This window comes from Erpetoichthys calabaricus, chromosome 11 (genome assembly GCF_900747795.2).
Source record: "Erpetoichthys calabaricus chromosome 11, fErpCal1.3, whole genome shotgun sequence".
Classification (NCBI taxonomy): Eukaryota; Metazoa; Chordata; class Cladistia; order Polypteriformes; family Polypteridae; genus Erpetoichthys; species Erpetoichthys calabaricus.
In genome coordinates this window covers 123,315,985-123,460,163 of record NC_041404.2, presented here as the reverse complement: position 1 = coordinate 123,460,163, position 144,179 = coordinate 123,315,985, and the positions used below count along the sequence as shown (strand labels likewise).

The 144,179-nt window shown below is 39.8% G+C and overlaps 4 protein-coding genes across 5 annotated transcripts in view; 3 read left to right on the top strand and 1 right to left on the bottom strand.

The window, feature by feature from the left end:
- Nucleotides 1-1,906, top strand: part of LOC127529735 (E3 ubiquitin-protein ligase RBBP6-like) — a 6,654-nt gene extending 4,748 nt beyond the window's left edge. The window contains exon 3 of the mRNA XM_051934344.1: nt 919-1,906. Within this exon, the coding sequence (XP_051790304.1) occupies nt 919-991 (73 nt within the window). The 3' untranslated portion in view covers nt 992-1,906. The remainder of the gene's footprint in view (nt 1-918) is intronic.
- A 1,466-nt stretch (nt 1,907-3,372) lies between these two features.
- Nucleotides 3,373-34,576, top strand: LOC127529734 (E3 ubiquitin-protein ligase RBBP6-like). 2 transcript variants are annotated; one of them, XM_051934343.1, is made up of 14 exons: nt 3,374-4,727; nt 6,403-6,491; nt 6,616-6,712; nt 6,823-6,962; nt 7,299-7,471; nt 7,557-7,660; nt 8,019-8,386; nt 20,598-20,682; nt 20,802-20,865; nt 20,961-21,018; nt 29,967-30,332; nt 30,469-30,567; nt 30,963-32,720; nt 32,848-34,576. In XM_051934343.1, the coding sequence occupies exons 1-14, from the start codon at nt 4,659-4,661 to the stop codon at nt 34,223-34,225; spliced, it is 4,848 nt and encodes a 1,615-aa protein (XP_051790303.1). In that variant the 5' UTR covers nt 3,374-4,658; the 3' UTR covers nt 34,226-34,576. The 2 variants fall into 2 exon arrangements, with proteins under 2 accessions (XP_051790302.1, XP_051790303.1); XM_051934342.1 differs by having other exon boundaries at nt 3,373-6,491.
- Nucleotides 34,577-78,950: 44,374 nt separating this feature from the next.
- LOC127529531 (trinucleotide repeat-containing gene 6A protein-like) lies at nt 78,951-125,904 on the top strand. The gene is made up of 25 exons (XM_051933328.1): nt 78,951-79,157; nt 79,840-79,887; nt 93,382-93,472; nt 93,588-93,609; nt 106,697-107,008; nt 107,656-107,703; nt 109,191-112,211; nt 112,308-112,517; nt 120,001-120,176; nt 120,259-120,339; nt 120,455-120,503; nt 120,586-120,704; nt 120,795-120,962; nt 121,402-121,536; nt 121,621-121,749; nt 121,847-121,924; nt 122,114-122,309; nt 122,591-122,725; nt 122,829-122,990; nt 123,094-123,234; nt 123,308-123,415; nt 123,511-123,726; nt 123,960-124,030; nt 124,103-124,242; nt 124,315-125,904. Exons 1-25 carry the CDS (start codon nt 79,093-79,095, stop codon nt 124,670-124,672), a joined length of 6,279 nt encoding a protein of 2,092 aa, XP_051789288.1. The 5' UTR covers nt 78,951-79,092; the 3' UTR covers nt 124,673-125,904.
- si:ch211-14k19.8 (mucin-6) lies at nt 125,888-138,099 on the bottom strand. Its single transcript, XM_051933329.1, has 9 exons — nt 137,960-138,099; nt 135,387-137,672; nt 135,187-135,302; nt 133,580-133,638; nt 133,325-133,494; nt 133,011-133,173; nt 129,436-129,627; nt 128,633-128,822; nt 125,888-126,028 (listed from the first exon to the last, which is right to left on the bottom strand). The coding sequence occupies exons 1-9, from the start codon at nt 137,994-137,996 to the stop codon at nt 125,960-125,962; spliced, it is 3,282 nt and encodes a 1,093-aa protein (XP_051789289.1). The 5' UTR covers nt 137,997-138,099; the 3' UTR covers nt 125,888-125,959.
- Nucleotides 138,100-144,179: the final 6,080 nt, after the last annotated feature.

The window sequence follows — 144,179 nt, the reverse complement described above, 5'->3', positions numbered from 1 at the left end:
TTACATGTCTTCTAGTTGGACAGGGTGTCTATTTTGATGACCACAGTTGCTGACAGGGATTGAGAAATTAGGAAACTCTGTGATGACTTTCCAGCACATTTTAAACTTTCCAAAATATCATGTACTTGTTCCTTTTTCTGATAATCACATACATGCTCCCTGTTGATGTATGAATGCTTTCCGGATACTAAGAGTTCAGCTGCGCGCTCTGGCCTTTTTTTCCTTTTTTTGCATCCTGGTATGTAAAACACAAGAAATAAGTCAAACCTCTCTTCAGCCTGCAAGTTCCAAACCACCTGTTTTAGTTGTCCTTGTTGTTGCATTATATGTAGCAGTCAGTTCCTACATACACACAAGCCTGTCCTTGAGACTTAAGACAAAGTCACGCCTGTTTTGTCAGGGGAAGTCACAGATTGATTGGACATAGTCCTTGGGTATGTTGGACTGTAAGACTCCTATCACATCGTGACTGCTCCCAAGTGCCAAAACTGTGTAATGTGACAGGACCTTTAATCAGTTGACTTATAAAACATTAAAAGACTTATAAAACATTAAAAGGTATCTAATCGTTTAAATCTACCTTGCATTAAAACTTTTATTCACAGATGTAGGTTTCAAAACAATGCCGATGTGTATCTATTTTGTAGAACTGCCTACCAAAATTTCAGCTTATGGCATAGTTTGTTTTTTTTAAGTAAGTTGTGTTTTGCATGTATTGAGTACTTATGTGTTTTTAATAGCTATATTTAATTACATTTTCAGCCTCATAAGTCTTTGGCGTAACAAAACAATTCAAATCAAAAGGCTCATAATTTTCATTGTGAGCTTGAAGGCTGTTGAAACCATATATTAAGAGATGGAATAAATGCATTGTTTTGCTTATATTTAACTTTTGTTTATTTTGATTTTGCTTTCTAGTGACCGTTCTGAACCTTCAAGTGGACCATCAAAAGCAGTATGTAAAATAAATAAAAAAAACAAACAAAAATAAAAACAAATGAAATCACTACTCTCACAATATGTTTCATATCTAAGAGTAAAATTAATGCTTTTTATCAGTATCTAATTTTGAAACATGTTTTTACAAATTAAAATATTTTTAATTTTTCTGTGAAAATATAATTTCTGATGCTAGTATTCATAATGTGTTGTAACACAATGTAATTTATGAATTTCTGGAATTTTTGAGTTTGTGCAAAACCTGCACTGTATTTCATATTGAAATCACGTGAATATTACCTGTATGACCAAGTTGTACAGATTAATGTATGATCTTACTGATCATGTGATAATGCCATTGGTGAACATGATTTCATGTTCAAAGCTTGTCTGTGTCCAAGTACTGCATTTGTAAATCCTGCTGTGTGGATTGTTTTTTGATAATAAAAGTGTTTTGCGTGTCATCTTTCATTTTACATTGTACTGCGGAGTTGCCAATTTTTTAAAAGATTGTTTGCAAAGATTGAACTATGATAAGGCACACCCCTTGCATTTTATGAAGTATGATTTACATATTCATGAAAATTTAGATTTTTAACAAAGCTCAATCAGATTACAGTATTATTTCAAACTTCTACAGATTTTTCTTCCAATGAAGTTTTTAATTTAAATATGAGCTTTTTCGTTGTGTGGGCATGATGATGCAGACGTTTTCAATGATTTTTTTCGGAATTAATATTCAGTGTTCTGCACCATTTTCTTCACCTAGTACATTGTATATTAGAAAGTGGGTGGTGTGTACTTATTGATCTAAAGATGACTTCATCTGTTATACACATACATCATTTAATATTGCAGTTGTTCAAGTTGGTCTCTGCTTACACTTCTCAATTTTTTGTGCTCTGAATATTCCTAACTGGCCAAATCAGTATGCAATCTGCTGCAGTCAATTCAAAGTAGAACATTTTGTTTAATTTTTTTTTTCTGGCTCAATTGACTTTGTCATCAGTTTCATTTGTTAATTATAAATGTTTTTGATAGTATACTCTTTCTGCCCTTGTGATTCCACTAGTGACCTTCCCAGTAATACCCTTGTCTATTGATTGCCACTGAATAATGTCTTTCAGCTCTACTCTGCTGTGATAGATATGGACAAAATAGACTTGATTGCACCTGCTTGTAATTAATTTTAAGGATCACTAATTAGACTGTTAATAAATGAAGCATCTGCAAAATTTCAGTTTCTTGCTTCAGTTGTGTGATGTATAGTACAGCCTTAAAGTACACACTATATAGTATATCTTTCATGTTCCTTCAGTTCTGTAACATAGTGAATGCTCTTGATTAGCAACAGTGTTTAGTTTAGTGGTTCAAAAGAATAAAAATAAGTTTTTATGTAAAAGGGAAGTCCAGCAAAAAAATCCACAGCAACCATGTGTGAGTAGTCATCCTGCTACACAGACAAATACATTTAGAATTGTCACTGCACCCTTTAGAATGCAGGAATACTGTATACAATGCCTTGTGGTGGTTTTTTAATTAATATTATCCACATTTTTACTGAAGTAAAAATGTAATAGTTCAGATAAAATAGAGGTTAGGGTCTACAGTACAGTGAAATGTGACAGAAGAATGTGGAACATTAGCAGCATTAAATGACTCTGAAAATTATTAGGTGGACTTGCAAAGCTTTGGTGGAGGAGAGACAGAATTAATGCTTGCCATGGAAAAGTTTGTAAAGAAGAGAAACCAGCTGAAATGGTTTCTCCACGTGGAGCGAAGGATGACCCATGATTGGATGAAGATGGGCACTTTGATGGACTTGGAGAGATTGAGGTCAGACAAGACATAGATAAAAGTAATGGTGGGTGACATCACTAGAATGGGTGTTGTCTGTAAATCTGACAGTGGAAAGTATAGGAAGGAAATTTGGAGAGCAACTGATAAACCCAAATAATAGCTATTAGTCATTGTAACAAAACACTCCTACCTTTCATACTTCCTGATTCTTATTCACAGAATAATTGCCCTTACTGTGATTTTAACTGACTTTGAATCATATTTGAGTAATAGATAGTTATCATCAGTTTACATTAAATCTAAGCGGTTTAACTGTTCAGTAGTTTTCTGAGATTTATATTTCCTCACTCCATAAATAGAGGAAAGGAACTGAAGCCATTGGCTAGTTCACATACAGATGCATTTTTTGATGTGTCACAATGCAGTCTGCAGTTAAGAGTTAGAAATCTTGTTTATCTACCACCCCCCGCCACTTAAAACCTCAATGATGAGCTGATTTTTTTTTTTAATATGCAAAATTGGTTGTAGTCAATGGTTATTTTTCTGCAAATTTACAGTAATTTGTTCTAAGTATTTTATCAGTTTTAGTTATAAAGAAGGAATGTTCAGTTTATAGCTGTAATTGTATCATATAGCCAGCAGTATGTTATTTCATGTTTAGAACTTTATAAACTTGTATAAACCTTAATGCAGTGTAAAGATGTATATATAAATGTTCAAAAGTAGTTTTTCATAGTTTGTTTAGACCACTTGAACATAATGCACAATCTGATGGATGCCTTTTAAGAACATATGACATTGCCTGAAATAGGCAAAATCTCATTTTAAAATACATTTAAATGCATGATGGTGCATTATTGCCCTTTCAAAGTAACTGCTAGTTTCTTGTGGTATGAAGTTCCTCTCACATGCCATCCTGGTTTTACAATAAAAACTACTTGTAACACGACTTAATGTTGATATTCACTTAAGGATGATTGCTTTTGACTGTGAAATTTTAAGCAGTATATGTTATTGGTCATCCTCAATCAATTTTCAGTTTTGTGGTTAGTTTTGATTGCTTCATAACTTTACCAAGTTTGTTTGTATGCAGGCTTCATTTACTGTACACTAACAAAGATTATGTGGCATAGGTGGAGACCAAGTGAAAATATCACATTAGAGTCCAGCATGCCTTTTGGAAAGTAGAGAATACTGTAAAAATCAGAATAAAAGACTTGAATTCATCTCCTCACTGTAAAACAGTAGTGCAAGTTCCCAAAGGAGCGAGATGGGTTTTTTTTGTTTTTTTTTTGCTAAATTTGCAGGCTGCTCGTTTACTGAATAATTTCACTTTATAAAAAGTGATATGACATTATTCAATGTGTAGGAAAAAAAAAGTATTCAAAAGTAAGACTGGCTCATTCATACCGTCTCTATTTTCTTGTTAGCTTTACAGATTCCAGACTTTGGAAATTTACTATAATCATTTTTAATTCAGAGAAAACCTAGCTTGCTGAAACACTTTATTGTGGCAATCTTTAAACTTGGGTGATCTTTTACAAGCATATATGTTTAGAGATGTTTTTAGTTCTGCATTTATTCTACAGAGGAATTAGCTACTGAAGGTAGACCTGCTAGCATTATGAATTATGTAATCAATCTTTAAGTTTTAGTTTCAGGAACACTTCTGTTTTGGTTGTTCTCACATGTGATACTACTTCTTTGAGAGGCAGCAGTAGCTTCAGTGTGCAGCCTCTGGCAGGTTTTTGATTCCTTAAATTTTAGTATGCTGTAAACATTTCACAAAATCTAGTTTTCTGTTCTTGGAAATTTGCCTTTTTGAGAACATTCCAAATTTATTCTGCTTGTATGAAGTATAGATTTGCCCACCTGGCCAGATTCTTTTGAAGTGTGCCTTATCATAGTATTAAATTCCAATGTTTTTAATTTTCCATGAACAGATTGATGATTCTGCTGCTTCTATTTCTCTGGCCCAGCTAACAAAGGTATACCTCTCTTGTTTTTTCTGCACATTTTGTTTCACTCTTAAAGTACATTAATGTATTTTAAACCTGTTATACTTGAATCAAGCTTGTGTTTCTGCTCATGTTTTTTCTTTTTCTGTAATGTCCCAAAACCTGAATTTTTTCTGCTCAGAACGTGCTGATGTTATTTGTGAAATGCTTGGCGATGAGAACAGTACGCATGGAAAATCCTGTAAAGAGTTTGTGCCATTGTAATGACAGAAGGGGAGTACCTTAAGAGCCTCACTGTGGTAATGCAATGCGTTTGTGCCATCAAGACTCCATGAAGAAGCCCACTTACACCTCCGGGACGTAACGGTGCCCTCGTTCCGCAGCCCGTTGCTTTTTGTGTTGCCCTGGTTTTTTGTTTCGCTATTTTTTTATATATATATTTTTTATATGAAGAACCAGCAGTGCATTTGTTCCCTTGCCCTGGCTTTTTTCGTATGGACTTACTACCTTTTAAAGCTGACAAGTTTTGCCTTTTGTATGCAATTTGCAAAATCAATGGACTGAACCCTGTATCTGAGTTCTCTGTTAAGCCATGTAATTGTGTATCTCATGTGGCACTAAAGAAGTAATCTTAAATGTATGCTGATGGTTTGTTTGCACACCAGCTTTGTAGCTGAATGAGAAGTCCTCAAAGTAACCCTGCAGTCTCAATTACAATTTTAGCCAATGGTTTCATGACTTGTTCTTAACTTCTAAACAAAAAAGGAATTTTGTTTCCCAGGTATGCATTTAACTGGAATTGTGTGCATTATTTAATCTCCATCTATTCTGTAAAACTGTACTGATTTGCACCTTTTTGCCAGTTTAAGTGAAACTTTTGGCTATTGTATGGTTTCTTGTGTGTGCAAACAGATCAAATGCATTATGCTTGTAGTCCATTATTCTGACTGTTAACTGCTTGAAGAATGTTTTAAGTGGAGCTTAATAAGGTTTTCATTTTATCTGGATACCCATTTGTAAGTGGTACAGCTTTTTCCTTCTGTGATCATGATATATATTAGGTCCACTAATAAACAGTTGAAACAGGCTGTGTGTTCAATGAGTGAGTGTGACGCTGAGTTTGTGTGGCGTCCGGAGCCAGTCCTTCTGGCTTTTTTTACTCTTAGACCCTGGACATAGCTGTTCATCTTTCAAAACCTTGTGTGACTCCTTGAATGGACTGTGCTGCAGTTTTCCTGGCCCTTGAAGACCTCTGGTTTTTAGGCCTGTAAAATTTAAAGTATTTGGTAAGATTTCTTTCTGAATTTTTATATCTCAGTGCTTTTGGCCAGTCTTTGCATGCTTTATGCCCAAAAGTCTGATTATTTCAAGATTAACTTTACTTTATAGTTTCAACCATTGGGAGGTCCTTTGCTGCTTCACACACACCACTCAGATCAAAGCAGGTATGGTCAGGGCCTAACTGATGTTATTGATTTGTATGAACATGCAGCACTCTGCAGCAATCCCATTGCATCTCACACAAGGTGGAAGGCTAAAGGAACTCCCCGGTCTCCTCTGCTCGGGCAGCACACCCCGCTGCACAACATCCAGGCCGTGGGAAGAGGCGCTTTGCGACTCTTTACAGGATGTGTTGTGTGCACTCTTCTGTTGCTTGTATGGTACCTTTGTAGCAATTATTCCTAATGTGTTGCCTGTTGAACAGACTGCCAATCTGGCTGAAGCAAATGCATCTGAGGAAGATAAAATCAGAGCTGTGATGTCACAATCAGTTTTTGATTACGACCCCATACAGTAAGTCAGATTCTTCATTTGTTTCGTTTTGTGCAATTTGAAGTATAAGAAAACACAACACTTCATTGAGTTCTATATTTAATTTTATTTTATTTTTTTTGTTGTTTTTAATTAACTCATGCAGTTACTTGAAGAAACCTCTGGGACCACCACCTCCAACTTACACCTGTTTTCGCTGTCGTAAATCAGGACACTACATTAAAAATTGTCCAACTAATGGGGTAGGTGGGATTATATTGTTATCTTTAGGTTACTACTGATATAGATCACCAATAAGAAAAAGCAGGGTTTTTTTGATGTGTAATCCCTAATAAAATGTACCTCTTTTAAGGACAAAAATTTTGAAGCTGTACCAAGGATTAAAAAGAGTACTGGTATCCCCAGAAGTTTTATGGTGGAAGTTGATGATCCCAACATGAAAGGGGCAATGCTTACCAACACAGGAACATTTGCAATTCCTACTATTGATGCGTGAGTAATTTGCTATTAAGAAGGGCAGCATGTACTGTATGTTTGACGTTGATAGTAATTATAGATTAGGTTAGGTAGACTTTATTATCCAAAAGGAAAATTCGTATACAGCAGGAAAGTTCAAAACACAAGGTATTATTAAACAGATCCAAGAAAATAAGCAAAGATCCAACAACTGAGAACTAGTGTACACATACTGAAGATTTGGTACAAAGAAGAAAAATTACCTTTAAAAGTACACAATAGTTCAGAATTCAACAGCCTCTCTCCAAGTAATAATTAAAAATGCTCGTTAACCATTGGCATCTCTGGTAACTCTGCTTTTCTTTACTTAAGGGAGGCCTATAAAATTGGAAAGAAGGAGAAACCACCATTTTTGCCACAGGAGCAGTCTTCGTCATCAGAGGAAGAGGATCCCATACCAGATGAGTTACTCTGTCTAATCTGCAAGGACATCATGACAGATGCAGTTGTCATCCCCTGTTGTGGGAATAGCTACTGTGATGAATGTAGGTTTGGTTGAGGTTGTTTTTGTTTTCTGCGTGTTTTGAGTGACTAGTCAATTCTTACTACACACACTTTTTTTTTTTTAAGGTATTCGATCATTCCTACTAGAATCAGATGAACATATTTGTCCTACCTGTCACCAGTCTGATGTTTCTCCAGATGCCTTGATTGCAAACAAATTCTTACGTCAGGTAATATGTCACTTTTGTGGGGTTTTTTTTTTATATATATATAATATATATATATATATATATATATATATATAATATAATTGTTGTAATTCTAAGTAAGGCATCATTGTTTTGTTGTAGTTTTCAAAAATTTTTGTTGTGCCAAAACCATAGATTTATGACACTTGACTTTACAATAGAGGAATGTTAGCTTGCCTGAATTATGTTAGATTTAAGCAGGATAGTCAGTAATTTATACCCAAAGAGAATGTAGTCTGCAGTGGAACTTTTTGAAGAAAGTCCATTTCACACCCACAGTGGTGAAATTTGTGCTTTCCATTTATAGTTTTCTTTGTTAAACCAAATATTTGTCATACAGGCTGTTAACAATTTTAAAAACGAAACTGGATACACCAAAAGAATTCGTAAGGGGCAAAGCTGTCAAACTGGACAAGTTCAGAACCAGGTTAGACAACAGCCACAGCGTCCAATGCAGAGCCGTGGAAACTCCAGGCAGCAGGATCCACTAATTTCTAATGCTCCAGCTACTGATGTTGCTTCATCTACTGCTCAGCCTCAAGTTGTTCAACAAACGCCTGTTTTACCTTCTACGCTTCCATCAGCTTCACCTTCTCTACAGGTGAATGTAGAATCCAGTAGCCCTCCTCCTGATGTGTCATCTTCTGTCCCCTCACCTCAACCTACAGTTAAGCAAGAAGATCCACCCCCCACCTCAGCTCCAGTAAAGTAAGTAACTTCACATACAAACCTTCAAAAGTTTCTAATGGCTCTTACCCCATCCTAACTTCAGTGGAACAGAATTTAGCCTGTCTCTGTGAGTTCTACTTCTAGTGGTTATAGCCTTTTACCTAGACATTGCTGCTGGTTTTCTCAGAGCTTAATACTTTTTGTTCTGTTTCATATTACTCTATATTTTTTAAAAATGGCCAGTGCCTGGCACTTTTATAGATCATTTTCAAATAACAATTACAAATTAAGAATGATGAACATGACCCACTGAGCAGCACTAAAATGCATTTATTTTACATCTTAAAATTTAAAGATAAGCACTGTATTTGTTTCATTAGTAGGCTGTTTCAACATTATTGAACTCTATAAAGTTGTCCTACAGTCAGGCTTTTTGTGGCGGTTTGGAAGCCTTTGTAGACCAAACAACCCTGTGGTTCCATGACACACAACATAAATTGAGCTAAAATCACATGAAGTAGTATTACAATGGGTATGTCACACACATTTTATTGACACTCTTACCTTTTTTTCCAAAGTTTAAGAAGCATTTACTGAATGTTCAGTTTTTTGAATGCCATGTTTGGACATTAATATATGAAAATGTTTACTTGAGAATGGATCGTTGAATTCAACATAGTGCATCAACCTCCATATATTAGAAAAAACACATCTCTGTTGTCTAAATCTCCACCCCATGAGTCATAGCATTTGTTGTCCATGACAGCTCTATTTTAAAATTGCTTTGACCATGTTGTATATGGTACACATTAAGATTACTTGTCAGTAATTTCCTGGATCACTGTCTTTCGGCTTATATTTACTCCGAAAAAGAGGTCTCGCTTTGCACATTCTTTCAATCCCTATTCTGTACTCGGGAGCCCTACCCTGTAATAGCTCATTCACTAAGGGAATTTCTCATGGGAGATTTTCCTTTAAGCGAGTCCATTAGTATCGTGCTTGTTGACACAGTTGTGCCAGCTTAGGAGTTTCAGGGGCACGCCAAAGTGGAGTAAAATTGTACATGACCTAGAGATAATCTCAGTTTTAGAGAATTCAAATTGAAATCAAACTCCGGGTTGTTTGAATATAAGTGTGATCATAGTGTGAACTCATTCAGCTGTGTTAATTTGTTTTCACTTGTTTATCTTTTCTTTCATTTTAAAATTTTCTAGGTATTTCATTTTGCATGAAGCTTTTATATAGTTACATTTTATGCAATAAACACATTGCTTAATCTTGAAAAATACCTATTCAGTGTCTTCGCTGTTTGTTACTATAGTATGCTTTCTCTGATTCTTATTTATTAAACTGAATGTCCACCGTTGATGTAGTGTTGTTACTAAAATAATGTATTAATGCCAATATCTTTTCTTTATTAGCATTTTGCCAATATATATATTTTAACACTTAATCCTTTTATTCATAAATCTTTGTGAATTCATGTCACTGTGATTCATCCATTGCAAAGGTTTTTACTGTTTGTATTTCTGATGTTTCATTGTTGAGGGTGTCATTAGGGAAGTTCATTTTTGCTTGGACTTTAATGAGGTCTAAGGCTACACAATAGCAAAAGTCAGAATGTCAATGTGGAAAAAAAAAAAGGATTACTCGTGTTCTGTATCCCAAATGTCTGGTATCCAGTCATGCTCACAACATCACAGACTCCTGTGTTTTGGCTAAAATATTGTTTAAAACAGTTATGGAAAAACCTCTTGTGAACAAAAGTGGAGCATTCATAAATGTGAACGTGATTTGAATTGAAGACCTGCTTCTCTCTCTTCATTGGTCAGGAGACCTACCCAGTAATTGCCCATTAGCTACTAGGGCTGGGTTTTTGCATTGATGTCCCGATTCAATTTCGAATCACAGTGTCCTGATTCAATTCAATATCTATGTTATCTTGATTGAATTAGCGTGCACCGATACATTTGAACTGCTGGCTTTTTCAGAGATTACTTACCCATGCATAGAGAACATTAATATATTGTGACAAATTTCAATAACACTTTCATTGAAGAGTGACTACATAGTATCTTCATAGCATATGCATAAGCATGGAATTACATTTAAGAATCAAAACTTAATTACTAATTAACAGTTAACATCAGTGTTTGTAATATGTGTAACAAAATATTGCTCTTTATATATATATATATATATATATATATATATATATATAAAAAAGTTCACAGCTGCAGTGTCATTCAAAATTCACATCAAAGTCCAAATATTATGGACTGGCTCCTTTTTTGATACAATGCAGTGACATCTACTTTTTAAAATACCTATATCATCTAGCAAATATTAATAGATATTGCTTCTTAAATAATGTTATTCTGTAATTTGTTAACCAAATTTATTCACCTATTGGACATCCATCCATTTTCCAACCCGCTGAATCCGAACACAGGGTCACAGGGGTCTGCTGGAGCCAATCCCAGCCAACACAGGGCACAAGGCAGGACACACACAAACACACCAAGCACAAACTAGGGCCAATTTAGAATCGCCAATCCACCTAACCTGCATGTCTTTGGACTGTGGGAGGAAACCGGAACGCCCGGAGGAAACCCACACAGACACGGGGAGAACATGCAAACTTCACGCAGGGAGGAGCCGGGAATCGAACCCAGGTCTCCCAACTGCGAGGCAGCAGCGCTACCCACTGCGCCACCGTGCTGCCCCTATTGGACATTGTAAACTAATACTGAATAAGTCCAAATTAAACATACAGCGGGAAGATTCGTGTCTTTCTATAATTCTACAAGTTGCACATACAGTTGCTCACATGTAATTATGGTTAATCGGTCACATGTGTCCTCATACTTCCTCCTCAGACTAACTAGTGCTAAAGTTTGTTGACTTCGACCCTGGATGAATGGGACATAAAAGATAAACCGGCACTGTGACTGACTATTCCATGAAATGATCTGTGTGGTACAAGCTCACTTTATCACAGGCTGCTCTGAAAGTTACAACAAGTGCCTGCTTGCTTGGCAGGGTGAGGCATGTTGCAAACATTTTCCACCGTAGCAGTACAGCTATTATAGCCATGTTCTGAAAGAGAAGCAATGTTTATTGCACTTGCCAACACACCAGCTTGTGACTGATGTGGTCACGCAAAGAAACATCGCATTGGAGATGCTAGAAAGGTTTTTGGAATAGTGGCCAGCAGCTCTGCATACTAGTGTAGGCAGCAAGGTTGCTACTGGTGTGAGTGTGCTAGTCTGCAACACATCTGTTTCAGGTGCACAGTCATTTTTAAAGTAGTGATATGTGATTGCCATGTAGGAATCTGCTGCCCTGGATGTCCAGCTGTCACAAGTTAGGGCTATTCTCTCTGCTGACCTGAGAGATGTGCTGATGCTTTGCTTAAGATCTTCATAAAGTATAGGTACACTCATTTGCTTTCATGTTGGTGTAGTATGCAGTGGTTCCAAAACATGTATCATTTGTTGAAAGCCCATGTTGTCAACAACAGTGTAGGGTCTCATATATTTACAGATAAAAACTGTTTTAGATTATTTTTTGGGCAGAAGACAAGTTAAGCTTTGTAGATTTTTTTAGGCTCTACTCATTTGGATGTCAACTGAGACAATGTTTCTGGGTAACGTCAGAATAAGTGATTTTTCAAACCTGTTGTGTTATCACAGTACTTCTGAGTTGCACAGCTTACATGCTTTAATCCGACTGTCCTTTACTGACACACTGTTTGAATCTGCTATAAGTCCATACATCTGACTTGAGTGTCAGATGCTGATTTCAGTTAAGGAGGACATATTTTGTGCGGAGTACAATTAGTATTTCAGTCGAAAGCCTTAACAGGCACACTAGAGACATCTACTGGTTTGGATGCCAAAAACAAAGATAAGGAAAAATCTACATATAGTAATAAAGCAGGATAGAGATCCACTAGATCGATCTTCACATTAAGAATCCTATTCAATCATTTAAAGCAAAAATAATGATTAATCCACAATCAATATTTTTACTCTGGCCTATTAGCTACCATGCCACGTCACTTCATTTGAACATTAATGTGCATAGTCTGAGAGAATTGTACAGTTAGAGAAAAATAAAAATTGAGTGAAACATTATCAGCTGTAAAGTATGTGTCATATCTGTGCATATCAAAGGTGCTGAGCATGTAAAAGGTCAATTCACTAGTGCAGTTTCACAAACTGTCGATGACAAACCCAGAAATACTGCTTAGCAACTAACGAGTGCAGGGAGAGGCGGGTTTTAAATTTAAGAGTTCAATTCCATTTAGCCACATCTCATTCATGCATTAGAACATTGTGGCTTATTTAATATTATTTTACCAGAAATATGTATCTGGAACATTAAGAACATATGATTAAAGAAGAAACTGGAGATTGTTTTCATGGACATTTTAAAACATGTTTACTGATGTTCAGCTTTGGCTCCTGTTGAAGTCCATTGTATCAAAAACTTTTATCTCCATTCACTATTAAACCCTGATATTAAAATTTTTATTGTCCATCACTACAAGCAAAATGGGTTAAGTGACAAATAAAGAAATTCTCCTCAAAAAATGTTTTCATTAAATATGGAAAAATATATACATAATCAGAAGATGCCCTATGGGTAGCATACATTGTATCATATGGAGGAAAAATAAAAGTCTAAAACAGAGGAGAGTTGCTTACCCTTCATAGCCTGCAAAAAAATTGCTCTACCAGCCTGTGAAATGTGGACATCAAATTTAAAAATTGGTGTTCTTTGTAAAACAGAAGGGAATATCCGGCTAATTTTGCTTTAGAATATCTTTATGCTAATCAAAGCATTTTGGAGGACTTTTTAATTTGCTGATGTTTACTTGCAGCTCTTTCCTGTTCAATGATGAGCGACTGATGCACATATTTTCATTAGAAACTTGCATGAAATTAACTTTATTTTGTGCAAGTACCATGTTTCACCATTTAGCTGCTGCCAAACTGCAATTTGGACAGAGCACCTTCTGACAGTATTGCTATCTTGCAAGCTTGGGAATTTTATGGATTTTTCTTTCAGCTGCTTGAATGCCTGCATTATTTATTTCAGAATTCCTCATTTAATGATGTCTTCTTCACTTGTCAGTCACGACCAACAGGCTGTTCCTATTCCTATTTGTTAGTCATTTTTTCTTGATTGTTTGGACTGGGAAGTGCCTAGCTGTTCCTGCTCCTTAAGTTATTACTGCTGGTGATTCTAATTGCCTCCTCATGCTGTCATGCTCTCTCTGATCCACCAAGAATAACTCGTATCTCCTGCATGTGGCTGCTATTTATCCTGTCTGTGCAAGTCCCCGCCTGCTCTCCTGAATATTCTTGAACCTCATAGAATGCAGGGACTCCCTGTTCCTGTCTTAACAGTCACTGTGACGTAGCCCCTACAATCTGATAAGCAGTCTGTCGAGCACAGTATAATCCGGAATTGACAGTGTCTTGGGAATGTGTGGACTGACAGTTGTTTATAAAGACATTCAGATTGATAAAGATGTTCACTGTAGTTTAAGATCGATTGAGCAATGTGTCCACAGAGAATGTAATTAAGAAGTATGCCTGGAACTGGAATTTCCGGGCAGACATGCATCATTTAATGTGTGTGCCTATAAGATTACATCGTGGGTATGCTGTGTTAGGACTGATTGAGCATCATTCCTTGAGCTACTAACTACCGCCTTTATCAACGTAACATTTTGAAGAGTATTTATATGTCTGAGCTTTTCCAATAAATTGTCAATTCATAGAATCATGCATGTTTAATGATCTTTCAGTTTCTTCTTTAAAATAAAAAAAAAAAAACTGTTCCCTGCCTCCATATGTTGCCAGTTAGCAGTGCTACATTCAAAAGATCTTTGTTGGCCTGCTGTCTACAATCAGAAAAGGATTAACCAGTAAGAATCGGTTTAGCCTGTTGGTTTTTGCCTTGATTGACAAGGATGAGGCCTCCATTAAAAGAGACATTTTGAAATAAACGACTGTGATAATTAAGAGTCATTCAGCAATACATCATTTAGAAAAGTCCCATTGTTAAATAAAATGTCTTATAAATAAAGCCATTTTGAAATAAAGCCTACAACAATGTAAATTGAACCAAAATAAAATGTCATTTTTATTTCCTAATGACTTTTGATTGTGCTTTTTATCCATAGTTTGACATATTTTGTATGTGTATGTTAATTTTTTTTCTTCCCAAAATGTATTCCATACACATTTTGAATTTGGTTTTTGATACCAGCTTTCAGATCTCAGTACCAGTACTGAAGCGAATAACTGATAACTTTCTATAAAAAACTTTCTATATCGGATTGGCTGGCCAAGCAATGTTTCAGCTGTGGAATGGCCAAATGGGGGAGGCAGCTTGATGGTTGAGGTCTCCAGGACTCTAAACAAATCCAAATCATATTATGTGGTATCATCTACTGTTAAATTCTGGTCCGTACTTGTAAAATTTTTATTTTTATACTGTATTGAGGATTTGTTCTGTTCTGTGTATTGTATTTTATTGACCCCCTTCTTTTTGACACCCAATGCACACCCAACCTACCTGGAAAGGGGTCTCTTTTTGAACTGCCTTTCCCAAGGTTTCTTCCATTTTTTCCCTACAAGGGTTTTTTTGGGAGTTTTTCCTTGTCTTCTTAGAGAGTCAAGGCTGGGGAGCTGTCAAGAGGCAGGGCCTGTTAAAGCCCGTTGTAGCACTTCTTGTGTGATTTTGGGCTATACAAAAATTAATTGTATTGTATTGTATAACTACACAGACCCACCCCAACCCCTCAATTGGTCTGCGAATCGCAAGTCTATATGTTGCATCTGTTGCAACATAACTGCACATCTCGCTACTTTGCTACAATTTATAGTTTCCCTTTGAATTCTCCAGTGCCTTGAAATTTGCTGGCCCTCGCAGACTCCGCAGTGCGTCGATGAGAAGAAGGGAGCAGGGTGTGGTAGTTTGTCCATCACAAAGTCCTAAACACATTAAAGGGGAGGTCATAGTTTTAGGGGGATTGTCCCTGACTGAGTCTACTCGCTGCCTAGCTACAAGCCGCAGTGAATTTTGAATTTTCATATGCAGAGTTTTAATTAAATTTTTTAATCGGAGGACCCAAATAAGAAAATCAATACCATACTGGGACCCAAGAAGAGGATTATTATCATAATGACTGCATAGTCATAAAGAGATAAATAACAATTGCCATAGAATAAAAAAAAAAAGAAACATTCCTCTCAGGCAGTATTCTGACAGGAATGTTGCTAAAAGAAGAAAGTGGGGAAACGAACGTATTGTTAAAACAATACTCCATCCAAACCTGGTTACCCTGAGTAGGGTCAGTAGGCAGCTGATGTATGTCCCAGCAAGCACAGGGCGCAAGGCAGGAACAACTCCTGAACAAGGTTATTGAAATAAAAAAAAAATAGAAATAAAAATGCAAAAGCAGTAGAAAAAAAAAATAAAAGGGGGTCCTCACATAATACATGGCTTCTTAAAAAAGACCTTAACTAACTGTCTTTGGCTCACACGTGTATGATAGGCAATTAACTGGACATTACCAATTAATTGAAGGCAGAGTTACAGTGCAAATAGGCTGCATCATTTTTTTTTTCCATGAATAGTTACAGTAGTTTAAATAAATGCCTTTGAACTAGACCTTTAGTCATTGTCTACATTTTGTTCAGAGAAAAGATTCCCTTCACATATTACAACAAATGAAGGCAACACACATTTTAGGGAGAGATGAACATGGGCTTTAGAAAAAAAAAAAAAAATGTATATTCAGTTATCAAGTTTTATTTATCTTAACATTTACTTTCTATATTTGTAATTTTTTCACTAACTTAAAAATAAGTAATACATAGTCCGTATAATATCAGTGTCTCGTTAAGTAGTAAATTTTGACAGCTTTATTCAGGGTTATTTTACACAACAACTTAAAAAGATGCTGTGGTAATGACTTTTTTTAAATCAAGTTCCTCAACAAGTCATTTTGTTAGATATCTGACATGCTGTAGTAAGATTTAAATTTTCATGTGTACATTTGGGAAATATTATCTGATAAACACTTAATTTAAAATCTTCATGGCCTGCCCACCCATTATTTGATAATTCCTTGTTTTCCAAGTATCTTTTAGCAAGTGATTACCTATGTCTGTGGAGTTATCCAGAATTAGCTCTATGATAGTAATTGTATGAGGTAATTTGCATGTTGGTTAGTACATGCAAGTAAGAATTTTACTGTACTGTGTAATCATGACAATGATAACCCTATATATCATCTCTCAATGTACTTGAAATTGCAGATTGCATCTTGATCTTTTCTCATGCTATTTAAACATGCAGTGTATGCTTTCATAGCATTTTTGTTGTTGTGCATTTTTAATTGTACTCCATTTTCTTCTGAAAACCAAATAAGCACAAGAAGTATAATTTTCTCTAATTTTGCATTTGGCAAAAAAAGTTGCCCCTTTTCGACTGCCCTACTATTATTTTTTTTAGTCTACTCCTAACTCAGTAGAAAGGGTATTGTAAGACTAGCCTGCCTGTGCTATTGGTTTAAAATGTTTCGTTTTTGTCTGGGCGTTTTTGCTAAGATTTTAAGAAGTGTTTTTTGAATGTTGATTTATGAAAAGCGCCCACGCTTTTATTTTATGAGTGATGTATGAGAGACTTATTTTTTATATTTTAGTACACTTTTAATATAAGCATGTTTTTTAAAAAGTATTTTTTATGTATATCTTATTTTCAACTTTTTAGTTTTGGGTTAGTTCTATCCGTTACTAGCGCCATCTATTGGTGAAATCTTGAACTATTCTTCATATGAAAATTTCATTTCTTAGTTAACAATTAATTGATCAATTCGTGAAACTGATTATTGATTCATGTATTGTCATCAGAAGCGAGTAAGTGTGCAAAATTTCAAGTCATTTGGACAATACGAAGTGGCTTAAATATCGATTACAAGATTTGTACCAGACACAAACAGGTGAAGTTAATATAAAGTGTGGTAATAAACAGCTGCATGACAGTTACTAAAGGAAGATAAATATGTTACATATTGTCTAATCTGTCTATTACACCTTATCAGGTCAAGAAGGCCTTCTAGTCTAGTGGACACTTTTTTACTTTGTTTTAATTTATTGTATTTAACACACTACCATTGTATTCCATTTATTGCATTATCTAATTATTACCTTTGTGTTATTTATTTTTTATAACTATCACATTAGTATCAAAATAGACCTGATGTTAATAGGTTTATGGCACATTACCAGTGTCATGCTTCCATCCCCAACAAAATACAGTTCATTTTATATTAAAATTCTTTTTATGGCACAATGATGAACACTTCTGCTTCTCAACTCCAGGAAATTTCCTGGGCCAGAGTCAGTGTGCAGTTTTCACATTTCCCTCCAATTAATGCTCCCCATCTCATGTCTATGTGGATCATTCACTTTTCCTCCTACTTTACAAAATTGTGCGGATTGACCATTAATTGGTCTCCTGAGTGTGAGGTAGTAGGTCAAGTTCTCCTTTTTTCTGTTGCTTTTTTAATGGTTTTTTGTCTTGCATCAGGTGCTGCTGGGATAGGATGCAGCTCTTCATGCCCTAGAATTGGAATAAGTGGGGGGGTTGAGATGGATTGATGTACAGTCTTTCTTTTGTGCAAAGGCAATTAAGACGATAGCCTGTTTTTAAATACTTAGCACTGTGCATATATATTAGAATCAGAATCACTTTTATTCACTGGTACTTAACGTGCAGGAATTTGACTTGGAAGATTTGGAGCTGTTTATAACAGAACACAACATCACATATAAATAACATAAATAGCGCAAGTTAAAACAAGATTGCAGAATAGTACAATTATAAAAGAGATGTGCAAATGATAATGTGCAAGTGAAATTGTGAGTATATAGTGCGTCTGCACTTGCACACACATACATGTACATATACTGTACATGCACACACAAACACGTATATTCATATAGTATATGACAGAATGCATGAATATACAAAGAAGTCATGCTAGATTACTGGTTTGAGAGGGCAATGGCTCTGGAAAAGTTTTAATTTTTAATGACATAAAGCGCTTACCAGAGGAGAGTTTATGGAATAAGCGATGAGAAATGTGAGATGAGTCCGTGGTGATCCTTTTGACATGGTTAGTGACATAGGATGTATACAGGTGTGCAACAGATGGAAGGGTACAGCCAATTATTTTCTCGGCAGAAATAATTAATTTCTTTAATTTGCGTAAGAAGTAAAATCGCTGTTGTGCCGTTTTAGTGATGTAGGTGTGTTAAGGTCCCAGCTGAGAGTGTTTGTGATCGTTGTGCCCCAAAATTTGAAGGATTCCACTGTATTGACTGCAGAATCTTTAATTTCTAGTGGGAGAGGTTGTCCTATATCTCTTAATGTCAATCGTTTGGTTTATAGCAGCTTTAAAGCAGTTGTAATGTGTGATCTTTTATTGTTTGATGTGTATTAGATTTTTCTTAGTTGTCTATTTTGTATTGCACATTATTATAATTTTCCAGTCCATTCTATTCTTTATATTTCATCTGAATTGTCCTAAGCCCCCTTTTGCTGAAAGCAGTTCCCATTTACATTTCATCCGTATTGTTTATGTTCACATGAACCATGGCTGACACTATTGGTTACATTTTTATCCAAGTGCATCAAAAAATATCCCATAAGCCCATCCTGCTGCAAGTTGTTAGACACATACAATTCTTTAGTATATCATCAAGTATACTACCCTGATACACCACTTTTCCGGCTTCAATCTTGTCTACTTATTTCAGGAGTTTTCTGCTCACTGTTTAGAAAACTTAGCATAGGATATTTGTACTCGCCAGTTCAATCTGAAAAGAAAAAGAATAAGTCCTTCCAGGAGATTTTTATTTCCTCCTCCTCTTCATAATAGTCACGTGCCACTACATTTCAGAAAAAAGTTAGGCTACCCAAGCTTCACTTTTACAGCTGCCATTGTACAGTGTCACAGTTTTACTTAGAGTTACCTTTTAGCTTTTTCATAATGGCCTGTATTCAACAAACATTGTGTATTGTGCGAACTGTTCGTACTTTTAATCACCTGTGAAATTCTGTGGCTGCTTAAAAAAAAATGAGTAAACAATTTTTTCCCTCCCTGTAACCGAGCCTGAAACAGAGTCATCCTGTTGAAAAGAAGTTCAAGATCACAGTTGTATAATGGAATGTGAATTACAGCGTGAGCCTTTTTGATTTGGAGATTACATCTACAGGTTCAGGAAATTTGAAAACTGTTGGCATTGCTTAGCAATTTCAAACAATTGTGACTTATATTCTAAATTATACCACATTAAATAATATTATAACAAACAGTTAAAAAAATATTAAAATACTGATGTGTCCAGAAATAAATGTGATACTCAAAAATAGTAGATTTGTCTCATGAAACTACTGTTCAAAGCTGTGCTTTGCTGCAGAAGTAAAGTTTACTTCAAAGATGCTGATCTTAGAAGTGCTGCTTCACTAATTACAGAAACATCAAGAAGGCAAACTTAATAAAAAAAAAAAAATACCCCTAATATTTTTATTTTTAAACACCATTGTCAATTTATATGGCCAGATGTTTATTGTGAATGCAGACTGGAGTAAAAGAGAATCCTCATTTTAAAAAGTCTGCTTATGTCTCTTTATTGGGAGATACACATAGGTAGACTTCATCTAGACATTTTTCATAATATTCTCCTTTTGAATTTATAGATAATGATCATTCATGGACCAGATTAGTCACTTCTGATTTTGAGTGTGCCTTACATTTCTTAAAGAACAGAACAGCTTATTACTTTTTTCCCCTGAGCAAAAGTTGTGTTACTGGTGCAGCTAAATGTTTGGGGTTTTTTTTTGTTTTTTTTTTTTTTGTTTTTTTTGTTTTTTTTTGCTTAAGGAAAAAAATCCATAGTTCAGTTTGCTTCAGGTATGTGCCATCTTAAATTGAAAACTAGGTTCACAACAATTCTAAATATCTCCAAATGTTTTCCAATAACAAACAGGCTCACTAAGCTGTTATTTGCTATGTGTATTTTCCTGGTTATAGTAACTAAATGCCTTCTGAAAATCTAATGTTCTCCCAAAAGCTTTTTAATAGACTATAGAGTATTTTAAATGCCTTCAGTGTCAGTTGAGCAGATCAGATTGAATTGCATATTTTCATTTGTTGCAGAGATCAAGATAAATCTGCACTGAGCAATGCTCCACCTGTAACTGCTTCTGTAGACACATCTGTCACCACTGTCTCATTGCCAAAGGTGAGAATACCCAATCTTATAGTTTTTTTTTCCCCCTGTGGTCTAAACTAATGTCTTGTACTGTGTTTATTTCTCCAGTATATCCCATAAATATATATTTATTTATTTATTTATCACAGCAGGGATATCAAGTACCAGTGCTTGGTCAGCCACTTCCTCATGGCCACTGCATCCCTACCACAGGTATGTACATTGGAGGGGGAATTAGCTGGTAATGCTCGGTGCAGCAAAAGCATGTGAAAGTTCCTAACTTTGTAATGGTTTTATTTTTTATTTAGGGCAGCCAATTAGGTCTAGCTCTGCTCGTCCTGGAACAAGTCGCCAGGCCTGGGAAACGTAAGTAGCTTCCTAATGGCTCTAGTTGTATCAAGTCATTTTAGTTTTGATTTCCAATTAATGTATTGTTTTGTTATTAAAATAGATTTTTAAATGTTAGTTTGTTATTTTCAATATGCTATTTATGATTAGTATGATGTAAATATGGTTTGAGCAATGACACCAAAATTGCATACAATGTTTATTCTTATTAAGGCTTACTTACTCTGCAAAGACTCCAGCCTAGTGCTGGGCGATATGACCAAAATTCTATATCACGGTATTTTTCAAAATTATCCCGGTTTCACGGTATTCGACTGTATTTTTTTTTCCCCATGCATGAGTGGATATTAACCACATTTTCCACTGCAATTACTGCAGTAGACTAGCTAAGAATAACCTATTCCACTGTCATGAGAATTGTACATTGTACAAAAAAAAAAACATTTTAATGTGCACACAAGTATTAATACAGGTTTGCATGGCCCCATAAAGTGATAGTTTTCAATGGGGTGGCACTAATGAGGAGAAGGAATCACATTGCATGATAGTTGCAGTCAAAAAAATAGAACCTTTTTATTGAACGAATTTTGCAAACAACATCAACTAATATTTTGACAACATATTTTCAACCATCCAAAGAGGCATTTAGACTTGGTAAAATATCAAGAGGTGCTTGTCAAAAGTTTTACTGAACATGTCTTAGAAAAGGAATAAATAGTAAATATTTTTGTAAAACAACTACACTTTCTGTTAATGTTAACAATCTCTGTCCACTGACACGTTAAAGTGACTTTTTAAACAATTTTGCCATCATTAAACTGCATAATATTTAAACTAATAAATAATAACAATAAAATAAATAATCGTGCAACTTCCAGTAATAATACTATTACTTCAAAACTTCAAGCCCAGGTGCATTACACTGTATTCACCAAATAAAAATAAAATACAACAAGTGCAACTTGGTGATGACATCTTTACCAACTGAACCATCATTAAGGCAGATTCCATTAATATGGACCTTGCTTCAAGCTAAGCTATATACATAAATAATAAAACTGCAACTTGCATTTATAATGCTATTTGTGGTATAGCCCTACGGAATCGTATTAGGGCCACAGTGAAGAAAAAAAAATACGGACACAGTGAAGAAAAAAAAAACTAAATGTTGAGATTAAAGTCGACATTTCCACTTTATTCTCAGTTTATTTTGTAATTAAAGTAGAATGTCGTAAACTAAACTTCATCCTAAAATCAATGTTTAATTTACTCCATTTTCTCAAACCCCATCATAAGTTAATGTAGCTCATTAAATGCTTTGCGTTGTGTTCCCCGACCCAGTTGTTAATCACTACGTGCTTCTTAAACTGACTTCCTCTTCACTAAGAGGAGGCGCCGGCAGCTATCGCCGCACAGAATACATTCACTTCATGATATTCCTGCTCTCTGAAAATTTAGAATGCTAAGATAAATACTTGATATCATTTTCAGGATGAAATGCATTAAAGCAGGTATTAAACATGCACGGTAGTGCTGCTCCCTCACAGTAAGGTGTCCCCAGGTGTACGTTCAGTGTAGAGAACTTTATGGCAGGTGTGACAAGGCTCAAAAAAACTGGATGTATGAATGGGTATCGAACAGGTTTAACTTAAATATTGTGTAAATGTTGGGTTCGTGATCTGGTGGTCAGAGACACGAACACATAATTCAATGGATGTTCTTCTGAGCGGGCTTTCTTTATTGCATGCGTGCTGCCTCTGTCTGACGAACAAAACCCCCAGTTTCTATCTTTCCTTTTTCTTTCTCCACATAACCAATCACCACACGATAAATGTCTTTGTGAAATTAAAACTAGTTATAAACTTAGACCATGGATTATTCATAAGTTTAAAAAAATAAAATCTTCGTTATACATGTTTAATTATGCCATCCATTCAGGGTTGCCCCCCCCCCCCCCCAGCAAGCATTGTGTGCGAGGCAGGAGGAAATCCTGAACAGGGCGCCAGCACATCGCAGGGTGAATGCACGTAATACATGCACTGGCAGGGTCAATATAGCATAATAAAACCCCACATCCTACATGACTTTGAAAGGAAACTGAAGCACGCCGAGTAAACCCACCAGAAAAACATGCAAATTCAAGGCAGGAAACACCCGGGACCCCATTGCTGCGAGGCAGCAGTGCAACCTCCATTCCACCATACCCCTACATGACTAATACATGCTTTAATGCATTTCATCATGAAAATTATATCAAGTATTTATCTTAGCATTCTAAATGTTCAAGGAGCAGAAATATCATGAAATTATTATATTCTGTGTGCTGCGTGCACCTCCTCATAGTGCAAGAGGAAGTCAGTTTAAGAAGCACATAGCGATTAACATGGGTCCGGGAACACTTAACACAAAGCATTTAATGTGCTACATAACTTATGACAGGGTTTGAGAAAATCTAGTAAATGAAATATTCATTTTAAGATGAAGTTCAGTTTACAATGTTCTACTTTAGTAAAAAATTATGAGAATAAAGTCAACATGTCGACTTCAATCTCGACATAAGTGTTGAGATTAATGTGGAAATGTCGAGAATAAAGTCAACATGTTGTCACACTATTACACAGTACCCAGGTACATTACACAGTATTGAAAAAAATAAAACAAGTACAACTTGGCTTGCAGAATTATCCAGTAGTATAGAAACAGTATTCACACATTTGAACATAATGGTCCACATCCGACCTTTTAAATACAAAGTATCTCCAGACAACAGACGTGATTCCTTTTTCCAGCAAAAGTTCTTCTGTGTCATCATGTTCAAATTTATCGTCTGCTACGGCTTCAGTTTCGGAATGTTGTCTGTCCATTTTTACTGCGCAACACCTCCACTAACGCATGTACTCCGTAGCATGTGTTTAGCAGTGTAGCAGTGAAAAAGGTCCCCCTTAAACAGTTTCCTGCTGCGCCACGTTCCGAACGTTGTTTAGGTGATTTAAACCGGTGTTGTGGTATAAGAAAAATCCATATCATAACAAAAATAAAAAAACTGTGTTCGGTATGAACTGGTATACCGCCCAGCACTACTCTAGCCTTAAGGAATTTTTTTCCTGGTGATTTATTAAAAAGTAAATAAGCTTTGATTAGCAGCTTATATTCAGATGGACAATGTGATATATATTTTTTTAATAAATGTCAATTTCATAACTACTTATGGACAGTTTGTTACCCATAATTCTCACATCACATAAAACTAACAGAATTTGGCGTGTTGGTGTGGTACTGGGCACTGGGTCCTGGGAAATCTGAAAGTCATGGAAAAAATAATAAACAAAATTCCAGTACTGAAAAAATCCTTGAAATTGTTTACAAAAAAGGTACTTAAAAGGCTTGGAAAATGTTAAAGTGAATTTAAGTAGTCATAGATCATGAGATAAAAAGTCCAATATTTCACCAACAAAACACCCATATCTCATATTAATATCATGGATGCCAGCCGCTATACTGTGGATATGTAGTAGCCATTAACCTGCGCATGGAATTTCTGTTGTTGAGTTGGTGTTAAGTGGTAAATAGTTAGCAAGGTAAATTACACTGGGTTTATTAGATGTGCCTCCGTGATTTGAGCAGTCAAAATTCTGAGAAAGTGCAAGTTTAACTTGAAATATTTAGAAAATGCTGACTACAAAGATTGGCTTCAATGAGAAAAAAATCAAGGTGGCATATGGCTGGGTGATGTTACTGTATGAGGAAGTTTGACTTTGGGAACATGGATGAGTCTGTTTTGAAAAGCCACATGAAAGGAAGTAAACGCTGTAAATTGAATAAGTGCAACAAAACCAGTAGTTATGTTAAGAATTTGCTTAGACCTTTTTTGGGGGCTATTGTTACAACTGACCTCTGCACCATTGAACTGTGCAAGTGGGTTAGCCGGTAGTACCACTAGTGAGAGTTGTAGTTGTGCTAGTGATCCTTCAACCTTATCATCATCCTTGTCTTCATTAATGAGGAATTTGAATATCTGAGTGTTAAATGTGATGGACAAGCATTATTCATACCAGTCATGGTGAAGACATGGGCAAAGTTTCTTGGGAAATGTTTCCTGATAATGGATCATAGAGAGTCATTAAGTGTGTGTGGACACCATTCCCAAGTTACAGCTCATACTTTTCGCCTTCAACATCTATAATCTACCAAAATTATTTTTTTAATCATTTATTTGCTTAAATAGGTATTGGGTCCCTCACACCCCAACATAGTGAAGTTTCTGTATTTTTTGCGTTTGCTTTAAAGTGTTACTTTTATAAAGAGCACTCAAACAAAACAGCCTTTTTTCATGATTTCTTTGTATCTTTCTCTTGTACACACTAGAATATTGACATGAGCCCTTCTGTGCACATTGTTTGTGTAATAGCACATTTGTTGTCCAGAAAATGTATCTTTTTATTTTAAATGTAGAAGCCCTGCCAAAAATTGTGTAAGTAGTGAGTAACCATGCTGTTATTCTGGTTAAATAGTGTGAGCTTCAATGTCATTATTTGCAAGCGATCATTAATTTAAAATAGCCCGCATGTTTGAGTTGCTATTTGTCCTGACTAGGTTCATGTAATTTTGCTGTGTTTTTTCAGAAACAAGAATATAAAGTAGTCTTGGTAACTGGACATGTCATAAAAAGTCCTGGAATTTAAAATGTACTGAATTGTACTTTTTTATATTTGATACCTACACCAGTGAAAATTTAAAATAATCGATACTTTTTGATACCATTGCAAAACCAGAAATCCCATTCTGCAGCTCTTTATTATAGTACCTCCATTTACTGATGTGAACTATATTGTGCATTTTTCTGTAATCTATATATATAACTCACTAAGCCGCCAATAAGTAGCCACCCATGGAAAGCACGCCGGAAGGGGCATAGATTCACTAAACCGCCGACAAGTAAGATGCCAATGGCGCACGCAGGAAGGAGCCACGCCCACCATCTCTAAGACCATTGGATACGACGACAACTTGCAGAGCCACGGCCACCAACACGGACGCGACGACTCGGAAAAAACGCCGTCATTTATGTTCGTCTGTGCTACAGTACACATGCACCTCTGAGCCACGTTGACTTTTCGGTTATGATGCACGACCGCGTGCACCATAGCAAACTGTTTTACACGCTACATACAGCAATTCGCATCCGCGACAAACATGCATCTTCTTAAATGGTCCTGCAGGAACACGGAAAGCGTTTCCCCGCCCACCAACACTCCTTTTTCCCCGGCCCGTGTCAACCCTCGCTCTCTAGGCATTCACACTGCCTGCTCATGTGCCTGGACACAAAAACTCACCGACCACCCAGTTAGTCCCTTTCGTCTGTGCTAGGAGTCCGCATGCACCTCTGAGCCACGTTGACTTTTCATTATTCTTTTCGGTTATGACACCCGACTGCGTCCACCATTGAAAACCATGGGAAAGGAACAACGAAGCCTCGCCCAGAAACTCTACCCCACCTCCCACGTGATCAGGAACGCACCTCAGAGCACTGCCCACCAACTCGAACAGCTCATCAAACGCATGCTCACTCGCTTTGGTCTGTGCTGCTGTCCAAATACAGCTGTGAGCCACTTTGACTGTTCTTTTGCCCTCCATGGCTACCGCTTCAAATGTATTTCATGGAAACAACACTTCTTTCAATGTTGTAGAAATTTCCTGCATCAGGTAACTGTTTGTTTCTATCAGTTGGGTTTTTTTGGAAAAATGTCATTGACGAAACTGTTGCTCTCAAACTTCGCAACATGACTGTTGGCTTTGTTTGCCAACTTTGGGATAACTTCGGCGACATGGTGTCCGTTGTTGTTAGTCACAGAGGCATTGTTATACAGTCTGCTCAACAATACGCTGACTACATGAATACATCCGGAGTCTATAATGGCGAGGCAGAAATTGTGGCAATGTCCCAAATCCTTCCAGCTACTATCAGCATTTACTTCCAAGAACATCCTCATGCCTCTCCTCGAGTTCACAATCCGGCCCAGCGTCTCTCCATATCCCTGCTCTTTAGTGGTTCTTTGGATCATGGGTATTACGAGGTTCTCATGCCTCTCAAATACACACGTGATAACCTTCTGGTAACATCTTTTGACACTGTCAGTATGTGCACACAGGGTGCACACCCACTTGCTCGCCACACTAATGTGACGTCACCTGCCCACTCTCCTCTTCCTGAAAAACATTTCAAGACACACTCCCCTGAACACACGCATTCCACACAGGACTTTCAATACACCTTTTGTTCCAAAAGCTTCCGAGTGCAGAGATATCTGAACGCACATTTAAAAAAACATAACACTAAACGAATTATGCAATGTGAACATTGCCAACAATGCTTCAAAACAACTCGCGCTCTCAAGAAACACTTACGAACTCATTCCACTCTCACCTTCAATTGCACATTTTGTAACAAGGATTTCACAGGTGAGATGGATCTCCACAACCATATGCAGATCCATTCAACACAAAGATTTGTGTGCAAAATTTGCGACAAACACTTTCACGCACGCAGATACCTTACTAACCATCTCAAAACACATTCCCTGATGAATTCTTTTCAGTGTCAACACTGCTCCAAAACCTTCACGTGCCAGAAATCTCTCAAAGCACATTTAAACACCCACTCCACTGAACAAACACATTCCAAACATCTTTCAATGCACGATTTGTTCAAAAGTGTTCCGAGTGCAGAGATATCTCAACATGCATTTAAAAACACACTCCACTGAACGAATTATGCAATGTGAACATTGCCAGCAATGCTTCGACACAACTCATTCCAATTCCCTTCAGCGTCAACACAGCACTAAATCGTTCATGCACAAACATCGCATTCAGTTTTCTGCAGCTTTTCAAGGTCTGTGATGCCCTTGGATGTCCCGTACTGCACGCACGCTACACTGAATGGATCAACCGGGGCTTGCATTTGTTCCCCACGAACGAGGAATTCCCAGGAAGTGCGGGTCATACGCTCGCACTGATTACTACTACCATGGTCGGGTGACACAAAACACGGCGTCAATCCAGCTGTAAGACACGTTGACTGTTCATTTGCCTTCCATGGCCACCGCTTCAAATGTATTTCATGGAAAAAACACTTCTTTCAATGTTATACAGATTCCTGCATCAAGTAACTGCACGCGCGCCACACTGAATGGATCAACGTGTGTCTACCCGGTGCAGAGAGGCGGGGGTAAGCCGTTGAATCCCATTCGTGCTGCAAACCGGGGAATTCCCAGTAAGTGCGAGTCATACGCTCGCACTGATTACGTCCCTACCCTTTGTACACATCCCCCCCCCCCCCCCCCCCCCCCAATGAAATGTCTACGACGTAGTACGTGACTCACAGGTACATGTGGACTGTGCAAAGAGGAAAACGACTCAGGTGACGAGTTGGGGGTGGGCACATGAGCAGGCCGTGCATACTGCACGAGAAATCAGCAGACTAGCATGACGGAGGGGTCGGAATGGGCGTCCTTCCCCTCTTCTCCCGTTCCACCCCCATCCCTCGCTCTGGGAGGAGAAGGCGCGATGGCGGTCCGCCAGTTTTCAGTCACGGACAATTGTATGTTGGTTCGTTCCGTGCATTGTTACAATGTTACTTTTCTTGGTGATTTATTAGATTACCGATTTTTCAAATGTTAATTTTCTCCCTGTACTTAAAAATCATTAAAAATGCAGCCTGATTATGCGGCGTATTGTACACCGCGGGTTGGCTAGTACAATATAAAATATATAAATACTAACAGTAACAACAGCTTTTAAATACCAGTATATCGATCAAGTAGTTACCCAATTTTCCTTTAGGTAACTAGTATTTGCATTCATAAATTTGAAAGTACAATGCAAGACTTGAACTTTAATGAGTGGCAAAGATATGGATCCCCTCAGTGTAACAACAAATGGAGGGTTTACAATCTTGGGGGGGATTTCAGTATAGGAGTTATAACGAATGAAATATTATAAACTATCTAATTTATCTTAGCATGTATACATTCTAAACTTTTTTTTTTCTTTTAGACATTTGTCAATGCAGTATTGTATCAACAACGCTGTGTGCCATTTTTATATGTAGTTTCACCCAGGATTTTATCTTGTAGCATTGTGATTTCCAAAGTAATTTGTCTGCTTCCAGTCATGCATGAGTGCAGCACTGACTTTCTCGGTACTAACCATACAAAAAACAAAAGCTGGTACCATTACACTTTTGCAACTTCAGTACCGAATTATAGTACCAAAATGCTGGTTCTAGTGACATCACTAGCATGAACCTCAGCTGTGTAAAATCTGAATACTTAAATTTATAAAGATGACATTCATCCCATACCACTGTTCCCTGCAGTACCCTTATCCATGTTAAGTTATCCCATCTTCTTAAACATCCATACACACTGAGCACTTAGCAGCAACATATACAGTATAAAAGGCCAGAGTTCTAATACATGTGTTCAGCATTGAATGGGGAATTATTTTATTTCTCAAGTCGTGTTTTTCAGGTGTGAATAAGCTGTAAACATTTAGAAGAGATATACCAGCTAAAACATTTTATTTAAAGAATTATTCACCCTTCTGTTCATTTACAGTTGCTTAATGGTATTTCAGCTGCTTTGTGCTTATAAATATAAATGATTTTGTACTGTCTCACTTAGCCTTTATTGTTGAAAATATTTAAACTGCCCCCACATTTTTAAAAATAGTAATATTTTAAGCTAATTTTCAGTTTATACCAAAAGTAAAATGTTTTCAAAAAAGTGGAAACTCTGAGTTGAGACCTGGCACTGGAAACAGCTTTTGTCTGTTCTGCTCTTGTCATTAGCTTTTTCTCTTGAAGAACCTTTTATTGAATTAAGCAAGGTGAATTATGTGACTATGCATAATGAACATTCCTAATGACTAAAACCCCTTACCCTTGTCTTGTTTTGTCTTTGCAGATCGGCTAGCAGAGGAAGACCACCTAGTGAAAGACCCTCAAGAGCACAGGCTGTTACCTTACCCAGCAATGCCCCAGTGTATGCACCTCCCCCATCACTCTTTCCTCCTCCTCCACCACATTCGCTGCCTTTGGCCACAGGGGTGCCCCCTCCTCAGTTTTCACCACAGTTTCCTCCAGGGCAACCACCAAATAGTGGGTACAGTGTTCCCCCCCCTGGCTTCCCTCCAGCACCAGCAACAGTCAACACCCCTTGGGTACCTCCTGGAACAAATGCACCATTGGGTAACACCATTCCCTCAATCACACAGGCACCCCCTCTCTCCAGGGAAGAATTTTACAGACAGCAGCGGCGGTTAAAGGAGGAGTAAGTTGGGTCTCATATCTCTAAGTCTCTTTGCCTGCTACCAATCTGAAAGGCTCATTTAGGTCTGTCACGCAGCACTTGTGGTAACATTTACTGCTTTTTCATGTTTTTTTTCCTTCATCTCTTTAACAAAAAGGGAGAAGAAATCCAAACTTGATGAGTTCACCAATGACTTTGCCAAAGAGTTGCTAGAGTACCGAAAGATCCAAAAAGAGAGACGGCGCTCATATTCCAGGTAATAAACTGTGGCTGCTACTTTGGCTAGTGTTGCTACATCTCATAGCACCAGATGGGGGCTTGCATGTTTTTCCTGTGTCTGTGTGGGCTTTCTCAGTGGACTTCCATTCACTATTCATAAATGTTTATCATATTAACTGGTGATTTTGAATTTGCTCAGTATAGTTGTGTATATCAGTGTACCCCAAGACAAAATGGCATCCTATTATACCTTAATTTGTATGATGCCAGCATATGTTCTGGCTGCCCACAGACATCAAATGCACTGTGCAGGCTAGAAAATACATGGGTCTGTAAACAAATGTAGTATCTCCAGGTGTGTGATGGACAGAGTATTTTTTAGTAGAATGTCTTCTGACACATGTATTTTTTTTTTTTATTATTGCTTCCAAGGTCTAAGTCATCTTATAGTGGCTCTTCCTTCAGTGGAAGCTCCTACACCTATTCGAAGTCCAGGTCTCGCTCCTCTCGCTCCTATTCCAGATCTGTGAGTCGCTCGCATTCACGGTCTTACTCCAGATCTCCAGTCTATCCCAGAAGAGGAGGGGGAGGAAGGAGTCGAAGTTACCGTTCTCGATCACGTTCCCATGGGTACCACCGCTCCCGCTCCAGGTCTCCAGCCTACAGGGGAGGAGGAGGAGGAGGAGGAGGTGGCGGCGGAGGAGGAGGGGGAGGGGGTGGAGGTGGTGGGGGATATCGTTCACGATCGCGATCCCCTACTTACCGGACTCATTCTCCCAATAAACGGCCTGTGCCTCCACCCCAGCCTGAAGGAGAAAGAGAGTATTACAACAGGTACCGAGAGGCTCCACCCTATGATTTGAAAGCCTACTATGGCCGTTCTGTGGACCAGAGGGACCCCTATGAGAGAGAGAGGTATAGGGAATGGGAGCGGAAGTACAGAGAATGGTATGAAAAGTACTACAAGTCCTACAGTGCCCACAGTGCAGGCAATCCACCTCGGCAAAGACCCCCTCCTTCCAACAGAGAGCACTTTACCCCTGAGCGCTTTGCACCACTTGGGCCAAGACGTGATAATTCTCCATATGGTAGAGGACGTAAAGATGACTATCCACCTATTGGGTTGGGCCAGAGGGTCCATAATATTCCTGCTGCTTACCCTGAACGGTTTATGTTAAAGGAAAGCCATGGCTGTGGCAAGGAGCTGAGCAAAACCTCAAAGGAGAAAGAGGCAGAAAATCTTCCTGTGGATGCAAAGAGTTCAAAACACAAGAAACACAGGAAGAGGAGAAAAGGTGATGAAAGCGAGTTATTTGGAACAGCACCCCAAGAACTGCCACGCAAGCCTGTAGCTGGAGACGACGTCAAGGGAGAATCTCTTCTCCTTTCCCTGAGTCGAGATGATGCCACCCCTGTTCGAGATGAGCCAATGGACAGCACCTCCATTTCATATAAAGCAGTAGCCGAGAGAGACAAAAAAGAAAAGGTCAAAGCCAAAGTGGAAAAAGTAAAACGCAAACCAGATATCCCAGCCACTAAAAAGGACTCTCAGGTGAAGCCACTGAAGCCCCCAGAGAGAGACAAATCCCCTAGAACTGAGCCACCACCCAAGAAGCCCAAAGAGGAACCATCCCAGAAAGTAGAATCAACAAAGACACATGGGTCCCAGAGGGAAGCCCCAGCATCACGCAAAGCACCCACTAAACCAGTGAAACATCACAATGAGCTTAAGGCCACAAAAGAAGAGAAAACCAAAGAGAAGCGTGAGCAGACAAGAGAGGCAGCAAAAGTTGAAAAGCCTCCCAACAAAGAAGAGAAGCCCAAGAAGGACAGTGATGAGAAAGCCAGTAAGACCACAGAAGCAAAACCAGAGAAAAAGAAGAGGAAAGATGACAAAGATCCTGAAGTGCCTTCTATCAAGTCGCCACGAGTTGAGGCAGCAGAAGTACCTAAGCCATCACCCAAGCCTAAAGTAGAATCTGAGGCAGAGAAGCACTTAGAAAAGCCTGCTGTCAAGGAAGAGAAAAGCGCTCCTCTGAGGAAAATCAAAATCAACCGTGAAATTGGGAAGAAGATTGTGGCTGGAGAGAGCTCTGTTCCTGTGGTGGAGAAGAATCGACCTGAGAAAACAAAACCAAAGTTGCGGAGAAAAATACAAACTCCTGATTCCTTGCTTGTAGACTATACCAGGTCAGTGTGCATGCTTGAGCAGCCAGGGACTGGGAAAAGTGGCCAATGCAGGCAGGGTAGAGCTTGAAGGTGGGGTGGTGCTGAGGTTTATTGGTCATGTTTTTCTTTTATTGCTTTATTCTTATAGCACGAGTTCAACGGGAGGAAGTCCAGTGAGGAAGCAGGAAGATATCAAGAAAACAGTAGTGAAGACTTTGGAGGAATACAACAATGACAGTTCTGCACCAGCTGAAAATGAAATAGTGATGATTAAGGTGCCTCGGTCAAAATGGGAGAAAGAGGACTACGAATCAGAAGAAGACGAAGGGAAGGAAACACAGGCGCCAGCGACCATTAAGCCCACAGCTCCTCCAAAGCCATCTGGGGACTTCAAAATTCCTGCCAAGGATTCTCCTAAACCGTTTAAAGAGCCTGCAGGAGAAGAATTGGCACCAGAAGCCAAGACTACAAAAGCTGCAGTGGCAGTGAGTGAGAAAGACAAGGCCAAAGACAAGGAATCAACTGATAAGAGAAAAGAGAGGGAGAAGAAGCCGGAGCGAACTGCTGATCAGAGCTCTGGGAAAAATGGCTCCACTGCCTCTGGCTCTTCTAAAGAAAGAGCTGTGGAAAAGACCGAAACTGCATCTCGGGTGCCCCAAAATAAAGAGGGAGCTCCCTCCACCACCTCTGACAAGAAAGCTGAGTCTGCAATGGCAAGCAAAGAGCATTCAGGTTCCAAGCGTAAGGAAGACAAGTTGAAGGAGTCCATAAAGAAAAAAGACTCTCCCTCTGCAGGGTGGGAATCCCTTCCAAATTTAAAAAGCAGAGACCGGGACACTCATTTAGATCCGCCCAGGAAGACAACAACCACGGAACCTAAGAGGCCAGAACACAGCCCTGTTAGGGACCGGAAGCCACGAACCGAACCCAAAGTTGCACCCAGCTCCAAAAAGCCTGTTTCAGAAGAGCCACGAGCTGACCGGGCTCATGGAAAGGATGCACGCACCAGTAGGGATCACAGTCTCCACAAACCCCACCGGACTGATTCTCCTGAAGGCAGGTCTGAGCGGGAGCATGCAAAGAACAAGCAGCCGCTTGTGCGATCCAGTCGCCTCTCCTCCGATTTGACCAGGGAGACTGATGAGGCAGCCTTCGTGCCCGACTACAGTGAAAGTGACAGTGAGAGTGACCTCTCGCCGCACAGTAGCAAGCATGCAAAAGAGAAGGGGCCGACAGCTGCCCCTGGTGAAAGCCAGGGCCACAGCAGTGCCAGCCCGTCTGACAGCCCAGCACGCAGCCGCAGTAGCAGTGCCAGTTCCGCAGGCAGCCAGGACAGCAAGAAGAAAAAGAAGAAGAAGGACAAGAAGAAACACAAAAAGCACAAGAAACACAAAAAGCACAAGAAGCACACTGGGCTGGAGCCAGAAACAGAATTGAAAGGTCAAAAACATAAACACAAGAAGAAGAAGTCGAAAAAAAGCAAAGACAAGGAGAAGGAAGAGCCCAAGGCAAAGGTGCCAGCCTAAAGGGGCGCTGTAAATAGGGACTGCCCATTGGCTTGGCTTTTTGTTTTTTTTTGGTTTTTTTATTGCATATCTGTACAGAAGTGTGTGCGCAGATTGGCGTTGCACTTTTTTTGTTTTTTGTTTTTTAATTTGAGAGTGCGAATTTATTTGAACCCTAAACAGACTTTAATACAGCTGTGTGAACGCGTGTATCCAGCTGTGAGCATTGTGCTGCTGGCCTCTCAGTATGGAGAGATGGGACTTAATTTACTGTGAATTAATTTTTCTTTTGTATCTAATTTATCAGCTGAATGATGACCCATCACAAAAACTTTCTATGTTGTTTTGATTGTAATAAATTTTTTTCAGCAATTTTTTTTTTTTTCTTTTTGTTAACCTGCTAATGAAGGGTTCACATTACAGGAGTGGAAAAATGGTGGTGTACTCTGCTTAAAGTAAATGATAAAAAAAAATGGATGGTTTTGAGCTTTAACCTGTCTGAAATACAGTGAGGAACATAAGTATTTGAACACCCTGTGATTTTGCAAGTTCTCCCACTTAGAAATCATGGAGGGGTCTGAAATTCGCATTGTAGGTGCATTCCCACTGTGAGAGACAGAATGTAAAAAAAAATTCAGGAAATCCCATTGCATGATTTGTACAGAATTTATTTGTATTGTACTGCTGCACATAACTATTTGAACACCTGGCAATCCGCAAGAATTCTGGCTCTCAAAGACCTGTTACTCTGCCTTTAAGAAGTCCACCTCTACTCCACTTAGTAATCTTAATTAGTAGCACCTGTCTGAGCTCTTTAAAGATACGTTGTCCACCCCACAGTCAGTCAGACTCCCAACTACTACCATGGGCAAGACCACAGAGCTGTCAAAAGACACCAGAGACAAAATTGTGGACCTCCACAAGGCTGGAAAGGGCTATGGGGCAATTGCCAAGCAGCTTGGTGAAAATAGATCAACTGTTGGAGCAATTGTCAGAAAATGGAAGAGGCTAAAGATGACAGTCAGTCTCCCTCAGACTGGGGCTCCATGCAAGATCTCACCTCGTGGCGTATCACAGATCATAAGAAAGGTGAGGAATCAGCCCAGAACTACACGGGAGGAGCTGGTCAATGACATGAAGAGAGCTGGGACCACAGTTTCAAAGGTCACTGTCGGTAGAACACTATGCCGTCGTGGTTTCAAATCACGCATTGCACGGAAGGTTCCCCTGCTCAAGTCATCACATGTCCAGGCCCGTCTGAAGTTTGCCAATGACCATCTGGGTGATCCAGAGGAGGCATGGGAGAAAGTCATGTGGTCAGATGAGACCAAAATAGAACTTTTTGGACTAAACTTCACTCGCCGTGTTTGGAGGAAAAAGGAGGAGGAGTTGCATCCCAAGAACACCATCCCTACTGTGAAGCATGGAGGTGGAAACATCATGCTTTGGGGGTGCTTTTCTGCGAAGGGGACAGGACGACTGCACTGTATTAAGGAGAGGATGAATGGGGCCATGTATTGTGAGATTTTGAGCAACAACCTCTGTCAGTCAGAGCACTGAAGATGGGTCGTGGCTGGGTCTTCCAACATGACAATGACCCGAAGCACACAGCCAGGATAACCAAGGAGTGGCTCTGTAAGAAGCATATCAAGGTTCTGGAGTGGCCTAGGCAGTCTCCAGACCTAAATCCAATCGAAAATCTTTGGAGGGAGCTGAAACTCCGTGTTGCTCAGCGCCAGCCCCGGAACCTGACACATCTAGAGGAGATCTGTGTGGAGGAGTGGGCCAAAATCCCTGTTGCAGTGTGTTCAAACCTGGTCAAGAACGTTTGACCTCTGTAATTGCAAACAAAGGCTTCTGTACCAAATATTAACACTGATTTTCTCAGGTGTTCAAATAGTTATGTGCAGCAGTGCAATACAAATACATTCTGTACAAATCATACAATGTGATTTCCTGAAATTTTTTTTTTTTACATTCTGTCTCACACAGTGGGAATGCACCTACAATGTGAATTTCAGACCCTTCCATGATTTCTAAGTGGGAGAACTTGCAAAATTGCAGGGTGTTCAAATACTTATGTTCCTCACTGTATACTTAAGAAGCGCCTTCAGACTCCGGGGTAGACTTTGGGGGGCTTAAAAATTGAGCTTAGTACCTGCATTTATGTTTAATTGCTTTATTCTTGTTTCTGATTGGTAGGTATTGGGAAACGGGTTGTCATCTTTTTATGCTAGAATGTTCCCCAGATCTGCTCTATCTAATTCAGGGTCTTTGTGGGATGAAAGAATGGAAAACTGGTTTAGACAGGTGCCATTCCATCACAGGACCAACCTGAAATCTAATCGGCATGTCTAAAAACTGCAGGAAGTGAGATTTTAGCTGGGCTCGGCAACTGAAACGCAAGCTAAACGAAAGAGTCGGCCATGAATGGTTGGTGACATGTGGTTCATTCTTTGGGTTGGCACTGCTTACGCACTGGATCATGAGTTACCAATGGGTCACCAGCTCAAGAAAGAAATGAAAAAACAAGCCGATTCAGTCGCTGACTAGCTCATGCAGTCCACTCCCCACTGTTTGTGGTTAATCCTGCTCGTTACACCAAGGAGGTCCACTCCCAAACCCCCATGTTGTTATATTCCAGTTTTTAATGTGCCCAATTCACCAAGGGTGGACCACTCCCAACCCTCACCCTTCAACAATGAAATATTCTGGTTATTAACACACTCGTGACACCAGGGAAGATTATATTCCGTTTAACATTGCACTCGTTCAAAAAAGGGAGAAACTTCGGTAATTTTAAAGTTTCTGGTTGGCACTAAAAACTCTCCTTTCAATCGCGTACCGCATCAGTGTATTTAAAATGTTACAGGGGAAGGTCTTGCTGGGGGTTGTCATTGACTAAAGCCAGATACAGTGGGGTCCCAAGGCCAAAAAAGTTGATGACCACTTCCATTGATGCATTATGGGGGTACATATCCCAGTAGACTGCATTCTGCCCCCTCCCTGTGTGTCCCAAGCCAACAGGACAAGTTTAGAGGAGGCTTCTCAAATCCTAATCGGACAGCAGTTGGCATCAGTCGCATGAGCAAAGCTGGCACAGTGCTGAAGGATGCTAGCTGTTAAAGACCAGTACAGACCCCTGCAGTGAAACTGCGCATGCTGGCACTGACCCGTTTTTGCTTTGCTGCATGCATCATTCTTATTTCGTGGCTGGTGCCAGGTTGGAGAGGTTAAGTGGGGTGAGCACCAGCTAGCAAACCTTTTCAATCTGCAGTTGCCGTAATCAATCCCTTCCAAGTAAATCTGCACTGCAGGTAAGGGTGGCACAGTTGCCTCCCTGAAGAGCTGTGGCACTGGTAAGCAGACAGCCTGCCAGTGGCTGTCTTATGGTGCGCGTGTGCATTCCAAGGTGCTCCGGTGGGTCGAGCCTGGCACCGTGCAAAGTGCTGGCTGGTGTCGAGTGACGTCAGCCCTGCCGTCTGAAGCTTGATGAAGTCGCTGAGCAGGGTGCCGTTGCACAGTGTAAGCTCTGGAGCCGCTTTCCTGCTCATGCAGTATCCTCCCATAAATCCCCACTGGCGCGCCAGTGCCAGGCTGCAGCCGTCAGCATATCCGTGCCGTTCCTGCTTCTGTGGCCTGAATGGAAATTCCTCTGAGAAGCCGATCAATGCCTACTCGCCAAAAAGGTAATAGGGAGGCGATTCGTTAGACCATGTGTCTGCCCGGCTCTGCTGGGGCAGGTGGGTGGTGGCATGAGCTGTGTGAGGGGGTATCCTTTGCCTTGGCATCCTGCACTTGTCAGACGGTGCTCTCGCTTTGTCTTGAGCATCACTCTTTGTCTCGCCCCCACGGCGAAGGCTTCGTCCTGCTCAGCCTGCCAAGTCCGCCTAATTAACATTTTGCATATGCAGATTGGCTTGTTTTCCGCTAATGACAGCTGCAAACAATCTCTTGTCATGCCTGCTGGTCGCTGATTGGCAAGCTGGAGCCATGCAAGAACTGCTGCCCCCCAGTTACCTACCCACCTGTACAAAGGCAGCGTAAAGCTTGGGGGCTAAGGCCATTCTTTCTGGTACCTCGCTGGTGCAGAGCGGCATTCGGGAGGTACAAGCCAACCACTGGGCTAGGTGCCAGGGCTACAAATGCAGCGGGAAGCGTGCCAGAGTGTGCCTATGGAAATGTGGACTCTTCAGCTAGGGCACAGCAGGGAAGGACTCAAGGAGGGGTATGGTGCACCAAGTCAAGGGACTAACGGTTGTCCTCATGGACAAGTGGGTGTTAAGTAACTGGGAGAGTGGTAGTGGAGTAAAACACGGGGCTGGAGGAAAAAGGGCACAGGGCAGCTTGTCTTGGGTCACAAAATGGTGCATGCATAAGACAATAGCAAGAGGCCATGAGAGTCAGGAGGGTAAAGAGCTCTTAGAAGGGGACGATGGCACTTGGGCGCTTACTTAAAGAGAAGGAGGGGCACAATAGGCACATAATAGGCAAGGGATGGAGGGGTCTGCAGCACAAAGTAAGCAGCTGGAGCTGGGAAGAAGGACTGGGGTTCATGGTGACGGTTTTCTTACCGTTTTTTAAATTTTGTTTTTAAATGAGCCACTACAGCGGGAAGGTGATCTCCCGTAACAAGAAAGAAAAAAAAAAAAGAAGTTGGCACATTTACCCAACAGGCAGCTCCCTCCTTTGTTCTGGCATTGCGTCATGCTTGAAAAACTGAAGCTGAAACTCGATCTGAACCCCAGGAACAGCGCTGAGCGTCTCACCAGCTTTGTAGTCATTGGGAGGCCAGTTGCCATTTTTTTTTTTTTTTTTTTTTTGTGCTTTTTGGACATATTTGGACTCGAATTATTTTGTGGGTGCTGTCGTAAAGAAGCCTTGAGTGTCTTCAGCTACCAGACAGGTGAAGCTTCTCATTTAATGGCCCGTTTGCACCACTCCTTATATTGGGAGGCCTGTCCCCTGATGGCAAAGTGGCAGTTTTGTTAGCTGAGTGAGTAATTGTTTTGGAAAGCGTTCATTCCTGGATTGAGCAGAATAATGAGAGTCGGTCAGAAAGGTGAATAGCACCGGAGACTCGGCTCAGATCCTGGGCCTTTCAGTCTCGATGTGGACGCTGCACATTTCCCAGCGCCTCTACGTTTGTTTTCTTTAAGTACTCCAGTTTTTTAGTCTTGCACCCCAACGCTAGACCTGCCAACACTGAGTGTCTCTCTGTGGATGGACTGGTGCCTGATCCAAGCCCTGATTGTGGCCTTGTGCCCAGCATTCTTAGCATGGGCACAGGGCTTCATGACCATTACCTTCGATTAAGTGGGTTAGAAAAAGGGTGGGCACTGAAAATCGAAAGTTTGGCCATGAAGTCTTCCCAGTTTCTGAGAAGACACTTCTGTTTAGGAGTATTGAGGTCCAGTTTTCCTGTACATTTTTGTATTCATTTGTCTTACATTATATGGCATTTGTTTTAATTTACAACCAGCTGGCAGAGACCCTTTGTGACTTACTGGTCATTTTGCAATGTGAATGCAGGAGGTTGGGAGCAACCACTCCAATTTTTGATCATTTTGAATGTGTGTGTGTGTGCGCTCCACTGGCAGAGTGGAATACGTGTGTAAAATCTCTAAGTTTGAAATGACTGTCATGTGTAAAGAAGGTGAGTAAATACTATCCTGTTGTATAAAAAATGGTGATCAAAGTAGCTATTTGCAGGTAAATTAATGGAGGCGATTAATAAGGAAAAGTTCAAGAAGCACATGTTTAGAACAGGAGTTTCGGAGAGCTATGTAGGATATTATTTATTTTGATTTTTCAGAAGGCATTTGATGAGGTACCACATGAATGTTAGTAATCAGAATCAAAGAAGTGGGTATTCAGGGTGCAGTCGGCAACTGGGTACAAAACTGGCTCAAACACAGAAAGCAGAGGGTTATGGTGAGGAGAACGTTTTCAGAATTGGGTGTCCCTCGGGGTCAGTGCAGGGGCCGCTGCTCTTTTTAATACAGTATATAAATGATCTTGATAAGAATGTAACAAACAGATGATGCAGAATCGGCTAAATTGTTGCAGAGGCACCTGGACAGCATACAGACTTGGATCAATGTGTGGCAGATGAAAGTTAATGTACTGTAAGTAAAAGTGAAGTGTTACATATAGGAAGTAGAAATGTTAGATTTGAATGCACAACGGAAGGTCTGAAATGATAGACCTTATGATAGATCTGGGAGTCATAGCAGACTCCTCACTATCCCATCCAGAAGGGTATAGAAGCGATCAAGAAGGTTACACATGACAATGTGTGGACTACAAGATAAGGAAGATATGCTAAGGCTTTAAAACACACTAGCGAATGTTGAGGTCCAAATTATTATGCCTACACCACAATGTCCATAGTTCTCATCTGTATATGGACTCCTCACTGTTTGAACTGAGGCCTATTGGAGTGATTTAAGAAGTGTAACGGACGAATCAGCATACATACAGCCATTGTATAAAGTGATAAGGGTAGTAGGGAAAGGGCACAACTGTAGGGCGCACCAGCACCAAGGGTTAAAGGGTCAGACATACAGCACATTTGCCCAACTACACGTTCTGTTTCCTGTCTGTATGAGGAAACACATTGCCTGACCCACCACACGATGAACCACCCAGATTAGGACCCAAGTGCCAGCTGTACAACAGGTGACACCTCAGCACCACACTGGAACAGTATGAGGTTTTTACAGTGGCTGTAGTGCCAATCCTGCCACCAACCCCCAATGCTTCCCTGCACGTTGGAGGACCTGTTTGCAGGGCTGAACACAGGTTAACGTCGCACTCGGGACGAAGCAATTGCAGGTTAGTAAGAAAGTCAGTAATGGACTAGTGAGGTCTCACCTGGAGTACTGAGTGGAGTTCTGGTCTTCATATTACAAAAAAAGGCCAAACAACGCTAGAGAAAGTGCAGGGCAGAGCAACTAGGCCGATTCCTGGACAGACTGCTATGAGCAGACATCGAAGCAGTTGAACCTTTTTAGTTTAAGCAAATGGACATTAAGACCATGTTTAAAATTCTGAAAGGAATTCTTACAGCAGATCTTGGTTATTATTTTAAATGAGTTCAACAACAACAGGAGGGCACCATTGGAATGGAATAAATTACCAAGGAGTGGGATGAGAGTAGAACTTTAAGGACCGTCAGATCTTGACTTGATGTTATTTTGTAAAATGGAGGTTCTATAAAAACATGGAGCATCTTCTCAGCCCCAGAGATGAGCTACGTTTGGATTTACAGTATGTATGTCTCAGACACTGGGGCAATAAGGCTATGGAAAGTAAGAGCGAGGTCAAACTTAACATCTAAGAGGATGGTGGAACCATCAGGCCATTTACAGTAATTGAGTCCAACCAGTTTTTTTATTATTTTTTTTTTAATCTGCTATTCAGTACCCACTACCATGGCTTCTGTTTCTCTTCTGTTTAGTTCCTTTATCCAGACCTGCATTTGGTGGTCTGTGATGAAATTGGATGCCATTTTGGAGAGGTCTGCAAAGAGAATTAGAATTAGAAAGCTGTTAGTGTGATTGTACGATTGTAAAAGCCACATCTGTAAACGGTGCAAGTACAACAAACAACAACAAACAAATAATACAACATGCATAACTAAATAAGGGGCGGAAATTATTATCCACTAAAATAATCAATGTACATACTAGAATAAAAATAACAGTTCTATTAGTTGTGAAAATTGAAAAGGATAAAAATAATCTGCAAATATTTTTAGTTTACTTAATTCTCTTGTACCGCCTGTCGGAGTGCAGTAGTTGGAACAGAGAGTGGCCTGGATGGGAAGGGTCTTTAATGATTTTCCTGGCTCTGTGGAGGCACTGGAGAGATCTTCTAGGAAGGGCAAAGGGCAGCCAATGATTTTCTCTGCCATGGATATTACCCTCTTTCCTGTCTGCTGCTGTACAAGCAGCATGCCATGTTGAAATGCAGTATGCTAAAACACTCTCAATGGTGGAGTGGTAGAAGGTCATTTCCACTTTCTGGAGAAGTCTCAAGAAATACAATCACTGCTAGGACTTTTTTGACCAGCAGGACAGGACAGGTCCTCAGTGATGTATGTTTACAGAAACTGGAGGTGACATGAGGTCTGTGGAGGTCTGTGGCTCCTAAAGTCAAAGCAATGAACAGATGTTGTGTGCTGGCATACCATTTTTCCCATGTGAATCTAGAAAAGAACTGGTCCAACCCCAGAGGAGACAAATGTGGAATGGATGGATGGTTGCACAAGGCAACATGTTCTTTCCTTTTAGTAGGATAAGAGACGAACCATTCCAACATGATACCAGTGATTACAGCACCACTGAGGTGACATAGTTGATAGTATTGAAGGCAGTGGTCAGGTGGAGTAGAATAAGCAGACTACATAAGCGTGTGTCTGCAGCCATAAGAAGGACATTTACAGTGCAACCCTAACACCATCTCAGTGCTGTGGGCATCATGAATAACAAGACAGAAAGACCTGAAATTAATCAATGAGATTGCATTTGCAAGGCAACCGTCCTTTCAAGTACCTTAGACTTGGATGCAATATGAAGGCTGGAAACAGGGCAGTACAGCAGAATGGAGGTGAGACATTTTAGCATTGGTTTTACAACAGCCTGCTTAAAAGCTCTATCAGATGACAAAGACATTATTGATAGTAGAAGTGGAAACGGACAGACGGATACAAAACAAGCTTGTCAGTAGGGCAGTAGGATTAGGATCCAAGGAACAAGTAGCAGAATTTAGCTGGGGGAACAACACAAATGAGTCCCTCAGAACTGGCCAGTGTCCTATGGGTTTTGACCTTGCTGTCATGTGGACATGTTTTCACAAGGTGTGATAAAGTAGATGTTACATGGACCGTGGTTCAATCGATGTGATTCCACAATCTACTGCAGTAAACGGGGTGTAGTGAGAACTGGACTGGAGAAGTTTTGCAGCAGCTTCTCATATAATGGCTTGTTTCATTATATTTACTGGCTGTGCTACACACCTAAAACACATTGTGTTAACGTTTGCAGTGCACCATGAAATGCATGTCTCTGTTTTATGTCATTTGGCATGGGAGTCATAAAAGTGGTGTTAATGTTTGTGATGCGTCATCTGTTGGAAGGAAATATGCAGTGCATTTTATTGCTAAAAATGTGTATGAGGCGCTGTTTGTTGGAATGACAGAGATTTAGCAATTGGGCAGACACACAGCTAGACACACAAACACTTATAGATATACAAACACTTATGCTTTTATTAACAACTCCAAATTCCAAAAAAAAGTTGGGACAATATGGAAAAGAACAAAAAAGAGTGATGTGTAAATTTAACTTAATTCGTATTCAAGCAAAAAGAAAGTAAAGACAAGGTATTTCATGATTTTTCCTAATTAATTACTTTGTTTTTGGAAGATGTATGTTTATTCTGAAATTGAGGCATATATAGCTAGTGGCTAGTGACATATAACTAATAATGATGTGACAAGTTGAAATAACAAGGTGCTGTGAAGCAGGTGTGGAAATCATGTTCCAGTATATACGGAGCCTCAAAAAAAGGCCAAGTCCTTCAAGAACAAGGATGGATCAACTCAAGGCTCGCCAGTTTTTCAACATATGCATCAGCAGATAGTCAATCAATCTGAGAACAACGTTCCTCAAAGACATATTGCTAGGATTTTGGCCATTCACTCTCTATTTCAGGGACAAACCAGACACATAAGTTCAGAATGGACTCGGTGATGATGGCTTTATTGAACTTGCTTGGGGGAGATTGAATTTCCTCACCTTGCACGAAAAGAACATTCTCTGATTGGCTTTCTTGATGGTAGATGTGATGTTTTCATCCTACTTAAGGTTTTTGTGATAGCACAGTGCAAGAAACTTAAATGACTGCACCCTCCCAATGTCTGAGCCATTTAGGAAAAGTGACAGGTGAGAAAGTGGCTGTTTTTTTTTTTTTTTGTTCACCTTATACAATTTCTTGTATTAGGAATTTATTAGTTTTCGCATACCCCTTGGGGTCAGAGCGCAGGGGCAGCCATTGTACAGTGCCCCTGGAGCACTTATAGTTTAAGGGTTTTGCTCAAGGGCCCAGCAGAGTAGGATCTCTTTTGGCAGTGACGGGGATTCGAACCGGCAACCTTCTGGATACCAACACAGATCCTTAGCCTCAGAGCCACCACTCCGCCCTTATGCTATGATCTATGATCTTCTCCAGAGGTTTTTGGATGTTGAGGTCCAAATTATTATGGCTACACCACACTGTCAGTTGTTCTCATCTGTATATGAACTCATCATTGTTTGAAATGAGGCTTATTGGCGTGATTTAAGAAGAGTAACAGACGAATCAGCAGACGTACAGCAATTATATAAAGAGATAAGGGTAGTAGGAAAAGGACACAGCTGTAGGGCGCACCAGTACTAAGGGTTAATGGGTCAGACATACAGTACGTTTGCTCAATCACACGCTCCGTTTCCTATCTATAAGAAAGCCAGTAATCCAATGGCAGATTGGACATGTTGAGTTTGTTATCTAGGAGCTCCTGGATGATAAACTCCACAAACAAGGTCCTCACATTTTCCCCTGGCTTATCAAGGTGTTTGGTGTTTTAATGAAATATTCAACTATTTATTCTCTGTCATGTGCTATCTACTTTGATTAAAGCAGAAAGCGTGGCCTGCTGGCTATGGTAGCACAAGACAGATGGCACAGTCCCTGCCTCAGGCTCAAGAGTCTGGGAAATAAGTAACAAATATAAATATTTGTACTGTAGTAGCACGCTTGTTCAGTGCATTAGAATGGCATTCACATTAAAAAGGCACTCTCTTAAGATGCAAATAGGTCTTTGTTAACAGTTGAATACTGAACAGTGAAGTGTAAAAATCTAAAACATGAATTTTTTTGTGTGTAACAAACTGGAAGCTGTTTTCTCTTTCTTGTTCTATTCTGGTTGTACACGATGTAACAATCTATGTCGATATTCTGATGTTAGATTCACCTCAGTGTCAGTGAGAGCACAAAATTTGGTAATTTCATGTGACTATACCCCTAATATATGAAAGATTTGTGGCCAAAATTAAATGTAGTGCAATATGTTTAACTACAATGCAATGCATAGGCACATGGGGCATTAAATTATGGCATGGTTTTATCGTTTCATAACTAAAAACAAATGAATTAAATGATTGAGTGCTTTTTACTACAGCATACAATTTTCATGTCAATTCAGCATGTAATACAAAAGAATATTGCATTTTAATTCATGTTCATAGATTTCATGTCATAACTAAAAGCAACCAGCGTATTGCATATTGCTTAGTGGCCGCTTTGAGTATATTGCATTTGGATTCAAGACCAGGTGTTAATCATGCCAAAAACTGAATGGAATCAAAGGACCGAGCAGTGTCAAAAGGTGGGACAAGGGCGTCAACAGTTGAGGGATCCAATCACAACTGTGTTCCCCCTGCACTAAATATGGCTAACAGGAGTTGAAAAGGCATCTCTTTGAACACGTGGAAGCCAGAAAATTAAATGATGATTTCATTCTCGCTCCGTGTTGACTGGATATTGGATATCGGGCCAATGTAATAGAAGCAGCAACAGGAGTATTTCCAACTTCTACAGTAAAATCCTTAAAATGCATTCTATCTGCAGCATACGATTATGTAGATCAGCAACCGGTGCTACTGTACACCAATATTAATCTAAATATGGTTTGTAAAAGAGCTGAATATAGGGATGAGAGTACCAACTATTGCTAAATATCTTGAAGTATTGATCAGGAAAAAGGGAATAATATGATATCAGACAAACATAGCACATTATCTAGACAACATTATATAAGAGTAAACTTTTTCAGCGTATAAAATCCTTCTCATCATTTCAGTTAATCACTCAATGTTGATGAAACTTGTACTTGCCACCATTACACAGAAATGTTTTGAAGTGGAACGCCTCTTACCCAAACTGTTGACACCCCTTGGCCTACTTTTTGATGCTGATTGGTCATTTGATTACATTCACAGTAGTTTGGGTACGATTAAAGCGTAGACTTGAATTGAAATGCAATACACTCAGGGCTGCTGCTAAGCAAAATGCAATATGTTTCAGTTCACACAAACTGTGAACATGAATTAAAATGTAATACTCTTTTCTATCGTATTTTAAACTGACATGAAAATTATGTGCAGTAGTGAAAAGCAATCAATTATTTGGTTGATAGGTTTTTAATTGTGACACAATAAAATGTGCTAAAATTAAATGCACCGTGTGCAGATGTAATATAGTTAACATGTTGGATTGAATTTAATTTTGGCATGAGTAATATTCCAAAGTACTAATACCACAAGCAGGTTCAGTACCATGTGAAGCATAAAAAAATTCCTTTCATCAGTCCTACCATTTCCTAAACCCACCTATTCCAGTTTTTAGGGCCACTGAACGTGTTTCGTTTACTGGAGATGCAAGAAATTAAAACACTCAGCTTTCTTTTTCTCAAGACTCGAGGAGGAACTGACCATTTATAACAGTGGCCAGTTATGATTTGAGTGCCTTTTAATAGGGAAGAGGGTGAGAGACCTCCAAAAGCTCAACAAGCCAAGCCAGGCCTTCTTAGCCTACCTAGAGTTGGCCTCAACCCAGGCAGTATGACCTGCTGACTCTACAGGGAGGCTTCAGCCTACTCAGGCCCAATATAAGAAACTGATTTTAACAATTCAAAATATCTCTTTATATTAAAAAAATATATCGTAAATACACATAAGTGCCCTTCTAGGGAGAGGATCTATAAAACATTTGAATAGTAAGGACAAAGCCAGTGAGTGTCTATATAAATACAAGAATCTATATATACATATATAAAACACTATTGTTTGTCTGTCTGCCACCAATTACTCACAACGTAATGGGGCTAGAACCTTGATCTTGGACTTAATCAAAAGCGCTTGACTTGATATGTTCTAGAAATTCTAAAAATTTTAAGTAGTGGCAACCTGGTGGGCACATTTAATGTAATTAAAGCACAGTCCCTGCAAGCGCATCTATTGATAAACCTCCGTGACATGTCACACACATGTTCAGAATTCATAATCAATTTTTTTTTTACATTTGTAAAAAACAGGCAAAGAGTTTAATGTTTATATTCGAGCTTTTCTAGTATTTTATTTTGGGATTGGAGGTCCACATATTTCACTAGTATATTCATAAAATGTCAAAAAAGGCAGAAATAAAGCAAAGGAGCTTACCTAAAAAGGCAGCCTGGAGCAAGCAAGTCCCAATATGCACTCCAATAGTCAAAAAGCAAGGGTAGCATAACAAAAGAAGTTTCTCAGTCCAATAAAGTTTGTTTTAAAATGTTTAGTGAAAATTCAAAACAAAACAGTTCACACAAAAATAGAGGAAAACATTATTACACACAAAGGATAAAAGACAAAAAAGGAAAAATTTTCCTTCTATAGACTTAGCTTTTTCTTGTTGAACTTCAGTTACTTTCTATGGGTGCGTTATTTCTCTGTGGCAAACTTACATGTGCTTTACTTATTACATTCAGTATGTTGTATATGGATCAGAGCCTTACCGTTCATCATGAAAAGTAAAAAACTAATAATGATAACATAAAATAAATATGTCCACTGGTCTGTGCTATAAATTTGTTTTCTGTAAGATTCCAATAATTTTGATTATTTTTATAGTCAAAATCATTGAATTGGTGCATTTCCTGTTCAAATACCGGGGAGAAACACGAAGTGTGGCAGTGACGAGCCTCACCTCACCTCGGACTGAGCTCTCCCTCACACATTGGGTTGATGCATGCAATTGGCACGTGACTGTTGCTGTCTCTCTGTATGTCACCAATATAAGGTTTGCACACACATTTATTATACACCCTGACTTTCCACAGTCTGGCTAATATCTTTAATGAATGTGTGTGACATATTTAGTCTTGCTGATCGGACAAAAAAACGCAGTGAAAATGCACAAGTTCAGGCAGACAGTACCGTGACGCACTGAAGGGGGCGCATGTGAGCCCAACAGGTGCTTGTTGCTGCTGTTCTACACAGAGACTCTCAGCTCCAATAAGTTAAGGATATCAGAAAGTCAAATGCACTGCAGTGGTCAGTTTAATTTTTTATTTTTTGTTCCGACTGACTGCCAAAATGGAAGATTAAGATTTTTAAAACTAAAGGAAAATAAGGAGGACTTTTACAAGAAAGTCACAGAGATTTTCATGGAGAAGGATAGGTACATGGGCTTCATTTACAAAAACATTTAAGACCATAAATGGTTTTCAATTTTATAAAAAAATGGGATCAGACTAAGAAAAAAACAATCCAATATTTGAAAACTAAAACATTCTTTTGTTTTTCTTGTTATCCTTTTGTTGGACAGTCTGTATTAAAATTGATTAAAGCATAAGAATTAAAAGCTTTTAAAAACAACTAAATATTTAAAGTAAGGTCAAAATTAAAATCCTTTTGTTTTTGTACACTACTCAATACTTTCATTTGTATTGAATGAGTAGGAATTGTGGAATTGCAACAGCAAATTTAGAACACATGGAGGGTGCAGAGCAAATGCGCTCTCTCCGTTCTCTCTTGCCACTATAAATGTAACGTTCTTTCTTATCCAAATATGGACCTTATCTATGTGTGTGTAAAGAATGCTGATGAGATATGAAGCATAACCAGTAGTCAATGTGCATGCTGCCAATTGAATAGTGAATAAGATACTCTTTTCGGTTCATATATTTTTAAATCTGACTCTGAAAGTGCCAGTGCCTCACCAGCCATGAACCTCACTGCATGTCACTGATACAGATTTCACTTTCAGTATGGTTGATACGTTACATTACGGGATACAGTTTGAAACTGTTTGCCGTCCATGCTTTATCAACTGCAAGGTAGACTAAAAACTGGGACTAATCTGTGGTCAGAGGGACAAGAAATAATTAGAATATTCCATTTCGATAGATTCATAATAGAATCTCCCATAGATTATGCATTAATATATAGTCAAACATTTTAACATAATTTAAATAACTAACAAATGGCTCTTACAGAAAAAACTGAAGAAAATCAATTCAATAAACCATAATAATACTGTCACTGCCATTCTCAGCCTTTAGATGAAAAGTCGATAGTGGTCATTCAGCAGGGCCATCAGGGTGGCCCTGCCTCCTTGGGTTTCACCCATAAAGTAGAAGGTACATAAGAGAACACCTCATTATACATAGATAATGAATAATGATCGGTTTTAAAGGGACAGTACAACAGCAATCAGTAATAAACAAAACCAGCACAAATAACAAAGAAACATAAAAAATAATGATTCAAGATTACCAAAAACAACAGAAGTACAGAAAATACATAACAGAAAATAAATAAATAACAATGTGATGGAATCATGAAGGGCCTGAACATGCAGCACTTGTATAGGATATACTGTAAGTGTCTGGCTAAACCTACATTTTCATTGCTTTTTTAAAAAGTTTCTTCCAAACAATTTTACAAATGGCAAGTGCATATGGCTGAGCTGTGATGGCCTGGTGCCCAGTTTCCCCAACTCTAAATTGGATAAGTAGATTAGAAAATGAATGGATAGACGAAGTCAAAAAACAAGGGGAGCTATAAAACCACTAGTGCATAGGTGCCATATCCAAATTGTGTTCAGTAGAACTTGTCTGACACCCTTGCAGGTTAGGCAAAATAAAATCAATGCATGAATAAATATGCCTATAAATGCATTATTGCTGAAGTGATAAGGTCTAGGTTTATGTTTAGGTTTATTTGTCATATATAGGTTAACACAGGGTCAACATACAATGAAATGTGTATGACGAGAAAAAACAAGTCACTCAGCCTAGATCTAATAAAGATAAAAAATAATAATAATAATAATTTTTTAAAAATTACAAGTTAAATATAGACAAGCCATATAAAATAAAATATGTACGTTTTAAAAGAAGTTATAGACTGGTCTTTTTACAAACATGTTTTGTTACATGATGTGGATGACACGGCATTTAGGAATTGTATCATGTTCTTCACACTTTTCTATACCTGACCCTTCAACCCATAGGCCCTCCATTAATTGTAATTGTATACTGACTATGTTGGGAAAAACAGGGCAAGAGAGAATGAATTGATGTGGTCCCTGTTTAATTAGCAGCAATGATAATCAGAAGAAGAATACAAAGTGTTAGCAGACTGTTGCCTGCATTCCAAATGGATAGTTAGCAATTCTGCAGGCTAGCATGGCTCCAGCAGTTGCAAGTTTGAAAATGAATGCTGACTTTGAGCCACCATAGTGCTAATATAGGTCCAACATCAGAAGGGGTGGACTCCCAATTTGTTTAAAGAGGTGACATCAGTGTCCTTTGTATGGCTCCTCTACTATTGAGTTGGAAAAGGTAGATAGGTTAGCACATGTTTTTTCACATAAACTAGTGGTGGACCATGCATTTCACACCTAGGCCTTCAGTAGTGCTCCGTCTGAATCAACCCGCCCCTCAAAAACTAATTTATGGTTATAAAAACCATCTTAAAATGCAGAAATACAGTATAAAGAGCCGTTGCATCGCAGATAGATAACTCCTGTAGCCACAATAAATGCCTTTATTGAATAGACAAACCGGGGTGAACAAGTTCCTTTCTACTGCAGCTACAGTTGCGACACACATAAAAAACATCAATAATAACTCATAAACTTGCAATATTATTTAGGAAAATCGCAATATTTTACTCACCAAAAATTCTGATTATTTGTAAACAAAATCCATCCTCCTCTCTTTCCTCAAAAACAGTTCAATTACTCTGTCGTACAGATTATCCGTGCGCTTCAGTTCCATCACGAAGTCCCTTTCTATCGCCATCGAAGCTAATGCTGAAAGTCGAACCTGCCCTGTCGTATTTCTGGCATAAGTTTTGATTCGCTTTAGGGCTGAAAATGTCCGCTCGACAGAAGCAGTGGACACAGGAATGGTCACTGCCAAACATACCAATGTGTACAGCTGCCCCATGCTCTCATTCAGATTTTTCCATTACACCATCCTATCCAATCAACGGGTCTGAATACGGTGACATTGCGTACGCCTGCTAGGGGGCCCTAGTGACACCAACTCAAAATCTGATTGGTTGAAGCAACAGTTTAATCGACATTTATTTTGTGTTAGAGGGCCTGCAGAATGGATTGTGAAGGCCTCTGGACAGACTTCTTTGACTTTGACCCTGCCTGGCAACAAATGATGGCTGAAATGTGATTGGTTAAATGCTTTAATACGAAAATACATGTCTGGAAGCAGCACAACCATCGGAAAAGCTATGAAACGAAGCGGACAGACAATTTGGAATTATTTAATAAGTATTCATGGACAAAATATAATTAACATCAGTTTATGATTCAGATATTTTTTTAGGCCAGCAGAGAAGGCCTTGTAGGCCCTGACGGCCCACCACTGACATAAACCATCCTCACTGTATCATCTTGCTCTGAGCCCCCAACACATTCCCAAATGTAGTGCAGTATGTCTACTACTTGTTACTTATAAACTAAAGGTGAAAGGTTCTGACTTCCTGTTATACACAGCATTAATGTTGTGGAGCTGTCACATGGTTTAAATCACATGAGATCCAACCAGGTAACTGTTACATGGGGTCAAAATTGAAACACAAACGAAATTGACTATACAGTATCTTATCAAACAACAGATCAGTGTTCACAGACCATTTAGTTTTAAATCGCTTCGATATAGGCAGCGAACACTGAATAGTACAAGCACCACTAAAGTTCAAAGTTCGTCAGAGGGAAGAAGTCAGCTGTGAACTTCACCAGAATTGGTCAATTATGAACTTTTCAAGAAACAGAAAAGAACATTGGGGTTGAGGTGAAGTTATCCAATTGTTTCAGTGCACTGCCTGAATTACACCATGAGAATCTCTTAGAAGCCAGTATCCATATAGCACTGAAAGCAGGTGATGAAATTGGTAGCCTCAAGAACCACAATCAGCTAAGCAAAATATCAACCAAACAAGACATCTAAAACAAAATGTTGAGAAACTGTTATCTTTCAGCCAGCATTTCTCCATTGGCTTGGTTTTAAAGTTGTGTTTCTTGTCTGTTTTGTCTACTTTTGTGACTTTTATTTATATTGCTTCTTTTGCTTATCATCTACATTATTCTTTGTGTCTATTTGTAATTGGAAAATGCCTTGATTATGTCTCATGTGTTTTGTGGGTGGTTCCCCAAGAGGTGAGGCCACCTGCCAATCACTACTATATATTGGAGGGTCTTCCATTGTTCATTAGCTGTTCATTTCAAACGCTCTAAGAAGTGGAGTGCTACCTGTGTTTACTGTTCTTTTTTGCCTTTTGTGATTTCCTGGATTTTTTGAACCTGTGCTCTGTTTTTGACTTCACTTTGGGATTCTGTATTGGGAATGTGTTTGCTGTGGTTTGCCTTGCTTTCTCTGGCAATTAATTTTGTGCTTGTAGGAGCTTCTTGCATTACTGTGTAATGTACTTCTGCACTTTTGGGTCTCCTGAGTCACAACAGACACCTAATCAGAAACCATGTGAAATACACCAAACTAAACAGATCCATTCAAAAGTGACCGAAAGAAGAAAAAAGAAAACATAATAAGAAAAATAAGATAATAAGAAGAAGAAGAAAAATATAATTGTTATCTGATAAAAAAAATAGCTAAACAAAAGCTGAAAAAGGTCAAGGAAGAGCTTTCAACTGAATGGAAATGATTCTTCATAATCAAAAAGAAAGATGGCTTAACAGCACTAAATCTGTTGTGATTCGCTCTTTGGCCTGCCTGGAATTCAGCCATGTGCTATTTTTTTATTGCATAATTTTGGTTGTAGTCTTGCTTTGAGAGCATCTAGTTCTTAATTTTCAACTTTTTGTACTATTGTACTTTGTTTTTTGTGTTGTAATTCTGATGATGACATTTTGAGATTCTGTGTGGTCATCGATGCATGGCTGTGGCCTTATTCTTTCCTATCGCTGGGCCTGTTACTATTTGGCATCATTGCCTTGTCTATGAAAGATTGTGGCCCCCATTCCCTAATATTTATGTATTGGATCACATTGTCAAATCTCTGAACTTTTCTTGAGAAAACCTAAGACTTTTTAGAGTTAGGACCTGTTTCTGATATGCCGACTTTGTGTTTTGGTTGGTCATCTGACTTGTTCTTTCAGTACTTTGAGTTTTCAAAGTTTTTGACCCACGACTGTTTTTGCCATTCCTTTTATTTCTTTTCCTTTATTGGTTACAATCTTCTGCTTGATCATATTGTGACTATAACAAATTCAATATAAGATCTGAAAATGTGTCAGAAAGCTCTGTTTCACTTCACATGCTGACAAATGAGAACAATAAGTGTGACTTACTATCCAGAAACCTATGTACCTGAAGTACTGGCACCCGAGATTTATAGTTTGAAGCAGCTGACAAGGACAGCATCACTGAACAATTTCTGAAATCAGGTAGTGACGAGACATGCAAAGCTCCTGCAAGCATATATACCCGCTGCTTACAACAAAGGATCACACCGCCATCCTGGAAAATCCAAATGAAAATAAAAAAAAAACATCCTTTCTCATAAAAAGGGTGTTGAGGAAGACTTACAGGATGATAAGGCTACTTTTGGTCATATACCAGCTACTAACACGAATTATCTCAAAACAAATTGCTAGATTTTGCCAAGCCTAAATAACAAGTGAGATGGATTCTGCACCATGGATCCTATACAAGAGGCTCAGTAACTTATTGAACTTTGCAAGGAAAATCAGCTACCACTTTGCCAGGCTTTATAAAAGTATCATCTGTGTTAAATTTGGGGCAAAGATCTGCAAAAACAAGGTGTTGTGGATTCTTACATTGATCTGCATAGTTCATTGTACACAAGTCCACTTTAATGATAATGTCACCATTGAGATACAAAAAGTTGCTTGACAAGGTGACGTGATTTCACCAAAGTTGTTCTCAGCAAGCCTAGAAGAGATCTTCAAGTGACTGGATTGGTCAGAAGTCAGACTCGATCAATTGTAAAAACCTTAAGCATTTATACCCTCTTCTGCTGCAATGCTGAAGAACTTCAAAAATGAGTACCAGATTTAAGTGATGGAAACAAACTCTCAGGAGTGGAAAGTTAATGAAAACAGAAGTCAAGAACCATTAGATACCTATGCCAATAATAGTTGACAATTTGGAACTAGGAAACATCAGCAGCTTTATTTATCAAAATATTATGATGGATGTTCAATGCTATGGAAGAAATTCTGAATCGCACTAGACAAGGTGGGAAAGCGGGTAGGCATCTGCAAACAGAACTGAGAAGCAACTTGATAAGGAAAATATTTGATCATCATGTGCGGACAGTAAATACTAAAAACGCAAAACCAGAAGTCACTGAAACATGCTTGGAGGACAAATGCTCATTTCATTGTACTCTGTACAAATGGCAGTAATGACCTTACAAACCAATAACAGGAAAAGAAACTTGTGAGTCTGGCAAAAGACAAATAAATATGATATAATGAAACAGAATGGTGATGGGTTGGATACAATCAGATTGCTGATGGACAAGAACAATTTACACTGGACACCACGTAATGTGAAAAGACCCAGGAAATGGACAAAGAAATGCTGGTAAGTCAACATCACAAAGATCAAAGATGTCAATTGGAAAAAAAACATTCATCATATGAAAGCAGCTGAAAAACAGAGCAATACACCTCCATGCTGTAGTAGACTGATTCAGGCTGAAGATGATGATGATGATGATTTGTGGCAAAGGTACTGCTACCTGGAATGGATTACACAGTTTGTGATATCTTGACTGCTACAAGGACAGGACTTTATGAAATCAATCAGACCAGTTAAAGTCAGTGTTTTTCCACAAGGTGTCTGGTAATTGGATTTTAGATACAGGAGCAAGGAATACATCAGGTGCACTGGTTTGTTTTCTATTAATTAAAATTAGGTTTTGTATTTTTATACATTTTTATTTATCATGGAACCAGGAAGTAGTGATACGTTGCATGTTAGTCAGACATGCAATTAAGAACTTCACTATACTTTGTACACATGACAATATAACTATAACTACATCTTCATGTGTAGGCTACATTACAGTTGGCCTGTTCATTGGTTGTAGCCTGGACTGGAATACAGAGGGTTTTACCAGGTACAGTTGATTTAGTATGCAGAGTAGACTACATGCCAAATGTTTATGGACACCTGACCATCGTGCCTGTATGATTTTGTTCCATTCCAAAGCCACAGCCTTTCAGCAAGAATTTGGAGTGTGTCGGTGGGAATTTGTGCCCAGTTAGCCAAAACAGCATATGTGAGATCAGGCACTGATGTCGGACAGGAAGACCTGTCTTATGATCAGCGTTCCAGTTCTTCCCAAAGGTGTTAAACAGAGATGAGGCCACTTCAGTTCCTCCATGTCTTTCTGGACCTGTCTTTGTGCACAGGGGTACACTGGAACAGAAAAGGGCTTTCCCCAAACTGTTGCCACAAAGTTGGAAGCACACAATTGCCTAAAATGTCTTTGCATGAGATAGCATTAAGTACCCTTCAATGGAAGCAACAAACCTAGCCCAGACCCTGAATAACAGCCCAAGACCATTATCCCACCTTCACCCAACTTTACAGTCCAGAAGCTAGTGTTCTCCTGGTGTCTGCCAAACCCAGAATCATCCATCACTCTGCCAGGTAGTTAAGTGTGATTCATCACTCTGCAGAACACATTTCCATGGTTCCAGAGTCCAATGGTGGTGTGCTTTACACCACTCCAGCCAACGCTTGGCATTGTGTATAGGGGACCTAGGCTTGTGTGCAACTACTCAGCAACGGAAACTCATTTCACAAAACTTCCAACACACAGTTCTTCTACTGATGTTGCTTCCAGAGGCAGTTTGGAACTCTGTTGTGAGTGAAGCACTAGAGGATTGGTGATTTGTAGGTGCTATGCGCTTCATCACTCAGCAGTCCTGCTCTGTGAGTTTGTATGGTCCACCACTTACATGGCTAAGATGTTATGGCTCCTAAATGCTCCCAATTTACAATAACAGTACTTATAAGTGAGCAGGGAAAATCTAGCACAGCAGAAATTTCACATACTGACTTGTAGCAAAGGTGGCATCCTATGACAGTGCCACATTTAAAGTCACTGAGCTCTTCAGAACAGCCCACTCTACTGCCAACATTTCTCAGTGGAGATTGAATGGCCTTGATTTTATTCACATTTTAACAATGGGCCCAGCCAAAACACCTAAACTCAATCGTTTGGAAGAAGTCCACATACTTTTGGCCATATTTTGTGCATCACAAGATCTGCCACTGAACTTGTGTGGCCAGTTTCAGTCACCAAAACCCCTATTGGTTATATGTTTCTGTTTAATTAAGACTTCACCCATTACATTTAATATACAAGGTGCCTCAGCTTTAATACGGCTGTTAGAATACTTTTTAGTCACTACAAGTTTAATTTTGTTTCTTATCATTAATATTAAAATCAGTGACCTCCACAATTTTTATTTGCAAAGCTTAGACACAAAAATAAATGACAGCAGCTGTTCAAACTGCTGTCCATTCACATGAATACATTTTTAATCTCTTCTTACCATTCAAATCCAACTCAAATTTACAGTTCAGAAATTAAAAATAAATCAATTAAGAATTTAAATTCAAATTTAAAATATAACATCTCTACTCTGTTACTTCTGAGACACCCTATTGATATAACATCACTTATGATCTTATTGCACAGTACATGGTGCCCTAAATTTAGCATAACATGGCCTCTAATGGTCAGACTCTCTAGCTGTCACTGGATTAATTATACTACAGCAGGAATGACCCAGGAGTAAAATGTTTGTGACCCACTAACTTCCATATTAACTTGAAGTGAAAGGCTCTGACTTCCAACCAACATATGAAAGGAATTATGAGTGACTCGTGTCCATGATAGTTGGATAAGACCAGTTACCTGCATTTAATAACATTAAACACTGCACAACACAACTTACAGTCTAATTGCCTTTCTCAGCTTTGATGGAGTTTGCTGAATCATTTATGGATAATTGCTAAACCAAATGTTTTAAATCTATAAATGCTAAGTAATGAATCATTAACTCTTCATCCATTTTCTGAACTTGCTTTTTAGACTGCAGCCTTGCAGGCTGGCAGAATCTGTACTAGATGGGATGCCAAACCATCATGCATTTGCAAAACTCAAATATACTGAAAGCAAAGTTGCCAGATAATCCAAAAGGCACGTTATGACACATGAAAAGAAACTGCTAATTACAAACTGTACTAGAATAATCAGGTTTGAAAACTGGAAGGATGAATAGAAAGAAACATGGTTGGGAATTTAAGTCAGATCCTTGTAAGACAGCAATGCCAACCACTGCTCCACTTTGCTGTTTATGAGCTGTCCATCCCACTAATTTGTAAATTAGTACAGTGTAGGAAGGCAGAATGGGTAAGGCTTAGGACTTCACACCCTGAGGCTGTCAGTTCATATCCCAGTACTGACACTTGTGTGACTGCAAGAAAGTCACTTGACCTGTCTGTGCTCCAATTGGAAAAACAAAAGAAACGTAACCAATTGTACCTCTGATATTGTAAGTCTCCTTGTATAGGCCGGAAATATACCTGACGCTACGCATCGCGTGTGCTTGAGCACACTGCTGCTATGCAAGCAGTGTGCTGTCTATACTTGCACATATACTTAATGTAAATCTGGAGGATTCCACCAGGTGACATTGCAAGACACAATGATGGTGAAAACAAATGTCCGGTTTCGCTGTGTTGTGTGTTGAGGGACAAAGATGTTAAAAATAAAAATTCTTTGAATTCTGATGCTGCTGCAAAGTTGCAAAAACAATAAAAGAGAGCAACAGCCGTACAGATGGTATGTGAGACCTTTAAATGTATCGTGTTATTATGATGGGGAATATGCAACACTTGTATTACCTAATGGATGAAGAACAGCACCTTCGCATGTCAGCATTTAAGTCTGATGATTTGCTTCAGCACATTGAGCTATTCATCAAACATTGAAGCAACTGATTGATCCTGTTGGAGCTGCAGTGTCACTTGCCATCACATGTTGATAGTAAACAATGATGCTGACATCACGTACCAAAACCTGAACACACACACCACCCAAATTTTTGCTGGTACTGCTTCTTGTGCATGTGTCACATTAACTTCTGACAACGTGCTCAGAGGACACTTCAAAACAATGCTGGGAACACGTGGCAGCCATGATGTGTGCATTTAAGCGTTCAGAGCATGAAGTATAAAACGGCCCTAAAAAGCATCAGTTAAATAAGTAATAATAATAAGAGTTCTGGGTTACAGGAAAATGTAACTTTATCCCAACAGCACTGCTTTGTGCAGGATGCCAGTTTATTGTAGTGAATTCAAAGTAAAGGTGCCAATAATATTTTTTCATGAAAATAGTTGGACAAACCAGCCAGGAAACTGTTTTTGTGACATTTTTGGTTGTGTTCACTGCGCTTGCTTGGGTCTTCTCCAGGATGGCTCCAGTTCCCTCCCACATCTGAAACACATTCAAGACAGGCTGATTGACTGCTCTAAACTGTGCCTTTATAGCTCAGGGTAAATGTGGCTGTGTATTGGCACACTCCCTAGACTCGGTTTCCACCTTTCCCTCTGCGCTGCTGGCACAGAACACTGACACTGTGTTGAAGTAAGTGGCTTCTGAAAATGAATGCGTGAATAAAACAGAACAATAGCCGCCGTTCCACACTTCCTTTACTCAACCAGACGTTCTCTCGCCAGCTACGGGGGGCAGGGATGGGGGTTGGTAGGTGGCTACTCCATGCCAGGCGCAGTCACGTGATTCTCGACCTTGATCATGTGACTGCGCGGCTGGCTGCCAGGGCTAGCACGTGATCCTTCCCCGTTGCAGGAGCCCAAAAAGATGAAAAACGCAGAAATGATCCGTTTTGCTTGTGCCAGCAGCCCTCCTCCCCCCGCATTTGAGCGCTGCTGTGTGCAGCGGGCCTGAGAAGTGTTGCCAGTGGGAGCGTCGCCATCCAGCACCGGAGCCGCCTGCACCTCCGCCCGTGCGCCTCGCAATCTGGTAAGTGAACTGATACTGCGAGCAATTAATGTGTGCGGCTCATTAGCGTGCGCGCCGCCGAGCGAGCTAGAAAAGCGCGGGAGCGCGCGCAGTTTCAGAATGCAGCAGCAGTAGCAGCGGCGGCGGTGGCGGCGGCCCCGCGCACCTCGTTAACATGCAAAGCCGTTGCTGTCTCCGTGGAGACGAAGGCGAGCTGGGCGTCAAAAGAGGCGCCCTTTGTTCCGAGAGCTTTGTTAGGAAAGGAAAGGGTGAAGCTCCCGGGCATTGACTCCCTGAGCGCATTTCTTTGGTCTTTTCCCCCCTTTTTTTAAGATACATAAAGTGCTATCGATTCCCTGCGATGGAAAGCTGGCAATTTGTGTGTGTTGGGGGCCCGCAGGTAACCCCTGGGACATCAGATGGACTCGAAATGTAAAGCTGTGCCATGTTTTATAAGTGCCGGTTTCAAGCCGGATTATTCTGTCTTCCCGAGGCGAGTGACATTTTGGTGACATTGGACAAATCACCAATATCACATGCGTTGTTCGCCCAGGCTTAATATTTACATTCCGAATGGACAAATATCAGATATATTTGCAATAACTGAAGAGTTTGCCTAGTGTTACGGTACACTAACCCGGATTTAGGCTGACCCCCACTTTTAGACTCCTGTTCGATTGCCCGAAGCCAAGTTGGCCGGATGCCTGTGAAGCTTTGAAAGAAGCCGATCCTTTATATGGATGAGGGAAGCCGATTAGATCCACGAAATAAACTGCAAAGATATATGCGCACGTGTTAGCTCGCAGTCAAATCACTATTACGATAAAACGTACTGTATTTTGGAAAATATTGTTGGGATGGCTTTTATTTTCTGTTGCTTGCCAGACAGAAAACGTGGAAAATTTTAATATCGAGTTTAATCCCAGACGTCCATTCGCAGTAGGACCCATGGCGGCTCTCGTTATTCTTCATAGTTTAGACGCAAAAAGAGCAGCAGCTAAAGCTTTTCTTCAGGTGGTCGTTGGTTCGAGCTAATTTTCAAGCAAATAAAATTTATCAGTTATGGTCACCTGCCTTCTATACATATAGCCAAGAATACACCGTGAAAAACAGTAGACTTTATAGTTAACCTCGAACTTCAGTGTCCAGAAACACCTTCTTGGTGCAATGGTCAAGCAAGCCTTAGCTGTGCATTTCTTTGTGCATTCAGGTATCCCTTTGCATTGCTGGACCAACTGTCCAGCTACAGGATTACCATATGCACAGAGTCTTTCCGTTAGGTCAGTGCTGATGTCTAAAATTCTCAAGGTGAATGGTGCAAACTGCTGCTAAGTTGTTCCCTGTCAAGATGTGATCTACCTGCGTTCCCCGGCTGGGCATAATTTGAACCATTTTTTGGAACTAATTAGATAAGCTTTGGCTTTTACATCACCTGGTTTTACCCAAATTTGTATTGTTTTCTAGTGTGATTTAGTATGCTGCTGATGTGCTGGATTCACAATTCCAATATTGTAGGAAATTTGTATATATCTATTTCCATCCATGATATGATCCCACAGTCTAAATTAGGGTCACCAGTCCTGGCAGGCCACTTCAGAGCTGCCATTTAGCCACATACACATCTTTGGGTTGGATCAGGAAACCAAAAAAACACAAAAAACAGGCCACGCAGATAGACAGCCAACATCCCAAGACTTGAATCCAGTCTGTGGAAGTGGCGCTAACCACTGTGCCACCTTACAAATCATGACTCATAAGGGGAAGTTAAAACTGAGGTGGTCAAGCCTTAGCTTCTCCAATGATCATGATCATTTGCCGTTGACTTAGTGTTCTTGTTTCGGTGTAAGAGGTCCCAGGTTTAAAACCCAACCAAGCCACCTTGCTTTAGTCTTTTCCCAGGAGACCTTGACTTCTGGGTTTTGTTTTGGTGAACTGCATTCAAGGAAGCACTTCACACAAATGGCCATGGGAATTATGAACAACCTAATGACACTTGTAGTTGATATGGAGCCTAGGTAGGTTTTTAAAATTACATACTTGAAAGTGCATAGCTGCTGACCAAACGGACCTGGTTAACTTAATGGCCCCTTCTCATTTATCAGACTTCCTTTAATAATGCTTTTTCAGTATACGTAGCACCATTGTGCAGCATTTATTGTCGCTAACAAACAGTACGTAGACCTGCTTTACCCCAAGCTGCCTTCTGTTTGTGTAGATTTGCATGTGTCCTTCAACTGTTCAGATGCCTGTGGTTATGACACTAAAGCAGCCCTGCCAGTGAGTTTGTATAAAGTAGTGGTGCATACCTTGCAGAAGTCTGATGCCCTGAAAGTTGTGGGCTTCTGCACATTAAACATTTTAGTCAGGCTGGGTATACTCACTCACCGGCTCTATTTCCTTGAAAATGACTGGTTGATAAGATGGATATATAAATAATGTGGGTAATGCTGCTGCTTCACAGTCCTAGGTTTGAATTTAATGCTCGTTCTTTTTCCATGAGGAGTTTGTTGCATCTGAGCCTCTGTGCTTTTCCTTGTACATCCCCAAAAATGTACCAACTTCAGACTGGCTTCAGACTGTATACTCGGGTATGCAAGAGTGGTCTGTCTGATACACGGTCCCCACCATCCTCGGATGTTTCCTCCCTTGCACCCGGGGCTGTTGGGACAGGCTCTGTAACCTTGCAACACTCAGATTAACCCTTTAAACTCAACCCCAAGATCAGAAAATAATGCACATTTTTTTGAAGTGCATAAAATCATTAATTTTCTCATTTGTATAATTTAAGTTGCCATTGAAATGCCTTATTGAATACCCCAAAACCACATTGCAATTTTTTTCTTTCTTCCCTCAAAGCTGGCCGAATTGCTATATCACAGCAACACCTGCTCCCAATCCCATGGCTTTTTTGAATGCCTTGATTCAATTGTGTACACTTTGACGAAAAGACTATTATCTCCTAAATAATAGTGGCTCTGAGGCTAAGGATCTGCGCTGGTATCCATAAGGTTGCCAGTTCGAATCCCCGTCACTGCCAAAAGAGATCCTACTCTGCTGGGCCCTTGAGCAAGACCCTTAACCTGTAATTGCTCCAGGGGTGCTGTACAATGGCTGACCCTGCGCGCTGACCCCAAGGGGTATGCGAAAACTAACAAATTCCTAATACAAGAAATTGTATAAGGCGAAATAAATAACAAAAAAATAAAATAAATAAATGAGAGGGATGTTTCATCTTTCAAATGACACCACATTCCACTTTTTATGTTTTCTAGATTTCAGAATTTGTTTTTTAAGATTTTTTTAAAATTTTAGAAATGTTGGTGTTGTCATTTGAATACACAGTATAATTTCTTTATCAACTGTATATATTCTGACAAAGTAAGATCTGCCCTTCAAAATGATAGGTAGACCATGGGGACTGCAATAATGGATATGTATGTTGTGGATACTTAGATAACAGTAAATGCAGAGATAAATAACCCTTTTTTTTGTATTGCTTCAAAACAGTAAAAAAAAATATATATATATATATAGAGACCTCATATATATGACTTGTAGATATTTAGTAGCATTTTTTGGGTATTCCTGACACTTTCACTGCCACTTTATAGTATTTGTAGGCTGATTCTAACACTTACGGCAATAAAAATAACGCTCGAAGTGCATTTTTTGGTGAAAACTTTACTTTTGTTTGCAACTTATTCTGCAACAACATACTGTATTTGTACGACCTAGCAGGTGTAAAAATTCTGAAAGCAAAATTTCTGACCTTTATTTTGAGGGGTCGAGCAGGCATATTGAGTGAAGGATGATGAAGTTATAGGAGAGAACGGACATACGTAAGGGCGAATTTAAAGTGCTTAGAGGATTTCCGTGTTCTCTAGCGACGTCCTACTTAAATTGTTGTGGATTATGGTGCCACCTACTGGGTACAATTATGATGTCAATTTTATTGAGCATGTGAACAGCTCCTGTGAATTTGGTTGGATCTGATGCCACGAGGAATCTCCCTAGACATTATTTGCTGCTCTGGGTGTAACCAAGTTCGATATTTCGTTTGGTTCGTCTTTTAGCTATACGAGTACATGCCATGGGGACTAAATACCTCTCATGTACAGAGCCCAAGTTCCTAAATCTCATTTTGTAGGATTCATTTCACTCCTGGAGAATTATTCCATTTGCAGGTGCTCGCTGATTTGGCTCCCTTCACGGCAGGCGATATCGCATTTCATTTAGCAATTCAATCCCGGGAACCAGTGAACCATGGAACAGAAGGCTGACACTCGGTGTGATTTGGCCCATATCTCTTTAGTTAAGGGATTTCTTTTCAAAAAGTGACAGTCCCAGACTGTATTCTCTGCACTGTGGCTGTCTGGAAAGGTAATGGAATGATTCCAAATAAATTAAAGAAGGAAGGGAGGGAGAGGCCACACGTGGAAGAATCATGTCCACTACTATGCCACAGTTTCGAGAGAGGGAGATGCCAAAAGCAAGTGTCACACAATCAGCAGACTGGCACTGCCAGTCTCTGTGATTTTGAGACTGGGCTTGGAGCACTGAGACACTTGCCATCTTGACTGTGCTACTATGTGAACAGCTGGCTCACTGATATGGAGACAGAGCAAAGCATAGCAGATTTATGCCTTGAACTGCATCACAGCTTTCTGGCAAATTTAGACTCCTACTCAACTAATCTGACCTACAAATCTGGAGACAATGGGGCTCATTCATGAAAAGTATGTAAATCTATGGGAATAGTTGTATGTTTGCTACACTGTTAAATACGAGTTCAGTAATGCCACTTTTACTGGGTTGTGTGGTTTCTTATCAAACCGTATGCCTAACAAAGGGGCATTTTATTCTAATCTTTGCATAGGAAATTGGCTCTTTGTGTTTGAAAAATGACCTAATATGTGCAGAAAAACATAAATATTTAACTTATGTTAGGCTACCTAGCACAGGATACTAACAGATCAAGAAAACCTGAACTTAGCCGGTGCGATTGTATGCAGCGAGAGTCCTTTTAAAAGCAGGAACCCATTGGCATTTCTCAAATCTGTGATCATATATTTATTTATGGAACCTGTTACAGATCTAAATAAAAAGGCTACTTCTGGCTGTGGATGGTTCTTTTTGGAACCAAAAATGGTTTCGCTATGACATCACTCATAAAGAAATACTTTGGCACCTTTAATTTTTAAGGGTGTAGCTTCATGAATGCTGTATTTCACCCAGATTTGGTCGTAAGGACTTTCGTAGGTTGGTGAATTCCAATCAATCATAAATGACCAAAATGTTCATGTAATTTCTCACTTAGCATAACCCCCCCCACCATCCCATTGTGCTTTTAGAAAGAAAGCAATAATGTGATATTTGCATTAGAAATATTAGTGTTGTCTCTATTATTTTAAGTTCTAACCTCCCTTTTGTCAATTTCCTGCTAATTCACCTTTTTCCAAGGTGTTTGAACTCCTTTAAATGTTTCCTAAAAATGACAATTACCAATGAGTAGTGTAGACAGCCAGGCAAGTGACACAGAATGCTGAAAGGCTGCTGCTAACTCAGTGTCGGACCCATTAGCCCACTTAAAAATAACAGCTTCTCACACTCAGTCCTCGGGACCCCCCTTAGGCTGCAGGCTTTTGTTCCAATCAAGTTCACAATCAGGGCATCATTTTACTTCTAATTCATCTTGTTTAAATGTACTGTTTTTTCCGTCTTCTTCTTATTTTGTGAAAAACACCACAGTGTCTTTTTAACATTTATAATGTATTTTTGTTATACCTGTATGTCTAAATGTTAAACTTTCTTTTAATGTTTTTTCCAATTAATTTGCCTTTTTCTTATCCTAAGAATGAAATTAACAAGCAGAGTAGACACCTGGGCAGACGACACTGAATGCTTTAACGTCAGACCCACTAATGTGCTCCTTATTTAACCTCCTTGGCTTTAACCCCGAGACCCGTGACTTGGAATTCTATGAAAGGACGGTGAACCACGAGTGGCACTCGAGGTGATGTTTAATGATCCGCTTTACGTTTTTAAGCCCGCACCGACTATCAGCGCATGGTCTCAACAACGCTCGGGTGGGTATTATTCTCCTGCCATCTAGTGGAAATAACATGCTGCAAAAAATCGTGACTATTTCTGCGCGCCGCTTTAAGGTAACATCAATATTCATGAGTGGGGCGGAGCCTCCAACTAAAAACACAAAGGCAAACGAAAAACAATAAAGGCAGTTGTCGAACGAACTGAAACTGAACCATTGCTCGAATCGAGCAATAGTGACGACGATGTGAATTGGTAATCAGACACTGACTGACACGGAAAGTGAAACTGAAGCGTGATACGGCACTGTACGACCGAACTGCTGTGATATGCCTGGTGAATCCGGTCGCGTGAAGCTTTAGCCTGATGTGACAGTAGCTGCGTAACAAAAAGGCAAAAATGATTGGCGATCAAGTGCAAGGACAAGCAAGACGTCAGCCCCCTTAAGCACTGTTCACAATGCGACAACAGTCAATGTTCATGTCAGAGGACTTGTGGAAGTCAGTACGTCTTGCGCTGAAGTTGCCTGCAATAACTCAAACGCCACGGCGATTGTGCGGACCAGGCACTGACATTCAACCCTCTCATGTGCAAGCAACAGAAAAAAATATTATAAGAAAAATGTGAAAAGAAACCCGCTTCTAGCGTCGCGGTTGTAACATCAGGCTGTGTATCGGTGACACAAAACATACTACACGAAGGAAGTGTACTAAATCGGCATCACTACAGCAGTGGAAACTAGACATACAGTATCTTTTCCACTGTCATTCTGTTGACTTTTAGATATTTACATGTTTCTGTGACACGTAAAAATGTCACCAATTGTTGAAAAAATGTCAACAATTTTAGGTCCTTTTTCTTTGGGAGTAAACATAATGCTGACGCAGCATAACGCAGTGATTCTTAAACCTATAGGCCTTGGGACCCAGTTTTATCTGTCCTTTATTAGCGGTAATTTGAATGTAAACTAGCCAACATTTCCCTCCTCAATGACACCTATTAACAAATAATGGTAAATTCATATTCAACATTTAAATTCAGCGTACATAATAGATGAAACACGCATGGTACTAATTCCAAAAAATAACTCAGCACAGGGGCGTTTAACACTGAATCAGTTTTGGTGTTAATTTGTCTTTTTAATGGGCTCGCCTAATTTTCACAAGTTTATTGAAATCGCCGCTAAGTGGAGACAGTGCAGAAAGGAATATGTTTTAGTTTGCCTATGGCTGACTTGTCCAGAACTTTTGTGCTCACGTCTGTTGTGCAAGGCAAGTCGAGCTGTTCTGAAGCTGTGTGCTTTATTTCTTAAATTTGGCAATTCCATCCACGGTGACACGATATCCAGAGCCTGTAATGTTCGTTTTACAAACGCGCGCAAATTTGTTTTCATTTTTTGTGAAGCCTCAAGATTTTTAGTTTTTCCTTTTAAAAAGTCAATAAATGTACTTCTGTAAGTATCATGCTTTGTTTCCTCATAGCTGAAGGCTTCATGCTTTCGTTTGGTAGTTCCACACTGTAGGTAACGCACAACCGTCGTTGCTCGCCGCGCATTGGAATAAAAGTAAACCTATACCTAAGAAAATCTGGATTGCATGTTCTTTTAACATTCCTCTTTGGTTCAGATTTTTACGATGAACCTTGTGAGGTTGATATTGAATTTTAAGAGTTTGAAGTAGGTATCTATTAGGAATTTGAGGAACTGTTCGTTGTCCTTGTTAATGAAGCATGTAATGTATAACAGGTTGTCATCTGCTCATACCTGGAATGATGTCAGTCATTTACATTTCATATTTATTTGCTTATCCAAAGTGACTTACAAAAGAGGTCAACATATTCAAGTAACATTGGTCTGAGGAACAAGAGTTACATGACAAGAGTACAAAATTGATTTCTACAAATGAAAGGCTTAAAATATAAGCAAATTACAATTTCCAGATATACAGACTCTAACAGCTAGTCAGAAATTCACCAAACAAGAGAGTCTTCAAATGCTTCCTGGGCACATTGAAGGAGTCAGAGTTAAAGATTGGAGGTGGGCAGCTTGTTCCACCAGCCAGGAGCTATACTTGATACCATACGGAGGTGGCATCACCAGACCCCATTCATGAGCAGATCTGGGTTGGGAAGGAGCATAGGTCCTCGCAAGTATCTCCATATATATACTGTATACTGTAGGTGCAGACCCACTGACTACGGGCAAGCATGAAGGAACTGAACTCAATACATACCACCGCAGAAAGCCAGTGTAGGGATCTGAAGAGAGGAGTGAAAAGTGCCCACCTCCGGTGGCTGAACACCAAATATGCTGCTCCATTTTGATTTATCTGCAGTGGCTTGGTGACACATGCTGGTACTCCTGCCAGCAGAGAGTTGTAGCAGTCCACTCATTTCAGTTCCTCAGTATCTTCTTCTTCTTCTTTCAGCTGCTCCTCGTAGGGGTTGCCACAGCAGATAACTTCTTCTATATCATCCTGTCTTGTGCATCTTGCTCTGTTACACCCTTCACCTGCACGTCCTCTCTCACCACATCAATAAACCTTCTTTTAGGCCTTTCTCTTTTCCTCTTCCCTGGCAGCTCTATCTTTAGCATCCTTCTTCCAAAATACCCAGCATCTCTCCTCTGCACATGTCCAAACCAACGCAATCTCACCTCTCTGACTTTGTCTCCCAACCGACCAACTTGAGCTGACCCTGCAATCTACTCGTTCCTAATCCTGTCAGTCCTTATCACACCCAATGCATTCCTCAGTATGCAGAGGCAAAATATCACTTTGACTAAGTACACAACTGAAATCTAAAATATGTAACCCCCTAAAACATTCAAGTGTTGGCTGATTTATGTAGTTATTTTTTTAACTTGAGCTTTTTTTTTTTGTGAATTTCCCCTTGGGATTAATAAAGTATCTATCTATCTATCTATCTATCTATCTATCTATCTATCTATCTATCTATCTATCTATCTATCTATCTATCTATCTATCTATCTTGAATGTTGAATGAAAGTGGATACTCCTACTTTCCAGGAGACTCTACGTCAAATTATTTAAGTACATTTATGTTATGTGGAATGTCCAGTGGGAGCCACACAGCCTTTTGGCCTCGGATTCCCTGCAGATTTTTTCTCCAGCTTATCTGGAGTTTTTTTATTCTGCTTTTGGACTCGTCTTTAGAAACTTAGAAAGTGCAGAGAATACTTTTCTATTAATTACATATCTATTTTATGTGTGTGTCAATTTATTTTGTGTATTGTTTATTCATTTTTATTCATATCTAATTTTAATATATTTTTATTTTTTTGGTAAATATTTCTTTGACATGTTGTAAAGCACTTTGAGCTTCACACTCTGTTGTTATAGAAATAAAAGTTATTGTTCTTGTTGTTAAGCTGATGACCCACACATGTTGAGAAACACTGATCTAATGGTTATTCAGTCCATTAATACGAATGAAAATGATCATGGTAATGATGAAAAACGTCAAGTTCAAGTTAAGAGATATTAAATTATCCACCAAGTAACCTACATAAATGCTTGGCATATTTTAGGAAAAATGTTTCGATTAATAGGAAATGACAAAAGAGAGATAAGAACTTAAAACAATGGCAAAAACTAGAAATATTTCTAAATTTGTTCCAAATATAAATCTCACACTATTCACTGAAAAAATGGCAAGCAAGATTAAAATAAAAAATACGTACATCAGTTGCACTGTTTTTCTTATTAATCTTAAAATTATTTAGTTATGCTTAATATACTTAATACATGCTGAACAACATAATGAATTACTGTGTATAAAATGAATGTTTTTTTTTTCATGTGCAGTTAAATTAATTTTATTATGTTAAACCAACATGACACATGTTAATAAAACATGACATTTTAACAATGTTTTGTAATCTTTAAAAAAACACAGACACACATCATGAAGTGTTTTAGCAGTAACTTTTTTAGGTTGTCTCTTACCCTTGATTTATTATCATTTGTATAAGCTGTCTTTTTATAGTTTCTGTTCAAAGCGCTTAACAAGAAATACAAACAGGTTTGCTTAAACCAATAATTCTGTTAAATAGGAGGCAACAGAAGACCCTTTTCTGACGTAGGGTGATCAGTCAAAAAAAACTGTCATGAATCAGCTTCCACAACTATCCAAAACCCATGACAATTGGAAATAATCGATTTATTGAAAGCCCTTAAATATCTTTCCAACTGTATATGGGTGTGGGGATGGCCTGGACCACAATGCAACAAAAGGGGAGGATGTTGATGCACAAATACAATAGTCACATACATCAAATGTGTGTAGTGAAAATGGGCATTTCGTGTTATGAGTATTACAAAAGTGTGAGAAAAGACAACAGTCCCCAAGGCTGATTATGCTTCTGTTAAAAGAAAATAATTGAATGGTTTTGTTTCAACATAATTTAATTGTGTCAATGTGACATCTAAATTGTGACATTCAAAACAAAGACTAATAGACTGAATAACAGTTTCTGCCCTGTTGCTATTAGGGCACTGAATGCCACCTAATCACCTCCATTGCAGCAGTGCAATAGATGACATCTTGTGCAATAGTGTTCATGTGCAATTAAGGTCTTATGTTGAATGTTTGTGTTCTACCTTATTTCTTCTTATCCTTTTTTTAAATATTTTATTTATATTTTGACACCACAGGGACTGCACCTAATTTCGTTGTATTTGTTATAATGACGATAAAGATATTCTGCTTCTGATTCAGCTAAGTGAATTATGTCAATATAACTAGAAAAAGCTACATTATATCAATAAACATAATTATTTTATGTTATATTAACTTAAATAAGATGAACAGAGCGAATGACCTTGTTAGTTCATCTGTCCTGATCTTCCATCAGAGTAACTTAGATGTCCACCCTGTGGCCCTACTTGCAAAGGAGTCCTAGCCATATGTGAATGAAAAAAATTAATAATACCAGGAAAAGTCAGGCACTTGCAGCAATTTGCTATCTAGCACATTTTACTTCAATGCATACTGTACAATTATAAACCAATTATCAAGCATGATCAGAGCAGGTGTCTCAAAGGTCACTTATGCGAGATTGGACAGTTGATGTGTTACCACACCGCAAAAGAGAAAAATTACAAAATGGATGGTTATTCAAAATTAGCATCAAATGGCGTAATGAATGGAAAAATTAAAACAGAGAAGCAAAATATGCTTGAAATTTGTAGCTTAAACATAAATAAATACATAAATTAATCAAAATGATGATCTGGACAAGCCACAGATACCATAGTTAAGACAAATTAACCTGACCTTGCAGATAGTCAGGAAACAGCTACGCAGTCTGATAGCACCAACATAGAGTCAAATAAGAATGTGGCATACAATGAAGCCACTGCAGGAGATAAGACACACAAAACAACAGCTAACCCAAACTTAGGATTCCCTGTATGGTCTTTTATATCACTTGGTGCAAATACATAAACCCAAAATTGCTTAGTCACATATAACATTCTTGCCATAAAGTGGCATAGGCTTTTAAATATGTTTAATTAATGTTCATTAACTGCTTACTCAGAAGAAAGTTGATTTCCTGTAGATGTGATGTTGCATTCATCAATTTGTTTGTTATATTCACTGTAATAAAAACATCTGTAGATCTTCCAAACCAGCTTTTATCCTGAGTAGGCTCACAGGGAAGCTGGAGCCTATCCCAACCAGAAAATGGCACAAGACAAGAACAATCTCTCGCCCCTCACAGGACAAACACAAACCAGGACCGGTCCAACTAACCTGCATGTCTTTGGACTGTGGGAGGAAACCAGAGCACCCAGAGAAAACCCTCACTGACAGAGGGAGAACATGCAAACTCCAGGCAGGGAGGACCCTAGTGCCTGTATCTGATTTATAATCGGCATATGTGCTGTTCATAATGCGTGAGTATATGCGTGTGCCTGGCTGGGCCTGGTGAGGTGAGGAAAAAGGCTAGGGGCAGGGTGGGGGGGCCTTTTGAATGTCAACACACTGATGCCTGTAATTGTTACAGAGAAGCCAGTTTTCTTTTACAGCTCCATATTTCAGACAAGTGCTCCACAGAATTAGGCGATTCTGCATCTCCCCAGACCGCACTGTTAAACTTCACACACTTTAATGGCACACGACCTGCACATTGACAGAATTAATTTTTCTTATTCATCTATACAAAAGCAACATTAGACAGAACTTTAGCATGCATGCATGCTTTCAGCCTTGGACATTGGTGACATTCGACAGGTTGATGATCTCATTAAACTCCTGCTTTACCTCCACTTGTGGTTGCAGACAAAGGGGAACTGGAAGTAATCAGTCTGGCATTAGTGCAGGTATGTGGCTCATAGATGGTTGGCATATGCTGGACCTGTCGTCAGTCACCTTGATAGAGGCAAAATAGGCCTAGTAAAGACTGTATGCAGCACACTTAGGTAGCTTTAATGGAGAGTCAGAGCCACTTTAAGTAGGTGCAAATATCCCAGAGTTGAGGCAGTGCAACAAACAGTCCAAGAAACGAGTAACAGAAATAGTGTGCTGGGCAGTCAAACCAGCCTTTTTTAAAAAGGTGTGTTGTGTTAGGGAGTCACAAAGGCTACAGGACATCCGAAAATCAAAAGAGCTCTGGAAAAATGTGTCGTAGCCAAAGGATGCACTCAAAAAAAGTGTTGGAGAAACTTAATTCAATTATCTGTAAACTTTGCACATAACTGAATTGAGAAATTCAAATTCAGTTCTGTAGTAATTAATCAACAGATGTGTGTTAAGAAACACCACTGATGCTCCCTCATACTATGGCAATATGCCTTCATAATGCCTCACTGTAACTGATATATTATCTTTAGCCAAAACAGAAGGTTTCATCTTTTTGTTTTGCTCCCTCCCCCACCATAACTTGTCGTTTACGAGGAGCGAAAGCTTTAGCTTCATTAAAAATTTCGATTTTTGGTTTTTGACAGATCTCAATATTTTAGGGTACCCTGATACCAAAAAAATTGATATCTCGATAATGGGTGTGTGTCTGTGTCACAGTTTCTTGAGGACGGCCTAGAGCTAAAATGGCTGTATGGAAAAATACCAAACTCAAAACTTAAGCCTGTTATGAGATGATAATGTGCTGATTAGTTTTTGAGCAAAATCGTGCAAGAGAAAGAGGCACTATAAAGAAACGCTTAAATACTGTAATTCTGCAATTAATTATGAATTCTTCTCATCAATTGCTATCATAATGACCTATTTTATGATAAGAGGGATCAGCATTAGAGTGGTAAATAATTACTGAAATGTTAGAGAATTATTTGGGTAACTTGGTTCCTAGGGCGTAAAGCCTACTGATACTCATGTCCGAATTTTTTGTAATGTTTTGTAAACATTTGAGGTGGGGTTGTTGTTGTTTTTTTATAATATTTCTTGAGCTTCTGTAAAAAGTTAGATTTCCCCCTTGCAACAAATAAGGTTTGTTTGTTCTGTCTACCTATCTACCTACAGTAAGTATCTGTTGAAGAAGGCCAGTGTCAGAAGAGCAGTACTGTCTGGTAGGTTTAGATTGTGTAAGCAGAGTAGGTACGTATGCTGAGGTCTTAGACCAAACAATTTTAGAAGTCATATGCTTTTTGTGATTGCAGCTGAACCCTTAGTTGTTCATGTTTAGATGCAATCTAATATAAAAGGGATCATAAGGAATGGGCTTGAATAAAATATATATTTTCATGTTGATGATACGGTGCCATTCTTACTGAATCTATTTGAATTTAAGTTCCCCATGTTTAAAATTAATTTCAACATGATATCTTCCCACTGAATTGCATCACATGCCAGATTATACTCGATTACTTCTCTTTGGTTGTATCAGAACAGTTTAAATGTTTATGAGCAACTATTACAAGGAAAAGTTTAAACCTAATTTTGGCATATTTTGACAGAAGATATTAAACAAGATGTTAATAGATGTTTATCCTTCCATCTCAATCTACCTGGAAGAATTAACTTTGTCAAAACAAACATTCTTCCATAGCTCCTGTATCTTTTTCAGACAATCCCTATACAGTATATGTTAACAAAGCCCTTTTTTCAAAAGTCGGACTCAGTTGTAATCTCTTTCATTTGAAACCCAAGACAAACACAACTTAAAAAGAACTCCTCACAAAGACCTAAAGAAGAAGGTGACACAGTGATGCCTGACTTTCTGGTCTATTACTGGGATGCAAACAATATGTAATCTGAGACTTCAGGAGGAGGGAGAAGTCCATGAAACCACCTGTGCTTGATTTAACCGGATTATACTTAGTATAACAATTACAATAATTACCAGCAATCCCATGGTCTAATTAGTCATTTAAGATTTGTTACCACTCTAGAACATATTTTAATGGAAAGATGGATAGTATTACCAGTAGGATCTGTATATAATAACTATATTTTGTAGCATTATCTAACGTATTCAATATTCAGGATATAGAAGTCACTGCATGTCTACTACTTTACAGGTCTTTATATAAACTGCTCAAAAAAATTAAAGGAACACTTTGAAAACAATCAGATCTCAAAGGGAAAAAATCCTGCTAGATATCAATACTGATATGGACTGGGTACTGTGTTAGGAACGAAAGGATGCTACATCATTTCATAGAAATGAAAATTATCAACCTACAGAGGGCTAAATTCAAAGACACCCCAAAAATCAAAGTGAAAAAATTATGCAGCAGGCTAGTCCGTTTTGCCAAAATTTCACTGCAGTAACTCAAAATTGTACTCAGTAGTTTGTATGGCCCCCGCATGCTCCTAATGAGATGACGGATGGCGTCCTGGGGGATCTCCTCCCAGATCTGGACCAGGGCATCACTGAGCTCCTGGACAGTCTGAGGTGTAACCTGGCGGCATCGGATGGACTGCAAAATAATGTCCCAGAGGTGTTCCATTGGATTTAGGTCAGGTGAGCGTGGGGGCCAGTCAGTGGTATCAATTCCTTCATCCTCCAGGAACTGCCTGCATACTCTCGCCACATGAGGCCTGGCATTGTCATGCACCAGAAGGAACCCAGGACCCACTGCACCAGTATAAGGTCTGACAATGGGTCCAAGGATTTCATCCCTTACCTAATGGCAGTCAAGGTGCCGTTGTCTAGCCTGTAGAGGTCTGTGCATCCGTCCATGTATATGCCTCCCCAGATCATCACTGACCCACCACCAAACCGGTCATGCTGAACAATGTTACAGGCAGCATAACGTTCTCCACGGCTTCTCCAGACCCTTTCACGTTTGTCACATGTGCTCAGGGTGAACCTGCTCTCATCTGTGAAAAGCACAAAGCGCCAGTGATGGATCTGCCAATTCTGGTATTCTATGGCAAATGCCAATCGAGCTCCACGGTGCCAGGCAATGAGCACAGGGCCCACTAGAGGACATCGGGACCTCAGGCCATCCTCATGAAATCTGTTTCTGATTATTTGGTCAGAGACATTCACACGAGTGACCTGCTGGAGGTCATTTTGTAGGGCTCTGGCAGCACTCATCTTGTTCCTCCTTTCCCAAAGGAGCAGATACTGGTCCTGCTGATGGATTAAGGACCTTCTACAGCCCTGTCCAGCTCTCCTAGAGTAGCTGCATGTCTCCTGGAATCTCCTCCATGCCCTTGAGACTGTGCTGGGAGACAAAGCAAACCTTCTGGCAATGGCACATATTGATGTGCCTTCCTGGAGAAGTTGGACTACCTGTGCAACCTCAGTAGGGTCCAGGTATCACCTCATGCTACCAGTAGTGACATTGACCATAGCCAGAGAAAAATTTCAGTGGCCTCCACCTGTTAAACCATTCCTGTTTTGGGGGTCATCTCATTGTTGCCACTCTAGTGCACCTGTTGTTAATTTCATTAACACCAAAGCAGCTGAAACTGATTAACAGCCCCCTCTGCTAGTTATCTAACCAGATCAATAGCCCAGAAGTTCAATTGACCTGATGCTATACTCTGATTAAAAAGTGTTTCTTTAATCTTTTTGAGCGATATAGACAAAGTCTATGCATCCTTTCCATTTCTATCCCATAAATGTAATATTCCAGAAACACATTACTTTTTCTATATACAAGTTAGAAAATTGATGAAAAATAACATTGCTAATTTCCTTTGCTACACATTAGTCTCTATTCCTGAAGAAATACTAGACAGTTATGTTGAAGTGATGGGTAGTAGTTCTAGGTTTTATCATCTTGCCTGAAGAAGGGGCCTGAGTTGCCTCGAAAGCTTGCATATTGTAATCTTTCTAGTTAGCCAATAAAAGGTGTCATTTTGCTTGGCTTTTCTCTACATTCATAATGGCTAACACGGTACAACACCCTAGTACTATAGGTTTTATCAGGAATTTAACCCAGATAATCTCAAGGAACCATGGGAAAGGATCATTTTATTAGAATTTAAAATAAACAATGTAACTCAGGAATTGTGAAAATACATTCCCCTTCAAATTGTGAAAAGCATACTGCAATTCAGTTAAAATTGTACATCAGGCTCATATATCTCATTTAAAATTGTGCAAAATATACACAGCATAAGATCTGCCAATAGGTGCTCGTCGTACAAGTCAAATGTGCTCTACACTCATACCATTTTGGGCTAAAATTACTCCCAAACTTTAACAGCAATATTTTATGTAGCACCAGATGGAATGACTACATTGTTTGCATGAAAATTAATCTTGCTTTATTAGACAAATCCTACTCCACTTCTCATAAATTAATGGGAAGGCGATGTCTTATAATAACATAAACTGGAAACAAATTAAGAATTCTTTGTTATCCTTAAATAGCTTTCCAGATCTTTGCTTGACTTATTTAGCTTACATGAGTGATCACACTGGGACTTTTTGTCTATACCTCTCAGATATAGTAGGGAAGGAGGTAAATGTGCCTTCTTTTAGCTTCATTAATTTTTTTTTTCTTGTGTATTTTTTCTTAATTGTGGAACACAATGACAGTACTGCTTTACGGTGACTGAATTGTATATTACTTGATGTCTTTTGTTTTCTTAAATACCAAAAAAGTGAGTAACAGAGTTTTGTTTTTAACAGGAGGTCAATGTAGATGACCCATTACATTCAGTTTTGGCATGATTAATTTAATACATGGTCTTGAATTGAAACGAAATAACAGTCAGAGCAGCCGCCAAGCAAAATGCAATACATTTGCTTTGCTGTTAATTATAACATGTAGAAGATATGAAATAAAAATGCAGTTCACTCTTGTATTGCATTTTAAAGTGACATGAAAATTGTGTGCCAAAGTGAAAAGCAATCAATCATTTCATTGATATGGTTTTAACAATGACATGACAAAACCATGCCAAAATTAAATGCACCACGTGCATATGTATGGCATTGCAATGTAATTAGCATGTTACGTTGCATTTAATTTTTGCAAGAATAATCTTCCATATGATTGTCCTAGGATATTTCAACAGAGTGTAACTGCAGACTGCAGTACCTATGAGGTAAATCAAGTAGTGCTCCAATATCACGAAACATCCATCCTATTACACTATTGTTAGGATTATGGTTGTGGCAGGTTATCTGACTCAAAGGGCGTTCATGACTGACGTTGTGGGCATTACCTGAATTACGTCATAGGTATTGCAGGCTGCAGTTAGACCTATCTCAGATATTTATGCTAATTTCATCATATAGAAGAATTCGGAAGTTGGAAGTCACAACTACATCATTTGCAACTTCCGTGTGTACATGCTACCAAAGTCGGAAAGTAAACAACGATGGCCCCATGAAAGATGGTGTTTGGCTGGTGTTCCAGCAATGGACACTAACTATATCTTCATAATCTGGATCAAAGAAGAAACCAAAGAGCAAGAAAGGTGCAAAAGGTATATTGTCATGTCTAAAAAAAGATTTTTATGCTCATGGCAAGGATAAATAGTACTATTTGTGCTTGGAAGCTGCAATTAAAAAACTGCAATCATTGAGTGCAATGTACAAAGAGTAGAGCATATCACACTGACATCAGTTTATCCATTACTGTTCGTGCTGGTAATGTTAACGTTTACCTTCTGAATAATCAGTATCACAGATTAAGGTGATTCACATAAAGTAAAATTCTTTCAATAAACAAATTAAACCAATAAAGCGTAACTGCACTTATTGTTCACGATATATACCTCCATTTTGGAATGACATCATAATCTGAAGTCAGACAAACATGGACTTTAGAGACCAGGCCTGAGTTTGCGAGTAGTAATTCCGAGTTTGGGGACAGTTTTATTTGTGTTTTTCCGAGTCAGAGGTTGGAAATTGCAAATTCTGAGTTTTAGTATAATGCAGCATTGTAACTGTTAACAACATCAATGGATTGGTCTCTGAAGATTGTTTCTGGTCGATGAATGGTGTTTCTTCCAAAATTGAATATAATTTCCTTAGTTTTGGTAACGTTCCTGTAGAACTTTTGGAAAACTAATATAGATGCCACTAGTAAAACGCTTGTTATTCTTATTGTTTTGAAATACAGACAACTACTAAACACATTATGCTTTATTTTGTTCATGCAAAGACTGTAGGAACAGAAGTGGGATTTCTACCTTTGGTATACATATGACGTATTGAGACACAAACAGAAGTGCTAATAAATAGTATAACAGGACAGCTTTCACTTCTATTGATGCACAATGCCGTCATCTTGGATTTTGAGGTCAGGGTTCGTGAGGCTCTCCCAACTTTCTGAGTAGGTAATCTGACTTGTGGAGGTGTTCTAGTTGTAACTTCCTACTGGAGGACTCAGACATTCCAACTTCCCAGTTGAAATGACACTCATCATTTAGCAGATTTAGTCAAGGTAAAATGTGAAAAGCAGATTCAGAAAATGGAGGGAGGAAATACTAAATGAATACACTGATAACCATCATTAATGTATTCATTCACTTATTTTAAAAATATATATGTATTTATTCATTATGCACACAAGCATGCATTTATTACAGCTCATACTTAACTATTAATTAATTTTTGTGCTTTCTTTCTAATTTCACTTTGAACATTTATATTTCCAATAATAGAGATTTTATTCACCATTCTGATGTAGTTTTGCTAGTGTGTTTGGGATTATGATTTTGTTGTATGACCCAGCTTTACTTCATAACCCTGGGCTTTTTCGAGCTCCTCTATCCTCCCTAACCAATTCTGAATTGTTGGGAAAGGTTACGGAGATTGGTGGCAGCAGATGCATTAACTCTAGTGACTAAAAAAAATAAATCCACTTCTTTTACTGACACGCTTACATTTGTATATGCTCAGAATTGCAAAGCTCACCCATCAAATCCTCAGGTTGGTGATTTTTAAATAAACATTACAAATTCTGTACAGTATATTATTGATTTTGGGAATACGGCGGTGTTGTGAAGCGTCATCGCTATCCGTTGCTATTCCCATCATTAAGTGTTATTATTTTTTAGTGATCTGGTATTTTGCTTGAAGCCTGCTTTACCTGACCATTCCCAATCCAACTATGAAAGCAAACGGAAGAATGTCTTGCGTCCTGCCCTTTCTAGTAGACGGCGCAGCTGCTTGAGAGCGCGCTGAGCACGACCGGAAGTAAACGTGCCGTCTTTTCCGGCGCAGGGGGAGGGGGCAATGATTGGGAGGACGCGACTCCAGTGTGTGAAGAAAATGGCGGCCGTGCAGGACGAAGGCTTCTTTTCTCGACGCTGCAGATGCACCGACCTCCTATAGCCTTACGCGCTTTCACATTCACTCCGTTGCACTTTATATTCATGAGGTGCGTGGAAAAGTTGCGAACGGGTGTAAATCGATGGGGCATGGGTTCACTCGTCTGGGGCAGGGAAGCGGCGGCGACAGGGCCTGGAGTGGGGGAGTAGATGGGTCTCTGCGTCTGTTTATTGCTCTCTATACCTTTTGCATCAGTGCGGTGTTGTTTTAATGTTGCGTTTCATTTTCAATATGGCCACATTAACAAAATGTATTGGAGTGAGCCCCACTGCTCGCCATTCAGCTGCTTTCTTAGTACCTTGCAAACAGGCGGACAAGCTTGGTACGTACACCCCCTCCCCCAGGAAATGGAGAACGTGCAGTTATAGCTTTTCATTTGGCCGTGAAGTGAAGTGATGGCAGCTGTTGGGTGTTTTCTCTTCATAAAGTCTACTTTCGAATGTTGCCTTCTTCTTGAAGGATCTGTCCAGGGGGCCTGGAAAGACGTCGCGTTGCTTCTCTGCTCATTTAGAGCTAGCTTGTCTCGGTGCAGTTTCTCAAAGTTGGTACCCGAGTTCCTAGACTGTTTGACATGTGGAAAGATGACCTGCGCACAATAAGTAACGTGATCCCGTTCATCGCTGGTCCAGACAGTTCCTTAACTAATATAAAAAAAGCCCCGATTTAATCATGCATCAGATAAAGTATACAGGGTCATGTCTGCTTATGGTCTTGTCTGATTTCTGTTTTAGAGAATTGGAAGCTAAAGTCACCAAAGAAGCTGAAGAGAAGCAAAGCAGGTGTGTGCTGGAACATAGAAAAAGTGTGAGTGAGAACTAACCAATCAGTCTGGGTATATATCTTAATGTTTCTTTCTTCGTTTGGGGTTTTTAAAAACTGACATAAAATGTGTTTCCATAGCGGTGCTTGACACTGCACGATTTTAAATTAATTCCGGTGTCCTTTGACATTATAAAAATCTGAAGCGAGTCTGGTTTATCTTTAAAGGACCAGAGTACGTGTTGTGTGCAATATTCATTAAGTGGCTAAACATTCATTATGTCCTTGAGAAGCATGTTTCAAAATATGTGCCGCATGCATTGTGTTGTATGACCATCATTGTTTTCCCTTCTGTACTGTTTAGTCTTTCCTCCTTGGAGCTGTGAATTGTTGATGAAACCTGTACCTCATGCCTTACAGTGACCCATAGCAATTGTCCAGCAGTATAGGAAAATTCAGGCATTTTTTGCTGTTCTTAAACCTGTCTACCAGCTTGGTTGCTCAGTGACATCCATCCATCTATCTTATAAACCTGCTTATCCATAGCAGGGTCAGTCATGTCAGTCATAGCATTTTTTATCACCTGTCATCTTAGAGGGTTGTCACTTCATAATTGATGCTCTCCTTTGCATAGTATGTTGAGTGGAATATCTAATTGTGTTAATCAAATTGTACTTGCTTTGTAATGAACGGTTGCCAAACTGGTTTGTGTTATACATGTAACTTTTATATTAATGTCTCAAGTTAAGATCATCACCATGTGTGTAAAACGTAGTTTGTTTCCAGGAGTTTTATTATGAATATGCATTTGGGAAATTTTGACACGAGTAACCATTCTTGAATTTTAGTTATTTTGTTTACAGAATTAATTACAAATGTCTGGTTAAATGGAACAGTCAGTGCAATTAGGGTTGATGGGTGTGCTATGTAATGCTTGTTTCTGCTTGTGAGATGTTAGAGTAAAACTATCTGTCTGTGAGACGGTATAGTGCAATTTCAAGGGATCAGGATAATGGGTTTGTTCACTCAACTGTTGTGGTAATATGATACAGTAAAAACAACACACCATAGTATGATCAGAAATATGTAGCTGTGTGGACCATTTTTTTTGAATGGTTTCTAATAAACTCTTGCACATTTGTATTGCTTTAAATAAGCTCTGGCTTTGAGATAAAGCAAAAAGAGCCCTAGTAGCAAGAAAATTACGTTGTTCTAGTTTCTGCTTGTTTGGTGAGGGTACTTGATTTGCCCTGATTTTTGCCTCCATCTGATCTACTAAACTGTATAGCAGGATTGTCAAACATTTCTCTTCCTGAGCATTGTTGTCATCTGAAGTTTGACAGTTCAGCATATTCTCCTGACTGTTCCCAATGTCGGGGAAGTTTGCAATGCTGAAGCAATGGTTTAAGTTTGGTAAAGGTTGCACAGGCTGTCACATATGCTGTGGTATTTCAGACCTCAAATACTGCAAGATCATATCGTGCACTTCTTATGGAGATTCGTAATGACTGCTTCCATGTTGTAGTTGGGCAAGGGCAAGTGATTCTAAAATTTCACAGCTTTCTATGTGAAAAGATTTTGGCCCACTCTGTCATGAATCTGACTTTACTGAGCTTTTTTCTTCAATAGGTGACAGGTTCTTAAAAATAGAAAAGAAAAAAAACAGTATTTTTGTGTTCCCTTTAAAAGTCAAAACACGTATGTCAAATTTTCAGTTATTTTCACATCACAAGCTTGATTACTGTTTTCACGTATTGAACTGCCTTGACTCCTAAAATATGAAATATGCTCAGTTTGAATTAGTGTGGTACATATTCCACAGTTTTACAAATATAATCCTTCAAGGCCATGCCCCACTGACATGATGCCACCACTAGGTATAGATCTTTTGGATAAGCAGATGTTACAAGCATCTTCCGTTTAATGTTAGTCATATTTACTAATAAATTATCTATTACTTGACAATTCTTGAAGTTTATCTCAAGGGATCTTTAAAAATATGAGGGAACTAAACACCAACTCCTATGGAACAATTTTAAACACATTGCAAGACAAGACTTATGCCCTAGCAATTTCCTGCAGCTCTTAACTTTCCACCCAGTTTTAAATATTTTTAACTGATGCATTTTAAACTTCTAAAAAACATCTTACACTGTAGGTTTGATAAAAATGATAAACGTCTGCTTATTTCGGAGGTTCAGTATATCAAACTAAGTTCCGATCACTTTCCCCTGCCCCTGCAACCCCAGACAAATAACCACACATCACCAAACCTAAAAAATAGTAAGGTCAGACATGTTGAGGTCACAGGGTTTGAAAAATTGAGCTTCCCACTGATACATTTCATGTGAACACCCTTCCAAAAGAGAGTTTCTAGCTAGTCCAATCAGGAGATAACTTTGTTCCCAAAATTCACCAAGTTGGAACATCTTACTTTAATTTATTATATATAATATGAAAATAACAGTTGGCTTAGCCAGAAATGGTGCTGTGTGCTTATTTTATTTTTGGAATGACTAGATGCCCTGTAGAGTTATAGGTGCTAACTGAAAATTCCCAGAGCATGTGAACAGTGCATTATTGTTTCTGTGATTATGTGTTAATAAGATATGCCAGTCCAAAACAATTTCAGGTAAAGTTTTGGTGAGCACTAGAATCATTGCATGGAATCCTGAAAATGTTAAATCATTACCCTGAGGCCACTGAAGACTTAATATTAATGTGTATAACTTTGTACATAACAATCATTCTTTAATAGTCAAAAAATTTAATTCAAGCCCACATCAGCCAAATATAAATTAGAAATGTATTTGCAAATTACTGCTGGCAGCCAGAAAGCGAAAAACAAACAAAAAAATATAAAAGTGCACAGAAAACTTCCCTCCTTCACCTTGATATCAGATTCGGTGAATTCATTTTATTAAACAGATGTAAAATAAATTCTGACAGAGATATAAATATGAATATTTACAATGGTTCAAATAAAAAAAATTATCTATCCATTCGTATTCTAACCCTCTTATTCAGTTCAGGTTTGTTGGGCAAGTGGTGTCTGGCCTACTAGTATTGGCCCAAGGTATGAACCAGCTTTTGGTGGGGTGTTTGTTCATTGCAAGGCATACTAATAGTGGGTCAGTTTTTAAATATAAGTCCAAATAACACAATGTAGTTCTTATCATTCTGTGAAGTAGTCTAAAATCAGTGGTTGGCATAGCAGGTATAGAAACTTAACGCTAGTCTTTTAACAGGTGGATTTTTTTTAACGTGCTATTGGTGAAAACCATAAAAACTGAGGCGTTTTGGAATCAAACTTGCTGTTCAAGCATATTAATCACCAATGAGTGGGGAGTGGATTCTGGTACAGAAAATCCAGAATGCTGGCACCGTAATGTTTGAGGGTTTTTTCTGTACTTTTCCAGTGCCAGTATGCTGCACAACCCTACCCCAATACATTACCAGTATTACAATGCCTTGAAACAGATGTGTGATCAAGAGAATTTCATAGATGGATATTTTCAATTGGTCTCTTGTTTGATGAGGCAGAGTGAATTTCCTCAAACAAAATAAGGATGGTTTTGATGGTTTTGGGCTGCCTCTGCCACGATTGGCACTAGTCCATGTTGTGTAAGGTTTGTGTTGTTTTTAAAAGGTACAGTGCTATATAAGCTGCATTATGTGTCAATAAGCCATCCTTCTCATGGCCCTGGAAATAGAAGTGTCAGTGCCAAATTTACATTATGTGGAAATAAACCCTGATCATGGCTCTGTACAAAAAGAAGCCTCATTAACTAATATTGCACTGTTTAACTTGGGATCCCTTAATGGCAAAGCATTATTGCTGTCAGAACTCATCACTGACACCAAACTTGATATTCTGTGTTTAACGGAGACTTTGCAAAAACCGAATGAATTTATGTCTCTCACGGAGGCGACTCCACCTGGTTTCACTTTCCACACACAGCCTCACAGCTCAAGTCAAGGCGGTGGGCTTGCAGTAATTGTCAGAGCAGACTTAAACATCAAACGAATCCCAATTGGCTGTCCATTGTCTTTTGAGTGCCTGGCTCTTACTAACGGAATCAGGTCCTGTCTCACTCATTGTTCTTTATCGTCCCCCAAAATACAATGCATCCTTTTTATCTGATCTGATTAAACTTTTGACCCACCTAAGCTCCTACTCGCAGAGAATTATCCTTCTTGGTGATTTCAACATTCATGTTGACATCACTACATCTAAACTGAGAAATGAATTCCTATCCTTACTGGACTGTTTTGACTTGACACAACATATTGATTTTTCTGCACTTCTGGACTATATGTTGACAACATTTACAGCACTGATTTGGGACTCTCTGACCATAAAGCAGTATTTTTCACTGTCTCACTGCCTTTCCCTCCTCTTACCTGTAAACGACAAATTTCTTACAGAAACCTTAAAAATATCTGTCCCTCTATCCTTTCTGGATCCATTTCTGATCTTTTACTGTCTGCACCTATTCCGTCATCACTAGATAGTCTTGTTGACCACTATAACTCAGCCCTTCATTCAGCATTAGATAAAACAGCTCCTTTAAAACATAAGGAGGTTTCCTATAAACGTTCAGCTCCTTGGTATAATTCAGAATTGCGATCTATGAAAGCAGCTGGTCGACGCCTTGAGAGAATGTCACGCAAGACTGGCCTCACCGTGCACATCCAGGCTTTTTCTGACCACCAAACAGCTTACAGAGAAGCAGTAACTGCTGCTAAGAACACCCATTATGGCACAATAATAGAAAGTGGCCACGATAACCAAAGGGTTTTGTTCTCTGTAGTTAATAAACTACTCAAACCTGCATCTGGCCCAACTACCTCTTCTACTTAAGTCTGTGAGGAATTCCTGCACTTTTTCCGTAACAAAGTTAAAGATCTAAATAATTCAACTAACATAAATACATCATCTGTTTATATCTCTCCCTGTTTTCCCACTCCATGCAGCTCCTTCTCTAAGTTCTCACCAGTCACATCTGTGTTTGTTAATAACCTGCTTTGTAAAAGGAGGCCGATTACTTGTGTACTGGGCCCCATCCCCAGCACACTCCTTAAATCCTGCCTTCGTGCCATAATCCCGACTGTTACAACAATAAAAAAATCATCCCTTGATACTGGGTTTGTACTGCTCACTTTTAAAATTGCTTCTGTAACCCCAATGTTAAAGTCTGGTCTTGATGCTGACAATCTTAACAATTTCCGGCCTATTTCCTACTTACCTTTACTGTCAAAAGTTCTTGAGCATGTTGTAGCTTCCCAACTCACCAATTACTTAACCTCTAATACCTCTAATAACTTGATGAAACCCTTTCAGTCTGGTTTTGGGGATGCGGCACAGCTGTGAAACTGCTCTGCTATGTATGGGTAACCAATGATTTGCTTATGGCAGCAGACTCTGGACAAACCAGCGTATTAATTCTATTAGACCTCAGTGCAGCATTTGACACTGTCAGACATGACATTCTACTGTCCAGAATGGAGAACATGCTGGGTATCTCTGGCACTGCAAGAGTTTGTTAGTCTTGGCAACAGCAGATCCAGCTCAGCGCCAGTCACACAAGGAGTTCCTCAGGGCTCTGTCCTCCGCCCTCTTCTGTATTTACATGCTTCCCCTTGGCCATGTTATCCGTAGCTCACTGGGTTGTCATTTTTATGCAGATGATACTCAACTCTACTTTAATGTTAAAACTGGAACTTCATCAGAGCTTTCTCAGCTCGCAACCCACCTTAGTGAAATTAAAACCTGGATGGAGCAGAACTCTTTAAAATTAAATTGCAACAAAACTGAACGCCTGCAAATTGGGACTAAAATGCAGCTTAATAAAATGAGCTGTTTCCCAGTCCATCTTGGCGGTGATCTCATCAGACCCGCCTCTACTGTAAAGAATCTTGGTGTCATTTTTGATTCCTCCCTCTCTTATTCCGCCCACATAAATCACATTAAGAAACTCTTACTTTCACCTCCGTAACATATCCTGTGTTCACTCCTTCCTCTCCTTCTCTAATGCTGAGAAACTTGTCCATGCTTTTATCACATCCCGCATTGATTATTGTAAATCCCTACTGGCAGGTGTCCCTTCTAATCTTATATCACAGCTCCAGCTTATTCAAAACTCAGCTGCAAGAGTCCTTACTGGAACCAGTAGCAGCGAACACATCACACCCATCCTGCTCCGTCTTCACTGTCTCCCTGTGTCTTACAGAATCAAATATAAAATCCTACTAATAACCTACAAAGCCTTAAATAACCTCGCGCCAAACTACATCAGTGACCTTCTCCAACACTATGTGCCTGCCCGCCCACTAAAGTCCTCTGATTCTGGCAATCTTGTTGTGCCCCACACTAATCTACAATCCATGGGTGACAAGGCCTTCAGCTTTATAGCGCCTAGACTCTCTGGAATGACCTACTGAAATTAGATCAGCTGACTCCATGAATTCTTTTAAAAAACAACTCAAAACTCATTTGTTCAGGAAGGCTTTTAGCTCTACTTGACTGTATTACCCTTCTCTCAGTTTACGTCTCTGTCAAGATGCTCATGTAACCTGTATGTGTGTGTGCTAGACCAGGGGTCCCCAACCACCGGTCCGCGACCCACCGGGCCGCGAGAGAACTGCCGGCAACGGAGACTCACTCAGACTTTTCAGAATGCTTGGTGGGCGGGGCTTTGCAGCGGCCCAGAGAGAGGAGAGAGACCGAGGTGAGAGAGTATTACAACAAAGTATTTTTACGGTCCCGACACTTTCCCCATATGACACGAGACTATAGAAATCTCGTTAGTACGAAGTACATTCAGCAGATGCTTTCATTACAACGAGGTGACCTTGAAATGCTTGAATGAATCATCCACAGAGCAGTTAGATCTGTGGCCGCAGCTCAGTTGTACACATTTAGGCTACACAACGATCCCCAAACAGAAACATTGTAAAAAAAAAATCTTTCTTTGAACTTTCCTCGTACTGTTTTTTTTTTTTTTTTGATGTTTTTGTTTTCTGTAGTTTTCAGTGATACCTTTTGCTTATTGCTTGTCAACATCTGAAAAACATCCATTTTAACTCATTGTCACCCTCCTATAGAAACGGCAGACACAAAAAAACGATAACTGTTAATGTTTGTGATGTGCAGTCTGTTGGAATGGCAAATGCAAACATGTGTCTTTGTTATATGCAAAAAAAGAAGAAAAATCTCGGGTTGCAGACGTATGCGAACTGCTTAATAATAATAGAAATGTTATGTAAATTGTGTATAAAACTGCCCCCCCCTCCCCACCGACTGGTCCGTGGAAAAATTTGCATCTAATAAAGTGGTCCTTGCTGTCAAAAAGGTTGGGGTCCACTGTGCTAGACCATCAATTATGTTGTCTGTTAGGCTTTTTTTTTCTCTGAATTCACTGTCGTAATCTTTTTATTTATCTGGTTTGTACAATGCTATATACTGTATACCCTGCCGTTCTTTCTTATATTCTGTAAGTGCCTTGATCATGGGAAAGGTATTATATAAATAAAATGTATTATTATTATTATATTAGTAGTAGTAGTATTTCTGAAAGGGGACCCAAGGTCCCCAAATGCTAATAGAATGAAGTGGGTTCATAAAATGCATGGTTGTATGGATGAAACAGATGACGACTTATATTTTTGGTATATTGCACAGCTGATGGTTTCAGTTGTTTTTACACCTAGTTTGTTTGGATCAGCTTTGTTGAACTCTGGAGTAATTTCCTACATAGTCATTTAGGTAGATATGAACACATCGTTTTAACTTTGCGGTGGAACAATACAGCTGGACTGAGACTCTTCAAAAATGATGGTTTCAGCCCAATACCAAGGGTATTCAGGAGCCTTTTGAATGAGAGAACTGTGGTCTGACAAGGGATCCATCTAAGTAGGATAAACACAGCACACTGGATTACAGTTTGTGCATGCTGTTGTAGTCATGCTACACTGTTGAATTGGGCAGACACAGATGGACACACAAACACATCACAAACGTAACACAATTATATAAAACAGCTGGCACAAGTACCATTCAGGCACCTAGCACCTCTTTCAGGCTTAGAACCCTCTGCCTTTCTAGCAATTGAATAACAGTCACGTAACAAAAAAAAAAATCATTTTTGATCATATAAATCATACTGAGGCAGTGAGAAACAAATAGCAGTGTTCTGTGTAACTGATGTTCAAACCCTGTAATCTTACAACGCAAAAGTGATGCATGCAGATTATGTGTACTCCCCATGTGATCATTCTTTGGTTACAATGTGAACACGGGAGGCACATTAATATTAGTGTATGTAGTAAATGTAAAACATTCCAAAAGGAATATTAACAGATATTTACAGGTCTAAAAACAGTACACACTTGATCAACTAAATAGAGCTTGTTTATATATTTGGCTGCTAGAGCATAAATATGCAACCTCATGCTGTGGAATGAAATTTGGTAGATACATCTATTCTGAATTAAATTGATGCACAGCATTGTATGCCATCTGCAGTGCTTGCCTTTTTCCGTAGTGTTGTTGCCCTGCTGAAATGTATCTTTTCTGTAGCATGTCAAGTCATATGTAATTTTCTTTCTTCAATCCATCCATCCATTTCTTGTACTCTTATTATCATATAATGGGTATTCTGTTCACTGAGCTATATTTGGGAAAGAACAAACCACTTACCATGTAATTGTTACACAAGCATCAGTGAACCCTCCATGATGATTTTTTTTCTAAGAAAAAATTCTTTCTACCCAATTAAAGATGTCCATAACACCCCTTAGTTGTTTATTGTTCGTTTGGTTCAAGTAAAAGTTTTCTGTGTGAAATATTCACAAATTTACTGAATGGTGAAAGTACAGTGGCACACAAAAGTTTGGGCACCTCTTGCTTAAAATGTCTTACTGTGAATAGGTAAGTGAGCAGGAGATGAACTGATCACCAAAAGGCATAAAACTAAAGATTATATGTTTTAGTATTTTGAGCAAAATTACATTTTTATTTCCATCATTCACAGGTACAAAGAACCAAAAAAAATGAAAAGGGTTTGAAGCAAAAGTTTGTGCACCCGACATGCTCAATACATAGTAACACCCCCTTTGGCAAGTGTCCCAGCTTATAAACGCTTTTTGTAGCCAGCTGAGTCTTGCAATTCTTACTTGGGATATTTTGCCCATTCATCCTAGTAAAATACTTCTAATTCTGCAAGATTCTTGGGCTGTCTTGTATGGACTGCTCGTTTCGAGATCTATCCACAGATTTTCAGGTGAGGTTTAGGTTGAGGGACTGTGAGGGTCATGGCAAAACCATCTGCTTGAGGAATTCCATTGTAGATTTTGAAGCGTGTTTCAAATCTTTATCTTGTAGAGTCCATCCTCTTTATAACTTCAATTTTTTTTTTTTACAGGTGGCATGATGTTTGCTTCCAGAATTTGCTGTTTATTTGAATCCATTCTTCCCTCTACCACTGGCATGTTCCCTGTGTCACTGGCTGTAACACAAGCCCAAAGCATGATCGATCCACCCCCATACTTAATAATTGGAAAGGTGTTCTTTTCCTGGAATTCAGCACCCTTTTTTCTCCAAATATACCTTTCTCTGCTGACTCTACTGTTCATGTATTGCTGCACAGTAGAATAATGCACCACCACTCCAGAGTTTGCTGAATCTTCCTAAAGGTCGTTTGCTGTCAAATGGGGGTTTTTATTTGCCTTTCTAGAAATCCGAGCAGTTCTTTCAGGATGATCTCTTGGTCTTCCAGACCTGAACTTGACCTCCACCATTCCTGTTAACTACCATTTCTTAACATTACAAACTGCGGAAACAGCTGCCTGAAAATGCTTTTCTATCTTCTTGTAGCCTTCTCCTGCTTTGTAACAATTATTTTATTTTTCTGAGTGCTATGCAGCTGCTTAGAGGAGCCCATGAGTGCTATTTGTTGGGACAAGGTCTGAGGTGTTGGAGAATGTATACAGCTTTGAATTTGTATCTCCCGAGGTTTCGTAATGATCACTGAACAAGCCATCGCCCTAATGAGCTAATTAAGGTCTGACACCTTGGTTAAAGTTATTTGAGACCTCAAATGTCTTGTGGTGTCCAGACTTTTGCATGGTGCCCCTTTCCTTTTTTCACTGTACAGTTGTACATAACAAGAACAGTAGACTAAACTTGCATAAAATGCTGAAAACAAATGTCGTCTTTAACTTTATGCCTTTTAGTAAACAGTTCATTTTCTGTTCACTTAACTATTCACAATAAGACTTTTCAAGCAAGGATGCCCAAACTTTTCCATGCCTCTGTAACTAATCCTCTTCTGAGTCAGCCCAGTGCAAATGGACTATAAGTGTGAAAACATCTTAACTCAAAACCTGAAGGTTTTTTGTTTCATTAAACTATATTCAAAATAGCCTTACTGCAGTAATGCAAGCATTTTAGAGAGTTTTACTGGCTGACTTCCCATTTAGCTGTATATCGTGTTCAGACAGAAAATTACAAGTCCATAATGTACATCTTAAGTCAATTTTTTATATAAAGAGTGCAGTATCTTTGAGGTATGTATATCTGCTGAAACTATTTAGAAGACTGGGGCAGATGATATGGAATAAAGCCAAGACTGGTACTTGAATAAGGCAGTGGTTCTCAGCCTGTGGGGCGGGCCACCCTAGGGGGGCGCGAAGATGTGAAAAAAAGAAAACAAGAATCGAAAATATGAAAAATACATCTATTGAAACCAAAACATTAACTTAAACTGCATTCTGATACTAGAAAAATAAATATAGAGTTGAATGTCGATAAAAGTTAAGTAGGTATAATAAAATACGCATCTATGATATATCATTCATTAAAAAAGAACAAATTGGTAAAAAACGTTGGGGGTGCGATTAAAACTCATGAAAACTCGGGTCGCAAATACTTTAAAGGTTTTTTTTTTTTTTTTTTTTTTTTGCGCATCCTCGGTTTCAAACATTTATGCGTCAAGCAAGTTTTACATAATTTTGGTCTTTATAGTTACAAATCATAAAATCTCAATGCTGAAAGTGAAATGTAAGTATTTATAGATAATTGGAAGTGGTTCAAATGCTTACATTCAGTACTTCAGAAAAAATTTGATGTGACTCTTGGATTCTGTATGTCATTTCTTTTACAATTTTTGTTTTTAATGATAAAGTCATACTACATTAACGAGGTATTGAAAACATTGTCAGACATCATATATTTAGTTGTCATCAGCATGTTTTTATAGTAAACAATATAGATATAATTCTTCAGTGTGAATGTACCTAGTTTAATTACTTGATGCACTGTAGATCATTGTTTATTCTGAAAGCAGCAAATATCCCCAGCTTTACATGTGTCAATTTGTAAAGATTTCCAGGAACCAAAAGGCAATATAGCTAAACACAATACCATAATGTGTCCAGAAGACAAAGATGTTCCCCATGCCATTTTATTTCTTTTAGGATAAATTGATTATATCCAGTAGTGTTTTTTAAGATAAATTGCTTAAATCAGGTACAATATTAGGTACAGTATTAATTCTGTTTTTTGAAGGCAATGCAGTTGCATGGGCATGATTGCATATTGCACGGTACATGATGCCCTGTATTATATTATTTCTTACTTTTTAGATGTAAAACTGTTAAAAACCTTACTTTTACTTTCTTAAATTTTCTTCACTAATATACATTATATATCTTTAATGAAAATATCAATTTGGTGCAATATAATCATAAAGTATTCTTACAGTTCAAAAAAGAAATTTAGATGCTGATTTAGATCAAATAATTTTTTAGAAAATCTTAATTTTCATCAGTCACTACTGTAGTATTGTTTAATTAGATAGATAGATAGATAGATAAAGTATCTATCTATCTATCTATCTATCTATCTATCTATCTATCTATCTATCTATCTATCTATCTATCTATCTATCTATCTAATTAAACAATACTACAGTAGTGAATTAACCAAAGTTGTAAGAATTAATTGGTATATAATTTATATATATATATATATATATATATATATATATATATATATATATATATATATGTATGTATGTATGTATGTATGTATGTATGTATATATGTATGTATGTGTATATATATATATGTGTATATAAATAAATTATATAATTTGTATTTATAGACTATAATTTCTAACTCTGAGGAAAGTACAAGTTTGTAGTAGTTTCTTAATGTACTCTATACAAAAGGTTAAACAAAATCAAGTTGCTTTTTTTTTTTTTTTTTTTTGGGTACACCATTTGGAAAGTGCTCTGCATTCTTTGTGGCAGAAAGGAAGTGCACACATGTGATTAAAGTATTAGCTGTGGGTAAATGGGCTTGCATTTCTGTGGCTTGTTCAAATCTGCTGCCTCCTGCATAATATTTCTAATGAAATACTACTGAGACTCAGTTGTTGTTTTTTTTTTTTTTTTTTTTTTTTCATTGTAATTTTTTTAACAAAACACTTCAGAGTGACCAACCCTTTTACTGTGCCATATTTAATTAGAGTGCTTGTTCGTATATGTAGCTCTGCTAAACTTCTTGCTGCTAATGTGTCAGGATGGCATGGATTCGGCTAGTTTGGCTGAGTCTGTGTGTTTTCATAGTGCCGTCTGAGGTAGAACAATCGGGCTTTGTTGAGGAGAATCCCAGTGCTGGCCTCACACTCACTGATGAAGTAGTGTTCAGACAGGTTTTCAGCAGACTAGTTTTAATGTACTCCACGAAATATTAATTTGCTTTAAACTGGCACTCAATGAAGCAGGTATATTTTAGCCCTTTTCTCCTTTTAATGTAGACATTCTAAAGCATAACGACAATGGCCTTCAAATAGTAGTGTCAGGTGATGCCTGAATGCCATTTGCCTGATTCAATCAGAGCTCCATGTGGCACCTTGCCAGTGTGTGCCTGGACTTACAAAGTTGCTATTGTGGATGGAAGTCTGCTTTTCTTTTTGACTGTCCTGTCCATTTTCTAAACATTTTGTTTTATTTTTAAATCGTAACTAAAATTTGTTTACATTTTGAATTTATTTTCCAAGAATTTAAAGTGGTATTTGCTGAAAAAAAACGCGTAATGAAAACCGGTTTAGTATGGGCGTTACATAATATATTGGTAATAGAAGATGGTTAGGCTATGGAATACTTGGGTACAAAATGACGGCTGTAACAGTTTACCTTTCATAGCTGTGCATTTCTTGGCTTGAAATATGCAAACCTTAATATCCCGGTTTCTTCAGAGGCTTTTCGCCTACTCATTAGTGTACACAGTGGCTTGAACTTAAGGGGAGCTTCTGGCCATCTGAAGGGGCTGCATATAGAGTACTAATTCAGCGGTTCGTGGAGGAGTAATCCCTTAAGTAGATTAACTAAAGCTTTTCCCTGTTCTCGAACGATGTTACTGCAGTAACTTGTTTGCCATACTTCAGGGGTTAGGGAAATACACAGATACTGGGAAATACGTTAATACCTGTTTGTGCTTGTTGACAGGAGTCTAGTGCAAGAAAAGGAAGAACAGTTGATGGAAGAAAGGAGAAAGAGAAAAGACGAAAAGAAAAAGAAGGAAGCTGCTTTAAAGAAGGTAAGCCACTTAGCGATGCCCCTGCCTACAAGTAGAATGCTTGACAAGGCAGTCTACATTTTGTACCATCTTGCAGCTATAAATTATTCTTAATTCCTCTGTTTTTCTTTTTTAGGCCACAGAACAAAAAAGCAAAGGTAGGCCAGATTCTGACACAAGGGTTTATTGTTTATTATGCATGTGGGGTGGTTGCTCCCTCCAGAATATACCAAATAGTCATAAAAGGGAGTCCAGTCTGAAACATTCTTTTTGGCCACACTATCCTCTCATTTGCTTCTGATAGCTTATTTATGGAATTACCTCAAGTGCTGGTTGCAGGTTTTTACTTGTCATGTATTGGGCTAAATTTGTATTTATTAAGTGCTTCTCTGAGTTGCTAAGTTTAATTTTATTCAGTTGCCTTCCTTCCAGAGCTTCCCAAAAACATACATTTATTTGCAATGATCTATAAAAGTGTATATGCTCTGAAGTCTTCCGGCACTGTTCTCATACAGCCGTTCTCAATAGGTGTCTGTAAATGCAGAAGCAGGGATTTGCAAATGGAAATGAATGACACTTTCCAGTTTGCATTACCTTCAGACATGTCAGTCACAAAAGTTAAGCACTTTGGTAATTTGAAGATGGGTTCTTACTATTTATTTGAAGAGTATTTAAAATAATCTGGATTGTTAAAACATTCCTATTTAAATGGGTCTGAGCTTGCATGCTTGTTTTCAAGCAGACAAACTACTGCTTGTTAGAAATCCCAATCCCCCATTGCATTGGTCAAGGTAGAACATTTCTTGTTTCGGTGGGAATTTCAGTATTTTTTATTTAAATCTGAATCGCATATGTTTTTTTTTATTTTGGTTGGTCGAATATGGCTTTTGCCAAAAATACATTTTCACACTGAGTACCTGCAGTATGAATTAAACTGTTGGACATAAGTTATTCCATTTGGGTATCACAATGATGTTTCATGATACCAAACAGCTACCCTGAACAGTTTTGTGGATGTCCAGCTCATCGTGTCTTAAGTCCATTTATATTCATTTGCTTATTATGAACCAGGCTTACTTCAGTTGTCAGGATTTGTTAATCTCAATACTTTCAAATATTTATTTGAGCAACCCATGTGATTCATCACAGTCCAGTTATTGTTTCTTTTCTGTCAACATATTATGGTTTAAAAATAGTTATATTAGCTTCCAGGGTACTTTAAGTCAGACATTGCACCAATGTTTTCTTGTCATTATAAGCAGAATTTTGTTGTCTCTGAATAGCTGTGAACGGGAATTCAAGCCCATGTTTTAGAAATATGATGTCCTTCTCAGTTCACAATGTGCTGAAGTGTCACTTTAATAATATATTTTAGTGTTATAGTGCTTTTCCTAGTTTGTCACCTTTGCAGTATACTCTTTATTTAGGCTAGAAGTACTTTTTATCTTTGTGAAAAGCTGTGACACCTGAAAAGAAAATGCAGTCAAGATTACAAGTCTTGTTAGTGTAGTCACACAAACTTATTCCACACTCTTTTATAGTGTGTGGGAGAGTGTTTCTGAATGAGCCTAATGGCAGATTTGCTTTTGCTGAGCAACCTTCCCAAGTGCTTGTAACCATGGATACCTTTTGGAAGCATACAAACCACCACCACCATCGTTGCTAAGTGATGCAACCAACTTGCAATTCAAACCACATAAATAATGCTTATTGAGCCTGTTTGGTTTTGCTGTCCTTTTCCAGTGTTTGATAGGTTTTATGAACTAATCCTTGTCTCAAGGTCCATATCAGGAACAGAGTTTTCCTCTTGCGCTGTAGTTGTACTTCATAGATATTGGTCCTTTTAGCAAGTCTGTAGAGGCATCTTTTGTACTGCCATTCTTAACACTGATGGCAGTCCTTACTTTGCAGTGTGACAGAAAATAAATTAGTTCTGCATTCTTGAGTGTTACTTTAAGTGACTTAAAGTGCTCTGTTCATACTTAAATTTTACAAATCTTGCATGTTTCTTTTCAAGGTGCAGTAGAGTTTTATTCCCTCTATTTGTTTCTAACGTGCTTTAACTCATCTTTTTTTTCCTTTGACCCTTTTCTTAGAAAGTTCCTCAATTAGCAAGTTAGTTATGGGCAGAGTGATGAAAATGATCAAAGTGGATGGAGCGTGTCCTCAGAAAACCTTCAGTACTTTTTAGTCTTACTAGGGGGCTTCGCCCCCTGCTCGCTTCGCTCTCCAACCCTCATGTTTGGTTTTCCAGATGCACACTTTTAAGACTTTTTTTTCTTTGAATTGTTGCAATTTCATTAGTTTCACTTTTATTTCAGAACTTCTTTAAAAACAATATTTGTAATCTTTAGAGTGCCAAAATGCTGAATCTTTTAAATGAGATCCGTGAGACATGTGTTTAATGACTTTGTACCATAATTCAGGATAGGTTTCTCTGTTTGGAATTTCAGCACAGACAAAACGATCTACATCATCAGCAGTTAATAATTTTTTTTGCAAAGTAACCAATAAATGCATGTGAGGTAAACCCCGTTTTTGAAATCATCTGACTTAAACTTCAAGACCTTACAATATTTACATACTTCAGACATACCACCTATGTCCATATATTCAATCTCTGTTCGCCTTTTCGTTATTTCTCCGAATAATAATTTGTTTGTTTGCGCTAATGTGATGTTTACTTTGTTTTGACACTTTCGTTTTTTTCTGCTTTCATATTCTGTATCTTGCTTTGTATGTGTTTCACGCCTACTTTTTTTTTTTTTGAGTCTTTTGAATTCCACTGTTTTCAATATCTTTAGCCTGCCTGCATAGTAAAGTTTTACTTGAACAATCAAGAAAAAGAATGATGACTTCGTAACCCCAAACACAACCTTCTAGTACCCTCTCCAACCCCCTCTTCCCATCCTGGGACCCCCCCCCCCTTTACCGCATCAATCAATACCCCGCTGTCAGTCTTCCATGCCGTACTCCGCCCTCCCTCAATCGAACCTAACAGTCAGTCCAAAAAAAAAAAAGGCTTCAACCTGGAAGGTACGCTACAATACTTTCAACTTTTCCTGCTTTCATATTCTTTACCTCTCTCTGCATGTGTATCGTGCCATCGTTTTTTTTGAGCCTTTCGAATTCCACTGCTTTCATAATCTCTAACCTGCTCTGCATGTGTATAGCGCCAACGTTTTTGAACGTCTTCATGAAGTTATACTTTGTCTTTTAATTCTGAGCCCAATTGGATGTGCTTTTTTTTTTTTTTTTTGTCGGTTCCACTTGTTCCAGACTGATTATTACTTTCCTTATTTTCTGAATTTGTACCTAGATTATTTTTTCTTTTTTGCATTTTTTTCTCTCCAACGCTTTTGAATCTCTTTTCTCCGCGCTGCTGTTTCTTCTTCGCTTAGTTGTAGACATTTCATCTATAACATATTGTTCTTATACGCTTTATATCCACTGAGAGCCCTGGATCTGTATGTGCTCAAAGCCTTGACACGACTGAGTGTTTTGCTGCCGTGGTCTTATTTGATATTGGTTGTAAGTAGGGCGTGTCTTGCAAGACTCTCGTGTCCTACGTCCCCGCGTGACGGTCCTGGGTCAATCTTTTGGCACAAAGTCTCATGTTTAAGGTCCTCGCAAGACGCTCTGTGGCCAATTTCTTTTCTTAAGTGTCTTCCGTGATCTTCACGTGAAGATCACGTCTCGTCTCCCTAGTCATTCTCTCCCCGGATTTTTTTTTTTTTTTTTATAATAAGAGAGATAACAAGTGGTGGATTTGGAAAGATGTTCCTTCAGGAGTTTTACATGTGTGCTATCATTTTAGAAAGCAAGACTGTAAAGAAAAAATGCGAATATACAAGCGTTTGAGGTAGGTTTGATGTCTGCAGCATACAAGAACCTAAAACATTGGCTTTCAGAAAAATGCACTTTTAAAGTAAGCATTTCTGTAAAATAAGTCTGTCTTTAGCATACTAGAATATATTCTTGAAATGCTCAAAATAACAGCATAATGCTAAATTAGAGCTGACTTTCACACAAAGGCAGAACTGGTTCCAAGGATGTATACAGCATAAAGCAATTATTGATCACTGCACATTGTCAGTGCAGTTTTTCCATTTAAAAGTGAACATAGAAATATAGAATTCATTCAGATCTAATGATCACATCCAAGACTGTCTGCAATATGGGTTGAAATGTTTGTTTTGTTGCATACATAGATAGGCTAAGCTTTAGTTACACTTACTACATTGTGTAATAATACAAAAGAATGACTAGTTTGCACTGCTGTATGATTACCACTTGTGGAGTGTAAGGCTGTAGTTATTATACAAACCAACACATTTTCACTGGGAAAGTCCAGATCAGAGATGCTCAAAGAGAGCTTTTTTCCCCCCACCGTACATACTGTAGGCATGTTGCATAAGGAAAATTATAGAATTACATGAGGCCCTATTGTTAACTCCCTAACATTGTTAGTTATTTAGTTGTTCAGTACTATCGCATATTTAAAATTATATTAATGATTTTTGATGTTTATATACTGCCCTGTAGGGGTGGGCGGTATGACCAAAATTCTATATCACGGTATTTTTCTAAATTATCCCGGTTTCACGGTATTCAACAGTATTTTTTTCCCATGCATGAGTGGATGTTAACCACATTTTCCACAGCAGTTACTGGCTAAGAATAACCTATTCCACTGTCAAGTGCATTGTGCATTGTACAAAAAAAACATTTTAATGAGCGCACAAGTATTAGTACAGGTTTGCATGGCCCCATAAAGTGATAGTTTTCAAGGGGGTGGCACTAATGAAGAGAAGGAATCACATTGCATGACAGATGCAGTCAAAATATAGAACCTTTTTATTGAACAAATTTTGCAAAAACTTAAACTATAATTTTGACAACATATTTTCAACCATCCAAAGAGGCATTTAGACTTAGTAAAATATCCAGAAGTGCTTGTCAAAAGTTGTATTGCACTGAACATGTCTTAGAAAAGGAATAAATAGTAAATATTTTTTGTAAAACTACACTTTCTGTTAATGTTAACCATCTCTGTCCACTGACATGTTAAAGTGACTTTTTAAACAACTTTACCATCATTAAACTGCATAATATTTAAACTAATAAATAATAACAATAAAATAAATAATAGTGTTATTACTGATAGTTGCACTATTACTTCAAGGCTTCAAGTCCAGGTGCATTACACAGTATTCACCAAATTAAAATAAAATAAAATAAAAAGTGCAATCTTGGTGATGACATCTTTACCAACTGAACCATCATTTAGGCAAACTGCATTAATATGGACCTTGCTTCAAGCTAAGCTATATGCATAAATAATAAAACTAAAACTTGCATTTATAATGCTATTTGTGGTATAGCGCTACAGAATCGTATTAGGTCCATGGTGAAGAAAAAAAATACGGACACAGGGAAGAAAAAATCAAACTATATGTCGAGAATAAAGTCGACATTTCCACTTTACTCTCATAGTTTACTTTATAATTAAAGTAGAATGTCATAAACTAAACTTCATCCTAAAATCATTGTTTAATTTACTAGATTTTCTCAAACCCCGTCATAAGTTAATATAGCACATTAAATGCTTTGTATTAAGTGTTCCCCGACCCAGTTGTTAATCACTACGCTTCTTAAACTGACTTCTCCCACACTAAGAGGAGATAGCGATCACCACACAGAATCCATTCACTTCATGATATTCCTGCTCTCTGAAAATTTAGAATGCTAAGATAAATACTTGATATCATTTTCATGGTGAAATGCATTAAAGCAGGTATTAAACATGCACGGTAGTGAGGCGGTAGTGCTGCTCCCTTGCAGTGAGGGGTCCCCAGGTGTATGTTCAGTGTAGAGAACTTTATGGCAGGTGTGACGAGGCTCCAAAAAACTGGATGTATGAATGGGTATCGCACAGGTTTAACTTAAATATTGTGTAAATGTTGGGTTTGTGATCTGGTGGTCGGAAACACTAACACAGAATTCAATGGATGTTCTTCTGAGCAGGCTTTCTTTATTCCACGCGTGCTGTCTCTATCTGATGTACCAAAACCCCAATTCCTATCTTTCATTTTTCTTTCTCCAAATAACCAATCACCACACAATAAACGTCTTTGTGAAATTAAAACTAGTTATAAACTTAGCCCACGGAGTGTTCAGAACTTTAAAAATATCTTCGTTATACATGTTTAATTATGCCATCTATTCAGGGTGGCGCCCATCCCTGAATGAGTCGCCAGCACATCGCAGGGTGAATACGAGCAAAACATACATTAGCAGGGTCAATATAGCATAACAACACCCCACATTCTACGTGACTTTGAAAGGAAAGTGAAGTAAACCCACCAGAAAAACATGCAAATGCAAGTCAGGGTACACCCGAGACACCCTTGCTGCAAGGCAGCAGTGCAACCTCCACGCCGCGGTGCCCCCACATGATTAATACATTCTTTAATGCATTTCACCATGAAAATTATATCAAGTATTTATCTTAGCATTCTAAATGTTCAAAGAGCAAGAATATCATGAAGTGAATGTATTCTGTGTGGCGATCGCTGCCGGGGCCACCTCTTAGTGCAAGAGGAAGTCAGTTTAAGAAGCTCGGGGAACACTTAACACAAAGCATTTAATGTGCTGTATAACTTATGACGGGGTTTGAGAAAATCCAGTAAATTAAATATACATTTTACGATGAAGTTTAGTTTACGATGTTCTACTTTAATGACAAAGTACGAGAATAAAGTCAACATGTCGACTTTAATGTTGATATAAATGGCGAGAATAAAGTAGAAATGTTGAGAATAAAATCAACATGTCGACTTTATTCTCGTCATAAGCGTTGAGATTAAAGTCAACATGTCGTCACACTATTACACAGTACCCAGGTACATTACACTGTATTGAAAACAAATAAAACAAGTACAACTTGGCTTGCTGTATTATCCAGTAGTATAGAAACAGTACTCACACATTTGAACATAATGGTCCACATCTGACCTTTTTAAAACCAAAGTATCTCCAGACAACGGACGTGACTCCTTTTTTTTGGCAAAAGTTCTTCTGTGTCATCATGTTCAACTTTATCGTCAGCTACAGCTTCAGTTTCAGAATGTTCTCTGTCCATTTTCACCGCACAATACCTACACTACCACACCTATTTAGCGGTGTAGTCAGTGAAAAAGAGCCCCCGTGCAACACCTCTGTGTTTAGCGGTGTAGCAGTGAAAAAGGTCCCCACTTGAACAGTTTCCAGCTGCGCCACGTTCCGAATGTCATTTAGGCCATTTAAACCGGTGTTGTGGTATAAGAAAAATCCATATCATAACAAAAATAAAAAACGTTTTTTGGTATGAACCGGTATACCGCCCAGAACTAGTGCCCTGCATAATGTTTGGGACAAAGACACATTAGTGTACTAACAAAATGAGTAATTTTGGCAATGATCCACACGTTCTGTTTCCAGATCAAATCTTATTTGTCACATACAAATTATAGATACAGTATAATCTGTAGTGAAATGCTTAACTGCTCAACTCCAATGACTGTGCCTTTTAAGAAGGAGAATAAAACCACAACAATAATGCATGACGTTATAGTGCTATATGTTTGGGACAAAGACACCATTTTCCTTTAATTTACCCCTCGACTCCATAGTTTAATCACATCTGAATTTGATTTGTAATTTTAAAGTGCACATTGCATATGCATACATTTCACCCACACCATGAAGAAATTACAGAACCTTTTCTACATGGTCTCCCCATTTCAGGATGTCAATGTTTGGGATATAGCAAGGGTAAGTATATTAAAGGAGTCATATTTGTACTTTGGCGCATATCCCATGCCTGCAATGACTGTTTGAAGTCTTCAGTTCACCAGGTACTAAGAATCTTCTATGGTGATGCTCTGCCAAGCCTTGTGGGCTCAGGTCCTTTTAAGGTTTCCCTTCAGCATATGGAAGGCCCATTCAATTGGATTTAAATCGGGTGATTGGCTTGGCCATTCAAGAATTTTCAATTTATTTGCTTTGAATGACACCTGTGTTGCTATGTTGCCACAGTATGTTTGGGATCGTTATCTTGTTGTAGGATGAAGTGCCTTCCAATGAGTTTGGAGGCATTTACTGGAACTTGAGCAGATGTTTCTGTACACAACAGAATTCATTGTATAGCTGGCATCACCTGTTCCATTATCAATGAAGATTAGACTGTCTATCTGTGGCAGCCATACATGCCCAAGCCATAACCCCCCACCCCCCCCCCCCCCCCCCCCCTCCCCCCCCACCCCCAACCGAGCACTGTTTTTTACAAAATAATAATATGCTTTGGATCCTGGACAGTTCGTTTTCATCTCCAGGTACTTTGCTCTTGCCATGTGATACAGGTTCATCTTTGTCTTGTCTGTCCACAAAACATTTTTCTATAATTCTGCAGGCTCTTCTAAGTTCTTTTTTCGCAAACTGTAATTTGGCTGTCTTTTTTTTTTTTTTGCATTGCCACATCTCACAATGCATTTGTTTCTTTGTAGCTGAAATATTGTTCCAAATAAATAAGTATCTGTAGTATAAATGAGACTGAGAGTGCCAAGTCAGAAGTTTTCTTTCTTTAATTCGGTTCGGTTCAAACTTGTTTTTTTTCCTGCAAAGAACAAAAAAATAAATAAATTCTGGGTTTTATTAAATCACTAATGATAGAAATAGATAATTAATAAATAAAATTAAGTTAATAAATTAACTTAATTTCACATAAATTAACTATATAAACTTAAATAAATGAATAAATAAATCTCTTGAGCAGTCTTAAGTAAACAAAAGTAAACCTAAAAATAAAACCCATTTAGAAATAGAAATTGGTGCATTCAGTTAACTGCACATTTTTGTGGAAAATATTTCCATTTAGTTTTTAACTCTTTAATCAGGAACACCATCATGTCCACATTCTCAGGTGAGAGGCTTGCTCTCTGTGCTTTGACAATGTCCCCTGCACTAAAAAAAAACAAACCCTCTCACTGGGAACAGATGTTGCTGGAAAGGGCAGAGATTTAAAACATGGGTCAAGTGCAGTGCCAGCGTGAAGAAACTTGTTGTTGTCCAGTCGTGGTATCTGTTGAAGTCAGATGCAATCAGACTAGCTCAGCTTCATGGATGCCAGGGTTGTGTTTTTCAGCGATATTATCATTGTAAGTGTTGGCAACTGTTTAGTGCGCAACAGAGTTGCCACTGTTTTCAGTGGTTTGAGAGTCTGATCCACATCCTCAGCTATTTTTACATCTTCATTAGTAACAATGTCCTTAATGTTGTTCTTAATATTCCTGTCCGTAAGTGCTGAGAAGACAGCAGCCTACTGTTCAAGGTAGCACTCAAGAATGTCATCGCTTGTGTTTCACCTAGTAGACGCATCCTTCATAAGCTTGTATGAAGGAAGCTGGAGCATGTCTTGTGTTTCCTTTAACACTGCTGCAGTAGTAGTTCAACGATGGAAAAAAGTGACCACTTTTCTCACTTTGTCTAAAAGCCAGGCTATCTGGTTAACACCCATTTCCTTCTGTTATGCCAGGTATGTGCAAAGCATCAAATGTAAAATGTAGCTGCTTCAGCTGCATTTACAATCCTCTTGGCATTGTCCATTGTTACGAGAATGGTAGTTTGGTCTGTCAGTTTTCCAGTCCTGTACAGTTTCCTACAGTATTTCTGTTCAGTGATCACTTGTGTGAATTTCATAGAAAATGTGTGTCCGGAGAATGGGTTTTGCAATTTACCCAGTTGTCAATAATATAGTGTGCCTGGATTTTGATGAAGCTCCCTGTTGCATGGGAGGCCCACCCATCTGTAGTTAAATCAGTGAATTTTGCCTTGCTCAAATTCTCCAGCAGTTAAGCCTTTACTTCATTATAAAGTTTAAGCAACACATTTCGACTTAAGTGCAGTTGGTTCAGCACTTCATATCTGGGCTGCAGCATACTGAGCAAAATTTTTTTTTTTTGGTAACTTCTTTTTTACTTGATTTTTTTATTGGGGAGCACTAACAACTTTTTTTTTTTTTATATAAAGTGCATGATATTTAGACCTTTCACTGGTCATAGGGAAATCTATGCTCTAGTATAGATTTCTGGATAAGCCCTGCTTGTAAAATGTCACAGATTTTGAGGTTTGATTGACATATTTGACAAGGGGGACCGAATTCGGTACAATACCTGTCTTGTTCAACGCACCGTTAGAGAAAAGAGCTCCCTGTACATTCTTTGAATATTTTCATGGTTTTGCTTGAAACAAATTTTGCAATTATGCCCCAAAAGCATTGCTTAAGTCCTTCAGGCTTTAAGCCTAAGCGTGTAGTGATGCAGCTTAGTGAGAAAATAAATGTGTTGGATAAACTTCATGGTAGTGTAATGAAAAGTTCAGATCATCATGACATGAGTGTCTGTAGTGAGTCTGGTGTTATTATTAACAAGTAATTGAATTGACCAGCTGGCTATAGGTTAAACATCAACTCACATGTGCTATGGTCCCTTGCACAGAATGCCTTAAGGATCATTCCGAGTATAAAGCAGGTGTTCCATCTTTCAGAACCACAACACAAGACAATGGACTTTTGAATTGAGGTTTGGGTCTCGGTTTCAGAACCATTACACTCCTCCTTTTAAGTCATTCTTGTGTATGTTCAGACCATTGTGTGTGTGTATGTATGTGTGTATTCATCAGTCTACAGTATTTGTGTATTTTATTTAAAAGAGCTTATGTGAAAAGCCAAATTAACCACTTTGGGGCAAATAAAGTTTTATGTACCAAGAGCCTTGACAAATCCTTGTTGAGTCCTGACAGATGGTAGAACATACCTGGTCTGTTAAAGAGGCTACAGCACTAATCTTAAGCATGCTAATTTATAAACACTTGTGGCAGAGCTCCACAGGTCAGATAGTATGTTATATATAGATGGTACAAAAACTGATACCTGGGTACTAATTCAGTACAAAAGGTCTGAAAATGTAATAGTACTAGCTCTTTTATAGTATGAGTAGTACCAAGAAAGTCAGTGATGTGCTCATGCGTGACTGCAAGTAGGCTAATTATTTCAGAAGACACCATAACACGTGAAAAAATGTGAGTAAAAAACTACATATAAAAATGACACATAATGGGCATGCTACAGCACCGCATCAAAACATGTCAAAAAAACATTCAGCAGAAGTCATATTTGTAAATGCTTTGTGTCCATGCAGGAATGACACTTGTTAATTGTAGGGAGGAAAAAAAAAAAACACATGCACGGATGCTTATGTTAACAGTTTTTTAGCCAATTATGGAATTGGTTCAGAAACAGATTTGTGCATGCTTTGAAAGTGAAATAATGTTACTGTACCTATCAAAAGAGGTATAAATTGTTAAACTTGTATTGTCACACATTTCTAAGGGGAGTTGAAAGTATAACGAGATTAACTGCATTTTATAGTGTCATACGCAGTCTTGATAAACGAATGGAGACTTCCCATTCATTCCCTGATTGTAAATTGCACTTCTACAAATGTCCTTCAGTCCAAGCATCTGGCCAGCTCGCATGCAGTTCAGTGTTGTTGAACGAGGAGGGGGGCTAGCTAACAGGATTGTGGGACGTGGAAACACTGGCAGCACTAACAGTTGCAGCAAGTAAACAGTGAGACAAGACTCAAAATCAAGTGCCTGTCTGTGTTGTCTACACCTGTGATAGCATGAGTTCCCCTATTTGTTAATACCAAAATAAAATTGTGTTTCAGTGCTGAGAAGGTCATGGGTCATCACCCTAATCCGACATTTACTGTGTTAACAGAGGTGCATAATCACTGAAACACGTCCGTTATTTAGGACAAATAAAACTGCATACTTCATTGTTGAATGCAAATCTGCGATCACTGAATTTGTCATTTGTTTGTCTTTGAAGGTAAACTTCCATTCATTAGCATAACCTATAAATAAAAACACATGACATACAATTGAATGGTATAATGAATAATGTAGTACTGCTTCACAGTTATATATTTGAGTACCAGTAATTTTATAATTATGGTTTTATACACAGGTAGGTATAAGCAATAACTACATGTGACCAGTCACTTTAGAAACATCAAAACAAAGATTGTTTAACAGGAGTTCTGAATTAAAGTATTCATCTTTAACTGACAAGTTTGGTTTCACTCAAGCTTTAAAGTTGTATTTAAAAGTGTTTTTAAAAAAAAAAAAAAGAAGGGACCGATTGGGGAAAATTTAAAACATCCTGAGTTTAACATTTTGAATTATTTTTGACTCATCTGTTACATATTACTCTTTTGTGATATATTTTTAAATGGCAAATGATTCAAATGTAAAATCTTACAAATACAAATGTAACAACGTTAAAGGAGTGATTCTCTGACAAACCAGATTTTTAAAACGATGTTACACTTGGTATTTGATTGATGTTTTGACATAGTTGTGCATGGGGCATTTGATAAAGTAAGCTTAGCCTTTTCTTTTAAATGTTTTGGAAGCATTCGCCATTACAAGGATTTGCTTGGAGTTGAATCAGTTTCTAGCTTCTTGAAAGTGTGAGCTAGCTATAGTAAAACAATGATTTGCAGGAGATCCTGGCAGTCTGGGGTCCTCTAAATATATACATTTTGATCATGCTCCTTTGGCAGATACTGCTTGCTTCCTGGTGACCAACACATTTTCTGCTTGACAAAACTGAAGTGGTTAACTTTGTGGTAGTAGACCTGGAGCCCATATGCCATGTACACAAACTTCTACCTGCTTCCATAAATTTTTTTTTACTCCACCCTACCCCAATGTTTAATGGAAGTTAAGCACATTGGCCCCTTCTTATTTGCTGCTTGACGTTCTCCACTGAGCTGTGAAATTGAACAGAATTAGGTCGCGACTGTGAAGGGCTGAGGGGGGTTGGGGGTGCTGCATACAGGCACCTTGAAAAAAAAAATGCATGTTTTCTGTGTCCTTGAACATGATGCCACTGCTTTTGTGGACTAGGCCATTTTAGAATGAAACAGAATAACATTAAACTCAACTGCATTTGTTTCAAGGATATCTAATTGTACCTGATGGATAGAGAATGAAGTTTCCTTGTTGGCTATATAATGTGGTAAAACAAATTACTGTTTTTGCATTGGTGTTAAAGTAGTACTTGTGTGAAGCCTAGGGAGATTCTCACTTTTTCTGAAGTACACACCACTTTACTAAATGTATATCTCTTTGCTTCAGTGCCAGAACCAACAAAGCCCAGTTCAAGCCAGCCGCCTCCTGCCAATTGTATCAGCAGCACTTCTCCTGTTACCAGCAACATCAGCAATGCCAAGCGAGTCTCAGCCAGCAATCAGCAACAAGCCTCACCTCGATACCCACCTCGAGAAGTCCCACCACGCTTTCGGAACCACGAGCAGAAGCAACTGCTGAAACGTGTTCAGCAACTTCCTGCCCCAGGAGTGGAACTGGGCGGACCAGGGAGTAACGGCGCACCTTCATTACTGTCCGTTAATGACGGACAATTGCTCAAGAGCAACGAAAATTGCGCAGGTAGAGTGACTGCTGCTGGCATACAGTGGGTATGGGGCAAACTATGGTGAAATGCTAGCTGCTTTGTTCTGAATGCTGCTCCTTGGATAGCAGGTATTGGGCGTCTAGGTAGTTGATTTTTCTCACACTGATTGCAGTTCTTTGTTAGACTTCCCTTTTTTTCTTTCTGTTGTGATATGGTGATAATCCTTTTCAAAATTTTGGATGAACAGTTTTAATACTCCAAGCCCATTTCATTAAAATGTGAACATTTTAAATGCGATTTGGTTCTTTAATCATTTTAAAGGGGGAATGGCATTGCTTGTGGTGAAATTTGTCACATCTGAAACCTGTGTTTGTTTCCTTCTGGTTGCACATAGGTTTAAGCAGAATAATTTTAAAAAATAAACTGTCTTGAAATGCTTGTTACATTATTAAGTGTGGTATTGAATGGAAAATGATGGTGAGTTATTTGTTCATAAATCAAGACCTGCCAGTTAATTTAGTTTGAGAGAACACTGATTTTAAATAGCTGCTTTATGTGTATTGATACTTTATAAAGTGCAAAGGCAGATGTTTTTAAGATAGTCCTATATATTTAGAAAAACTAGCCATGAATCTTATAAGTAGTTCAATGAATATCTTCTGACATTATTCCTTTCTCACAGGCATGCCCCCCATTCGGGATTTGGTCAGCCACTCCCCAAACCAGTCAGGTGACTTTTTCCCCTCCACCCTTTGCCATTGTTGTGGCATCTGGAAAGCGTGCATGTGTGTAATTAGTGTTGTTTGCACTTCATTCAGTGGTTTTATGGTGGTCTTAAGGTTATGTGTGTTGGTGTTGCATGCCCCTGAAGATTTTGCTTGCTGTGTGTCCTTGGTCACTCACTATGTAGCATTGCATAGGCTGTAAAGCATTGTCCTCTATCATAATTTAACATAATAGCTTTGATGCAATGTTACCCTCTATATTTGCAATTTCAACAGTTTCTTAATCGTTCTGTATGCTTTGAGAGTCTGTCACAGGAGTGTTTTGCATTGTTGCGCTGCAGCGTAATAATGAGCTCGTAATCAGTTTTAGTTTTACAAGATATGCAAAGTAGAGAAAAGCCAAGCAAAATGACACCTTTTATTGGCTAACTAGAAAGATTACAATATGCAAGCTTTCGAGGCAACTCAGGCCCCTTCTTCAGGCAAGATGTAATACAGAAACTGAAGTTTCCTATGTTTATATACACACTCTAGGACAAGAAACAACATTGGTAAATCTTTAAATGAGAGATTTTGTATGTAAAAAATTAATAGATTCATTCAGGTGAATGAATCTATTAATTTTTTACATACAAAATCTCTCATTTAAAGATTTACCAATGTTGTTTCTTGTCCTAGAGTGTGTATATAAACATAGGAAACTTCAGTTTCTGTATTACATCTTGCCTGAAGAAGGGGCCTGAGTTGCCTCGAAAGCTTGCATATTGTAATCTTTCTAGTTAGCCAATAAAAGGTGTCATTTTGCTTGGCTTTTCTCTACATTCATAATGGCTAACACGGTACAACACCCTAGTACTAAAGATATGCAAAGGAAATTTCTCAATGCATTTTACTTCTTTGGTTTACACTTGGTCTCTAACATACAGATAAGTTATTTTGGCAGTTCTTTCAGAGAAACCCATATAATGGGCATTGTGACAAAATCAACTACTGTCCTCTCTAATCCAGAGTTTGTTTTTTTTTTTGTTTTTTTTTTAAATAAATCAGTATTTGAGTGATGGTGGTGGTAGGATAAAAATGAGAGGCACCTTTTAGATACAGGAGCAAAATGATGTGGCAGAAGTCTTCCTGAGCATGCTCGACCAGCAGTGAAGGCCAAGGAAAAGTGATGGAATATATTGCTAGTGCAGATCTTTCAGGGAAGGAGTTCACATTCAAATTCCTTTTTAAACAACAAGGTACCAAGTGTAAGCTGTTTCTGTGGGTCTGTGATTACAGTTTAGCTGATGCTGACAAAGAATTTGCAAGAGTTTTATAATGGCTTGCATGTCCTTTTTGCATCCTTCAAGTAGTTGTCTTGGGCTTAGATATAGCCAGGCTCAATGATGTAGTCCTAAGAGTTGCCTTTAGCCTTCCCTTCTCTGTTTTGTTACTATCTTTTAAGTGATAAGTAAGAACTGACTTTTTTTTCCTTTATAAACTACTTTTTCAGATTTGAATCACTCTGGACTCGGGTCACATTATGAAAATTCTCACTGGGTACCTGGCTCAGCTGGCAGCGATTCTAGCACCACTTGGGACAGAGTTATTGTAGACGGGTGTGATAAGGAAGCTTGGCCGTCAATCACAGGCAGCGACCCAGAGTTGGCTTCAGAATGTATAGATGCTGACTCTACTTCGAGCTCTGGGTCTGAGAAGAACCTCAGTATAATGGCTTCAGCGAGTTCTGCTGGTATCCATGAGAGCACCAGAAACAGTTCTCAGAGCCAGCAAATGGTTGGGAATGTCAGCAATAATGTCAGTAATGGAAGTATTAATGGGCCTTGGGACCTACCTCATGGCTCAGTGTTAAGCACACATCAAGGTTCTGTGGAAGGTATAAATGGCAAGCTGCATGATAATAGCCACAGTAACATTAACATGTGGAGCAGCCCAAGCTCTGCATCTAGTGGAGGTATAAATCCAAGCACTTTGAACCCAAATGCCAACCATGGTGCCTGGTGTCTATTGGAAGGTAATGGAAATAAAGCGCCGCTGCCTGTGGGAAATGGTAGCAATGGAAGCAATCTACAACGCAGCACTGTGGATCAGCAGAATAGCAACAGTACCAGCATGTGTGTCTCTAGCCGTGGATCCTGGAATAGCCTCCATGAGAGTACAGATTCAGATGTTGGTGGTACCAGGAAGGTTTCATTTAGCGGACAACCTCAAAACCTTAACACTGAAATGAATGGACCAAATAACACTACTAACATGTTGACCTCTAGTTTACCAAACTCTACTGGTTCATTGCAGACAAGTGAACTGCCTAATGTTACAGGGCACCGGGCCTGGCGTATGAGCACAGTCACTTCTCAACTTCAGGCTTCTTCAGTTTCTAATGGCACTTCAGCTTCGCAGCATAGTAGTGACGAGGGAGTTAATAGCGACTCATATGGTACTTCATGGGCCACACCTGGCACTAACTACTCTGGAGACAAATGCCAGGTCCTCAAAGGCCAAGCTATTGGTGACACTGTGAATGCAACTCTAATGCAGACTACGCCGAACAGCTCAGTGGGCCAGGTATCATGCAAGAATAACAATGTAGGTTGTGGCCGTGGAGGATTATCATGGGATCAAGGTACAGCAAACTCCCACAGAGAAGCTTGGGGAACAGGGAATAGCTATGCGCCTAGTGGTAGAGCCTGGGCCAATGGCTCTTTGACCACAGGTAACAATGTGTCTAGTATGGAGTGGAGTGAATTGCCAAATACACAGCATTCCAGTGATAACGACAATAACCGAAAAGGATCAAATGGATGTGGTCAGAGTTCGACACTTTCCCAAATAAGTGAACAGAATGATGTGTGGGTCAAATCTCCATCTACCCCTGTGGAAAGTGAAGAAGGTAGCACAGAAAGCACTGGAAGTCGTAATGAGAAGGCAAGCAGTGATGGACACAGAGCTCGAGACAGAAGGAAAGCTGACCCACAAGGTTTGGTCCAAAACGTTTTGTCCAGAACTGACTTGGATCCTCGTGTCCTTTCCAACATTGGTTGGGGCCAGACCCCAATCAGACAGCATACTGCCTGGGATATTGAAACTTCTAAACACACTGATAAAAAGACTGACAATGGAACAGAAGCCTGGGGTGGCATTGTTTCTCAGACCTGTAACTCAGGAGGGTGGGATAAAGGGCCAAGCCCAAACACAACTAATGCCTCATCATTGCCTGGATGGGGAGACGCCAAAGGCTCTAGCAGCCAAGGGGGATGGGATGACAGTGCTTCTGCTGCTTCAGGAACAGTGAAGAACAATCAAACATGGAACAAGGAGGACAAGTCTTCTACCTGGAATGATGCACAAAAGGTCAAACAGGGATGGTCTGAAGGGCCAAAATCTCACCAGAATTGGGGTCCATCAACTGGCGGTGAAGGGTGGGGTGAGGTATCTTCAACAAACCAGTGGGGAAGTGAGCCAGTAAAATCTGGCTCAGGTGGCTGGGACAGGGACAGTGACAGTGACAGGTCAGTATCTGGATGGAGTGAACCAGGCCGGACAGCATCTTCTGCAAATACATGGGCTAATGGAGGTACAGGAAGTACATCTGGATGGGGAGAGCCTTCAAAGGACAGCACTCCATCTCAGGGTTGGGATAATGCATCAAAGAGTAGCACTCCGTCCCTAGGCTGGGTAGAACAATCAAAGGGTAGCACAACAGCCCAAAACTGGGAGGAGCAGTTAAAGGGAAGTACCCCTTCCCAAGGCTGGGGGGAACCAAAAAAGGGTAGCACCCCTTCTCTAGGTTGGGGGGAACAATCAAAGGGTAGTACACCATCTCAGTCCTGGGACGAAGTAACAAAGGTTAGCTCCCCTCCTCTAGGATGGGGAGAACAATCAAAGGGTAGTGCTTCCACTCAAAGCTGGGGTGAATCATCAAAGATTAACACCCCTTCCCAAAACTGGGTGGAGTCATCTAAAGCCTGCAGTTCAACTTTAGGGTGGGGTGAGCAATCAAAGGGTGGTCCTATGCCTCAAGGATGGGGAGAGCAAGCAAAGAGTGTCACTTCACAGGGCTGGGGAGACCAGTCAAAGGGTGGTAGCTCTGCCCATGGTTGGGGAGACCAGTCAAAGCCAGGTAACTCTTCTGAGTGGAAGAAGCCACAGGAGATTGCTGGTGGCTCAGCATCATGGGGAGGAGATCAACCTTCTCCTGCTAATAACAAACCTTCTGGCTGGCTTGAAGGGCCAATGCCAAGTGCACTGAAAGATGATGAGCCTACAGGCTGGGAAGAGCCTTCTCCAGAGTCCATCAGGCGCAAGATGGAAATTGATGATGGAACTAGTGCTTGGGGAGATCCAAATCAGTATAAATATAAAAATGTAAATATGTGGAACAAGAATACTGTTAATGGTAGCAGTGGATCAGAACAAGAAGCGTCAATGCCTCAGCCACCACAACAGCTGCTACCTCCAGGACCACCACCACCACCAAATGGCCTTCTGAACAAAGAAGGGTCTGGAAATACTGGTAAGTGTATTTATTACTTTTCTCTGCAAACATACCTTATTGATTTGTATCAGCACTTCCACCTAAAATATTTGGCATTTCTTTCAAATTACAAAGGGTGGGGAGAGCCCTATGGAATTCCAACAAAGACATCTGCCTCTTGGGGAGAACCTGCTCTTCCTTTAACTACCGTGGACAATGGAACAGCAGCCTGGGGAAAGCCGTTGGACACAGGAGCTAGCTGGGGAGAAGGAGTCAATGGTGATTCTGCTAGCACCCCTGCCTGGACAAACGTTCCAGTTGGTCAGCAGCCTCAGAGTAAAACTGGTAAGTGTTTCATTTTTGGGGGAAAAAACTGCAATACAGTAATTGCTTCTTAAACTAATTCCTCTTATGAACTGTGCTTAGCAGAAATAAAATTACTTAACTGGGTTGGCACCCTGCCCGGGATTGTTTCCTGCCTTGTGCCCTGTGTTGGCTGGGATTGGCTCCAGCAGACCCCCGTGACCCTGTGTTCGGATTCAGCGGGTTGGAAAATGGATGGATGGATGTTTAGTGTAATTTAAACTTTACTCATGTTTGTGACCACCGACACACTGAACTTTGGTTGGAATGTGATGTGTAGTGGTTTGCCTGAATCAGTATTGCACAATATTAAGGGGATAAACTCAAAATATTAGCTTGAGCAGTACAAAAATGGTCTCCTCTAATTAGGTAATACATGACTTGTATAATGGGCGGCACGGTGGCGCAGTGGGTAGCGCTGCTGCCTCGCAGTTGGGAGACCTGGGGACCTGGGTTCGCTTCCCGGGTCCTCCCTGCGTGGAGTTTGCATGTTCTCCCCGTGTCTGCGTGGGTTTCCTCTGGGCGCTCCGGTTTCCTCCCACAGTCCAAAGACATGCAGGTTAGGTGGATTGGTGATTCTAAATTGGCCCTAGTGTGTGCTTGGTGTGTGGGTGTGTTTGTGTGTGTCCTGCGGTGGGTTGGCACCCTGCCCAGGATTGGTTCCTGCCTTGTGCCCTGTGTTGGCTGGGATTGGCTCCAGCAGACCCCCGTGACCCTGTGTTCGGATTCAGCGGGTTGGAAAATGGATGGATGGATGACTTGTATAATCTCAGACTTAACAAATTTTTCTTAAAAGCCGGTAGTAAAAGTTAATTCTTATGAAATCTTGCTTATTCCACAAGCTACACAGTAGTGCAGTGCTCGTGCTCTGTCTTTCAGGTTTTCTTTGTAGTTGTCTGCCAGTTGGTTGCTAAAACATTTTCCAAATTTGTGCAGCCACCTGCAACATCTTTTTCCTCTAGCAGCTAATTATATGCCTGTTAACTAGAATGATGCTTACAGTGAGTAAAACAAATGAGAAAAATCTTTCATTTATAATCTCTCGGTGATATGCAGTTAGTTGTCATTAAATTAAGTAGGTTACATCCTTAGAAACAAAAAACCTTTTCTGTAAAAATACCAGCATTTTCTGATCTCACATAGAAGTTCCTATCTCTGCCTTCATTAAAAGTAGTCTGTATGCTAGTTGTTCGCATCCATGCAGCCTTATGTGTCTGCTAAAGCTCAGGGTACTAAAAAGAAGCTTTTTAAAAATGTACTCTCTAGCAGGCATGTCAAACTCTTTCCCATTGGTGGGCCGCTTCGACTGCCATACGTGCGTCAGTGGGCCGCACTGTAAAAAATACTATTATACAAAGTTGCAGTAGCTTTCTTTCCAATACTGAAAACTTTAAAAAATGTAACACTTAAAGTTTAAAGAAAAGCAATTTATTTCCATACAATCTCCGTACAACTGCGTAGTCTTAGCCTCTTAGCTAGGTCCTTATATTATATTCATTATATTATATTCATTGCTTATATACAGTAGGAGTCTTACAGTGTGAGATCTATTTCTTTTGTCCCGGCACTTGGCATCTCTTGTTAGTAACCAGTTCGTCAATATCAGGCTTGAAATCTTGTGCAGCTGCAACTTTTATGAGGGATCAAAGGTGCTCGACAGCAAGTCTTGAGCGATGTGGGGTTTTGGTAGCTTTCATTAACGAAAACAATTGCTCACAAAGGTAAGTGCTTCCGAACATAGACAGTACTCTCGATGCCAACTTACGGATCTACACATACGAGGGTGGCAGGTAAGCATAAAAGCCTGGCACACCAACTTCATTGTATTTTGCCTTCAGAATAGAATCTGACTGCAGTTCAATCAGTTCCTTTTGGATATTCTCAGGCGTATTCTCAACGTTGTAAGAGTATGGTGATGTAAACAGCGCAACGTCCTGTTCGTGTGAACTGAAATCACAAAAACGCTCACTGAATTCATTGCCCTGTAATTCAAGTTGGAAAACAAATCCTCCCAAAATCAAATTTTACTTTACTAAAATATCGCGTCCACTTCAGATATTCAGCTGTAGTCTGCACTAACTGTTCGTTACAATACTAGCACAAAATTACATAAAACTAGAGCAAAAAAAACATGAAAATATGCAAGCTATTACTACTCGTGATGGTCAGTTCTGCCCAGTGGCCAGTCTCAGCAGCCCAGCCAGTAGTGTAGCCTGCCAGGGGAGGCTCTAGGCTTGTGGCGGCCCTGGGCAGAGAAAGAATCGGTGGCCCCTTCGCCCGCCAATGTCAATAATGGTATCTTATGCACGGCGGATGGCCACGTCCGTTGCGGACACTGCATAGCCGCCTCGTGCTCATAAAACGCTTCTATATGCGCATGTCCGTAACTTGAAAACCAAGTGGCGGCCCATGATATTCTCATTACAGCAGAACGTTATAATACTACATATAGCTTACTGCTCTGACTTAAGCGACATTAGTAAATACAGCGTACTAATTAACAAGAAACACAATGTTTTTCGGCCACATTGCCGTCAGCTGTGTCATTATTTTCTCTTTCTGTTTTATATTCAGTATATATTGGCATGGCGGCCCTGTGCAGGTGCACAGTTTGTACATGCCTAAGGCCGCCCCTGCTGCCAGGCTGCTGCAGCCTAGCACTTCAGTTGCGACGTCGCGGCTCATTAACTTTGGACAAGGCTCGTGGCTATACTAGCAGATGATGTTTACGGTACCGTAATGCCGTGGGAAACGCGCTTTTGTCAGAAGGCAGAAGTAAGAAAAGTCAATAAGTAACGCCGAAGATGCAGAATGATTCAATCACAAACGATAGTAATCATTTTGTACAAGTTTAGTGCTAACTAGGATCTGTTATGCGGGCCGCACAGATCTCTGTTGCGGGCCGGGGCCGCATGTTTGACATGCCTGCTCTAAAGCAAAGATATGGTTTTATTAGGTGTTCTGGTGGAGAATTCCTCTGGTTCTGTTTTCCGTCATTATGCATAGGGCCCTATGATTTCCACGATGTGGAAAACATGGACAGAATCACAGAATTAACGCATAAAAGCAGATTTTAGATTTAAAAACGGGAATGTGCAGAATTTAGTTACTGAAAGGGGTTACTGTTACAAAACTTCCCAATAAATTATACAATTGAATAATCTGTAGTTCTGTCATTCTGATACTATTTTCTAGTTTGTTTTTCAATCGAACACAATTCATAGAAATTCAGTTGTGCCTTCATCTGTGCGTGTGTTTCCTGTATGTTTTCTTATTAAAGGCATGCTGATTAGCTAACTCCATGAGACAGTAATCAGATACCCTAACTATGTTAAAAAAAAAAAACAAAAAAAAAACTAAGAAACACAACCTCAGCTGCAAAATTGAGGGAAGAACAGTATCCTGGCGACTTTTATGAATCTGGACAACGTTTCTGCAAGTTTTGCTAGCTACCATAGACTGGACACAAAAAGATACTTTGGCGAGTCAGACATATGACTCGAAAAAAAATGACGAAGACAAGTCCTTTCCTTATTAAGCATTGTAAACAAGGAGGCGCACTGGCAGAAAATGAGCAGTCTTTGTCAAACTCATTTGCCCTGTGTTTTTTGAACAACATATGGACGCCGTTCTTCGAAAGATTTGTGGCAAAAAAATTTATGTTGTAGTTGATGAAACCACTGATAGCCGAGAGCACATAGTTCTATTATATTTAACCGGTGTTAACAGTCTTTCTCGTAGAAACATATTATTAGTGAATAGCACTGGTTGTTAACAGGTTACCTTTTAAAAATTAATAACAAAAGTTTTTAATTTAATAAATGTTTTGTCTTGCAGTGACAAGTCACGCAAGGTCCACATTTGACTCTTCTGTTATAAACTCTGCACCTACAAGCCTGGGCAGAATAGCAGGCTTCTCCTCAGATGCAACGAGTCCTTAAAGGCGTGTCTCTTTCTTTTTTTTCTGTTTAATTCCCGGATTTAGCATCTTGCAGATTGATTAAAATAGTTTGCTTTTGCTTTGTAATTAATTAAAATATGCAGTAGATGGTACAGATGTAACAATGCACGTTTTCAATCTGTAAACACTTAAGGTTTAAGAATCTTTAGAAAAGGCTTAATCTTTAGAAATAATTTACATAATTACAATTAAAAGCGGATCTTACTTTTTATGTTTAATTCCTGGATTTAGTGTCTTGCAGATTAATTAATTACAAAGCAAACTATTGTAAAATATGAAGTAAATGAAGATACAGATGTAATGATGCATGTTTTCAGTTTGTAAACACTAAAGGTGCAAGAATTTTCAGAAATATTTTACATAATTACAGTTACAGGTTCTGAAGACCAGTACTTTGGCAGATGTTATATGGAGAGCTGCAACTTTTCCACCTTTTCATAGGCAGCACTTCAGTCCCTTCACAACAACCAGCTGAATCTTAATGACATTTTAGCAGTAGTTACAGACAATGTATCATACCGTCTAAAAGCACACCAGTAAGTTTTAAAAGGGGTTATGTCTAATGGTGTACATTCAACCTGCTTGTGTCATGTCATTAGTTTTGTGGGAGAGACCTAGCAGCACTTTAAATATTTTAGTGAGGCTGCATTACTAGTGATGTGGTTAAAGCCTGCCAGGGACCCCCGAGGCAGGAAACACCAGGTGGAATAGCAGGTTCAAATCAGTAGGGTACCTCGCTGAACATATTCACCTTTACAAAAAGTTCTTTCTGTCCGAGAACACATCAGCTCAGGCTATAACAAATATCCTACACCATAAAAGTGAAGCTAACCTTCATCTCAGAAACATGCATCAAATTAGTAGGAGCTCTTACAATTCTGGAGGGCACTCACTGTCCTACTTCAGTTTCAGCATACAGCATCATGGAGCATCTGGGCTCCTACCTGATGAATGGAACTGCAAATTAAGGTTCAGTTGTGCTAGTGTGCAGTTTCATGAAAAGGAATGTAAAGTGCCATTTCATTATTGTTTGTTTTGTTGTAGCTGTTGCTTACAGTAAAAAATAACAAAACCCAAAAATCTGAATCAGGTCAAAATAAAACACTGAAAACCGAAAATAAAACAAAAATAAAGCAGAATTTGTGAAAAAATAAAAAGGATTCCATAGGACCCTTGTATACAGTATGCCTTTGTCTGTAATTGGGTTGGCTGCTAAAATATTGTTTGTTATAGTTTTAAGTTATATACATAGGAAGTCTCTGCTGATATGGATAAAGTGCTAAATATAGCATAAAGGCATATTGTGGGGATGTTTCTCTCATAAGAAATACAGTAAATGAAAACGGTAAGATTAAGTGTTGCTACTTTTCCTAAATCTGTTTCTAACGTATAAATCAAGGTAACTCAGTACAGTGCACTAGAAAACTAGTAAGTTATAAACAAAATATACAATTAATGAAAGGTAGTGAAGCAGTCTTTTAACCTTGAGAAGATAAAGGCTCCAGCCAGAACGTTAGAACAATCTAGACAAGAACATGCCATTAAGCCCAGCAAAGCTCATCAGTCCTGTCCCCTGAATTCGTCCAAAATAACATCAAGACTAGTTTTGGAAGTCTATAAAGTCTTACTGTCTAACACATTTCTTGGTAACTTATTCCATGTGTTTATGGTGTTCTAGGTAAAGAAAAACCTGGTAATGTTTGTGCAAAATTTACCCTTAAGTTTTCCACTGTACTGATTCCCTTCATGATTTTAAACACTTCAATCATGTCACCTCTTAATTCAAATTCATTAGCCTAATCTGAAAAATCTCAGCTCTTTTAATTTTTCTTCATAATTCACCCCCTGTATTCTTGGAATCAGCCTAGTTGTCCCTCTCTGGTCTTTCTCCAGATTCTGTTAGCCTTCTTAATGGCTTCTGAATACCGTTTGGCAGTTGATAGTGTTGAGTCCACTACGATTCCCAAGTCCTTCTCATAAAGTGTACTTTCAATTTTCAGACCTCCCATTGTGCATTTAAAACTAACGTTCTTTCTTCCTGCATGTAGTGCTTTAAATTTACTTACATTAAATTTCATTTTCCTTAGATCTGCCCGAACATGTATGCTGTCTGTGTCCCTCTGCTGTACAAGTATAAGAAAGACTCCTGAGATGTTTTAATTGTATGTGTATTGGAAAGTCGAGCAGAATTATCTAGCTGCTTCTCCTCTTCTGAAAAGCTTCAAACATTTATGTCAGAATTTTGTTTAGTAGAGCCATTAGGGACACACACACTCTCAACTGCATAAGTGTTTCTTGGTTCTATTGAAGATCATTTCTTCTTAATCACACCCCTTTCTACAGTTTGACAAAGCACTTTGTTCACAATTAAAATCCTAACGGTATTTCAAAGAACTAAAACTTCTTTCATTTTTGTTTAAAATTTTCTTCTGGAATCCATTCTAAACCTGCTTTTTTGAATACTCACTGACCCAAAGTTGTAATTGTCAATGCTCAGTTATTTCTGGATTTCCAGAATTACATTGTAGATTTAATTTTTTGGGTGCATGAGTAGCGAAGAGCAAACAGCTTGTAAAATGGCATGTGGAGAGATGAATCGCTGAATCGGACTCTGATTTGTCACTCCGATTTTGATGCAAGTGATCTGGAGATGGTACCTCACTTTCATTTTCGATGTACGGGATCAGCTGATCGGTCCCCAGCTGATTGTGGTGCTGAATACGCCATAGGTGCATCAGCTACACAAACAACGTTTCCCTGGGAGGACAGACACCTATGATGATGGGAGATGCAAACCATATTGTGTCTGACTGCAACTGCCATTCCTGCTGGCCGTCAAGCCGCCCTCGCTGCAGCTGCCACAAACTGCAAACAGACGCCAACAGGCTTATGTTGATTAATGTATGAAACCATTGCTTTTTGCACTTTTCAGAAAAAATATTAGCCCTCAAAGAGTTGCTGCTGAACATATTGTTTATGCTGCTCCCTGATAAAAGAAAATGTTTCTGCTGGAATCTGTTCTGATAAAAAAAGAAAACAGATTTAGAAATGTTGTTGTTGCTCGGAAGGTGCCTGTTATAATGTTGGGATTGTGGCTCTGGACTCTGAGGGTAACTTGTTTTTCTATAACAAACTAGATAAAACATGAATTCCCTGGCATTGGCAAATAGCTTTGGTTTTATGTTTGATTTGATTGCATTAATGTTTAAGTTGAGATTTACAAGAAATTTTTAACTGCTACTATGTAAAGGGAACACTGCTTTTAAAAAGCACCTTATTTGTTTAAAGTGTTTATATACCAAATACACGCAATACACTACTTCTGAGTTCATTATTGGATTTTGCACATAACAATGTGATTGTTGTCATTGTGTGCGATTAATCATGCAATTGTGGTTAAAAATTTTAGTTGCTGCCCAGCACTACAATGTTTATAACAGTGTTCATGTCTATGTTGCTACAGGCTTTCAAATCAGTGTAACTATCAATTATTTTGCTTCTTAGGATCTAAAGCTATGCAAGAAGGCTGGTGTGCTGATGAAATTACCTTATCTGAATCTCGACATCCCAGCTGGGAAATGGAGAATGATGGAGAGTTTGGCACATGGAACAGCCACCCTTCCCAGGAAATAAACCAGCCTTCAAACTGCCCCCCTTACTTGAAAAAAGCTCCTGTAAAGGTATCTCCCAGTTGTCATGACTGTATGAGGGTGCAGCATGGGCATCCATTATATAGTTAATATTTCTCTTTTTATATTCCAGAATTCCATTAAAGGCGGCGGGAAGCCAGATGATGTGTGGATGAATCAGTTTGTAAAGCAATTCTCCAGTATTGGCTTTCCTGTGAGTATAATGGCTTTAAGCAGACACATTTTTTCCACACCATCTTTTCAAGACTATAGGATGGGGTATAGAGGTGCAGTGTATAATAATTAAAAACATGTTAATTTTTTAACAGAGGGAGTCCTGTGAAGAAAGTAAAAGTGGAAAAATTGACCTTGCTCCAGGTTGGTATCTTGTCATGAATTGCCAGCTGTGCTGCATTTTTTTTCTTTTTGGGTTTTAACATTAATGCATTCCTGCTTACAGGAATATTATCTGACAAGAGGGTCGATGTGGAGTACAATGGAGTGATAGGAAAGGGTCCCTCTTCCCGCTTGCAAGTCCCCAAAGAGTCTTCCATGGAACGCAGCCCCTACTATGACAAGGTTTGTGGGGGTCTTAGATAGTCGCACATTTTGGGCCCTCATATAGAGATTGTAACTAGTATTTGTTTTTCCATTTTCCTTTTGCTTCAGCTTTCTTTGTCAAGCATTCAGGATGGAGGCCTAGCAGAAGAGACCCCAAGTGTACACTTTGCTTCTAATCAAAACCTGAAGCTTCTCCCTTCAAACAATGCACTACCTAATCAAGTGCTTGGCTCTGTTACAGGGCTGGGCATCCAAAACTTGAATTCTGTTAGACAGGTAAGTTCGGTAACTCCATACATCATTTTTACAGGATCACAATTTGTCAGTATCATTGTTTTTGCTAGCCTTTGTCAGTCTTGATGGAGTCAGCTGGTCCTTTGCACATATTTTACTTGATATGTGTCAATTTCTACTTGCCTAAATTAGTCTATCTTGACTTTCTGGTTTTTGCTTACATTTTAACCATTTGATTTTTTTTTTCTTCAAAACTTCAATATTGGTAATATGATAAGTGAAAGAGTAGAAAGGGTTTACTGGTTAATGCCATCTTTTATGATCTGTGAGATAAAGTCTTTGCCTTTTACTACCCATTTGGGTTGTTCGTTCTTGTCTTGAGATTAGTGAAAATATTTAAAATACTTTTTTTTTTTTTTTTCTTCATTAAAGAGTTCATTTTTGATTTATATCCATAAATATTTTACTTCACTTTTTTCAGAATGGCAATCCCAGTGTGTTTAATGGCAGTCCAGCAGCACAAGTGAGGGGCATGCCACAGCCTCCAGCACAACCTATTAACTCATCTCAGCCTAATCTCAGAGCTCAAGTGCCTCCTCCATTACTCTCCCCTCAGGTAAGTTGCTTTTCTCCCATAGATAGTGCTCTCAGTCTCTTGTAGCATATAATTTAGCTTATACATTCTGTTTTTTGCTCTCAGGTCCCAGCATCATTACTGAAGTATCCACCAAACAATGGAGGCATCAATCCCATGTTTGGTGCACAGCAGGTAGCTATGTTAAATCAACTTTCCCAGCTCAGCCAACTGTCCCAGATTTCCCAACTTCAGGTGAGTAAATGCCTGACAAGTGATTTCTGCTTGTATCCTTCAATGCCTGACTTCCCTGAACAATTCTGAAATCTCCTCTCTGATTTTGCTGTTGCAGAGACTTCTCCTTCAGCAGCAAAAAGCTCAGAGCCACAGAAGTTCACCTTCTAGTGGGCGTCAGCTGCAAGACCCTCAGGTATTGTGGAGATGGGTGGGGTGAATGAGGGGCATCTTTTTGGGAAATTACCCACATCATTTATTGGCATGTTTGATATTATGCAGAAAGTCATATACCACGGTGTCTGGTTAAAATTATGTGGACATGTTTCACAGCAACCTTTGTTGTTGTCATTGCATAGCTAACAAGTATCTGCTCCTTTCCAAGGGTCGTTCACTCAACATGCCTCCGCAAATGATGCAAGCTCCACGCTCATTGGATGCTACTCTGATGAAACAAGCAGCGATGCCACAGCTTCATCAACCTTCCATGAAATCTTTCCTAGAAAACCTAATGCCACATAACACCCCCGAGCTACAGAAGGAGCTGCCAGCACATGGTTCATTCAGCAGCTTTCCTCTTGGTGAGTCTCAAGGCCCTGTTGACACAGGTTTTGTACAAAAGGAAGTGGACACAAATTAACACTGAAGGATAAATTGTCATTGGTTTTGTCCAAGGATGATGTGTAAAATTTAAAATGAAATAATGTAATTCATCAATATTTTAATATACTTGTATGCGGTTACAGTGTGAAACTTCGTAATTATTTTGAGGCCATTTTGAATGGAGGTGACCATTTTGAGACATAGATCATTTTTTTTCTTTTCAAAATTTTACATTCAGTAATAGATCTTCTTTTTCTAGGCTTGAATTCAAACTTGAATGTAAATAATCTGGACATTGGCAGTATTAAAGAGCCTCAGTCCCGGCTCAAAAAGTGGACTGCCCTGGATAACATGCCAGTGACCTCGTCACTTGATCAGAACTCCAGCAAACCTGGTAGGTGCTCCAAATAGCATGTGGATGCATGTGAAGTGAATATGCATGTAGCACTGTTTTCTTGGTGTCTTTCTCTGTCTACCATGTCTGTATTGTTTTATAGGTGCTATTTCAACCGGACTTCGACTTGACGAGTCTCCTTTTGGTCCATATGACTTCATCAACAGAAGCAACTCTCCGGTTAGCTCTCCAGGATCTGTTGGGGACAGCTGGGCCGGACGTGCCAAATCACCAAATGGCTCTACCAATGTCAACTGGCCTCCAGGTAGAGGAGGGTGTTGAACTTGTATAGATAGATGCTAAGCAGGTATGAAGTTAATTTTGTCACTTTTCATCAATTTCCTTTATTCCCCTAAAAACTGCTGTAGAATTTCGTCCTGGTGAGCCATGGAAAGGGTATCCAAACATTGACCCTGAAACTGACCCTTACGTCACTCCTGGCAGTGTGATAAATAATCTTTCCATTAATACTGTTCGGGATGTGGAGCACCTCAGGGACAGAAGTAACGGTGGGTAATGAATGCCTTTAGACATAGCTACAGCCTTTCCTAGAATTAATACTGATAGTTTCTTGTACACTAGGGTCAACCTCATCTCTGAACACCTCGCTGCCTTCAACTAGTGCCTGGTCATCCATTCGTGCCTCCAACTTCAGTGGTTCTCTCAGCTGTACAGCACAAAGCACTTCGGGTGAGAGCTGATTTATCTGACAAGACCATCTGACCTTTCTGTCAGTTTTAGTTTTAGCAGCAAAATTTGAACCTTATTGTCTCATTTTTCTGCAGCCAGAAACAGTGATTCCAAGTCTACGTGGTCTCCTGGCCCTGTAACTAACACTTCTTTGGCTCACGAACTATGGAAGGTCCCTCTGCCTCCTAAAAACATCACAGCTCCGTCCCGCCCACCACCTGGACTCACAGGTCAAAAGCCTCCATCATCCTGGGAGAGTAGCTCACTCCGCCTTGGAGGATGGGGCACATTGGACTCAAGATACAACTCTGGTAATAATCCACTTTCAAACTCCCATTTGCTGTGAAGCCATGTTGACCAATAAGACAAAAATAACCTCAAAGTTCAACATTTTGTTATCAAGTTCATTAGGATGTCCTAGGAAACGTTTACTCCATGCATTGTCTGCTGTGTTGCTTAATATTCAAGCATATTAGCGAGCCTACGTCAGTCACAGTTTCTCTGCATTTGAGGTTTACCTTCTGTGATGTCTATTGCTCCACAGGATCCACATGGGGTGAGAATGGCTCAGGGAGAACAACAAATTGGCTCGTTCTAAAGAATCTCACACCTCAGGTAAGTATGCTTTCCAAGACAACAGCCTTCACACAGTAGTTGTTAGTTCATATCTACTTTTCCCTTCCACAGATTGACGGCTCCACTCTGCGAACGCTGTGCATGCAGCATGGACCACTGATCACATTCCATCTGAATCTGCCCCATGGGAATGCGTTAGTCCGCTATAGCTCCAAAGAGGAGGCGGCCAAGGCACAGAAATCTCTGCACATGTGAGTGGTGTTGTCCAGGTCCCTACTGTGTGGTGTGTTTCAGTATATTACTAACCTTTACTTTTTCCACAGGTGTGTTTTAGGGAACACTACAATTCTTGCTGAATTTGCCAGTGAAGAGGAGATCAACCGATTTTTTGCACAAGGTCAGTCCATGACACCCTCTCCTGCGTGGCAGAACCGCATGGGGTCAGTGGATGGTTCGCACTCCTTCTCCAATCGCAATGACCTGAATCACTGGAATGGTGCTGGGTTGGCAGGAGCAGGGAGCATGGATCTCCATGGCACCTCTCTCTGGGCCACCCCAAGCTATTCTACAAACCTGTGGGGTGCGCCAGGCAATACTGACACAAGGGTTCTTGGCAGCCCTTCGCCCATCAATGCGTTCCTCCCTGTTGACCACCTGGCCGGAGGTGCAGAATCCATGTAACCTTTCACCTTTTGACTTAAGCGATGAACAGTGACCTCATGTTGTGGTGGTTGACAGAAAAGCACTAGTTTGGACTGTGGCTTACAAAATGGGGTCACCTGTGGAAACCAGTTACCTTTCCTGCACATTTTCCACTTTGTTTTTGCCCAAAACATATCAGTTTGAATACTTGAATCATGCAGGCCAATGTTATAATGTGAACGTATCTCTTCCAGCGCTGCTCGTTTCCGGCTTGTGTCCGGCTTTCACGAGCCTGTCTGTCCTCATCTACTTTGTGTTTGTTTGCTGATCATGTTTCTCGTCTTTGCACTGCAATCCGCAATACCGGGGGGCAGCTGCCCCAGTGCCACGTGCACTCTACTATGCCTTGATGTATGCCCACTATGATGTGGTGCTGCAGTTCCAGAACCACATAGAAATGCCGAAAGGCGATCATGTGCTTTGAGAAACAATCCACCCGAGTATTGCACCACTCTTGTGTTTTGAAATGAAAGAGTTTGGCACCACAGTGCTACAACGTACTGTACATGTGTGCCCATAACTTGCGAGCCCACCTGCATGGCAGGAGGGAACAGCACTTTCAATAGGCTTTAGATTTTGTTTTGGGGGTGCTCACATTGTGTGTGCCTCTTGTTTACAGACTTTTTTGAAAAAAAAAAAAAATGTTTACTCTTCCAACGTTTTAAACAAAAAAAAAAGTTAATAATAATGGTGAAAGAAAAGGAGGCTGAAGCAGGCGCTTCACATCTCTGGGAATACTGAACAGTGTTTGGCCACGTTCACAGCTTTTCTTCCCCCTTTCCCTCTGAACGTGGCTCTCAGGAATCAATCCAGTTCCCCGGAGAAAGACCTGCTCTGCAATTTCTCTGCCAAATAACCGCTCTCCATCGCGCTTTCCTTCCTTGTAGTAGTTGGTGCCTGTGTTGTTTTGAAGTGGCTACGTGTTTGTGATGTGTCCTGTTTCATTGTTGTACTTTAAAAGAAAAAAAAGAAAAGCTGAAATTGGTAACTATGCAGACTGTAAGCAGCCCTCAGCTTACAGGATTTCATTGTTTAATGTTAACATGTTTTCATGTGAAATTGTAAGAGACTAGTCAGGCATGGGTAAAATCCCTGCTGCCGCTCACCTTGCTTCTCTCCGTCTGTCCGAGACGCAGTGGCTTTTAACTGTTTACAAATAGAATGTGATTGTAAAGTTGTACAGAATACAATAAACCCTCATGTGGCTGCTCGCCTGCCTCTTCTTTTCTGTTGGCTGTCACTGGGTGTGCTGGGGTGTTGGTGGTTTCAGACTGTTAAACTCTTCACGATGTTCACCAGTTCAATATCTTCACAGCCATTGCAGTTTCCATGTGCCTAAAATGAAAAGATCAATATTAGACATTGTGTGCTGTGTGATGTTTAGCTGAAGTGGTCACACTTCATTGTGACCCAGGAGCCATTGAACCGATTTTTAGTGGAACCACCACTTGACTTGACTTGAATTGGGGATTGGCTGTAAAGTGTCATAAGGTCCAACTTCTTCAGATGGCAGGAAAACACTGCTCCTCCTGCTTATTTCTGCGAAGTGCAAAAAAACTGTTGGACGTGTGTAGTGATTTGATTAAGTGTGTGTTGCTGCTGGTCACTGTCGAGTGGGACAATTGAAGATTAAAAGAATATACTTGCATGGCTTGTTAGTGCAGTATTGCCTAAGCACAAGCACCAGAAGCTGGCTCCGTATAAACTTAAGGTGTGCCATGTTGGTAGTATGTGGGCTTCATGCTTAGCATGTGTTTCATTAAAGGAGATCTTCACAGTGTATGCCAAGTGAGGTAAAAGTGAAGGAGAATGCAGTGCCACTTTAGGAGTAGTTTATGGTCTGCACATTTTGCCTGTAAGAGCAGTGGACTTGGTTTGATGATGGTTACGTTTTTTTATTTACTTAAGCAGAAGGAAGTGCTTGACGTCTTCACCACTGGTAACCTTTCAATGGAATCAACATCAAGAAGGAAAAATTATGGAACACTAGAGATGTAATTTTGTCATGTACAGTAATCCCTCCTCCATCGTGGGGGTTGTGTTCCAGAGCCACCTGCGAAATAAGAAAATCTGTGAAGTAGAAACCATATGTTTATATGGTTATTTTTATATTGTCATGCTTGGGTCACAGATTTGCGCAGAAACACAGGAGGTTGTAGAGAGACAGGAACGTTATTCAAACACTGCAAACAAACATTTGTCTCTTTTTCAAAAGTTTAAACTGTGCTCCATGACAAGACAGAGATGACAGTTCCGTCTCACAATTAAAAGAATGCAAACATATCTTCCTCTTCAAAGGAGTGCGCGTCAGGAGCAGAGCATGTCAGAGAGAGAGAGAAAAGCAAACAAATCAATAGGGCTGTTTGGCTTTTAAGTATGCGAAGCACCACGGCGCAAAGCTGTTAAAGGCGGCAGCTCACACCCCCTCCGTCAGGAGCAGAGAAAGAGAGAGAGACAGAGTTTGTTTTTCAATCAAAAATCAATACATGCCCTTCGAGCTTTTAAGTATGCGAAGCACCGTGCAGCATGTCACTTCAGGAAGCAGCTGCACAGAAGGTAGCAACGTGAAGATAATCTTTCAGCATTTTTAGACGAGCGTCCGTATCGTCTAGGTGTGCAAACAGCCCCCCTGCTCAATCCCCCTACGTCAGGATCAGAGAAAGTCGGCGCAAGAGAGAGAGAGAAAAGTAAGTTGGGTAGCTTCTCAGCCATCTGCCAATAGCGTCCCTTGTATGAAATCAACTGGGCAAACCAACTGAGGAAGTATATACCAGAAATTAAAAGACCCATTGTCCGCAGAAATCCGCGAACCAGCAAAAAATCCGCGATATATATTTAAATATGCTTACATATAAAATCCGCGATGGAGTGAAGCCACGAAAGGCAAAGCGCGATATAGCGAGGGATCACTGTAATCATAAAAGTATGTTTTCTTGGAGAAAAGATGAATATGACACTAAAGTACACTTTTATTCGTAACAAACACTTGACAAAACATTTGGTTGCTTAGACCCCCAATTCCATCTGAAGCCAAATAAAGTTGAAAAAGTATTTGGTTATGTACCCTTTACATGCCGTAACTTCCCCAAAGTCTGTAACCGGTCGACATCACCAGACTTAGTAATTTCATTTGACATTCTCTGCCATGTTCTTATGGCGGCCTTTTTCAATTTGGTGCTTTTCTGATTTCAGTTCTCCCTTCAGTAGGAGATGTACATTGTCAATTGGCCAGCCTACACCTACTTTTAATTTGTTTTCATGTGGTAGGGTCCTACAGTGACCCTATTCTCCCTTTTATTTATTTTAGTTTTCAGACCTTAACAGAATGCCCCAAATCTCACACTATTCTGTCAGGATGTACTGCTACCGTAATTCAGTACTTCCCCTTCATTTTACATCTGTAACCCCAGGTCCTTGGAACAGGCAAGAGAAAAAGTTACACATTTATTAATGCATATAATAAAATGCAATGTGAGTGTTGGCTAAATAATTTTAATACAACCTGGATAATCAGTTTATCTTGCTTTTAAGGTATTGGGTGACTTTCTGTCTTGGTGTGTTGATTGGCTTCTAGTCCAGTGTGGTCTGGCATGACCCTTGGGTGAAGTGGCATAAGCAGACACCATGGCCTGTCTGAATGTGGCAGCCAAGAGACATGGTCTTCTGAGGATGGAAAGTGGCAGTGGATGCATTTTTTAAAGTGTTTTGTTCTATGTAAAACATTGCCCTAAAGTAAAAGCTGACTTTCTGCACTTCAGTCTCAAATTCATCTTCTCACCTACTACTACATATTTTATGAATATATTACACAAATCAGCCTGCGTTACACCAACTGTCCCAGCACTTTTCCTTCTCATTGTATGTCGTAATTTGAAGGCTTTGAGCCTGTGCCTGACAGCAGAGTGGCACAATGGCCCTCATCATATTGGTGTTCCTTACCTGGCTTAAGCCTGCCTTTCTCCCTTGGCCTTCGCTGGTGCTTTTCGGACTGCTGTCCTCTGCCGGTAGCTGCACCTTGTCCTCCATGCTGCTGAAAACTGGATTTTCCAGAGTGCCAATGTAGTCTGACAGCCATGATTGTGCACAGAAGTGGTCTGAGAGATCATCAAATTGGCTGAAACGGAGGTAACTGGGAATGAAAGAGCAGAAGATAGGTTTGTGCTGTTGAATATTACAGTATGTATTTGTGTGCCTCACACTGTATTCAGATTTACAGGACCATTATTGTCACAAAAGACAAGAGTACAGTGAGAAGCTTACTTGCATGTGCTAATGCATGCAGCACATCACCATGATTACTGAGTAGAACTGCTTGACCTCAAAATGGCTGTCCTTGCCTGAAAAATCTCGGAACTCGTTTGTCACAACTCCGTAGCATAAGAAAGTGTAGCAATGCCTGCATACTCTGCATTTAGGCTTAGCAATATTCTCAAAATGACGTTTTTAATTACCGTGTTTAAACCTGTGGTTTGGGTGTACCAAAATTCATTTTTATTCATTAACGAAACAGAAGCTGGACAGGTCATAAACAGGGCAGTGAATCCACCCCATACCCACACCCAGTAATGCTGATTGGAATGCCCACTCGTTGGTGTGGGCTGGAAGAGGTGGTCACTGATGCTTGTCTGCATATGTCCACTTCTCAAACAGGAAGAATACTGGTGGGCTACTGGTCTCCGAAGATGAGCTGTAGAAACTCATAGTTGCTCAGTTTAGTATCTGGTTTGGATCTGAGGAATTACCTGCTCCTTGTCTGGTCCACCTTGCTTCTCTGCAGCAACTCTCTGACTTTTCTTATGATGAGACAGGTGATGGTGGCCATGATGGCTGCAAGTCCAAGGAGCCCCACTACAGACATGGCTGTCAAGTCCTGCTGTGTCATTCTGTGGTCACAGTGTGCACCTGTGAACCAGTAATCGTCTCCAACTGGGCACCTGCAACACATTCACATTGACCTTATTTTATTGTGTACTAGCTGTCCCCCGTGGCTCGGCCCACATAGTAGTGAAACAGAACAAACTTTAAAAATCAATAAAAATATTTTAAATATAATTCTAGCCAAGAGGAAAGTAGGTATGCTCCAATGTCAAATGTTGGCATTGTATCTGATCATGTTCAGCTCTGACGGGAGAATGTCCCCTGCGTGGGGAGAAAAGAACACGGCTGTGATACCTCTGGCAATCAGCAGCTACACTCTTAAACACACAAAACTCTGATCTCTCTCTCTCCAAAATGTCAAAAGTTACTCCTTAACAAGCTGTAGATGGTAGTGTCTGTTGAATAAACCGGTATTGCTAGCTAAGCAGAGGCAAGGTACGCTCCAACATGTGGCGAGAGGTAGACCGACTCAAACGGAGGCTGGCATGTGAGTAAGGAGGACCCTGCAACATCTCTTGGATTTGCACAAATAAATCGGTACTGCAAGTGAACTCTGATACATAGCGAAATGAGAGAAATCGCAAAATCAACTGGAATGTTCAAGCAAATTATAGAAAAAAACCCAATCTAAATCCGTTAAGTAGTTCTCTCGTGAAAAGAGGACAGACAGACGTTGGATTATATATACTGTATGTGTGTGTATGTATGTGTGTGTATATATATATATATATATATATATATATATATATATATATATATATATACACACACATACACACACACACAGTGCATCCGGAAAGTATTCACAGCGCATCACTTTTTCCACATTTTGTTATGTTACAGCCTTATTCCAAAATGAATTTAATCCATTTTTTTCCTCAGAATTCTACACACAACACCCCATAATGACAACATGAAAAAAGTTTACTTGAGGTGTTTGCAAATTTATTAAAAATAAAAAAACTGAGAAATCCCATGTACATAAGTATTCACAGCCTTTGCTCAATACTTTGTTGATGCACCTTTGGCAGCAATTACAGCCTCAAGTCTTTTTGAATATGATGCCACAAGCTTGGCACACCTATCCTTGGCCAGTTTCGCCCATTCCTCTTTGCAGCACCTCTCAAGCTCCATCAGGTTGGATGGGAAGCGTCGGTGCACAGCCATTTTAAGATCTCTCCAGAGATGTTCAATCGGATTCAAGTCTGGGCTCTGGCTGGGCCACTCACGGACATTCACAGAGTTGTCCTGAAGCCACTCCTTTGATATCTTGGCTGTGTGCTTAGGGTCGTTGTCCTGCTGAAAGATGAACCGTCGCCCCAGTCTGAGGTCAAGAGCGCCCTGGAGCAGGTTTTCATCCAGGATGTCTCTGTACATTGCTGCAGTCATCTATCCCTTTATCCTGACTAGTCTCCCAGTTCCTGCTGCTGAAAAACATCCCCACAGCATGATGCTACCACCACCATGCTTCACTGTAGGGATGGTGCCAGGTTTCCTCCAAACGTGAAGCCTGGCATTCACACCAAAGAGTTCAATCTTTGTCTCATCAGACCAGGGAATTTTCTTATGGTCTCAGAGTCCTTCAGGTGCCTTTTGGCAAACTCCAGGTGGGCTGCCATGTGCCTTTTACTAAGGAGTGGCTTCTGTCTGGCCACTCTACCATACAGGCCTGATTGGTATATTGCTGCAGAGATGGTTGTCCTTCTGGAAGGTTCTCCTCTCTCCACAGAGGACCTCTGGAGCTCTGACAGAGTGACCATCGGGTTCTTGGTCACCTCCCTGACTAAGGCCCTTCTCCCCTGATCGCTCAGTTTAGATGGCTGGCCAGCTCTAGGAAGAGTCCTGGTGTTTTCGAACTTCTTCCACTTACAGATGATGGAGGTCACTGTGCTCATTGGGACCTTCAAAGCAGCAGAAATTTTTCTGTAACCTTCCCCAGATTTGTGCCTCGAGACAATCCTGCCTCGGAGGTCTACAGACAATTCCTTTGACTTCATGCTTGGTTTGTGCTCTGACATGAACTGTCAACTGTGGGACCTTATATAGACAGTTGTGTGCCTTTCCAAATCATGTCCACTCAACTGAATTTACCACAGGTGGACTCCAATTAAGCTGCAGAAACATCTCAAGGATGATCAGGGGAAACAGGATGCACCTGAGCTCAATTTTGAGCTTCATGGCAAAGGCTGTGAATACTTATGTACATATGCTTTGTCAATTTTTTGATTTTTAATAAATTTGCAAAAACCTCAAGTAAACTTTTTTCACGTTGTCATTATGGGGTGTTGTGTGTAGAATTCTGAGGAAAAAAATGAATTTAATCCATTTTGGAATAAGGCTGTAACATAACAAAATATGGAAAAAGTGATGCGCTGTGAATACTTTTTCTGGATGCACTGTATAGACAGAGATATATAGATAGATTGGGTAGACACTTCTGCCCTGACTTTTCTTTTTACACTTTGTGTGCCTTTGGCTGAGTCCACAGTGGGGTCTTATCTGTTACCCCAAAACTGCTTTTAACCCGAGTCCTCCCTCCCTCGTACACATCCTGGACAATCGCCACACACTTCTCTGGTGCTCCTTTCTCCCTCATGCACCTCCAGACCACTTAATGTGCCTTTCCAGCATAAGCTTTCTCCAAATCAATAAACTTTAACTTGACTCCTGCCTTTATTAAGCAAGATGTTATTTCCCAGCCTTTTCATGTCAATCCATAAATTACAAAATATATTTTTACAGGAATGTAGATGGCAGTTTTGTGTGTGTGTGTGTGTATGTGAGAGACGTGTCTTTCTTTTGCAGTTTTGATGTTCTGGTCATTTAAACAAGCTCTTATTAGGTAGTTCACGCGTGAATGTTATGAAGAAGTAGATGCTTCCCTTTAGCTTTCAGTGTCATTTGCACCCGTGTCTGCACCGCTGATCACGGATTGTCCGTATTTGGATACAATTAAGGGAGTAAATTCCACAGGAAAAGGTGAATTAAAAAGAATGTAGTAAAAAAATGCAAACGTCTGCATTTGGTTTACACATTTCTGAATGCAAAATAACAGAAGAAAAAGACTAATTAAACCTTTTGGTTATTTAGAAGTATTAATGACCCATTGATTTTTGAAACTAGAACAGCTACAGTGGTAACCCAGGGCTGAGGTCTGCAAAATCTGAATAATGTCAACCATTTTGACAGACAGAGGAGCAGATTAGGAGCACACTGATACCGCGCATCGGCGCACCCACCACACGACAAACCAACTCAGGATCCGAGTGCAGCCATCCAACGGGTGACACCTCAGCACCACATTAGAAAATGATATGAAACTGCTAGTGTGGGAAATCATTGCAACTTGTTTCGGACGTGTCTGTGCTCTTGTGCACTAAGCATTATGACGTGAGGTGACATTCAGGGGGTTTGCTTCCACGCTTGTGCGGCTACTCACTGGCATGCTGGCTGCTGGCCCGGCCGGTGAATGCAGATGCCTCCATTTTTGCAGTAGCTCCTGTAGCACAGGGAGGTGCAGCGTGTGGTGCCCTGTTTGTCCTGAATACAATAAAACCCAGGCTGGCACTGGAATACTGTGGCACAGAGGTCCAGTAGGCTGTCTGCAAATGGAGAGACCAAGGGAGGGGAAAAATCAAGGCACAATCAGGAAAGCCAGGCCTGAATAAACAGACCACCGCCCCAACAGGAAGAAGAGCCCCCGCTGCTGTCTGACCCCAAAGCCGAGCAGCCTGGTCCCAAACGAGTACTTACGGGAAATGGCGGCGCGTACAACCCTGAGCCCATGAACACTCAGTCCCCGGCCGATGGCAGCCTGCAGGCCTGTAGCGTCCAGCAATGTGTCCAGAGAGCCCAGCCATGGCAGGAGCTGCTGAGTCTGACAGGCCAGTGAACAGCGGAGGAGTACCGCCGAGTCGTTGATGCTGTAACAACACATACCAGGTGGGCATCAGTGTGGGGCGGGCGAGACGCGACTGTTAAGGGAGGGCGTAAGAGTGGCAATCGTACCTGAGTCCTGAAATCACAAGCTTCTGGAATCCAGGAATCCTCTTGTAATAAGGATCCACCTGGAAAGGAAGAACATGATGGAGTTACTGTGTTTACCAGGAATCGGAAGGATTAATAGTAACACTAAAAGGTGAAGACAGATTTCGACAGATACGTTAAAAATAAAACCAGAAAGTAGCCGATGCTGGGAGTATTTTCACCTTCGCTGTGACACAATCTCTGGTAGTCTCATGATTAGCTGTGCCGGTGAAGGGGCTTCTCGTCCATTCTGGTTAGGCTGGTGTCACACTACACGACTTTGAGTTAAGGAGTCTTAACGCTGCTGCCTATCATGTTCTTGTGGGGGAGGTCCCATTACATGTGTGAGATCAGGGATAACAAGACTCCCTTCCTGACTTTTCAGTAGTTTCAGATCTCCTGTTGGGCTATAAAAGTGTCACAGGATTGATACATTTTGGTAGCTACTCAATGTAGACCATCTTTTATCTCCACTCTGTCATGGTGTTGAGCAGGGGGAGCAGCTTGTAGTGAAAGAAATCTACAATGGAAAGTGGAAGCAGAGGGAGGTGTCCACCAGGGGGAGCTGCATGCAGTGAAAGAGAAAAGTGGAAACAGAGGGAGGTGTCCAATAGGGGGAGCAGCATGCGTGAAAGAAATCTACAATGAAAAGTGGAAACAGAGGGAGGTGTCCAATAGGGGGAGCAGCATGCAGTGAAAGAAATCTGTGATGGAAAGTGGAAACAGAGGGAGGTGTCCAGCAGGGGGAGCAGCATGCAATTGAAGAAATTTAACTGGCAGAGTGGAAAGCACAACAAGTTATGCTGGTGGGGAGTATCAAGAAGAGGGGAGAGCAAGAAGCCAAAAAAGTTGTTCAGCAGTGAAGAGAGAAGCACAGGGAGAATTCCAAGAGGTTATCCGACAAGCTGAGGGAGGTGTCGAGCAGGAGATCAGAAGAAATAATTTGCAGACGAAGGTGTCCAACAAGATGAGAAACAAGCACAGGACGAACTCCACCTGCAATGTAGGTGTGCAGCAAGAGGATGACAAGCAGAAAGAGGAATCCCTCATGGAGTTGGGGTGTTCATCAGAGACAGCAACATGAAGAGCGAGGTTTTCAGTAGAAGAAAGGGTGTTTGGAGTCAAAAAAAGCATCTACTAGCAATGGACAAGTAGAAGGTGCCATCAAACACATCCAACAGAACACATCCAGCTACACAGAGCTGGCCCAAGGTTTAAGCAAACTAAGAAGCTGCATAGAGCCCTGCAGCCACCAGGGGGCCTGTGTCTGTTCAGCCTGTCACGGAAATTTGGTAAGGTGGGGCATAGAAAGCTGATAAATGACAAGTAACCAGTCTATGGTGCTGAATTTCGAGACCCCCCTGCTCTTAAATCGTGCTAATTTAACCAGGGGGGACAAATGCACTCTTTGACCGCATTCTGCGTTCCCATCCAACTATAAAGTAGCCACAGGACCAACATGCAGGGGTGATTATTTGGAGTGGGATGTCCATCTAGAGATGATGAAGGAAGACACATACCCCATTGTTTCACCCGTCTCAGTCTGAGATGATCTACCCACCTGAATGGATTCCACTAGATGCTCTTACCTTTATGTGAAAGTCTGCCAAAAAGTCTGCAAAGGTCATCGAGTCGGGATGGTGAAGGTCTGGATGGAGGCCCTGAGTGTCTAATATAAGCCAAGAAGGTACAGTGATTGTGTCACCTGTGGAGAGTAAAGTCCAGTTAACCAGAGCCACATGGTCACCTCTGTGGGGAGCACAGAACTGAGGGGTTTTACGAAGCTAACCTTGAATGCTGGGCATCTCATCTTCCACGATAAGGACTTGGGCATCTGGTTTGGATGTGCTTAGCTCTCCTGCTGGTATGTTGTGCCCTGCAGGAGTAGGGTCATTTAGTGGCCACATTCTTGTGTCTTCAGTGGTAGAGCCCCTGAGGCCTCGTGCTGGCCAGGTTATCGAGGTGGAGGGAGACTGGGTCTCAGACTGGTGCTTCTTCCTACTTCCAGAAACCCTTGCACCACTCGTTTGTATGCCATCCTTTAAGCCAAGGGTAGTTGTTGAGGGTGAGGTCAAGACCCCTCCATGGACATCTTGGCCATTGTTCCATAAACTGGCATCCTGTTGGGACACAAACAAATCCAGCTCGCCAGTTGAAGACTGAGACATCACCAGTTTTTGTATGTCCAGGGCTGTGGATGGAGATGGATTATGAGTGGTCAGGAAAAAAGTGGGAGAAACTGGACTCTCTGTGGTCATTCGGACAGGTGGCTTTGGGCCTCTGGTGCTCTCAGACAAGGCATCTTTGGGATGAAGCATCTCTGTGTTCAACATTTGCGGTGGCCTGGCAGGCTCCGTTAATGTCCAGTTGCCTTCTGACAGAATGTCCCCAGATGGTGGGGTACCTGTTGTGACTTTTACCAATGATACTGACCCACTGTCACTCTCTGATGGCATTTGGGATGTCTTTGGGGTGTATGTGCTCAATATATACAGCTGGGCAGACTCAGTTTGTCCACTGATGACCTTGGACAGCTTCTTCAACTGTGGAGTGTCTGTGGTTAGCACATATGGCCTGTGAGATTCTGCTGGTCCATTGGTGGCTCTTGGTGGGGTCTTCTTAGGCCTTAATATTTCTGTGGTCAATACAGGCGGTCCAGCAGACCCTATTGGCTTTTTAATGTCTTCTGACAGCTGTGGGCTTTCAGTGGTCAGCATATATGGCCTGAGAGTCTCTGATGGTCCAAGATTGCCAATTGCCAATTTATTTCCACGCTGTAAGGTGTCTGTGGTCAACAGATGTGGTCCGATTGTCTCTTCTGGCTCAGTGGTGTCTTCTGACAGCACATCCCTGTGTTGTGAGGCTACTGTGGTCAGTGTGGCTGATTTGACTAACATTCTTGGCTCTATGATGCCCTCTGAGAACCATTTCTTGGACTTTGGGGTCTCTGTAGTCATTATATGTGATTTACTGATTTTCTCTGGCAGCTCATTTCTTGCTTGTGGGGTTTCTGTGGTCAGTATCTGTGGCCCAAGCCACTCTGCTAGTCTAGTAATCCCTTCGGTCAGCATCTCCACAGCCACTGGGGTCTCTGTGGTTAGTACATGTGTTAGTACATGTGGTCTAACAGTCTCTGGAAGCTGAGTGGTGTGCTTGGATTGCTCAGCCTTCGGTAGCAGAGTTTCTGTAGTTAGTTCATGAAATCCGGGAAAAGTCGACTGTCCAGTGATGGCCTCTGATTGGTCATTTCCAGTCAGGAAGTATAGTCTGTCAGATTGTGTTGGTCCAGTTATGTCCTTCGATTGAGTCTCTGAATGTTTTGGTGACACTGTAGATATTCCAGTGCCCCCTCTTGGTCCAGTCATGGACTCTGACACAGTCTCACTGAGTCTTGGAGCCTCTGTGGTCACTTCATGTAACCTGGTAAACTCTGTAGACCCTGTAAGCCCCTTTAGCAAAACCTCTATGGGTGTTAAGGCATTTCTGGTCCCTTCGGGTGATGGAATAGTGGTCTTAGCCATTTCTGAGTGCTGTGTCCCACCTGGCCATGCCATTTGCCATTTTGGAGGCCCACCTTGCAAAGATATGTTTAAGAGTGGCTGCTCTGTGGTCACAGCCAGAAGCCATAATGACAGAGCTTCGGTTCCCTTAGGTGGTTCACCTGTTGATGACAGTTTAGTCTGCCCAGAAGCCCATTTGGGTAGCAAAGGATGATTCATGCTGGATTGTTCTTCTGGGGCACTGAAACTGTTCACAGGCCCTGCTGAGTGCCGCATTATATCCAAGGGATCTTGGCGGTGTGGTAGAGACCTGAGAGATGTTGACCACTGAGTGTACATATTGCCATCAGAATTGACCTTATTGGCATGTGTTGCTGACCCGTCAGTAAAAGTGTCCGTTTTGCTCATTACATCAGTTGGTGCTGTCTGATCATACAAGTGCACATCAGTCAAGTCACTTGGAAGGACAGTCTGCTTAGTTTGCTCCCAAGGCCTCTCCGACCTCTGTGCTAGGGTGGTTGTGTCTGTTTGTGGCACCTGGGTGGTTAGCCCCTCTATCCATAACCACCAGCTACCTAAAAAATGTAAACAGGTAATCAAGTATTGTGTCCACACACCAGCAGAAACCTCCACATTCACTTCAGTCTAATGTGGCCATCAATGCCCATGCTGATTAACCAAGGAGGGCCAGACATGCCTTCTCCTTCTAGTCCTACCCTAAATTTAGCATGGCAAGGCTGTTTCTGTGCTTGCCAGACCGGCCAGGCCTTGTCATTTCACATATGGTCTATTCCTATTGTAAACCACACTATCGATCAGCCCCACCACAAAAAAAAACCCAGAGAAGCACATGCAACCTCACCTGAGCACAGGAGCAGCAGGCCTGGCACAATCCACATTCTTCGGCCGTCCCGGCCACACTGCACAAGCAGGCGCACTCCACTACTTCATGAGGAGATTCCGCCCCATCCGGGGGCAGGAAATCCTGAGTGTGCCTGTGTGTGTGTGTGTGTGTGAGAGTGTGTGATTGAGTCAGTGTGGGCACACATGCGCACTTCCTGCCATCTCTCACCAGCCACCAGAGAACAGCAAACTGCACTCGCTGCGGAACCTTTCACCAAGTCACTCGACCCAGGATGAGGCACCAGTGGTACACACTGGATACACAACCCTGGCATTGAAGCTTTTACCCACTGGCCACACACCACCTCATGACCAACTCCAAGCCCACGGCCTCTCTCAGACTATCAGCGCTTCCAGTTACTCCGTTACTTTCAGACACTCGATCTTTATGTAAAGGGACTGATGTCCTGTAATTTTTTAGGCAGTAATTTTAAAAGATGTTTATGAATCTGAATGTGTATCTGATGCTCAAAAAGTAAAAAATCAAGCGAAACAAATACCAAATCCATCTCCTCATAACACACGCAAGTCTCAGTCCCTAATGAGAGAACACAGCGGGGACCAGCGCTGATATGGCAGGAAACACACAAAGTAGTCTGGGGCCATTGCACGTCACTGAGCAGTAAGGAATCCAGACAGATAGATAGATAGATAGATAGATAGATAGATAGATAGATAGTATAGAAGAGTATATTCTTATAGTTGAATATTTACATATTCAAAGAGAATCATAAGCATGTATGAAAATAAGCAGTATATCTTAATGCATGTTAGTATAGCAAAGGGTTAAGTCACAAAAAGCCTTGTGTCTGTGTATTTTTTATTTTTTTATTTTTCTTAGCAAGCTGGAGACCACGATATTTCATGAGTCAAGGTCAAGTGTCTAGAAAGAGGATAACAAGCAGCCCCCTCTCCTAACCCCCTTCTCCAGGTGGCGAGCGAGGGCCGAGGACTACAGATAATGGTGGCCAAGGAGGGGAGAAATCCTGCCAGGTGGCCTTGATGGATAAGATAAAGTGCTTTATTCATTAGGCTGGGAAATATTGGTGGGACTAGGGAGAGGTAAGACCAAGGCCACGGGAAATTGGAGTCAGATAGGAGTGTTGAATAAACTGAGTGAGGTAAAACGTTAGATAAGAAATGTCACAAACGCAAGCTTGCTGAATTTGCTAATTGCTCATTTCATTTAAATTGAGACCGTCTGAGTGGGCCTGCACATTCTGAGGTCTCTGGGTGCCTTCTTTGAGCAGCGTGTTTCTGCCACAACAACAGATAGATAGATAGATAGATAGATAGATAGATAGATAGATAGATAGATAGATAGATAGATAGATAGATAGATAGATAGAACACTTTATTTGTTCCCAGGCACAAATTAGGCTTTTTTCAGAAGTGCAATAAACAAATTATTTTCCTTAGTCAATCATTTAAGTACCACACCACTTGCCCTCTAGTAGTCACAATTTTCCCTTTGTCACAGCTTTTTTGTGACTTTATTTCACTTTTTCCCATAAACTTATTAACATTACTAACAAAACCAATAGACATATGAAATGCAGACCTACCTAAACTGGGAAATGGCAATGCTGATCATCCTGCCGTATTGCCCATTTTTACAAGCTTGGATTTGAAGCAATATCCGTTGCCCAGACAGTCAATCACTTTTAAATATGTATTTATTTACTTACTTACTACAGGATTCAAGGACAGCCCAACTCAAGCCTGCTAGCAGCAATGCAAAGGGAAAGAGGAACACATCAGCAGAGCGGCTTTCCCAGACCTTACCTTTATACACCAGTGGTCTTAATTTCTTTCCAGCACTCGGCCCCGGAGCAGGTTGAGACTCACATTCTTGAATCCCACTGCTAACACCAAACTGTATGGACATTTATAATGACCTTTATGAAAAATAAATCAAACCCTTAAAGCATCGAGCAGTCTAAAGCCAGGGTCTATGGCTAGACACACATACAAATGCCCCACGCCCTGCTAAGGCCCTGCTGCAGCTCCTAAGATGTGTGTGTGTGCCCGTTGGATTCAGTAGGCTGCTTTTATACGTTCACACGAACGTCACCATTGATTTCTTATCAAGTGTCACTTCCCTGAAAGAACAAAAAAATAAACTAACGGAAAGGCTAACAAGCAGCTTTTGCTAGTATAACCAACAGAAAGAGACTTAAGATTCTTAATACTGCTGTTCCATTAATTGTAATAAGTCCACTGTCATGGCTAAAAGTTTTGAGAATGACACAAGTATTGGTTTCCACAAAGTTTGTTGCTTCAGTGTTTTTAGATCTTTTTATCACGTTTTCCTATGGTATACTGAAGAATAATTACGAGAATTTCATAAGTTTCAAATGCTTTTATTGACAATTACATTAAATTTATGCACAAACCATCCAAGAATGGTACCAAAACATCCTCAGAGAGCAACTTCCCCATACCATCCAAGAACAGTTTGGTGATGAACAATGCCTTTTCCAGCATAATGGAGCACCGTGCCATTAAGACAAAATTGATAACTAAGTGGCTCGGAGAAAACGAGGTCCATAGCCAGGAAACCCCCCAAACCTTAATCCCATTGAGAACTTGTGGTCAATCCTCAAGATGTGGGTGGGCAAACAAAAACCCACAAACTCCAAGCATTGATTATGCAAGAATGGGCTGCCATCAGTCAGGATTTGGCCCAGAAGTTGATTGACAGCATGGCAGGGCGAATTGCAGAGGTCTTGAAAAAGAAAGAAGGACCAACACAGCAAATATTGACTCTGCGCATAAACTTAGCATCTGAGCAGGAGAAAGCCACAGCGGTTCCCGGGGCTGCACATTCCCATCCATTCATTTTTCTAACAAGCTTATCCAGGGCAGGGACACCAGTAAACATCGTGCACAAGGCAAGAACAATCCTCAGAAAGGACACACGCAGGCTAATTCACGTAAGTTTAATCAGGTTGACGTTCAGTAAGCTCAGGGCAGATGTTTTAACTGGGGTAGAGTGGGCTGTAATTCCTGCCTTACAGCACCAGGTTCTCCGTGGAGTCAGTATGTATTTTACACATTGACTGTCATCAGGGTCAATGAATTTACTCACTCAAAACCATTGGACAGTTCTTTTATTACCACATAGGCAGCAAGAACAACTAATTACAAATTAAACAAAATCAAGAATTGGTTTATGGTGCTTCAATCTGCTCTGTCATACAGTCTTCCTTTTTTCTGCAAAGACACAACACGGCAGAAGTGGCTTGGCTCTTTAAAAATTCCAAAGCTTTTATTAAAAACTTGTAGTGCTACCACATAGGGGTTTTCCTTTTTGTATAGTATGTCCTGTTTGGTGACAGTTAAATGTTAGTGACAACACTGGTAGCTCAGATACCTGGTTTGTAAATATGGGGTCTGGGTCTTTAAACAGGGTTGCACGGCTGCAGAGGGGCTTGTGGGATTTGTAGTTTTGTAATAGTAGGCACTGTACATATGCAACCGGAAGAGAAGGATGTGGCAGGACTTTTTGACTTTAACATTTTCCATCAATTTCATCATCAGCAGCACCTAAAACCCGTTATGAACTGGATGTTCACAGCAGAGGTGGGTTTTGCACGACCCTCAGTTACAGGGATGGAGGTGGGCACTTCTTCTCCCAGTCCTGTCAACAGCTGCTCTTTGTTGAAGTGGCGCGCCTCACAAGATCATCCTCCTTCTGGACACTGGTGGTAGGACTGCGTTCTTTATCCCCGTTTCTGGAAAGCAGTTTATTAAAGGGGATTATTCCACCACATCTTACCTTCTGTTAACTGTCGTTTGCACTTCAGGATCCACACTCATCACTTAGTGTAAAGACTTTTCCAGAACTGTAAATATCGTCAGTATGGTTTTGTTCATTATTCTTTGCTGTGTTTGTAAATAGATAAAGTATTAAATATATAAATATTTATATGCTGCTAAATATATTTACAGTAATCCCTCACTTATCGCGGGAGATAGGTTCCAAGGCCGACCGCGATAACTGAATTTCCGCGAAGTAGGGACACCATATTTATTTAATTATTTAACGTGTATTTGGACGTTTTTAAACCCTCCCTGTATTGTTTACAACCCACCCTTTACTCTATTAATAACAGGGACAACTGCTAAGCAATATGAAATCGGTAGATAAGTTTACACTTACTGTATAGCGAAGTACACGTAGTTATATATGACGTGATGATGGTGATGAATATGCTGCGCAGTAAAAATGATGACGATGAAGGTGATAATCCCCTGAATGCAGTAGCAAGAGCACGTTAATGCTGAATGAGTGAGATGAGACTTCCTGGTTAATGCAGCACACAGGAACTTAACTGCGTGCTCTGATTGGGTAGCTTCTCAGCCATCCGCCAATAGCATCTCTTGTATGAAATCAACTGGGCAAACCAACTGAGGAAGCAAATACCAGAAGTAAAAAGACCCATTGTCCGCAGAAACCCGCGAAGCAGCGAAAAATCCGCGTTATATATTTAGATATGCTTACATATAAAATCCGCGAAAAGTGAACCGCAAAGTAGCGAGGGATTACTGTAATCTATTTGGACATTTTTCTGGTGTGTGTTTTAAATATTCAGGTGTTGAGGTGGAAATACTGTAGGGCTTAGGTGTTGCCCTAATTCCATCCATCCCTCATTTTAAAAGCATACCGGCTTCATCACTACGCAAATCTGTTGACAACCTCGGCTCCCTCCAGAAGTCAGGGCTCACTACCCACTAGTCACTGTGCCAGTCACAGCAGAGACAGGTAAAAGATTAATTTAAAAATATTTGCTATCTCTTGTCCTACGTGTACCTTTAGTGCCTTTCCTCAGTGTTTGCGTGTGTGAACGTCTGTTCACCGGCTCTCCATCTCTTAAGCGTGCTCCCATAAAGCCTACTACTCAGACTCTTGTCATTATTTATGAGATGCCTTTCTCTCCTCGTTTTTGGTTTTAATGCTTTCTGTCTTTGAATGCCAACTCTCTCAGCGCGTGACTTTACTCCTCCTCATGCACCTCACATTCGCACCACTCGTGTCACCAAAGACAAACTGACCAATCAGATTACTCTGTGGGGACTGGACACAAAGGCCTCAGATACAAGGCCATGACATTGTGGTCAGCAACACAGGAGCGCCACAAGGGACTGTACTTTCTCCGGTCCTGTTCAGCCTATATACATCGGACTTCCAATACAACTCGGAGTCCTGCCATGTGCAAAAGTTCGCTGATGACACTGCTATCGTGGGCTGTATCAGGAATGGGCTGGAGGAGGAGTATAGGGACCTAATCAATGACTTTGTTAAATGGTCCGACTCAAACCACCTACACCTGAACACCAGCAAAACCAAGGAGCTGGTGGTGGATTTTAGGAGGCCCAGACCCCTCATAGACCCAGTGATCATCAAAGGTGACTGTGTGCAGATGGTGCAGACCTATAAATATCTGGGAGTGCAGCTGGATGATAAATTGGACTGGACTGCCAATACTGATGCTCTGTGCAAGAAAGGACAAAGCCGGTTATACTTCCTTAGAAGGCTGGCTTCCTTCAACATCTGCAATAAGATGCTGCAGATGTTCTATCAAACAGTTGTGGCGAGCGCCCTCTTCTACGCAGTGGTGTGCTGGGGAGGCAGCATTAAGAGGAAAGACGCCTCACGCCTGGACAAACTGGTGAGGAAGGCAGGCTCTATTGTTGGCATGGAGCTGGACAGTTTAACATCTGTGGCAGAGCGAAGGGCGCTCAGCAGGCTCCTATCAATTATGGAGAATCCACTGCATCCACTAAATAATGTCATCTCCAGACAGAAGAGCAGCTTCAGTGACAGACTGCTGTCACTGTCCTGCTCCACAGACAGATTGAGGAGATCGTTCCTCCCCCAAACTATGCGACTCTTTAATTCCACCAGGGGGGGTAAACGTTAATATTTAACATTATACATAGTTATTGTCTGTTTTTTTCACCTGTATTATTATCATTCTTTAATTTAATATTATTTATTGTATCAGTATGCTGCTGCTGAAGAATGTGAATTTCCCATTGGGATTAATAAAGTATCTATCTATCTATCTATCTATCTATCTATCTATCTATCTAATCAGTTCAGCACCCATTTATGTTTATGGGTACCAAGTACCATTAAACTCCTTTGTGCTCTTTTCAGTGCGCTCTCATTT

Bases quoted from the DNA above. Each gene is read 5' to 3' on its own strand.
- LOC127529734 (XM_051934342.1), top strand. From the start codon at position 6,163: ATGTTATTGATTTGTATGAACATGCAGCACTCTGCAGCAATCCCATTG. The intron at 20,683-20,801 runs GTGAGAATACCC...TATTTATCACAG, and splicing joins CCACTGTCTCATTGCCAAAG to CAGGGATATCAAGTACCAGT. The intron at 21,019-29,966 runs GTAAGTAGCTTC...TTGTCTTTGCAG, and splicing joins AGTCGCCAGGCCTGGGAAAC to ATCGGCTAGCAGAGGAAGAC.
- LOC127529531 (XM_051933328.1), top strand. From the start codon at position 79,093: ATGCACCGACCTCCTATAGCCTTACGCGCTTTCACATTCACTCCGTTG. The intron at 79,158-79,839 runs GTGCGTGGAAAA...TTTCTGTTTTAG, and splicing joins TTGCACTTTATATTCATGAG to AGAATTGGAAGCTAAAGTCA. The intron at 120,504-120,585 runs GTTGGTATCTTG...TCCTGCTTACAG, and splicing joins AAAAATTGACCTTGCTCCAG to GAATATTATCTGACAAGAGG.
- si:ch211-14k19.8 (XM_051933329.1), bottom strand. From the start codon at position 137,996: ATGTGGATTGTGCCAGGCCTGCTGCTCCTGTGCTCAG. The intron at 133,639-135,186 runs GTAAGAGCATCT...CTTCCTTTCCAG, and splicing joins TGGCAGACTTTCACATAAAG to GTGGATCCTTATTACAAGAG. The intron at 128,823-129,435 runs GTAATTCCTCAG...TTTCATTCCCAG, and splicing joins GTGGACCAGACAAGGAGCAG to TTACCTCCGTTTCAGCCAAT.